The sequence below is a fragment of the Centropristis striata genome, chromosome 2 (genome assembly GCF_030273125.1).
Source record: "Centropristis striata isolate RG_2023a ecotype Rhode Island chromosome 2, C.striata_1.0, whole genome shotgun sequence".
In the NCBI taxonomy this organism is placed as follows: Eukaryota; Metazoa; Chordata; class Actinopteri; order Perciformes; family Serranidae; genus Centropristis; species Centropristis striata.
This window is the reverse complement of record NC_081518.1, coordinates 16,926,879-17,042,700: the sequence shown is the minus strand read 5'-3', so window position 1 is coordinate 17,042,700 and position 115,822 is coordinate 16,926,879. Positions and strand designations below refer to the sequence as shown.

The 115,822-nt window shown below is 38.4% G+C and overlaps 4 protein-coding genes across 5 annotated transcripts; 1 reads left to right on the top strand and 3 right to left on the bottom strand.

Moving 5' to 3' along the window:
• The first annotated feature begins 5,451 nt into the window (after nucleotides 1-5,451).
• LOC131988551 (intestinal mucin-like protein) lies at nucleotides 5,452-21,333 on the top strand. Its single transcript, XM_059353696.1, has 19 exons — nucleotides 5,452-5,580; nucleotides 6,719-6,936; nucleotides 8,714-8,885; nucleotides 10,314-10,561; nucleotides 11,359-11,542; nucleotides 12,224-12,434; nucleotides 13,298-13,467; nucleotides 13,556-13,625; nucleotides 14,233-14,345; nucleotides 14,435-14,466; nucleotides 14,552-14,720; nucleotides 16,091-16,195; nucleotides 16,935-16,975; nucleotides 17,088-17,777; nucleotides 18,257-18,355; nucleotides 18,514-18,642; nucleotides 18,783-18,822; nucleotides 19,484-19,604; nucleotides 20,948-21,333. The coding sequence occupies exons 2-19, from the start codon at nucleotides 6,724-6,726 to the stop codon at nucleotides 21,147-21,149; spliced, it is 3,009 nt and encodes a 1,002-aa protein (XP_059209679.1). The 5' UTR covers nucleotides 5,452-5,580; nucleotides 6,719-6,723; the 3' UTR covers nucleotides 21,150-21,333.
• Nucleotides 21,334-26,635: 5,302 nt separating this feature from the next.
• ano9b (anoctamin 9b) lies at nucleotides 26,636-65,796 on the bottom strand. The gene is made up of 24 exons (XM_059347404.1): nucleotides 65,683-65,796; nucleotides 62,907-62,966; nucleotides 59,930-60,052; nucleotides 59,689-59,828; nucleotides 57,723-57,772; nucleotides 57,480-57,538; nucleotides 53,888-53,967; nucleotides 45,603-45,737; nucleotides 44,514-44,607; nucleotides 43,363-43,423; nucleotides 42,992-43,074; nucleotides 42,144-42,248; nucleotides 41,066-41,230; nucleotides 38,056-38,092; nucleotides 37,728-37,839; nucleotides 36,984-37,038; nucleotides 36,790-36,887; nucleotides 36,437-36,633; nucleotides 32,564-32,716; nucleotides 30,571-30,715; nucleotides 30,358-30,483; nucleotides 28,909-28,999; nucleotides 28,703-28,815; nucleotides 26,636-26,929 (listed from the first exon to the last, which is right to left on the bottom strand). Exons 1-24 carry the CDS (start codon nucleotides 65,701-65,703, stop codon nucleotides 26,896-26,898), a joined length of 2,337 nt encoding a protein of 778 aa, XP_059203387.1. The 5' UTR covers nucleotides 65,704-65,796; the 3' UTR covers nucleotides 26,636-26,895.
• A 5,979-nt stretch (nucleotides 65,797-71,775) lies between these two features.
• shcbp1 (SHC SH2-domain binding protein 1) lies at nucleotides 71,776-94,919 on the bottom strand. 2 transcript variants are annotated; one of them, XM_059347427.1, is made up of 13 exons: nucleotides 94,259-94,919; nucleotides 91,566-91,787; nucleotides 90,094-90,209; nucleotides 88,669-88,877; nucleotides 87,492-87,587; nucleotides 87,177-87,407; nucleotides 84,126-84,303; nucleotides 81,426-81,546; nucleotides 80,997-81,128; nucleotides 78,558-78,676; nucleotides 77,073-77,159; nucleotides 72,992-73,130; nucleotides 71,776-72,880 (listed from the first exon to the last, which is right to left on the bottom strand). In XM_059347427.1, exons 1-13 carry the CDS (start codon nucleotides 94,422-94,424, stop codon nucleotides 72,558-72,560), a joined length of 2,139 nt encoding a protein of 712 aa, XP_059203410.1. In that variant the 5' UTR covers nucleotides 94,425-94,919; the 3' UTR covers nucleotides 71,776-72,557. The 2 variants fall into 2 exon arrangements, with proteins under 2 accessions (XP_059203410.1, XP_059203400.1); XM_059347417.1 differs by having other exon boundaries at nucleotides 71,776-72,883; nucleotides 94,259-94,916.
• A 1,894-nt stretch (nucleotides 94,920-96,813) lies between these two features.
• tssc4 (tumor suppressing subtransferable candidate 4) lies at nucleotides 96,814-100,009 on the bottom strand. Its single transcript, XM_059347438.1, has 2 exons — nucleotides 99,903-100,009; nucleotides 96,814-99,119 (listed from the first exon to the last, which is right to left on the bottom strand). The coding sequence occupies exon 2, from the start codon at nucleotides 99,079-99,081 to the stop codon at nucleotides 98,176-98,178; it is 906 nt and encodes a 301-aa protein (XP_059203421.1). The 5' UTR covers nucleotides 99,082-99,119; nucleotides 99,903-100,009; the 3' UTR covers nucleotides 96,814-98,175.
• Nucleotides 100,010-115,822: the final 15,813 nt, after the last annotated feature.

The window sequence follows — 115,822 nt, the reverse complement described above, 5'->3', positions numbered from 1 at the left end:
TAGTCACCACTGGCCCAACAACAACCTCTACTACAGCTGTTGTTGAAACTACCACCTCAGTTTCTGGAGTCACAACAACAGGCCCTGAAACAACAGTTGTAACATCAAAACCTTCTGTTAGTACCACAACCACTGAAGTACCTTCCACAACAACAAAGGGAACCACATCCAAATCTGTGGAAACAACAACATCACAAGAGACAACGGTTACGGTTGAGACAACAAAACCACCTAAAGTAGTCACCACTGGCCCAACAACAACCTCTACTACAGCTGTTGTTGAAACTACCACCTCAGTTTCAGGAGTTACCACAACAGGCCCTGAAACAACAGTTGTAACATCAAAACCTTCTGTTAGTACCACAACCACTGAAGCACCATCCACAACAACTAAGGGAACCACATCCAAATCTGTGGAAACAACAACATCACAAGAGACAACGGTTAAGGTTGAGACAACAAAACCACCTAAAGTAGTCACCACTGGCCCAACAACAACCTCTACTACAGCTGTTGTTGAAACGACCACCTCAGTTTCAGGAGTTACCACAACAGGGCCTGAAACTACAGTTGTAACATCAAAACCTTCTGTCAGTACCACAACTACTGAAGCTCCATCCACAACAACCAAGGGAACCACATCCAAATCTGTGGAAACAACAACATCAAAAGAGACAACAGTTAAGGTTGAGACAACAAAACCACCTAAAGTAGTCACCACTGGCCCAACAACAACCTCTACTACAGCTGTTGTTGAAACTACCACCTCAGTTTCTGGAGTCACAACAACAGGCCCTGAAACAACAGTTGTAACATCAAAACCTTCTGTTAGTACCACAACCACTGAAGTACCTTCCACAACAACAAAGGGAACCACATCCAAATCTGTGGAAACAACAACATCACAAGAGACAACGGTTAAGGTTGAGACAACAAAACCACCTAAAGTAGTCACCACTGGCCCAACAACAACCTCTACTACAGCTGTTGTTGAAACTACCACCTCAGTTTCAGGAGTTACCACAACAGGCCCTGAAACAACAGTTGTAACATCAAAACCTTCTGTTAGTACCACAACCACTGAAGCACCATCCACAACAACTAAGGGAACCACATCCAAATCTGTGGAAACAACAACATCACAAGAGACAACGGTTAAGGTTGAGACAACAAAACCACTTAAAGTAGTCAGCACTGGCCCAACAACAACCTCTACTACAGCTGTTGTTGAAACTACCACCTCAGTTTCAGGTGTCACAACAACAGGCCCTGAAACAACAGTTGTAACATCAAAACCTTCTGTTAGTACCACAACCACTGAAGTACCTTCCACAACAACAAAGGGAACCACATCCAAATCTGTGGAAACAACAACATCACAAGAGACAACGGTTACGGTTGAGACAACAAAACCACCTAAAGTAGTCACCACTGGCCCAACAACAACCTCTACTACAGCTGTTGTTGAAACTACCACCTCAGTTTCAGGAGTTACCACAACAGGCCCTGAAACAACAGTTGTAACATCAAAACCTTCTGTTAGTACCACAACCACTGAAGTACCTTCCACAACAACAAAGGGAACCACATCCAAATCTGTGGAAACAACAACATCACAAGAGACAACGGTTACGGTTGAGACAACAAAACCACCTAAAGTAGTCACCACTGGCCCAACAACAACCTCTACTACAGCTGTTGTTGAAACTACCACCTCAGTTTCAGGAGTTACCACAACAGGCCCTGAAACAACAGTTGTAACATCAAAACCTTCTGTTAGTACCACAACCACTGAAGCACCATCCACAACAACTAAGGGAACCACATCCAAATCTGTGGAAACAACAACATCACAAGAGACAACGGTTAAGGTTGAGACAACAAAACCACCTAAAGTAGTCACCACTGGCCCAACAACAACCTCTACTACAGCTGTTGTTGAAACTACCACCTCAGTTTCTGGAGTCACAACAACAGGCCCTGAAACAACAGTTGTAACATCAAAACCTTCTGTTAGTACCACAACCACTGAAGCACCATCCACAACAACTAAGGGAACCACATCCAAATCTGTGGAAACAACAACATCACAAGAGACAACGGTTAAGGTTGAGACAACAAAACCACCTAAAGTAGTCAGCACTGGCCCAACAACAACCTCTACTACAGCTGTTGTTGAAACTACCACCTCAGTTTCAGGTGTCACAACAACAGGCCCTGAAACAACAGTTGTAACATCAAAACCTTCTGTTAGTACCACAACCACTGAAGCACCATCCACAACAACTAAGGGAACCACATCCAAATCTGTGGAAACAACAACATCACAAGAGACAACGGTTAAGGTTGAGACAACAAAACCACCTAAAGTAGTCACCACTGGCCCAACAACAACCTCTACTACAGCTGTTGTTGAAACTACCACCTCAGTTTCTGGAGTCACAACAACAAGCCCTGAAACAACAGTTGTAACATCAAAACCTTCTGTTAGTACCACAACCACTGAAGTACCATCCACAACAACTGAGGGAACCACATCCAAATCTGTAGAAACAACAACATCACAAGAGACAACGGTTAAGGTTGAGACAACAAAACCACCTAAAGTAGTCACCACTGGCCCAACAACAACCTCTACTACAGCTGTTGTTGAAACTACCACCTCAGTTTCAGGTGTCACAACAACAGGCCCTGAAACAACAGTTGTCACATCAAAACCTTCTGTTAGTACCACAACAACTGAAGTACCATCCACAACAACTAAGGGAACCACATCCAAATCTGTTGAAACAACAACATCACAAGAGACAACGGTTAAGGTTGAGACAACAAAACCACCTAAAGTAGTCACTACTGGCCCAACAACAACCTCTACTACAGCTGTTGTTGAAACTACCACCTCAGTTTCTGGAGTCACGACAACAAGCCCTGAAACAACAGTTGTAACATCAAAACCTTCTGTTAGTACCACAACCACTGAAGCACCATCCACAACAACTAAGGGAACCACATCCAAATCTGTGGAAACAACAACATCACAAGAGACAACGGTTAAGGTTGTGACAACAAAACCACCTAAAGTAGTCAGCACTGGCCCAACAACAACCTCTACTACAGCTGTTGTTGAAACTACCACCTCAGTTTCAGGTGTCACAACAACAGGCCCTGAAACAACAGTTGTAACATCAAAACCTTCTGTTAGTACCACAACCACTGAAGCACCATCCACAACAACTAAGGGAACCACATCCAAATCTGTGGAAACAACAACATCACAAGAGACAACGGTTAAGGTTGAGACAACAAAACCACCTAAAGTAGTCACCACTGGCCCAACAACAACCTCTACTACAGCTGTTGTTGAAACTACCACCTCAGTTTCTGGAGTCACAACAACAAGCCCTGAAACAACAGTTGTAACATCAAAACCTTCTGTTAGTACCACAACCACTGAAGTACCATCCACAACAACTGAGGGAACCACATCCAAATCTGTAGAAACAACAACATCACAAGAGACAACGGTTAAGGTTGAGACAACAAAACCACCTAAAGTAGTCACCACTGGCCCAACAACAACCTCTACTACAGCTGTTGTTGAAACTACCACCTCAGTTTCAGGTGTCACAACAACAGGCCCTGAAACAACAGTTGTAACATCAAAACCTTCTGTTAGTACCACAACCACTGAAGCACCATCCACAACAACTAAGGGAACCACATCCAAATCTGTGGAAACAACAACATCACAAGAGACAACGGTTAAGGTTGAGACAACAAAACCACCTAAAGTAGTCACCACTGGCCCAACAACAACCTCTACTACAGCTGTTGTTGAAACTACCACCTCAGTTTCTGGAGTCACAACAACAAGCCCTGAAACAACAGTTGTAACATCAAAACCTTCTGTTAGTACCACAACCACTGAAGTACCATCCACAACAACTGAGGGAACCACATCCAAATCTGTAGAAACAACAACATCACAAGAGACAACGGTTAAGGTTGAGACAACAAAACCACCTAAAGTAGTCACCACTGGCCCAACAACAACCTCTACTACAGCTGTTGTTGAAACTACCACCTCAGTTTCAGGTGTCACAACAACAGGCCCTGAAACAACAGTTGTAACATCAAAACCTTCTGTTAGTACCACAACCACTGAAGCACCATCCACAACAACTAAGGGAACCACATCCAAATCTGTAGAAACAACAACATCACAAGAGACAACGGTTAAGGTTGAGACAACAAAACCACCTAAAGTAGTCACCACTGGCCCAACAACAACCTCCACTACAGCTGTTGTTGAAACTACCACCTCAGTTTCAGGTGTCACAACAACAGGCCCTGAAACAACAGTTGTAACATCAAAACCTTCTGTTAGTACCACAACCACTGAAGCACCATCCACAACAACTAAGGGAACCACATCCAAATCTGTAGAAACAACAACATCACAAGAGACAACGGTTAAGGTTGAGACAACAAAACCACCTAAAGTAGTCACCACTGGCCCAACAACAACCTCTACTACAGCTGTTGTTGAAACTACCACCTCAGTTTCTGGAGTCACGACAACAAGCCCTGAAACAACAGTTGTAACATCAAAACCTTCTGTTAGTACCACAACCACTGAAGTACCTTCCACAACAACAAAGGGAACCACATCCAAATCTGTGGAAACAACAACATCACAAGAGACAACGGTTAAGGTTGAGACAACAAAACCACCTAAAGTAGTCACCACTGGCCCAACAACAACCTCTACTACAGCTGTTGTTGAAACTACCACCTCAGTTTCAGGAGTTACCACAACAGGCCCTGAAACAACAGTTGTAACATCAAAACCTTCTGTTAGTACCACAACCACTGAAGCACCATCCACAACAACTAAGGGAACCACATCCAAATCTGTGGAAACAACAACATCACAAGAGACAACGGTTAAGGTTGAGACAACAAAACCACCTAAAGAAGTCACCACTGGCCCAACAACAACAACCTCTACTACAGCTGTTGTTGAAACTACCACCTCAGTTTCAGGTGTCACAACAACAGGCCCTGAAACAACAGTTGTAACATCAAAACCTTCTGTTAGTACCACAACCACTGAAGCACCATCCACAACAACAAAGGGAACCACATCCAAATCTGTGGAAACAACAACATCACAAGAGACAACGGTTAAGGTTGAGACAACAAAACCACCTAAAGTAGTCACCACTGGCCCAACAACAACCTCTACTACAGCTGTTGTTGAAACTACCACCTCAGTTTCAGGTGTCACAACAACAGGCCCTGAAACAACAGTTGGTGTTGTAACTGGCAGTCCAGAAACAACAACTGTAATCACACAACCTTCTGTTCTTAATACAACTCTTGTGTCCTCAACTGTAACTACAGGAACAACACGTTCAGGTACAACTGCCATTGGCCCAATCACACAGACACTCCCAGGCAGCACAACTGTTTACACCACCAGACCAGCCACAACCACAGTTGTTTCGACATCATCACTGTTTACCCCAACTCCAACAGTATGTGTCTGCATTGTCAATGGGATTTCATATCGTGCTGGTAGGTGATTTGCCATTTTCCTTTTTCATACTGATCTTATTGAAATTATTCGTTGTTTCATGCAAATCTGCAAGTCTAAAGCCTTCCTATCGCTTTCCCCTTATTTTTTTTTTTATATGACACATTTCCAAAAGTATATAACACAGACACAGGAAAAAGAGCTATCACAGACAAAAAAATATGAGCAGGCTTCTCCATATCAATACATCACTGCACGTCTGTATACACCTCTGCTCTCTCTTCAAGTATGATAACAACAATGGCAGACTGCAAAGTTTATTTACAAATGTTGCTCATGGCTTTGCGAGCATATATTGGCACCCAAATTCAGAACATGGCTATGCATGAGGATTACGTTCTGATTAACACTACGCTAACGCTAGCCCATTAACGCAAGCCCGTATTAATCACATTGCAGTTAAACAAATAAAAATAAAACAAATACCCCATGTTTTAATTGGTTTTGTTGGTCATGATTATCCCACCCCAGCCCCTGATGGGAGTGGTGGGTGATTCAAGACAAGCTGAATGACTCCTTTATTCTCTGCTAACTCGTCATTATTTCCTTGTCTTGGATTCTGAGTTATTCAGCAAGCTTATTAATGACTTCTGACACGGGCGTTCCTCATTCAGTAAATATTCCCTCTTTATTTAACCCCCCATTATAACAGAGAGCTGCAACATGTTTGTCTTTAATTTGTTGCTTTGCATATCTTTGTCTCAGAGTCTACACTCAAGCAGATCTACAGAAGTTTGCAAATATTCTCTTTTGCCTTATTTGGGTTAGGGTTGAAATGCTTTTGTTTGTTTGTTTCTCTGATATTTTACTCTCTAAATTGGATATTTAGTATGTACAGCTCTATGGCCCTCAAGTCGCGCCTTTTTTTAAAAATACAAACAAAAATGGCAGTCTACCGTCTACCAGAATAGGAAACAGTCACACCTCTATCAGAAGGCACAAACTGTGGTTAGAATTTAACTGGGCTTCGTCTGCTTTCATTAACTGGAAAATTAATTAATCCTGGTTTAGATTGCCAGGCTAATTCAATACTGACTTTTCAAAATAAGAGACATCTTTAAAATCAGTAAATCTTTTAATTTCTGTCCTAAACTTTGATCTCCACATTTTTTTTCACAGGGGAAATGGTGTACAATGTCACTGATGGCTTAGGGTGGTGTTTCGTTGCATATTGCAGTGCATCTTGTAAAGTTGAGAAGCAAAACAGTTCATGTCCCACAACGTCGGCACCCAGCACGACCCCACATCCTACCACTGCAGAGACCACAGCTGCTTCCACCACAACATCCCCACTGACAACCACCCTCGACTGCAATGACGTGAATCCACCAAGAAAGGTGTGATATAGATTAAATGTGTTTTTATTCATGATTGTGTTTTTAAAAAAACACCAAACAAAAGAGCATTTTATTTCACCAAGAGACCACAGGAACCTTTCAGTTAAACTTAAGACTCTGTGGGCCTCATTTTGGTTGAGTGTGGTATATATATAAATCACAGTCAAACATCTGCCAGTATGATCATTTAAAAGATGAAGTTCCAGGCGGAACTTTAAATGATGATATATATATATATTTCAGACATACAGAAACATGCAGTAGTAGGAGCAGAGTACTTGACAACATTTTGAATTCTACTTACTTTATATAAAGCTCTATGGTAATAGATGACTACTGATCATGATTGTGAGAGTCATTGTTATACCAAATAACATAATTCAATTCAATTCAGTTTTATTTTATTTATATAGCCCAGAATCAAACATTTGCCTCAAAAGGCTTTACAAACTGTACAAGTATGACACCTTCTGTCCTTTGACCATCGCAGTTGACATGGAAAAACTCCTCAAAAAACATTACTGTTGTGAACAATGACAACAATAATGGCACTGACTCTACAATGAAGTCTGTGACTGATGAAGGTAGATGTGGTGCTGGTAGATAAAGCCAAATGACAGCAGTATTAACAGTAGTGACAGTAATAATAGAAGGAATAGATCTAATGGAAATAATCATTCTAGCAGTGAAAATAAAATGACAGCAGAAGTGTCTGTTGTAGGACTACAGCAAGGCAGCAACAGTCCAGATCTAACCATGTTCCAATGGATGGATCATAGTAGTAACAGTGATAGGAGTACAACATAACCACCACAGCAGTCATGGTAACAGTCCTAGATCCATGGTGGGTATGGTAGTAGTAGTGGGCACCTAACGAGACCACATCGGCAGGCACGGCCACAGTCAGTGCCCAACCATGATGGTGATAGTAGAAGTCAGAGTCTGGTAGGAGCACAGCAGCAGGTGAAGCCATAGATCAATAGCAATGCAGTTGGTGTAGAGTGGACTGCAGCATTCCCACCTGGGGCCAACTAAGATCCATGGCAGTGACACCAGTTAGTACCAAGCAGGACCACAGTTTGAAACAATGTGAAATGAGAGAGCACAGGAAATGTGAGTACTACGGGAAGAAGCAGGCCAGTAACATGTATTAATAGTACATCAATGTGTAATGATGGAGAGAGGGGGGAAAATAGGGGTCCGGTGAATCATGTCCCCTAGCACACTAAGTCTATAGCAGCATTACTCTGCTGGGCTGGTCCAGAAGTTTTAAAAGGTTTTAAGTGTACTCTTAAATATAGAGACGGTGTCTGCCTCCTGTACTGAAACTGGGAGATGGTCCACAGGACTGGAGCTTAATAACTTAGGGCTCTGGCTTCCAATCTAGCTAACAATCAAAATTAATTGAATTTGTTATTAATGGTATTTCCTAAAGGGATCATGTAAAGTGTGAATAAATTGGTCCAAGCACAGAACCCTGTGGAACACCATGACTTTCAGCGTGCACGGAGGATTCATTGTTCACATGAACAGACTGGGATCGGCCTGATAAAAAAGATTTAAACCAGCTTAAAGCATTTCATCTAATGCTAATTAAATGTTCCATGATTGCACTATTACATGCAGAAAGAATGACAACTAAATAAATCTATCCAGAAACCTAAATTCAACAATCATCTGCTCTGGGCAAAAATATCTAAGCTGCTGTGATTTGAAACTCAGTATTTTTTCACAACATGGTTTCTGTATGACTTATTGCTTCTTGATACCCATCCAGAATGGAGAGTCCTGGGATGTCAACAACTGCACCACAGCTTCCTGCATCAATGGCAAGATCACGGAGACATCTACTCCCTGTCCCACAGTAAATAAACCCATCTGCGCCAATGGACGCCAAGTTGTTAAAGTTTATGATGACAATGGGTGCTGCTTCCACTATGAATGTGAATGTAAGTTGAATTCCAACATTTCAATACAGTTTACCAACTTTTGCAGGATTGTGGTTCAGTGCTTAGACTCTGACAGTCATTATATCCAAGATTGCACTAGAAAAAAGAAGGCAATGGTGGTCAGGTTTACTAAGAAAATGGTGACATTCTTAGCGCCCAATAAACGGCTCTGGAGGATTGTAACCCACGCCTCCTCTACAGAGAAATGTATAGCTGGTTTCCAGACTAATCTCATTTGTGATTATTCTGGCGTTCCAGGCTACATATGATCATCACCTTTAGCCAATTAATTAATTAATTAATTAATCTTACATTTGTTGCAATAAACAATTAAATTCAGTTCAATTAAATTGAATGCATACAGACCAGAATCATAAATCACAGATTTGCCTTAAAGGGCTTTACAGACTGTACCAGGGCACGACACCCTGTGGCTCATTGAATCCTATAGTCCTTATGGCTTCTGTAAATCACATTTGTGACTTATAATATGACAAATAATGTGACTTAAGTAAATCTAGCAGAGTAGATAATCAGCCTCTGTTAACATGTAATGCATATTATTTTCGTGATTCTTCCTTAAATGCATATGCAATGAGAAGACAAACTTTGGAAACACTTATTGAATGAGATGTAATCTGCAACTCCAGCCTGCTGTATCTGTTTGATAATAACTGCATCACATCTGCACCTGAAAACATGGTGCAAAAGCTTTGTGCATAACACAGGCAATGAAGCACACACCACTTTGTCATGTTATGTACATTTGATATTTTAATATGAGATCATGTTTGGAAATGTTTCTTAGTAAGAGTAGTATGTTGCAGTAGCTACTTAAGCAACCTTGTGGTTCTGTAGTACATATTAATGCTAATAAACAAACATGGCCTTCTAGTTCGAGGTAATTCTGATGTCTAACGTGAGAGCAGTTTCTTTTTCTAACATGTTGAGAGTTGCTAATTCTCTGAAGAAATAAATAGCCAGTGTTATGAATCAAAATCCTTTACTTTATGCAGCGTGGAGAGAAGACAAAAAGCATTCTCTCCTGAACACAGAAACTGTTCATCTTTAAACAGCAAATTGTTGTTCGCATGCCCAAAAGGCCAGATATATTAACAGGATGCCCTCACAACTTAAAGTAATAAAACAAACAGGGATCAAATGTTACAGGGCATTGACAAAAGCCTCAAAGAAAGAAAAGCACCAGGTTTTAAATCAATGCAGAACAGTCACATAGTTATAATGCATATTTACAGTATGACCCCTCTTGGTCAGATGCTTTGTCACTTGAGACATGAGATGCTCTTCCTGCTATAAACTTCTGTTTATATATCAAATGACATGAAAGAGACCTACCAAAATAAATCTCCCACACTGCCTGTTCACTTGTTTTTTTCACATTTTTATATCGTTCTTCTCATCCTGCAGGTGTGTGCACTGTCTGGGGTGAATCCCACTACAAGACATTCGATGGAAAATCATACAGTTTCAATGAGAACTGCTCTTACTACCTGGTCAAAGAGATAATTCCTAAATATAATCTGACTATTATACTAGATAAACATGACTGTGAGTCTTCAGACAGCACATTCTGTCCACAGACTCTCACTGTTACATACGAATCAGACAAGGTGGTTTTGACTCAGTCTGAGACTTCAGGAGCAGTAACTAATGCGGTAAGCAACCATTCATATTCTCAAAGACAATTGTTTTATTGTTACTATATACTGTGATATACAATTATTATTATACCGGCCTTATTATTATTATTATTATTATTATTATTATTATTATTATTATTATTATATATCATATTATTTTATGTATTATTTTTTTTATTTTTTTATTTTATCATATTGTTACTATTTATTATTACATATTATATTCTATATAATATACTGTACTATTATTATTATTATTATTATTATTATTATTATTATTATTATTATATACTGTCTAGTCACTATAGCATTGTTGCCATCATATCATCATTATAATTACCATCATCTTGCCAACCTACCAACTGATCTTCTTTTTGTAACTTCTTAAGTGTTTTTGTTCTATTCTGTGTTTGTTTTCTATTGTTGTTTGTATTTATTCTACCTCAGTATGTTATTCTATTGTATTTTATTGTACTTGAATACCGGACTGCTGTGACAACTGAATTTCCCTCTGGGGATCAACCAATCAGTCTGTCTATCTATCTATCTATCTATCTATCTATCTATCTATCTATCTATCTATCTGTCTATCTGTCTGTCTGTCTGTCTGTCTGTCTGTCTGTCTGTCTGTCTGTCTATCTAATCTATCTATCTATCCTTTACTTATTTATCTATCCCTTACTTATTTTGAAAACACTGCCTGCTGATAGTTAAGCTTCCCATCGAAGCGGTGTCGTGCTTGATAGAGTTAGAAACGCTGCTGTGCTCCGTTCACAGTTTTCTCTAATGTCTTTTGTTTCCTTGTCCTGCAGGTGTATGTGAATAAGAAACGTATCTATCCTGCATACAGAAATTCTGTGCTACAGCTAACAAGCACAGATATGGTGATCACCCTGACGATACCGGAGATCGACACAGTAGTGGTCTATAGAGGCTCCTCATTCACCATCGAACTCTCTTATTCCATCTTTGGTGGGAAGACTGAGGGACAGTGTGGTGAGTGAGAGGAACACTGCATTCTTATCCTGACCTTATCCAGGGACATGTATCTGTCCAAATCATTGACTGAAATACATTAGAAACATTCAAACATCACTCATAACCAGAGGGCACCATGGTTATAATCGTTTTGGATTTTTGTTAGTCTTAGTTTTAATTTCGTTGTGAATTTTTGTTTTCAAAAACAGTTAGTTTTAATTAGTTTTTAGAGTGAGTGAGTGAGTGAGTGAGTGAGTGAGTGAGTGAGTGAGTGAGTTTTTATTTTTTGAAAATGCTTAGTTTTAGTTTAGTTTTTATTAGTTTTAATATACTTCAGACGGACTTGTATCTTGAAAAATGGTCACGTGTTATAATGTATTTGGAAAGGTGAGAATACTGTCTCTGTTCAACTGGACTTGATCGTGTTTTTATTTTTCTATTATTTTTTAAAATTATTATTACTATTGTGTTTTTTATTATTACTATTACTAATTAGATCTACAAAGGATATTCTTTCACCTTTTTACTATTTGATTGTCTTTGTATTTTGTATTTTGTCAGTTTGATACCAATATGAGTATTGATACTTGCCATAATGTGTGAGACTCTGTCAAGGGACTTGTTCTAATAAATGTTCAAAAAAAATAAAAATGACACACTATATCAAAAAGGGTGCTGACCCCTCCTCCTCTTTTCCAGGGATCTGTGACAATTCCCAAAACAACGACTGTCGTTCTCCAAACGGACATGTGGAAAGCTGCTCAGACACAGCAGGACAGTGGCATGTCCCAGGCACACCCTGTGTCACACCCACACTACCACCTACTTCAAAACCACCTGGGTCCACCACAAAACCAACAACAACACCGATTATTTGCAAACCTGCCATTTGTGATATCATATCCAGCAGGTGAGGGCCAGCACCAATCTCCCAATCTCAGGCTTAACTGATGTCATTTAATTACCAGTTTTGGCAGCAGCTCAATTATTGATGCATTTTTAAAAGATATATGTTATTTTATATTTCTTGTTTCTTTTTTAACATAGTAAACAACACGTGAGATTAAGGAATAAGGGAGTTATAATATAAATATATAACAGGATTTCAAAGGAATTTATATATTTATATATATTTTTTAAAGTGAATGTTTATTGCATGCTTATTTTTTGTGGATGATAACTTCTTAGATTATTTTTATTTTTTTATTTTTTTATTTTTTTTATTTTTATTTATTTCATTGGTGAAATTACGTAACAAACAAGGTGACATGAGGGACAAATACATTACACCATGTGGACCACAAGTAAGCAGCAGACATACAGCGCAACAACATATATATATATATATATATATATATATATATATATATATATATATATATATACGGACATAATATATATACGGATATAAGCACGGACGTGAGAAGAGAGGGAAGAGGCAAGAAAAAGAGAAAATAAATAAATTCAATTAAATATATTAATAAATAAATAAAAAGAACAAAAAAAAACAACAATATATAATATAATAACAGGTGGACACGAGACATCACAACACAATATAGCTTAATGCGATACAGCACAACATCTTACACAATAACACAGTGCAAGATCATACACATAATCAACCCAACATAAACCAACACATCATGACAATGACAACCATAACAACAACATACGCCGCAGTGAGGTTTCATATTTTTCTGGCTACTTGGATAATTCATACTCTTCTGATAACTTTTCCTGACATACTGTCCTGGCTTGTGTATTCCCTAGTGTTTTTGGGGCATGTCACGAAGTCGTACCCCCAGCACCATATGTGGAATCCTGTAGATTTGACATTTGCAAGAAAAACATCACCTGCTCTAGCCTGGAGGCCTATGCCACCGAGTGCTCTAATGCAGGAGTCTGTATCGACTGGAGGAATGCAACCAATGGGCAGTGTGGTAAGATATATAGTCATCAGTGTATAAGACGAGAGTTGTTTTCGCAAGTTTTGAAAAATGTGTATATTAACATATCTCCATCTTCCAGAGCACAAGTGTCCAACTAACAAGGTGTACAAGGCCTGTGGCCCCACTGTAGAGCCCACATGCAATAACAGGTAAAGAAGATTGTCAACAGCTTTCTTTTTGTTGTTTAAGTGATCTGAACCTTTACACAAACATTTCCCTGACTCATATGCTCACATACACTGTAAAAAAATATCTGTAGATTTTACGGTGAAAAATTGCTAAACCATGACCGTAATATGATAAATGGGTTAATTCAGTTTCAGTAAAAATGAAACACCATAAAAATGTATATATCAGCCAAAAAAGTATTTTTTTTTACAGTTTTTAAAAAAAAATATTAAAAAAATACATTACTCCACTGTAAAATACACTGGCACCATGTTTGTAACAAAAATATACTGTATTATATATATATATATATATATATAAAGTTCTACCGTATGTATTATGGTACAGTTCTGGCAACCACAGCTGCCGTTTTTTTACTGTAAAAAAACAACAGTTGTTTTTTTTATAGTCTATCCACTGTCGTGAAAGAAAAGTCGTTTTAATGTCTAATGTAGTGGAGGTTGTCTAGTTTCTTGTCGGTGTGTGAGAAGGATAATCAGAGTTTAAGCCATGTTGTATGACAACCACTTTAAAACATTTGAAGTCTCACTCAACTGTAAAAACCACTTATTTAATTTCTGACATCAGATACAACCAAAAGTACCAGGATGGATCTACTAACAACACTAAGGAGGGTTGCTTTTGTTCTCATGGCACCATCTTGTTCAACACAGTCTATGACACATGTGTTACCTCCTGTGGTAAGACCAGATCCTATAGAAAACATGACCGGGTTATACAATTTTTTTTCTCAGACCACTACCAAAACTTATTTAATTTTTAATTTCAGATTGCGTTGGACCTGATGGAAAACCCAAACAGGTGAGAACTCCATCCGTCACATACATCCATGTACACTGTCAAAGCATGAGCTATGTGTTTGAGCTCGTTTATGTCTCTTAAACAGCCTGGGGACTCATGGACAAGTGGCTGCAACACCTGTATGTGTGACAAGGATTCAATGAGCATCCAGTGTGAGCCTATTAAGTGCCCTACAGTAGAGATCCCCGACTGCAGCGGACCTGGCCAGCAGCTGGTCAACAAGACAGATGGCTGCTGCACAACACAGTCATGTGGTCAGTTGTCATACACTGTAAAAAATGTCTGTAGATTTTACTGTTTTAAAACTGCTAAACCATGACAGTAAAAGACAGTAAAATGATAAATGGGTTAATTCAGTTTCAGAATAATGAAACACCGTAAATGTATATATCAGCCAAAACAGTATTTTTTTAGTTTTGTTTTTTGAAAAATACATTACTACACTATAAAATACACTGTAATATGTATTTAATGTATATATATATATATATATATATATATATATATATATATATATGTGTGTATATATATATATATATATATATATATATACACACACACAAGCTATGACTGTATTTTTTGCATTTATCTTTTGTAAAAAATACTTTTCCTCACTGTTAAATGTACTAAACACCATATCTCCAAAAATGAAACACCATAAAAATGTATACATCAGCCAAAACAGTATTTTTTTTTACAGTTAAAAAAAACAACCATTACTCCACTGTAAAATACACTGGCATCGTGTGTGTAACAAAAATATACTGTATTATATATACAAGCAATCACTGTAATTTTTGCATTTGTCTTTTGTAAAAAATACTTTTTGTAACTGTTAAATGATTTAAACCCAATACCTCTAACAAAAATATACCGTAATATTTAATGGAAAAATCTTTTTAACTTTACAGTATCTTTTATTTATACAGTAAAAATGGAATAAAATGGCAGTCTTACATGTAAAATCAACAGTGCTAATATCTTTTTACCGTAATATTGAAAAAAGTTGCACCATTTATTACGGTAAAGTTCTGGCAACCACAGCTGCCATTTTTTTACCCTAAAAACAACAGTTGTTTTTTTTAACAGTGTGTTAAATCGTCACATCATGGCGTTATGAACAGGAAGTGTTTACTGCTGCACAAACTGAAATGCATTCAGTACATTACATGACATTTATTTAGCTGTCGATTTTATCCAAAACAGCTAACAATATGTGCATAAGACTATGTGGTTACAACTGCACAAAGTGTAAAGGAGATGTCAGTGGGGAGCTCCTTCTGGTAGCTGGTTCTCCCTGGTAGTCAGCCACACAATATATTCTGTGATGCCATTGCTAAGCCTAGAAAAACATGATGGAACCACAGTCAGTAACTACAAATCTTTGAACTGAACCAAACAGTCTGCAAAGGGATTGGTAGTTTCTGTTCCTAGTGTATGTTTACTGTTCATTTATGTCCTCCAACAAGTTAAAGGTGAAAAGCTGTTGCGAAAACATCCAGTCATAATAATAATAATGTTAGTCATAATAGTGTTCAAAGAACTCAAAGATACATCAAAGTCACATTGAGGCCTATCTCTAAGATCACATAATATAATCGTCCTGTTCTTTTGTCCCCAATAGAATGCAATGAAAACCTGTGTCCTGGTCCTATGACCTGCCAGCTGGGCTTCCAAGTCAAGGCCGTCAACAGCACCAACAACACCTGCTGCCAAGCCTACCAGTGTGGTACGTTCTTACATAGACTATTTATAAGACATTTAATACATAACTGTATGTCCTGAGGAAGATCAGTGAAAAATATATTTAATTTTTTTTTAGAATGAACAGAATTAGCATCTGCCATTACCGTTTTTGCAAATGCGAAAATGTTAAATATAGCTGTAAACAGCAATAAGACGTTAAGTTTGATGGATGCATTCTTGGGTTTCTCAGTGTAAAATATGTATTTTTTATTTTTTTTTGCTCCCTGTGTGTTAAAGTTATTTAGCGAGCAAAAGGCTGAAGACTGGAGGCTTAACAATTCAATTTAATCTTTTAAAAAAAAAGATTTTTCTTTTTTCTTTACAAAGCCATTTTTGACTAAATGAGTGAATGAATGAATTTATCATAAATATTATATTATGCCAGTATCAAACACAACTGATACATTTTTAGTTTCTGGGAAAACAGAGATGTGCTGACCGGGCTTCAGTTCAGCTATCTAGGCTTCAGAGGAAGAATGTTGATTCATTCATTATTATAACTTATTGTTAGAAAGTTAAAACTAGAACAAGTGATCTTCATTAAGTGTACTATTATTATTTATTATTTCACCTAAATTATATTAATAGAGGTTAATATCAATTTGTGTCTGTGCATCTAAGTCAGAGATAGATTAGCCTAGCGTAATACATATCTACTGTATATTAATCTAATGAACTAGAGTCAGTGTTAAATGGAGCTGTGTTTCCTGTTTGTTTTGCAGTTCCTAAAGATGTATGTGTCTACGATATGACGGAGTACAAGGTAAGGACATGGTTCAAACTCAAGATACCAATATATATGTCAAGGTTCAGTTAATGTTTCATTAGAATACTGCAGTGATGTTTGATAATCGTGATCAATGTGTTTGCTTTAGCCTGGTGAGAAGATACCAACATCAGAAACATCAGAACCACCATTAGTAGCACCAACAACTGCACCATTAGGATCTAGACCACCATCAGCAACCACGGCAGCACCATCAGGAGGTGGATCACCATCAGGTACCACCGCAGCACCATCAGGAGGTGGATCACCATCAGGTACCACCGCAGCACCATCAGGAGGTGGATCACCATCAGGTACCACCGCAGCACCATCAGGAGGTGGATCACCATCAGGTACCACCGCAGCACCATCTGGAGCTGGATCACCATCAGGTACCACCGCAGCACCATCAGGAGGTGGATCACCATCAGGTACCACCGCAGCACCATCAGGAGCTGGATCACCATCAGGTACCACCGCAGCACCATCAGGGGGTGGATCACCATCAGGTACCACCGCAGCACCATCAGGGGGTGGATCACCATCAGGTACCACCGCAGCACCATCAGGAGGTGGATCACCGTCAGGTACCACCGCAGCACCATCAGGAGGTGGATCACCATCAGGTACCACCGCAGCACCATCAGGAGGGGCAGAAACAACACAGGAGCCTACATCACTGGAGTCTTTGAAACCCGGGCCCTGCCAGGAATGTTATTGTGGCCCTAAAGTGGATCCCATTACCAAGCTGCACATAATCAACTGCAAACCTATTGTCTGCAACAAATACTGCTCAGAAGTAAGCTCACTCACACAACAAACCAACAAACACACACATGCACTTCAGGGATACATTGACACTGAAAGGAAACTTCCATTGGTACACCTGTACCAGCTAATGTGTGTTGGAGTTAGTGTTGGTATAGTTGCACTGGACTGCACAGTACTTATAGTACATTTTTGAAAAACCAAAACCCTACAGTCTTGACCAACACAACACAGCGGTAAAGGTTCCCCTTTGAGTTTTATCCAAGTGTTTTTCTTAAGTAATAAGATTGTGACTACAAATGTGCTATCCAGTAAAATGATGTATAGCACCGAAAATCCAACTATCATGTGGCAGAGAGTTGCATTACATAGATGCTCTATCTGTAAATGCTATACATAAAGATTTGCTGAACATAAACAACACTCGAATGCTCAACAACATTCACACACATTGTAGCATTTTCTTACAAAGCCAAAGGAGTTATTTTGTTTCTTTTTTTCTCTCTACAGGGTTACGAATATGAGACTCCAGTTGACAAGTGCTGCGGGGAATGTGTCCAGAAGAAATGTATTTTCACTGGACCTGACAACACAACACATGTCATTGAGGTCAGTACTGAGCTGTGTCACTCATTCTAGCTGTAGCTCTATATATATATATATATATATCTTTGTTGAACATCTGACTGAGTATAATATATATATATATATATATATATATCTTTGTTGAACATCTGACTGACTTTCTGCTCCTCTTGTTGGTACAGGTCGACAGCACTTTTGTACCCCCTAGTGACAAGTGTGTGCAATATACCTGTGAGAAGATCAATGGACAGTTTGTTACCAAGGAGACTAAGACCAGCTGTCCTTACTATAACCCCTTGGACTGTGAACCCGTGAGTAAATCGACCTCCCCATCCAACCCCACCCACCCACTAGCCACACCCCCTCCCGCCCCCACCCCCCCACACGCACAAAGACAAACACACACACAAACTGTGTAAACCACAACATGACATGTTTGTTTATCCTCCAGGGCACTGAGACAACTGACACCAATGGATGCTGTAAAAGCTGTAAGTTAGTATTTAAATAATAACCGCTGTACCTGAGTTCTTCAATTAACGAATATTTGGTAACACTTTACAATAACCATCATTTATAAATGGTAAACAGATAGTTTATTAATGTTTAATCATCATTTATAAACCGTATATAGGCCATTTAGAATGGTAAATACATAATTTATTAATGTTTAACTAACTAAATCATTTATAAATGGCAACTAGATGGTATATTAATGTAAGTTTATAGCTACTTTACCATTAACAAACAATTGAATTATAATTAATAGTTTATTAATAGTTTTAGTTGCACTCATTATAACATTTTAAACACCATATTAAGTATGTTAATGATTTTTGAAATGATTCATATACATTTAAGAAATTGGTTGAAAACATTTAAAGATTAAATATGTATAGCACTTTGTAAATGTTAATAATTGGTTTATAAACCATCTATAAACATTATTGAGTTGGTTATTGTGAAGTGTTACTGAATATTTTGTTCTTGCATTAACTCAAATGTATTTATTTATTTATCATGCATGGATTCATAATTATTCATGTAACCTTTCTATAAAACCCTCATGAATTGGTTTTAAGAATGGAAAGTTGACTTTTGTGGACGACACTGTGTATTATGTTAGAGGCTAACAGTTGCTGTGTGTTCCAGGTAAAGTGCGGAGCGTCTGTGAGGTCCAGAGTAAGCAGACAGTCATTGAGGTGAACAACTGTAAGACCACACATCCGGTCAACATGACGTCCTGCGCTGGACACTGTGGTAGCTCATCCATGTGAGTCTATTGGAAAATTGCTTATTTTTCACAGTGTTTTCAAGTTTAGTTATATCAGGTGTTGTAGTGAGTTTTCTCAGTTTGTGTGAAAGGTGGCTGTCTCACTGCACTCCACCTGCTATAGGTCAAGCAGAACTGCCCACTTAACACAACGTATCATTTGATTAGAGTGTATACTGACCTACAAAGCCTAACTGCAGTAACTACATTTTTGGTCAAAATTGAGTTATAAATAAAAATGAACTCTTTGATGTCTGTTTAATGTCTTGTGACAAAGTTTTAGGTTTCAATTTTGCTTTAATGCAAAGAAATAACTATATACAATTTGCAGTAACTACAAAATCCAACTCAAAACTAAAGCAGACCGCAGTAATTGTTCTTACCACAGTCTGATTTGGATATATATACGAATTTAAACATAAAACCAAAGCAGACGGTCTGATACAGTGTAGCCTTGTATTTCTTCATTGTGTTGAATAGTGAAGACAAGAATAATAGAAAAAATTATACGTTTATTTGATACGGAAATTATTATCTAGATAGTGATCAAGTAAAAAAGAGAGATATAAAATATAACATTACTTTATAATATTTAGTCTAAAATATGCAAATCTTTGAATAGAGTTGTTAAACACTTTTAAATACACTTATAAAAAATCAGTTTGAAAATGTTTATTCACTGAAACTAAATATAAACGCTGAAAGAAGACAACAACATTGTAGTTACTGCACTCTGTTTGTTCATTGCTATTATGATCAATCAATCAGTCAGGCTTTATTTGTATAGCACTTTTCATACAAGAGAGATGTAACACAAAGTGCTTTACATAAAAAAAGGAGAAAATAATAATAATAAAAAGATAACGAAACATAGAAACAAGCAAACACCCTCCGCCCATCCCCAACCCTCCACCCCACCCACCTTCATGCCACCATCCTATTAAAAACAAAGCACAAACTGAGGAACTGAGGAAGCTCCATCTCAACATGGAGCAGTGAGGAAACACTGGAGGCAGCTTAGAAATAAATTAGATAAAGAATAAAGTAAGATAAGATAAAATAAAATGAGATTAAAAACAAAAAAAGAGAACATTTTACAGCAAAACCAGAGTGCAGTAACTACATTTTTATGGTCACAGATCAAATAAATCGTAATGATTTTTAAGCATAAATACTGGGCTTACCCACTTTTTGGCACATTACGGTCTGAAAGTTGCGCCATTCATTGCTAGTGGAAGCTAATAAAAATAAGACAGAGCCATGGGAATAAGGTAGAACCATTCTTTGATGTGTGTGTGTGTGTGTGTGTGTGTGTGTGTGTGTGTGTGTGTGTGTGTATACAGATATTCAGCAGCAGCTAACATGATGATGCACCAGTGTGAGTGTTGCCAAGAGGCCACCACCAGTAAGAAGGACGTGAAGCTGACCTGCGCTGACGGCTCTGAGATCCAGCACACCTACACCGTAGTGGAGACATGTCGCTGCAACAAAGCAGAGTGTGTGCCGGGGACAACATCCGTCGATAAGCGTCGCAGAAGACGCTAATCAATTACTTGCACTTACGACGGACTGAAAGCTTACAAACACGACGCTACACTTAACCTTTTCTTGTCACGTTATATTATTTATCGCTAAATATGTGCTCTTTTATAGTGTCACAACATACGACTGTGATGTAAACTTCCTTATTAGGATTTCTTTGATGACAATTATTAAAATATTTCTGCAACATAAACGCTGGCACTGACATTCTTATTGATTGCTGGGGAATTATTAATATAAACAAAAAAAACACGTTTTGGATGGCTAGGAATTCTAGGTGTTTTTGTGAGGATCTGACCAGATTCTTCAGGATCCTGTGTGGTTATTGTATTTATACAGCCCAAATCAGGGATTTACATTTTGTAAAACATTTGACACCCTCTATTCTCTGACCTCTAGTGAAATATGGCCATGGATTCTACTCCTTAAAGAATTGTCACTAGCACTTATTGATGCACTAATAGCTGTTATTGCACTATACCTTCATTGTTTGCTTTTTTTATTCCTGTAAGTCGCTTTGGATAAAAGCATCTGCTAAATGACTATATGTAATGTAATGAAATGGATCACAAGCCTTCAATGGGACCATGGAACAACACATGAAAATAACAACATGGTCTCACAGGAATCCGTGAAATAGCCACGGATTTTGAGTTAAGCGAATCCGTGGCTATTTCACGGATTCCTGTGAGACCAGGTTCAAAAATAAACAAATCAATCAAATCAAGCAAAGCAGTAACACTAGCCAAAGTTTTTTTTCCCCTGAATAGATTAAAAAGGGGGGCATAGAAAGCTGGCTTTTTGTTTGTTTCTATATGTTTAATATTCCTTCCAATTTAATTTTATGAGTAAAAAAAATCAGTTTACAGTTGCCTGTTAGAGCCGGGGCTCTTAAAGCCTCCAGCACTCTACCCCGGTTCTTTTCTTCTAGGCTTGGTTTTTACAAAACAACTGAATACAGTTTACCATTTATTGAAAGAATAATAGCCAAATGCAATAAGCAGCGCTTGGCTCTGACTGGTGACGCCGGTGTGGACACAGCAGAGTGACAACAAGTTCCTTAATTCACAGTTATCTTCTGGGTGTGGGCCCCACCCCGACCGTAGGTTGGACTTTTTCGCAATTGGTCAATTTAGGATAGTGACGCAGTAGCCAGCCCATAATGCATACTTTGTGGTTACGTCATTTCAAAACTATGGTGTCTTGTATGTGTGTTTCATAGTTCCCTTTTTGAGGCCTATGTGTATGTTTATTACTGAAATAGCTGCACCCTGATCTAGTTTTAACTGGTTTTCAGGAAAGATTCAATAAGAGGGCACAATGTGCTCTCTTAACCTATAGCCCAGTGGTTCTCAACCTTTTTCCAGTGATGTACCCCTGTGAAATATTTTTTCAGCCAAGTACCCCCTAACCAGGGCAAAGCATTTTTGGTTGAAAAAAAAAAAAAGCCTTAAAAACAGAGCGCTGTGCCATCAGTGTCTGATTTATTAAACTTTGGAAATGATAAACATACAAAATTCAAACATTTGAAAAAAAAAACTATTTCAAACATTTTAAATGTTAATAATCCATGGCTAAATGTATTGCAAATATTTCCCATCACTAAAATGTAGTGATTCAAACTAATATAGTAAAAACAGTGAGCATATAACCATTTAAAACTATAACTGCTACGCTTCAACCACGACTCCATCTTTGAGTTTTCAAGTGATTGACAGGTGATACCAGGTGGTATATGACAGGTTGGGTCCAACCATCCTGGTATGGGGGACACTCTGGGTTTTTAGGATCACTAAATTGAAAAGCTGCCTGAATATAAAAATAATTTTATGAACTTATACTTATGTTTTCCTAAAATATTTATTGAATAATTATTTAATTATTTTAATTTTTTAAGGATTTTTGCATGGATGCTACTATTTAAATGTATATTTTAAAATCTCACGTACCCCCTGGAGTGCCTTCACGTAGCCCCATTTGAGAACCACTGCTATAGCCAAATAGAGGAAGTGAGCCTTGCTCAGGTTGAGGGCATGATGCACCCCCTTGACCTGCAGTTCAATAGAGGAAGTGAGCCTAAAATGTTTGTTAAACAGCTCTTCTGCAAAGTCACTGAAGTTTTTTAACAAATAATAGTTTTAAAACTTCAGTTACAGCTATGCTAAGCTAAGCTCAGCTAAATATCCCATTCCTTCATGACCTTGAGGGAGTCGAAGAGATTGTTAAACTTCAATTTTAATTTTTCAGAGCTGGGAATGTCATTGCAGCTGACATGGATGAAAGTGTCCCTGGAGAGGAAATATTGAGCATCAAACACTTTTTTCCTGCATTCTGGAGAATTTTCATGCACCAATTTATGTTGGAAATTACTTCATTCATGAAAAGGAACACATAAAATTCAGGCAGTGGGTGACAATTCAAAATATCAAAATGTTATTAAAATATAATGCAGTTAGTCTAGATAGCTACCGGTAAATAACAAGCCTTACTTTAATACAAACACACTACTAATATCTTGATATTTTATAATATAGTTCAACATAAAACATGGCATTACCATGACTGCAACGATCTCCTGGGAAGTGATTCAAGTCCGGCATACTAAAAATTTAAAATAATCCATGTCCCGCTTCCTGCTGTCTCTGATTGGGGGGCCGAGAGAACCAATGGCAAGCAATGCTGCCCTCAGAAGGTATTTCAATAACTAAAAGTCCACTCTGCTAACTTTATGTGATTACAGTTACAGATACCCGTGCGCGTAAACGTACACAATTGTCCAGATACACATGCTACTTACTCACTCACACACACACACACACACACACACACAACCATTATGTGATTTTAGTTACACACACACACACACACACACACACAAACACACACACACACACGCATGCAGGTAAGCGCGCACACTCCTCCAGATACACATGCTTCACTCACACACACACACACACACACACGTAACTTTATGTGATTTTAGTTACACGTGCGCACACTCCTCCCCTCTCTCTCTCTGTCTCTCTCACACACACACACACACACACACACACACAAAATCTCTGAAGAATCTCATCATAGTGTACACACACCGGCAGTAGCCCCCGTGGCAGGGTTAGGGTTTCAGAATTTCCCCAGAGGAATTTTTCTAGTTATTATTACTGTTGTGTGAAGGGAAACTGTCAAAATATCTTTAAAACCTTAGACAACAATGCTGTGGATAAATACATAATCAGGACCTGTCAGAATCTTAAAATGAGAGGGATACAAATTTCAAGTCCCTTTGCTCGCTCATTTCAACCTTTGCCTAGTTGTGCCACAAATGTAAACACCAGCCTTGGTTATGTTCGTCAAAACAACTGTGTATTACGATATGTATGCCTTTTCCCACACATTAATTACTATTTATAAAAGAACAACCCAGCCCCAGATAACTAGGTGGATGAATGGATGAATATGCAGTACAGAAGCGTGATGATTCACTAGTTTCACTAGTAGTCATTTTGCCGATGCACACAGTCGATGAAACTGCTATTTCTTTTCTGTTTTTCTCACTGACAGGTCTGATGATTGGTGGGTGGACACAACTATTGACATGAAACTTATTGTTATGGGCTTTTCTACGGTTGGTATGGAAATTAAGCTCATTATTTTGCTTTATAAAAAAGAACCAGGCCTATATGGGGCTTTATAAATCTCGTGAAATCTTGTTGTAAAGTTTATTAATGTACACAGACAGATTCAAGTCTCATGAAAACACCATGCAGAGAAGCCCCAGATACTTTAACTGTAATCAAACTTTGATTGTGATTACTGTAAACTTACTGTAGACAGTGATTTACAATATTTATGATCAGGGACACGTAACACCCACTGTGGAACTGACACAATGGCCCTCATTTATCTAACGAGCGTACGGCAGAAAGTGAGCTTAAAGTGAGCGTAAAGTGGGCGTACGATCATTTCTACTCAAGGCTCGGCATTTATCAATGTGGACGTGAGCGGAGGGTACGATCAGATCTCAGTCTGCTCTCAGCTCGTGTTGCAGGTTTGAGTCAGCATGAAGTCCACACGTCTGAGTCAGAGAATTGATCTTAGACTATTGTATCGATACCTGGAGCTGATAAAACTCTGTGGTGTTTTGATATTTAATGGTGACAAACCAAAGAATGATTAGACTATATCATTTATCATTAAAACATAGTTTAAAATAAATACACCCTGTGACCGTGAAATTCTTTAACCAGAATACTAGCCGAGGATATTAAATGTTGTTGTCTTCTGCTGTTTACCGTTATTATTATTATTATAATTATCCTGCTGGACACCGGAGCGTCAGCATCTCCTTCACCAGCGGTTCTGACCCAATAGAAACATTTCCAATCAGCCACACACTCCTCTGACTGGGACAGAGTTCTGACTTAATGTAAAGAGGTGAATAATATATCTCAATATATGGATATTATATAGATTATTAGGCTTTATGTATCACGATGTATAAATGAAATATTCCAACCTCACCAGGAGTTTAATGCTCCACTGCTGCTCTGCTGACAGCACCACTGATTTCCTTCCTTTTCACTTTTTATGCTGCCAAACAAAACCAGTTTGTTGTGTTGCAGCTGTTGGACGTCAGCGTTTCACTTTCTGACTCTGAGAAATTCCTCTTCTTTTGGATTAAAACTTACTTTAAAACATTGTTTACCTCCTTCAACCAAAAAGCTGTGAAAACGTTTAAGTCTGTTCTCCAAATGTAAAATATTCACTGAACTTGTTTGAGTTCATAACTATAAGTACTTTTATTTCATGAACCTCCGTCGCTGCGTATTTCTGTAAAATGTATATATATATTATATATATTAGGGCGTGGTATTTAAATGACGCTTGTTTCGAGCTGCCACATTTATCAACAGCCGATCATTCTCACGTGTGATTGGAGAGATACGATGGTTTGATAAATCACACGTGAACCCTGTCGTAAGACGAAATATAATTTGAGATCTGTGCTGGTTTCTATGCTCATTTGATAAATGAGGGCCATTGTGACTGAATGCATGAATAAATTTCTCCATGACAGAAGTAACACTTCTTAAGGCATCCTGTGGTACCCTCAATACATTCAGTGGAGCTCATACGCTTTGTGGAACAAACAAAATCACAGGACAATCAAAAACAAAAACATATGTAAGGGCTGTGAGAAAAGAATACAATAGACAGTCATTAAATTATCCAGAAGCACATAGGTGTACTGCTGATGAGACAAAACATTACAAAACATTGTTTTTCTAGTTTCTGTCTGATAAAGGATAGAACATATTTCCCATAATTACTGAATAATTACTGCCTTCTACCGGTCATGAACATGCATTTAAGTGCTGAGGCTGTCTCACTGAACACATGCAATATGGAGTGTATAGAATAGTCATGTAAAACACATAGTAAAACACATAATGCTGGGCAGAATAACTCAGGACTTCAAAAATGACAAATTATATTCTTTCTTACATTTTAATATTAAAACATCACCACTGTAAGTTGTGTTACATGTAGTGTGATGGTTATGTGGCAACATGGCAGCAGGAGTAATAAACATCAAATCATACCCTGACACTTAAACGTCACACAATTTAATACATTCGAGCCTCATGTTACAACAGCAAATATAAATTATAAAAAGAAGGCACCATCTTTCCCTTCGATGCTTCAACCACTCATCAGCGGAGGCAGATCTGAGGTCAGCTGTAGGAGGTCAGACGTCTGTTGATTTGCTGCGTTTCATTTCACTGAATCAGGAACAAAACACAAAGAAGGAGAAGAGTATTGAGCAACACAGGTGTCATTGTAAGATAACGATGTTGGTATAAAAGGATCAACTGGCAGCTGGGTTAAAGTGAAACTTCACTGACTTTCAATAAGGCAGATGTACAACGTTCACCCTCCCTTCTAGCGCTGGATAATAAAAAATTACATTAACTCTGTCACATGGACTCATGTAACTGTTTTGAATAATCAAATTCAGCAGAATGGTTTTAATGCTCGAGTACATTTTCAATCCCAGGTCATCAAAGATCACCGCACAATTCTGACATCGACAAACTACACACAAGCGAACGCAAATCTGCATGATGCAGTATAGCGTTATTTAAAGCACACAGCGATGTAACGAAACCGGTTTATCAGCGTCCACAGAGACCAAAGGTGTCTGGTTTCGTGCCAGTTGGATTCCAGGGAGGCCACGTTTAAGATCAGTGTTAATAAAAACTGTGTTTTAACTGTTACCAGCGTAATGCTTGTCATTGTGCTTATATTGCACATTGGGTAGAATAGCATTAACTAGGCTTTTGTGGACTACAAGACAGAAGGTGCAGTTTAAGTGTCATTTGGTCAATTATGTCACCTTTTATGCAAAGTTGTTTGGGATGTCTTTGTTATGACAACTTGACATTAACCCAGACAACATGTCAACCTGTCAATATCTTTATTATAACAGGCCTGAATATCAAACTTAAATAAAGTATTTAAGTTATATATCTTACATATAACTTTCATATGTGGTTGGTGTTAACATTGGCTGTCATCACACAATTATAACCGTCATGAATCATTTTCTTGAACTCAAATACAGTGATACAATTTGGACTTGTCATAAAGATGTCATTAAGAGTTATTACCAAGGCAGGGCCTCGCGCCCTCGCAATTTGGCCTCATGCAATTAAAAAACATATCTGCCCTGCCCACACTGCCCCAGTTGGTTTTGCTGTTTTCTAGTCTGCCTCTTGCCTGTCAAAACAGCTTTGACACCTGCGTCTTTTGAAAAAAAAAATCGTCTTTTGATGATATTCATCATCAGTGGTGGGTTTGATTTGAGCCTGGCATGAACCGTTCCGACGGGCTATAATGACAGTTTGACACGAATCTATAACCGGCCAAGCAAGGAGACTTCATTAAACTCTCTAATCTGTCCCAGCACAGTCTTGCATGCTGCACTAACGCCACATTTCAAGCTACTGAAAGTATATCTACACTATTTGGCGTTGTGTTGCCGTTTCCTCAGCAGAGTGTCTGTCACCCATCAGCAGATGCTTCTTGTGAATAGTAAACTTAAAAAGTTTGAGTGTTGCTTATAGGTCAAAGTATCTCTACACCTCACTCAAATCCGGTTTCATTGGTTGGACTCCGGGTTTGCTAACTCCTGACTCTTGATGGAGTTATTAGTCATAATTGCATTTATTGTGTTCAATAAGGACATGAAATATTATGATCTTCTGTGTGGTATTAGTTTAAGTCCAATGTGTTTGTCTATACTTGGGACTTTGATGCAGATCAGATCTGATTTTATGATAAATAAACACAGAAAAGTAGTTAATTTTCATAGGGTTCGCACACATTTTCTTGCCGCTGTATACTGTTACCATGATATAAAATCATATATAGCACAATTTTGGTCATATTGCCCACCCCTACTGCCCTCTGTATGCAGTCAGCTGGAATATGGATTTTCATAGGTCACGCTTAATCTTTTAACCTTTGTCTTGAGGAACCTACTGCTGACTTACCTTAGCTCCTCCTTCAGCCGACCCAGTTTATCTTCCAGGCGATCATTCTTCCCTTTAATGGGATTGTTGGGGACAAACCAGGACGCTATAAACTTGCACACCACTAGAACATGCTGCAGAAACACACATAAAAGACAGAGAAACTATTGAACTGTCATTTTAAGTTCAAATGGACATCATTTTAAAACTGAAAAAGGAGTACAAACCTCAAACAAGATGATGAAAGCAAAGCGCACAGCCAAAACCAACCAGAACTGAGAAGTCAGAGTGTAGTCATCTTTTCTGTAGTCTCTGTAGCTGTACACACACACACACACACACACACACACACACACACACACACACACACACACACACACACACACACACACACACACACACACACACACCTCTGTTACATGACAAGCTAAAAAGGCAATGTTAAATATTTTGTACTTTGGAGAGTGTATTTCAACATCCGATTTACGAAAAAAATAATTTAATTAATTGTGTATGCCTTCCTTTGACCTGTTGGAAATATTACGGTTTTTGCAAAGAAACTAGTCTCAAAGTCCATCGTGGAAATTTTAAAAAGTCCACCGAGGAATTTCAGATTTTTTACCACGGTAATCTGGGGGGCCCGTTTATAAGGCCTCGTATATTGACCCACTGATAAAGCCTTGCCCACCCTCTGGCCACGCTTTGTATAAAAGTCTAGTACTGCCACTGTTGCTCTATAGGGCTGTTTCCACTACCGGGCAAAACCCGGAATGAGGCAGGTCTCACTCGCCGAAACGCCCCTAATTTGAATATGAGCAGTCTGGAGCCGGCTTTAGTCGGGACTTTTTTCGTCCCTGTTGAAGAGCATGGTCTTTTTTTCTCCCGTGAAAAAAGCCTGGTTACTGATTGGATAGATCGCTAAGCAGGATGTGACGTAATACTCGACGCCACAACAACACGCGCCATTTGTAAAAGCCAGAGAAGAACTGTTGCCAACTTAGCTTTGTTGCTATAATTAGCAACTTTTCGGCTCTTCTTAATGAGCTGCGGGGGCCGGCAGCTCGTTAAAAGGAGTAGGGATGAGTGGAAGCGGCACAGTCCTCCTGCAGGAGTCTCTCTCAGCTGCAGTCACAGAGCCGGCTAACAGTTAGCTCTGTAACACCTCCTGCAGCAGCAGCACATACACACTGTGCTGCTGCTGCAGGAGGTGTTCACTTAGCGATCTACATTTGTTTACAACAAGCACACTCTTTGCACAGTAAGCGATGCCGTTAATTCACAATCACTATGTTTATGATCACTGGAGAAGCTGTGCATAATTAGCCTGCTGCTTTGTTTATGATCAGCTGCTGACGTTGTGCACAGTTAGTGACGGCGGCCACAGTTTAATCCATCGTGACGAACGAGAAAAATATGTCACCTCCGGAGTCTCGTAAATCCCTCTGGGGGGCTTTCTGTAATGGAGACACGCAGAGTGAGTGGATATTTGAGAGGGCCTGAGACTTTCCCGGTGGACACTCTTCCCCCTAAAGGAAACACGTCTAGTGATGATAGAGCCTCACTGGTTGCTGAAGGAGGTCTATAACAACCCACAACAGTTTGCCATTTTCATCAGTTTTGTGAATCATCCTTCTGTTTTGTACGGACTAATCACAGTAACAGTTAGGTTTTTTCACCTGCACTGTGTGATGTTGAAGATTTTGTTGTCCAAGACCATCTGATCGTCGCGAAAGTCCATTCGAACTGCTGGGTGTTCCAGAGAAGCTGTTGCCAGAGTGTCATTAATGTAGCCCTGCATGCAGCTGCAACAAAAACAGAAAACTCTCACAGTGAGGGAGATCACAGTCCCCTGAAGTGTAATCAGGTATTTCAGCTGCAACTTGGCTTACTGTGTATGAAGGGTTCCATTAGCACAGGGGCCATAGCGGTAATGGTAGACGAGGCGTGGAATGAAGTCTGAAGTAATTCCAATGACCAGACCGTTAGCAATCACTGCTAACACACCGATGGCCTCCAACAACCTTGTCCACACACCTGGTCACAGAAAACAGTACCGTTACACACACACCTGTACACAGAAGACAGTGCTGACACACACACACACACACACACACACACACACACACACACACACACACACTCACTAAGTTTGTAGGCGCCAAAGGTATGCCACAGGTGGACTTTTTGTAAGTTTCTATTGTGAACTGAACTTAATGAAAAATGTGCCACCATTCCTCATCTCAGCCTCAAAAGTCCCATCCTATATGGAGCTTTGTTCAAACAAAAGGGAAACAACCCCCAAAGACAACCCCTGCACCTCTGTCCCAGTTCCAGCTACCTGAGGTGTGAAAACCTAATTTTTTTTTTTTTTTTAAGAATAAATATCTTTATTTATTATATACACGCTGTCCTTTTTTAATGTTCCACATGTATGAGTGAGATGTCAGCCTCGTCTATGAAATGAATTCCAAATTCCTTCAACCTTTGCTAAATCTTAACATGCTAATTTGATTATAATTATTAAGTTAATTATTAGTCAGAGTTCCAAACTGGTAGTTTAGCAACTTTATGAAAATTATTTTAGTGAATTGACTATCTTTTCTGTTTTACAGAGTGGTGCCCCATTTCGAAGTGACTTGAGTAAGTCAAGTCATATTGTTTATTTTAAATAATAATAATTTATAATAATTGTTAACACACACACGCACTCAAACACTTGTAGACAGAGGTCTTTAAGGGGCATTTTATGCCAGCGAACTATACTAAAACGCCTTAACCGCGTCGCCTGCGCCTGCTTAAAGACTGATAAATAGGCGTGCGTCCAGGCACGCGTATTGCAAGTACACCAGATAATGAAGGGGTGACAAGTGTCATACTTAACAGTAACGCTGGTCTTCATGTCACATATTTGAGGCGTACTTAACCCGTCACGCGACGCCTACGTGACGCTCGTCTGTCCATTGAAAGTGAATGGAATTTCAATGCCCACGTTAGAGGTTTGATGTCATCGCATAGGTGCTGTTTTAGTATAGTTCGCTGGCATAAAATGGCCTTCATACACACACACACACCTGCATACAGAGGACAGTTTTGGCACACACACACATGCCAGAAGACTGTCACACACACAGCTGTACAAAATGGAATAATACTGTAACACATATCAGTAACAGTTGTTACTGTGGAAGTGATTCTGAAACTGAAATGAAGCTGGGGAAGGAAGAAAAACGTCTGATGCACCTGTCGATCATGCACACATACTTCCTTAACAATTTTCAGGAACTTAATTTTCAGGTGAAAACATACATTAAGATTATCATATGTTATAGAAAAGAAAATCTACTAACTTTGCATTTTCAAAGAAGCCACAGGTCATCTAAATATGTCATACATAATATGTACTGAACCTTGTCCTATGGCCACATGGCAGAACTATCAGAACAAAAGAGGCAACATTTGTTCTTCTTTTAACAATTTGATGATTCCAGTTTCTTAGTTGTTATGTCTTGCTGACTTACTGCAAAACAGGACATATTGTTACAATTTACCTTGTTGCCTTCAAACTGCCTTTGGCTGCCTTGTTTTCCTTTGTCATATTTTTATTCTTTACATTTATCAAATGTTTTTATTAGATGCTTCAGTGCAAGCTGATGTTTCACAGCACTGTTGGTTGGTTGGATTCCTAAGGAGTGCTATTATGACATACAGTAAATATATAATATATATTAGATATTTTTTTTAAATGTGCGGTTTCGTATTTTCTGTGATTTTTTAAATGTTCTCATGCATTATTTAAATGATTCAGTGATGTGAAATGTATGCCATACGCAGTCCACTCTTTAGAGTAACCTATGATTGTATATCAACAGACACACAGCTCACCAATGTCGTTGGTCTTCCTTGGAACCAGCCGCCGTTCCAGGCTGACCATCTTGATGGCATCCAGGCGGATCTCAAAGACGTTGTTGATGAGAGCCAGCAGGGGGGCGAGGGGGAACGCTGCCACAAATATGGTGGTGAAACTGAACTGCACCACTGCAGGGGATGGAACATAACTTTGTTATGTGGAAAGTTAATTATTTCAAGCATTTTCATTTAAAGCTACAGTATTTAAATTTGTCTTCCTCTGGTGCTAGCCACCATGAGTACAACCCTAATTCTAAAAGAAGTGGGGATGCTGATTGAAACATAAATAAAAACATAGTTTTTGACATATATTCATTAAAAAACTTTAAAAAGAACATTTAGTTAATGGTAAACTGATTTATATTTCAGAAGCACTGCTTTCATAACTCCTTTTCTAGCTAATGGTAACCTGATTTATCTTTCAGAAGCACTGCTTTCATAACTCCTTCTCTGTCTCAATATGCCAGGAATTTCACCAGGAGAATCCATGGCCTTACTCCATCTGACCCCTGCTGATCCTGCGTCTGCTGTTCCCCCAGCCAGTAGGGTTGGTAAACGGTTGTCTTACTTCTATCTCAAGGGCCTCGGGTAGCCATGCCATTAAGAATGTACGCGCATCTCCATTCTCCAACCCTTCAAGGTAATCCAACCAATCTCAGGTTGGAGCAACATTGTCGGTTTTACAACTCTTCAATCTGTGAGGTAAGTTTCTGGACTTTTTCTATGTGGTATCGGCTAGGGTTGTTAAGAAAGTGATCTGGTCCTCGGCTATGCTAATGCAGTCTTTCTTCTGTGAGTGTTTCAGAAAATGTCCCCATAGCTTTTTTTCCTCTCGTTTGGAGGAAACTACTTTTACTCCTCGACTTAGCATCTCGCTATCGTCTTCCTTGTGGTCCTTGTGTAGAATTTCAAAGTCTGTCTTTTTGTCATCTTTAGGTCTGCCTCTACCTCGATTTTTGGACATCATGTGAAATGTAACTCAACCGAGCTATTTGTGACACAAAATATTTGTTAAGATACTAGTAGAAGGTAGAAATATATTTATTTCGCTGGAGTTAAGCCCCACATGTCTGCTCAGTTGTTTGCCAAAACCGTGTATGTACCTTTGACAAGGTACCTATGATGCCACGAGCACTAACACCCCCCCATACCTTCACAGATGTTAGCTTTTGAACATTGTGCTGGTAATAATCTGGATGTATCTTTTCAATCTTGAGCCCTGTGGACACACAATTTCCAAAAACTATTTCCATTTTGCATCAGTCCATCTCAGATGCACTCAGACCCAGAGTCAACAGCATTTTCTGGATGTTGTTGATGTGTTTTTCACTTGTCACTTTTAGCAGATTCTTACGGTGGCCCTGAAGTGCAAACCACACCAGCAATTCACACAACACGCCAGCAATTCACACAACACACCAGCAATTTGGCACAACGCGCCAGCATTTCCCCACAACGCACCAGCAATTCATCAAAATGGAAGGTACATATTGGACACTGATTGGTTCCTGCCGTCATTCGCTTCTCCATAGTCAAACCAGCCGCCCCTATAGATATATGTAGTGTGACCGTATTGTAATATTTATGGTAAATTCATTGAGCCTGTTCAGAGTGAGCTGACATGAAGGATAAACACTTAACTGTCATTCTTTTTCACTTTGCAGTATAAAAATCTTACCTGCAGAGAGGAGATGAAGTGCTAATTTTACGAGGACACTCCACGTGACAATCAAATTGCGTCGCGCCGAAAATTTAATTGTTGTGTCGGTGAAATTCGTAATAAAATGCGCTTGGATAATTACTGTACAGTAAATATCAAAGGGCATTTTATTCTGATATTCCACAGTGACATGTTCTGTTAGTTTGTGAGTGAGAAGATACCCGAGGTCCTCCGGTATTAGACTGGAATTGTATGTATTGTATTGAATGTAATATTTACTGGGCTACACGGTGGTGTAGTGGTTAGCTCTCTTGCCTTACAGCAAGAGGGTCACCAGTTCAGCGGCTCCTGCTCAGGGTGTACCCCGCTTCTTGCCCAACGTCAGCTGGTATCGGCTCCAGCCCCCCGCGGCCCGAGTCCGGATAAGCGGAGAAGGAGAATGAATGAATGAATATACAAAGGCATTGTATTGTGAATTTCGCCGACACAACAAATACATTTTCGGAGCAACGCAATTTGACTATGTCACGTGGAGTGTCCATGTAAAGTTAGCACTTCATCTCCTCTCTGCAGGTAAGAGTTTTATACTGCAAAGTGAAAAAGAATGACAGTAAAGTGTTTATCCTTCATGTCAGCTCGCTCTGAACAGGCTCAATGAATTTATCATAAATATCACAATACGGGCGCACTACATATATAGGGGCGGCTGGTTTGACTATGGAGAAGCGAATGACGGCAGGAACCAATCAGGAGGAGGATCAGTGTCCAATATGTACCTACCCTCTCCGTTTTGATGAATTGCTGGTGTGTTGTGGTGAAATGCTGGCGCGTTGAAGTGAAATGCTGCCGCGTTGACGTGAAATGCTGGCGTGTTGTGGCGAATTGCTGGCGCTTTGTGGCGAATTGCTGCCGCGTTGTGGCGAATTGCTGCCGCGTTGTGGTGAATTGCTGGCGCGTTGTGTGAATTGCTGCCGTGTTGTGTGAATTGCTGGTGTGTTTTTGCACTTCAGGGTCACCGCAGATTCTCCACTTGCCTTTATCAACAAACTGTGATTAGTGACAATAGTTGCCTGAAGTGTTCCAGAGCCCATAGCAATGTCCTTTATACAATCATGTTGTTTTTTTAACGCAGTGCTGCCTGGGGGCTCAAAGGTCACAGGTGTCCAATGTTGGTTTTTAGCCTTGCAAATTAAGTGTAGAGTTTGCCTGATTCTCTGAATCTTTAAATGCTGTTATGGATTGTAGATGGTTTAATCTCTAAATCCCTGCTGTTGTGCATCATGTTGTTCTTAAACTTCGCTTTTCATTATTTGTGAACCTCCCCCCATCGTTGCCGGTAACCCTCTTGCTGTGAGGTAAGGCTGCTAACCACTAGAACACTGTGTAGCTTGCATCAAAGTCAGAATAAGCAATATATTTTCTTTGTAGTTTTTAATTGAATATATGGTTAATATAATATATTTAATTAACGCATTATCTTTCATTCACCTTTTTACACAGCTTCCCAACTTTTTTCGAATTAAAATTGGAATTAGAAAGTTATGAGAAATGTCAGGATAGAGTTGGTCTTTTCTAGCTAATTATTTTTTTCCTGGCTGTGTCCCTGTCTCCAGCCCCTGCTCACTTGCTTCAGTCATGTGCTGTCCTCTCACTTCCCAGTCCTGCCATTTTCAAAGCTCTCCACCAGATGCCCTCAGACTTTTTCACCTTGATTCCCTCATTTATATAATCACCTGTTCCAACTCGACTTATCAGTAACTTACTCCTGAAATCAGTCCACTTCCTTTAAGTCAGTTCATTGAGTTGCAATGTGGGTTCGCTAGCCTGCCTTTTTTCCTATATTATCTCAAAAAACCTCTGAAATCATCCTGCCATCTCAATTGTCCTCATTTTTTTAAAACTGATAAATGTCAACACTAGGGAAGTTGTATATTGTGCCCATCACAATGGACTACATCCTTGGGGTGTAGTCAGTCCCTCTCCAAACCTAACCCCTCACCACCAGAATAATACCTTTTTTCAAGTCACCGTTGCCTTAATAATAACAACTAATAATACTTAATTATAAATAGCCCTAGTGACATTTCTCATTCAGGTACTTTCAGGATTTTGTGCAAGGACACCATCCACCTTTGACCTAGTGAGTTGTGTTTTCTGGTGGAAAGGTCAGGGGGACACTTTGGACCTACCCATCTCCAGGAACTCGTTGAAAAGACTGAAGGAGTCTGTGTTAGCTAGGTGGTAATTTGACAGCCAGTTCCGAAGTTTGCAGATGTCACACGGTTCAACCTGTCCATTTTCGTCACGGCAGGTCTTCCTGTAACAGTATCCACACTTCCTCTGCAGTTTTTTTGCAGTGTTTCTGCTCAGACAACTCTTGAACCAGCTGGAAAATATAACATTTTCAAATTAATACAAAGTCTTATATGTTTATCTTTGTTTTTCCCATGAGGTCTGGGTTGACACTATGTTGGGCTGGACACTAACTCTTCACCACCTGCTGCCTTACACGTGATGTTGAATGAAAACACAGCATACTCACGGCACAGTGAACTCAAAGATGTTATTGAGTGTCTGTTTGAGCAGCATGATAATAGCCATCTGGATGAAGAGGTCTGTCAAACAACCACTAGGATGGCACTACAACACACACAGAACATTGTTGATTGATTGGTCAGAACTATGGCGCAGACATGCTGTATGAATGACTAAAAACTAACAAATGTATTTCCTCACCTCCTCCAGTCTCCATCCAGCAATACGCACATAGTTCCCTGGATGGCCATTTATCCTGAGAAAACAAAACAATCAGTATTTAAATCCTGAAATCTTAAGGTTGTTTACAGTACACCTGTTCAAAGTGAGACAGTTCCACTAGTTTCATAACATGAAACACTACTTTTAAACAAACAATAGCAACAGTTTTTAGTGATTGCCAGATTAGATTGCCAAGTGAACACCTCCTGCAGCAGCAGCATATACACACTGTACTGCTACAGAGCTAACTGTTAGCCTATTAGCAATTTGCAGACTGGATGCTAAGGGTAAACACCCCCTTCGGCTCTGCAGCTGGTAAAGACTGCAGGGGGACTACGCCGCTTCGACTTGTTCTTACTGGGGACTTCCACCGGCCGCAGAACAGCTGCGTGTATAAGGCTGGCTCGCCACGCTGCCGTTACGCGCCTGGTGGGAATTGACGCCGGGCAGAGGACGGAGCAAAACCGCGAAGCTGCCATTCCACGCCCGGTGGAAATCCCCGGTTCTTAACGAGCCGATGGCCCAATGCTGCGTTACAAATCAATACAGTATTTAGTGTCAAGTTTATTATGTCATTAGCTAACATGGTCACATCTGACATCATCATGTGCATTTTGAATGTTTCATGTTTAAAGATGGCATGACCTCAGAAAACAATAAAGTCCGTCTATCCTGTGGACAGAGAGTTAGAGACACACTGACAGACAGAGACAGACAGAATACCTGCCCAGGAAGAAGGCCACATAAAACAGTGAGGAGAAAAGAGTGAAGAACTGGAAGGTGAACATCTTGACAGTGAAGCTCCTCTCTGTGGCGGCAAATGAGTTTGTCTTCTCTGAAGACACACACAGACACACACACACAAATGGATTCATGTGATGTTAGATATTCAACAAAAGGTCCATGAATATTTGAATTTGTCTCAAATAAAGAATGTATTTAGACTAACTCTCTTTAACGAGACTTTATTGTTGTATATCTATTGAAACATTTAATTGCAACTGTATAGCAGCTACAGCATACAGAAGAAAGTATACTTCTTTGTTCTCACCTAGTTTACACAGCTGAAGGGACACCCATCGGTTTACCTACAGGTGATGTTTAAAGAGAGAGAAACAGAAAGACATGGGACGTTTAATTGTCATAAAGTAACATTTAGGTTTTTCTTCACATATATCAGCTGCTCTTCAGCAGAGCCTTCTTCGCATTTCCTTAGTGGTCTGATGATGTTCTTGTCGGTTTAAACAAGGTACACTGAGCCAACGTTCCCGTTAATGTTCTGAACAGATCAATATGTGAAGTTGTTAATGTGCCTCCAGTAAAGGGTTAAGGGTTATGTTCCAGGTTAGGTTACTTGACAACTGCTTAAGAAATACTAATGCATAAGAATTCAGCACCAAATGCAGCCATCACATTTAAATGCTCAACCAATACTGGAGGAGGATTTTAAACAGCTGTTCGATTGCATCTTGCTTTTTTTTTTTTGTCTTTTCAATTCTTTTTTTTTTGCAAAGCTTGTCATTACTCTCTAAAATAATCAAGCTTCTACATAACTTTTCATTACATGTTTTTATTTTCCTTATTATTTCAAGTAAACCTTTTATATATAAGAAAATATAAATAAAAAAATACATCAACAAACAGCCCCAGGATTAAATAACAATGGGTGCAAATCTCTATACTGCTTTGTCTAATTAAAAAAAAAACAAAAAAAAAACAGAAAAAGCATCAAACAAACAACACCAATTTAGCAATCTCTGTTTGTTTACAACAAGCACCGGACACTGTGGATTAACCGGCATCGCTAACTGTGCACAATCACTATGTTTATGATCAGCAGAGATGCTGCGCATAATAAGCCATGCTGCTTTTGTTTTGTAACAGTTGCGTCTCCATGTTTAATCCATCGTGTATGTGATCACGGTCGAAACTGTCGCTAAGCGACTATGCGGCGATCGAAACCTCTGGTCATCACCTCTGGAGTCTTGTAAATCCCTCAGGGGGCCTTTTTGTAATGGAGACATGCAGAGTGAGAGGACATTTGAGAGGGCGTGGCCTGAGACTTTCCCAGCGACCACTCTTCCCCCTAAAGGAAACACGGCTATAATGATCTCATAAGTAGTCTCTGTGAACTCCAAATGACGGAAATCCGTCATAGCGACGGAGAACTTTAATCTATGAGTTCAATGCTGTCGCCAACATCAACTCTGAGGGAACCTACCACATAACCAGCAGTTTAGCCAATTAGTATTATGTGAGCTACTGCAGCTACATGTTTGTGACAACACAGAGAGGTGACACGTGTGTCATAGAAGGTGCCAATCTTGAGCTATGAATTATTAAAAGTACATAACCACTACTGTGTGTGTTTGTTACAAAGGAGGACACTGTCTTGTATCAATGTTTGTATGCTCCAAGGAGCTCTGACATGCTCCATCCAGTAATGAGTTGGCCTCACGTTAGTCAGTCAGGCCTGAAGTTATGACATCGTTTCTACAAATACCGCAAAAAAATGTATTCCCTTTAAAAGAATTTTAAAAATATATGCCAAATAGCTTCAGTCTCATAATTTATATTTCAGGGTAGAAGACCATTCATAATTTAGCTTGACTAAAAGCACAGGCTGCCTTCATTTGTATTAGGATCACAGGGTCATAGTGTACGGAACCAATGGAGGGCAGGGTATGTCTTACTTCCATAGAAAGGATTCATGCTTAGCAAGATACACACAAGAGCTGCATCTCATGTTGTCTATTTTGCATCTGCGCTACCCTCACTTGCGCCTTTCACTTGCGTCTTAATGGTGAAGAGATGCAGGGAAGCCAAGCGAGGAGAGAGGAGACGTTTTAAGAGACATGAAACGTCCTTCCTTCTGAGGAAGTGAGGGTAATATTGGTCCATGCCTCACTGGGACCGCCTGGTACCACAAGTGTGTACACGCACGCACACGCACATTGCACGCGCACACACGCGCTGGGAACAATAAACCTGCTGCTGTGAAAAACGCTTCAACAAACATTACGCACTGTAACTGTCAAGCAAGGAGCAGAGTAGGGGAGAAAAGTTTTTTTTTTCTTTTTTTAACTTTAATAGTATCCATAATAAATCTGAATGGAAATAACTTTAACTCTTTCTTTTAATTTATTATGAATGTAGAAATATGTTTGTGGTCTTTTTGTTGTTCAGAGCCACAATAAAACAGATTTTAACTACATGGTGAAACATTTAAATAAAATATGAAACTTGTGATGACACACTTGAGTTTAATCAGTTATCTGTCTTCACTCCGGTATGAAACTACTGCGATGTTGATGTGTAAGATCAGTCCGATCAGCTTCTGAGTCCAGTCCAGGGGGCGGGGCCAGCGCTAAAAGACTTCCGCATAGGATGCTCTCATGTATCCTCACTCATGGCTCTTCTATCCTCCATCCTCCAAGCGCAAATAAGAGCTTTGGGATGGTCGTAAAGATGGCGCACGCAAAAGAACTTCCAGTCAAGCGAGGATAGAGGAGACATAACATAGACAACATGAGATGCACCCAAGGGTTTGGATCTGGTGTGGCATTCGCATAATAGTGTGTGAAAAACTGTCCATGTCAGCATGTCCATATCCACCTTGTGATTCCAAGTTTGATATTTTGGGAATTCTGAAAACAACAATATCTTCCTCATGGTGAAAAAACCCTACAGTCACAGTCAGTTGCAGAATGGCTGCAAGCACCACCACTGGAAGTTACACAGTATTGTGTGTTATTAGCTGACTGTAGAGTGTTTCTGTTACTATCCTTGCTTCTATCCTCCCTTAAATACAGCTGTTCAACTGATCTGACTTTTAGTTGTTCTAATATTTGTTTGCTTTAATTTTTTATTTCATTGTTTGTTTTAACTTGTCTTATACTCAGCATTACGCAACAAAAGTAGCTAATTCCGGCTGCTTATCTGGTGTGATTACACGGTTACCACCACAGCTCATGTTGTGTCAGCACTTCCGTCTCGGAAGAAGGAGGGGTTTCCTGATCTTGTGTGAATTAAGGATTTGCATTACGTACAGGTTTACATACCCGAGTCATGATCTGCATAGTGACATAGTGCAGCACGGCCCCGAGCATCACAGCCACAGTGTTGGCATGATCCCTGATGAACTCCCAGCTGCCCTCAGACATCAAGGGAGCAGCCACCACTCGAAACACCACCAAGGCATGCGCAAGACCTATGATCAGCATCAGCTAGAACACACAAACACAAACATAAAGCCGTCTTAAAATTAAAGTGATCTTTTGGTTGTGAAACACTTACCCTTTGGCAGGTGAACATGTCAGCAGTTAGGGATGTGTGCACATCTCCATGTATTTGTGGAAATGGAAGAAGATGCTTTCAGGTTGAATCTCCACGATTTAGCAAAAAAAAAAGCTACAAAGTGGATGAAGCCTGAATATTTCACTGATCCTGGATGAATTTGGCCGCTACTTAGTTTTATAAAAGCAGCGGAGCAGAACTCACCATGGAGATGTGTTCTGTGATTTATTTTTAACTTTTATTTTACAGTACAGTACAATAACAGTTATTTATAAATAACAATAATGGATAATAGCGGGCTGCCGGTCCCTGTTAACACGTATACTTTGCACATAGTACATCATCATCTGACGCATATAAATGAATTAATAATAACTTTAGTGACTGAGTTAACTTAACTGGCAATGTATCAAGATGATGTTTATCTTTAGATAAATATTTTGTCATTTGTTTATGTATATGTTTTGTTTGACTTTGAACACGAGTTTTGTAAGTTATGTGATAACATTCAGTGTAAACTGAAAATATTTATATATTTAAATTAATATTGCGCCGCCGGCGTCATGGTTTCTTCACTCGACATTTTTTAATCTCCCGTTAGACCGGTGTGCGCAAGGCATTATGGGTAGTCGGGGCGCACAGAGGATAAACACATGCATCCTTGGAATTTGGGCAGAAGAAGGACTCTGTCCTCCGGAGGATCCTGGACGTTGGGACAGTCCTTCAGCTGTCGATGACGTAGAATCCTTCAAATTCAGCCGTTTGAGGATCCTTCCTTGACTTTGGGATACAGCCACAGACACTAAATGTGTGAGTATGTGTGTGTGTGTGTGTGTGTCTTACCATAAGAGTAACCAGAATGAGGACCAGAGTGCTGCGCCTGTAGGAGTGCCTGAAGTGTTTGGGTTGACACTGTGGATCATTGACTATTTGCAGAATTATTTCCTCCTGTCAGGACACACACACACAAACATTGAAGGTATTTACAAGGACAATTGTGTACTGAAATACAGTGTTTTAACAGGCTGTAGCATGCAGAGGACAGGAGGTTCTTCAGAATAGGACAAGATTTTCATTTGGTTTGATTGTAAATTCTGGCAGTGATCACCTGGGGCCTGTTTGGCACGCACATGCCACATGTATGAAAATTGAACTTGATGTTATAATGTGCAGACTTCGGCACAAATTCTCATCATTATTATCATCATGATTGACTTGTCTGACAGAAACTACTGTCTTTTAGGCTCTACTTGAAGTGTTTTTCAGATCATATTGCAATAAAGTAAACTAAATTAAGACTAAACATAACTCGCATAGTTGTTCCCAGTTATCAGGTAAAGTACGTTTTTCTGCTTCCATGAATGTTTCTTGCAGATTGTCGTGTTCATGAGAATACAATTATAAGGTGTTCATTTTTGAAGTATTGCGGTCTCTGAAAAACCTGGAGGGCTAACATTGGCTAGCGGCCTCCATGAAGTTCACAGCTGAGCTCCAAATGACATATAAAGTCATGTATGGCTCGTCATAACATACTTGTTTCCTAGTAACATTACTACACACACATTTCTGTACAGAAGAAAAACAATTAGCACAATTATTGAGCCAACAAGTACTTAAGTTTTTGAACTAGCAAACAGCACTACAGAAACAACAAAGGATCTAGACCGGTTTTCTAAATGTGTCTTTAATACCTCCTCTTCACACCAGTTATAGACCTTCCAGTCAGAAACATGTTTGGCTCTGTGTCTCTTCCACAGCTCCAGGAACAGAGTGGCTGAAAGCATAAAGACAAGCAGTTACCTAATGTACAGTAGTGTTCAAAATAATAGCATTCCAATGTGACTAACCAGATTAATCCAGGTTTTTAGTATATTTTTGATTGCTACATGGCAAACAAGGTACCAGTAGGTGCAGTAGATTCTCAGAAAACCAACAAGACCCAGCATAAAAACCTGGATTAATCTGGTTAGTCACATTGGACTGCTATTATTTGGAACACTACTGTAGATCACATTAGATGAGACATCACAATACATTGGATTAGTATAGCTCAGACACTCACCCCAGATTGCCATGAACATAGCAAAAGCCACAGTGCCCTCATTGTCAAACAGGTGGCTGACCTGTGAGGATACAAACATACATACATATAGGTATTATATGGTATATCCCATCAAGAGGAGAGAGCATGAATATCATACTAGACAAACAGATTGACAGTAAGACAAGCTTTTCATTAAACCAGGAATATGTTTGTGCCCAAAGTCCTGACTAACTCTTCATAAAATCAAAGCAAAATTACTTTATTTCTCCCCGAGGGGAAATTCAGTGGTAGAATCTCTGTTAGAATGAGACAGCCTGATGGCTGTAGGAGAGAAGGATCTTTTGTATCTCTCCGTCCTGGAGCAGAGAGAGAGGAGCCGTCCACTACTGTTTTTTTGGTCCATAAAGGTTTTGTGTAGCGGATGATCCGGGTCTTGATCTGAGCTTCCTTAAGAAAAAGAGGCGGCTCTGCCCCTTTTTTTAGAGAGCGTCTGTGTTTAGGGACCAGTCCAATTTATTATCCAGGTATACACCTAGATACTTGGCACCACCTCCATGTCCACCCCACAGGTATTCACTGGCTGAAGGGGGGGCTTGAACCTGCAGAAATCTATGATCATTTCCTTAGTCTTTGAGGTGTTCAGTAGCCTGGCTAATGCCAGACTAATCACAAATGAGATTAGGTGCTTGTTGTAAACAAACAGAGATCACTAAGTGAACACCTCCTGCAGCAGCAGCACATACACACTGTACTGCTACAGAAGGGGTAAACATCCCCTCTGGCTCTGCAGCTGGGAGAGACTGCTGCAGGAGGACTGTACCGATTCGACTTGTTCTTACTAGGGGATTTCCACCAGCCGCGGAACGGCCAGGTGTGTACGGCTGGCTCGCTCCGCTCAGAGTCTCCAAAAGTCTCCAATAACACCAGAGAAAGTCGCTGTATTTGTCACCAGTCACTTTTTAAAAAAATAGTCGCTACGGGGGTCTGAAAAAAAAAAAAAGTCGCTAAGTTTGCAACACTGCTTCGCTGGCTTTTACCAATGTCGCGTGTTGTTGTTGTTTAATCTGTCGGCCAAAATCGTGATCATGATTAAAATTCGATTAATTGTGCAGCCCTATTGTGATGTATGTGATAGAAAAATAGAATAAAATGACATGAGATGAGTTTACCTTAGCGTAGGTGCAGGTGTCTGACAGCTGCCATACTGTACACCTCTTGTCACAGCGAGGACACATAATAATGCTGGACTGACACACTTCCTTACTGAGGACAGAAAGAGAGACAAAGATAAAGAGGTAATGGAAAAATAAAGTTCAATCATGTTGTGTAAGTGGTTCCAGTGCCTTTTTTCTGAACAAACTTGATTAACAGGAAGACCCAACTTATCAGGGCTCTCCGGGAGACCAAATATATAATTTAATGATAATAAGTTCCCCACTCATCACATAAAGACCTGTTGTGGGAAAGGAGTCAAGAGAGATTGGACCCCATAAAATAGACAGTCGCACAAACAGATTTGTTTTCATGTTGTATGTTGGAATTATTTAGGAGAACCAATTTTCCTCTTTTTAGAGTTTTGTCAGGTATGACCAGACATTTCTTTTTCTTCATTTTTCTCTACAGTTTAGCTTTAGAATCATGAAGGCCTAATCCCAATGTTTTTAGATTTAAAAGTTGCATTTGTAAGATGGGGCAAATTTTTAAAGTGTTGTAAAAAATAAAAATAAATAAATAACAGAATCTGAAGAAGTGACAACAGATCCGTAATCCACCACACCGAGTTTTCTTCTGCCATTTGACCCAGAGGGGCTCTGTAATTTACAACTATGTAAAAAGTTTGGTGAATCTGACTTTATAAACTTGTACAAACAAAACTCACAGAGGAAATCAGAGAGTTAGTGGCAGAGTATCAAAATGATCTGGCATGACATGTATTTTTTATACTACCATGAGAATTAATGGTCAAACATTTTCAAATTTTAAAATGTTTCAAAAGGGAGTTAAGAGATACATTTATGCAAATTAAAAATGCCTGACCTGCTGATTACCATTTTGCCTCATTCAAGTTTCTTTCCTTCGAAGAACAGTAAATCACAGCATAGTCATAACTTTATGGAAACTGAAATCCAGTTTATGGCTGTTCAGCTGAAAATCACCCATGTTTGACCAGCACCTGATCAATCGGTGCATATCTAATGTTATTTCCAAGTTTTAGCACATTTACTATATAATATTACTTCCATAGGCATCTGACTCACATTAGAGGACTGGTGTTGAAAAAGGCGAGTCCATACAGGAACACAACAACACCCAGAACAGCAGCTGGAACCAGCAGCATGGTGTACCAGCCCAGCCACAGGTAGTACAAAGCAACTTTCTCTCCAAAGTAACACCTGCAGGGAAGAAACATACAGAGGTTTGTGAAGTAGATCACTGAACAGGATTGATATACATGATTTTTCCACTTGGTGTTGCACTTGACCCAGCAGACTATTACACCTCGAAGCTGGTTTTAAAAGAAGAAGAAGAAGATTACTTTATTAATCCCACAATGGGGAAATTCAACCTCTGCATTTAACCCATCCTTTTTTACAAACAAGTGAACACACCATGCAAGGAGCAGTGGGCAGCACATTACTGCGCCCGGGGAGCTGTGCAGGGGGGTTAGGTGCCTTGCGCAAGGGCACTTCAGTCCTAGACCTGTCAGTACCGGGATTCGAACCGGCAACTCTCCAGTTACAAGCCCGAGTGAGGCTCACCTCTTTTGTCGAAAAACGTGTCCATATAGGTGCAGTTTTAATTTTATCTGAGACTAACACTGCCAAGTCTCATCTCAACACCACGTAAAACACACAAAGTTTTGAATAAATAAACACCCTATGCTCTGGTGCATCTTCCCCTCCGATCTCTACTGATTTCCTTCCTGGCACCGGCCATACCTCTGTAGTAACTTATATTGCCCACAGTGAGACACTAGTGGCTCCATGAGCCCATTAATAACCAAAATACAATATTTTGTTGATCATGTTGCAAAGTCACCTATGACCCCTGGATGACCCAGGATACTATTAGTTCTGGTGTCACCAGAGGATCTGTTCCAACTGGATCTTCTCGCGAAGTCCTAGTGACAAAGAACTCCAGCAGCCATCCAGAATTCATAGAAGAGGAACCCCCTTCAATGCCACCCATGATCTAGCCATACTGCTGGTAGAATGGCACTTAACCTTCAAGGGCACAGGGAGTCTCTGTGTTCTATAAGCATGCAAGACCACATCCACAACCCAGTGAGAGAGTCTCTGTTTGGACAGTGCAGCCTCTTTCCTGCAGCCTCCATAACATATAAAAAGAAGTTGCCTGTCCTGCATAGGTTGGTGGTTTTCTCCACATACACCTTAAGTGTTCAGTCAACAGGTCTGAAGTTGTGTCTGCCCCCCCTGGTGAACCTAGTGGACTGAAAGCAGCCAACTCAACTGATTGGTTCACATGCTGGGGAGTTGCGGTAGGATGCTCACAGCTGCCGTACAACCACCACTGCACTACAAGAATATAGACACCAAAATGAGTGGTGAAAACACAAGTCAGGGTTCACAGATAAATAAATACTCACGCAACTAGGCTTTAAGCGAGAGCACCCATTGGCAGAGCAATGAACGAAACATGCAGTACTCACTACACTTGGCCGTAGTGTTGACAGTAACTGAACATGCGAGCCGGTAGGGTGGAATCACCGCCAGTTACATTGTTCAGATTCAATCAAAAATGTGGACGAGTAACATCTGAAGCACCAACCCTTGAGTTACGAAGATACCAGCAACAAACCGATTCGTAGAATATGAGATAACTTTTTGACCTGTCCTCTGGTGACACCGGAACTTATAAATGTTACAGGTCATCCAGGGGTCACAGGTGTCTTTGTTGGTATGACTACTAGACCTGCGCATGCACGAGATGGAAGCATCAAGTTCTGACTGACCGCCAGAGAATGAAATAGAATTGGAAGTTGACCCAACTCAAGTCGTGGCCTCCTTTGACAACTCTTTTGGACCTTATTTAAAATGTCAACAGTCATGTTTTTTACCTCACCTTAGTTCCCTACGTTTCCAACCTCTCAGCACTCTGTTTCTCCTAACAGAGCAGACACACACAGAACTTTTCTTAACAGAAGATGCGAGGGTTTGCCTTAACATTCTCAGTTAATTATTGCACCTTTAACTACAGTAAACAAGATAGCACCAAGCAGTACGTGTGATAAAGCCTGTCAGCTAATGAAAACAACAGGGGCAAACAAAGAAAGTAAACACTGAGTTGCTAACTCGCAACTGCAAAGAGAACAATGGAGTAACCAGTTTTCCTCCAGTTGCACAATGTTGACATATTAACGAAGACTGCACCATAAACCAGCTTTTTCAGCCTGGCTTCTTTCTTAACCAATGGAATTGGCAGCTAACAAAGAACTCTACTCTTGAGCAGCTGAAGAGACCGACAATGAAGATATGACATTCAGTTCACAACCTAGTGTGAACACTAACATGTAGTGGTGGTGAAGTCACATCTGGCTGAAGCCCATGTCCACAAGCTCTCACTTCCAAGACCAGAAGAATTTCTCCTGCAGTCTGGGGAGGTAAGGAACAAAGACCATGTTCTGCTCAGAGTTGTAGACTGGGCGTTGGTGCCTGTTGTGACAGCAACCTAAGAACCAGCTGGTGAAAACCAGCAGCGAAGTAGGCCATCAAGTTGAGGAAAGAGGCCTTTTAATTTTTCTTTTTTTAATTTAACCTTTATTTATACAGGTAATCTCATTGAGACACGGGGTCTCATTCTCAAGAGAGACCTGATTAACATACAACAGCCTTAAGGGCTAGATTGGCCCGGGGCTCTCCTGAAGCAGAAACGACTCGAAGGTCATATGGGCTGTTAATTATTTTGTTGCCAAAGCAAAAACCCAGATGTGGAAAAAGTTTGGTGAGGCAATGGGGAAGGATAACGTTCTGGCAAACCATTAGGCAATTCAGGAAGAGAACGCAGTTTGTCTCAGGCTGTGAAGAACCAAAAGATCTAGATCAAAGGCACAATTCCATCAAGCTGGAAATTAGCAGAGAGATCCCACTTTAGGACAATCTCCATCCTGGACGTGGAATGCAAGATTTTATTCTCTGTTCTAGCAAGAGGGTTTACTTTCGATATGATGCAGAACCACTACATTAACACATCAACAAAAGCACAACATCACATGGTCTAAATTGTGGAGACTGGGCCCCTTAGTATTTCCTTCCTTTTGATCTGCGTGTGACAGCCTTCCTTTTCAGTCCCATCTACACGCTTTGGGGCTGAGAGAGGACCCTAACTTCAAGTTCTGTGGACAAAAGGAACCCTATCAGGGTGCAAAACATATTTAGCCCAAGGACGACAGCGCCATGACATCATGCTTTTTTGTCTCTTGCCAACACCAGAGAGGGAGGGTCGCAAAAAGAGGCCAAATAGCACAGACTCTGAGAAAGCAATCGCCTTTGTCAAAGAGGGAGTAAGACCTAACTCAACAAAAAGGCCAAAGCCCAATCTGCTGCAAATTGCCAGGTGCTGCGAGCTAAGGGTTGATATATATGGGAAGGAAGCTGCAGCTCCTTTTCACTAGCTTTTAAGTATGATTCCTTAGTTCAGGAATACATTTGTCTACATTTTATTGACACCTGGTTAGCCAATGTTTGCTCTGCTTGTAATAGTCAATCAAAGTGCTATTCCATCTCCACCCCTTTAAATACTATAGTTGAAGCCTAGTTGTTTGTGGGTTGCTCTGAAAATCTCTGCCACTCTTCCTGTTAACTGAATTTCCCCTCGGGGATAAATAAAGTAATTTTGATTTTGACTGATTGATTGTTTACTACGGAGCCCCCCAGGGGACACGGGGAAAAAAAAAAGATGGGTGAAAAGAAAAAAAAAATGATGGGTGAAAAAAAAAAAAGGGACGGACTTTTGCGAGATCCCGAGATACTTTTGCGAGATCCCGAGATACTTTTGCGAGATCCCGAGATACTGACGAAAGAAGAGGAGCAATGGAGGAGCGATATTTGCCTATTTTCCGGCCTTCTAACTGGAATAGCATCACGAAAACCGCACCAATTTCCCCCAGGATGGTTTTATTTTGTACAGATAACTAAGACTGACATTTCACAGGCTTGATCAACTCCCCAAAATCAGCGAGTCTGGCGAAAGATTAAAGTAACCGGGCCGAATATACGTCCTAGTGCCCATCCGCAGCCAGAGTGCTTAGGGACCGTCGCAAAAGTGCAACGTCTTTCTTTTCTATTTTTAATAACTCACTGGAAATTCATCTAATAAACACCAAACGACTTCTGATGTGTTCATGAACTCACTGTGGACTTCCCACACCCTTTATTTTCAATACACACCTTTTCAATTCCTTTTATTCAGTGTGTACAATATTTAAGCCTTTTATTTTGTAATAGCTCTCTTGTTTTTATAGATATCAACACCAAACCACTTCTGATGTGTTCATGAATTCATTGTGGATTTCTCACAACCCTTTATTGTCATTAAAAACTCTTTCAATTTTTTTAAAAGGCATAAGTAATCAGTATATATAATTATTTCATATCTTAGGCTTTTATTTTGTAATAGCTCACTTGATTTTATAGATATCAACACTAAACCACTTCTGATGTGTTCATGAACTCATTGTGGATTTCCCACAACCCTTTATTTTCAATAAACCCCCTTTTTTAAAGGCACAAGTAATATGTGTGTATAGTTCTTTCATATATAAGGCCTTTCTTATTTGATAGCTGTTTGAATCAGTCACAACCCTTTAGTTTCAAGCAAAACCTTTACAAGTTGTTTAGATATAAGGAGCAATAAGCATGTATATTCTATTCATACTTAAGGCTTTTATTTTTTAATAACTCACTTGTTTTTCTACATATCGACTTCAAAACACTTCTGATGTGTTCATGAACTCACTATGAAGCTTCCACAGCTTCTTGCTTTCCTTTAAAACCCTTACAAGATTCTTAGACATCATTCATTTCTTTACATTTCTCATTTTTTATTTTGACTTCACTGTTCTTTTTCTTCAAAATTGCTGCTGTTAATTCAGGTCAAGCATGCAAATTGTCATTCAAGCATGACACATACAACCTTTCAGGTAGTTTAGCATTAATTGCAAGCTGTTAAAGCAAAGTGAATAAACAAAAATATGATTACTACAGCCACAAGTATGCATCTGTACTTGACCATCAGCTTGTGATGCTTTCCAAAACAGAAAATCGAGAACAACTATAGCGAGCAATAGTGAGGAGTTAAAATACTAAGAGCAGTCTTTGTCTTTTGTTGAACATAGTCATATATAAATTGGGCTGCACAGTAATTAAATACGTAAATTACATTTTTATTCATTGTCTTACAGATGTCTTATGATTGGTGACACACTGGAAGGAATGGTATCTGAAATTTAAAGTGTTTGTTTTACGACAATAAAGGATGTGGGGAATCCACAATGAATTCATGAACACATCAGAAGTGGTTTGGTGTTGATATCTATAAAAACAAGAGAGCTATTACAAAATAAAAGGCTTAAATATTGTACACACTGAATAAAAGGAATTGAAAAGGTGTGTATTGAAAATAAAGGGTGTGGGAAGTCCACAGTGAGTTCATGAACACATCAGAAGTCGTTTGGTGTTTATTAGATGAATTTCCAGTGAGTTATTAAAAATAGAAAAGAAAGACGTTGCACTTTTGCGACGGTCCCTAAACACTCTGGCTGCCGTTGGGCACTAGGACGTATATTCGGCCCGGTTACTTTAATCTTTCGCCAGACTCGCTGATTTTGGGGAGTTGATCAAGCCTGTGAAATGTCAGTCTTAGTTTTCTGTACAAAATAAAACCATCCTGGGGGAAATTGGTGCGGTTTTCGTGACGCTATTCCAGTTAGAAGGCCGGAAAATAGGCGAATATCGCTCCTCCATTGCTCCTCTAGTTTCGTCAGTATCTCGGGATCTCGCAAAAGTATCTCGGGATCTCGCAAAACTATCTCGGGATCTCGCAAAACTATCTCGGGATCTCGCAAAACTATCTCGGGATCTCGCAAAACTATCTCGGGATCTCGCAAAAGTATCTCAGGATCTCGCAAAAGTCCGTCCTTTTTTTTTTTTCACCCATCATTTTTTTTTTTTTTTCACCCATCTTTTTTTTTCCCCGTGTCCCCTGGGGGGCTCCGTAGTTTACAGTGGCTGCTGCTGGAAGAAGCTTCTTTTCTACCTGAGATCTACTGTGATGCAAGAACATCTCAGTGGACTTTCCATCATACGCATAAATCATTTGATTTGATGACTTTGCTACAGCTTTACTCTCCTAGTCTTTCTTGCAGCAGTCTATGTGAGGTTGAGGAGGTGGTGGTCTAGTTGATGGAGTATTAAAAACATAGCGCTAGAGGTCTTTACTAGACTTCTGGTTTCCAATTGTGTGCAGTGCCTTATTTATATTGTATTTATAATTTATTTTATGTCACTTGTTTACAGTTTTGATTTTGTGGGTAGGTAAATCTCATACTTTATGCAAGCTTTTTATATTCTATTTACTTTTTTGTATTTCTTTATTTCTAATATATTATCTTCTTGTTAACTGTTTTGATTGAGCAACTTGTTTTCTAAAAATACAATAAAATGTCAAAGACAAAGCCATTCAGTTTTTCCTGTCAGTTTATGTAAATTGAATGGAATGGCAGTGGAATTTACTGTGATGCAAGGCGGCGCCATCTAAAATCTTGACTAGGGCACCAAATTGGTTAGGACCGGGCCTGCTGAAGGCTACCATTACCTCCTTGAGGTAACCAAAAAAAAGCTCTCCATGAAGCGTATGTAACACTGATGGTCTTGTTTAATTTGTTTAATTATGTAGGTTATAAAGAGGCATCAGTATTATATTGAGACTGTTAAATAACCAATTCAACATTCTTTGTGGTTTCTTAGGCCCCGTTCACACGAGGCCGGTCTGAACAGAAGACGCAAAAGTGGCGTTGCGTCTTCACTTTTTATTCCTTGTTTAGACGAGCATTTTTGGGAAGAAATCTGCGTGCATACGGTGACGCAAAAGTGTGTGAAATTCGATTGTATGCATGCCAGGCGGCATCACTTAAAGCGATAAGAGCATCTTTGGGCATGCAGAAGTTTTCACGCCACACATTTTCATCAGCTACTCCTTCCACAAAGTTATCCACCATCCACTAGATCTCCCAGGTCTCCTCCAAAGCCGTCTGGCTCGCCTCCGACGAATTGCTGCATCCAAAATGTGATAGAGGTAATTACAGATCCTTCTCTGTTCAGTAATACTATCTGTACATATCCTGTACATTTGGTGGAAAGACTCCTGTAAGTTTATTATAGCTGCCAGAGCAGCTTGAAGGTCCGACGCATGGAAATAATCCCACGTTTGTTTATTTTCCTGTACTGGAGCATGTATGTGACGTAAACACATACGTGACGTGAGCAGATCTGAGCAGAGTTTTGCGTCTTGGCAGTGTAGACGGACACGCTACGGAGGAGCGTATTTAACTTTTCCACTTTGGAAGGTGGTTTCAGATTTTTGCGTCTTTAAGCCCCCATTACGCCGTCACGGTCTAAACGAAAGGCACTTCCGATCAAATATTTTGTCGTTTTCACCCGCGAGTGTCCTCGTGTAAACGGGGCCTTAATCAACTTTAACAATGGCAGGAAATAGTTATAGATAGAAACAAACACAGACAGACAGACAGTTACAAACAGAGATGAACAGTTAGAGACAGTTAGAGACACTTAGGGCACGTTCACAACCCAAAGCTTGGTCCGTTTTAATCAAACTGGTGCGGTTAAATCAGAATCACCAGAATCCCACCCAATTAATGGAAATTAACCAAAATGCAGTGGATTGGGGGTTTCCTGTGCAGGCATTTTGTAAGATGTACAAAGAAAACAAAGATGACATTTGTGTCCTTGAGTTTCACTCTGTAGGCTACCACTAAGCTAAAGCTAATTTGTCATTGCACAATTATCAACAGATTGCTCAAAATAACTTGATAACTACCTTTGTGGTAGAAGCAGCTAGTGGTAAGAGTGCATCAAGGATCGCCTTCTCTGATTATGCAGCTGTCTGATCGCAGCACATCGTCTGTGGAAATAATGGATCAACACATAATGGAACAACAGAGCAGATTACGGCCAGTATAATCAAACGTTCTCGGTTTGTGCTCAGTTCCATGTTGCCTTGTTTATTTCCGTGTATACGATTTTCTCCGCCAACATTTCAACCAATAAAAAAATAATAGTGCAAGTAAATTTCCAGCCCTCTGCCTTCGTATACGCCCCTCTTAAAATCTTTTTTTTTCCATTTGGTCCACTTACATTTCTGCACTGTGAAAGCAAACCAGACTAAGTACAAAAGAAACCAAATGTATAAATTTCACTCTGATTCAGACTAACCAAACAGACTTAGGTTGTAAAAGCGCCCTCAGAGACAAGCAGTTACAGACAGAAAGACAGTTACACTGACTGACCTGATGTCCTTGACTGGTTGGCCTGTAAACAGACCAGACCATCGAGCCCACTTCTTCTTTAGTTCTTTCTGTTTCTTTTTCTGAAAATCATTGGAAAATCAACATACAAACATCAGGTGTTTATCCTATATGCTTAAATGGTTTCATATCAGTGTTAAGGTTCTTACTTTGGGTTAATAGGGCTGTTTCCACTACTGGGCAATACCCGGAATGAGGCGGATCTCACTCGCCGAAACGCCCCTAATTTGAATACGAGCAGTCCAGAGCCGGCTTTTATCTAGACTTTTTTCATCCCTGTAGAAGAGCAGGGTCTTTTTTCTCCCCTGAAAAAAGCCTGGTTGCTGATTGGATAGATCGCTTAGCGGGATGTGATGTAGTACTCTACATGACAACAACACACGCCATTTGGAAAGGCCGGCCAAGCAGTGTTCCCAACTTAGCGACTTTGTTGCTAAACTTAGCGACTTTTAAGACCCCCTTAGCGACTATTTATCAAGAAAGCGACTGGAGACAAATCCAGCGACTCCTTACACTTCTTAACGACAGCGAAAACCACACATCACCTCCAGAGTCTCTAAATCCCTCTGGGGGCTAACTTGTAATGGAGACACGCAGAGTAAGCAGACTTTTGAGAGGGTGTGGCCTGAGACTTTCCCGGTGGCCACTTTTCCCCCCCTAGTCGAAACACGGATATAGAGAGAGAACATCTGTGTTCTGTACCATATTAATACCAATGATAAACCAAGAGGTTTCCCTCTTTAATCACCTTACTTGGTGATAGAGCAGCCATGTGACCTTTTTTAATGATATTTTGGCATTAAATGTAAAAAAAAAACAAAAAAAAATGTTTTTTGTCAAAGTTATTAAATCCCTGAAGATTCCGCTCGAGGGTCTGTTGGCTTTTAAAAACAGCCTCAGGTCATTGACTGAACAATGCAGACATATTCAGATGGTTGACATCAGCTAGATAAACCTGATCAAATGCCAGTCAGTCTGCCATGTCTTGCAGCACAGTTCTCCTTTACAACAGTTGGCCTCTACAGCGCCTCATTTCACTTTATATTAAAGTGTATGAAAATTAATTTGAGTGACAGACTCAAACCCTTCTTTTGTGTTCAAGGCGAAATTGAATGATTGCATCTTTGCGTAACATTTAATGTGACACTTAAAGACCTCGCCCTCCAACCCCCTCAGCTCTCTGCCTTTCTTTGGTTTATTTACTTCACTAAAACTAATGATGATCCTGGATGACTGGTATCATATTGCTGATTTCATCCTGTCTCACCAGTTTCCAGCTACGGAAGCAGTAGATCAAGCCACATGATCAGAAACGTGAATGAAGTACTATTTCCGGCATTAACACTTTTGGCACTAATGCGAGTGGCAGCCTCTCCAGTAGCTCTGACTGTATATTGTATCTTTTTACTTTTTTTTAATCCTCTTCTAACTTTTATACTGCACATACTATGCAGTTACTACTCTATCCTATGGATACATGGATCAAAGTTAAAAAAAATCTTTTGACTGAAATGTTATTCGCACTACAGCCAAGTCACGTGCAGTGTTTGAAAGATGTTCCAGGTTAGGTTACTTGATACCTGCTTAAGAAATACTGCATGAGAATTCAGCACCAAATGCAGCCATCACATGTAAATGCTCAACCAATACTGTTTTACAGGAGGAGGATTTTAAACAGCTCTTTTTTGCATCTATTGCATTTTTTTGTCTTTTCAATTATTTCTTTATTTACAAAGCTTGTCATTACTCTCTAAAATAATCAAGCATCTACATAACTTTTCATTACATGTTTTTATTTTCCTTATTATTTCAAGTAAACCCATAACAATGGGTGCATATCTCCGGACACTCTGAGCACAGTTAGCGATGCTGGTTAATTCACAATCACTATGTTTATGATCAGCGGAAACGTTGTGCATAATTAGCCATGCTGGTTTTGTTTTGCAACAGTTGCGTCTCCCGTGTTTAATCCGTTGTGTATGTGATCAAGGATCACAGTCAAAACTGTCGCTAAGCAATTAAGCTACGATAGAAAACCATACGTCACCTCCGGAGTCTCGTAAATCTGGGGCCTTTTTGTAATGGAGACACGCAGAGTGAGCGGACTTTTGAGAGGGCGTGGCCTGAGACTTTCCCAGCGGCCACTCTTCCCCTTAAAGGAAACACGGCTATTGATCTCATAAGTGGCTTCTGTGAACTCCAAATGACGGAAATCTGTCGTAGCATTCACTGGCATCTCTGGAGACTTTAATCATATCACACTGAACTCAATCCTGTCTGCTTTCTACCAGTTTGTGGTCTAACTGCAACCTGTTTTTTTTTCTCCGACCTCTGTACAAGATCTCCCCTGTCTTGTTTACCCTCTGACATCAAATACAACTCAAAGTAGTGCCACATGCAGAAGTTTTTGGATGACACTACATTTGTGGCCTGTGTGAGGGGTGGACAGGATGGAGAATACAGAAGCCTGGTGGAGGACTTTGTGACTTGGTGCAAGTCAAACCATCTGCGGCTGAACACCGCCTGGTGGTGGACTTTTGGAAGGCCAAGGCCCACCCTGCCACCATTCGTCATGAAGGGGGTCGACGTTGGGGTGGTGGGGTCATACAAGTCCCTGGGGGTACAACTGGACTGGTCAGCACACACAGATGCACTTTACAAGAAAGGGAGGAGCTGACTATTTCCTAAGAAGCCGGGGGTCTTTTAAAATCTCCAACAGACTCGTGCTGCCATCGCCAGCATCCTCTTCTAAGAGGTAATGTGTTGGGGAGGCAACATCAAGAAGTAGGACGCAATGCGGCTGGATCGGCAGGTGAGAAGAGGTGGCTCTGTGATAGGCACAGAGCTGGATACACTAACATCATCGGTAAAGAAAAGGACCCGAAACACACTGCTCACACAACACAACAGAAAAAACATAGGAGCATGTTCAGAAAATCTCAGGCCATGCCCTCTCAAAAGTCTGTTCACTCTGCGTGTCTCCACTACAAAAAGGCCCCCAGAGGGATTTATGGTTTGGTTTCGATCGTCACAATGGATTAAACACGGGAGACACAACTGTGGCTGCTGTCTCTAACTGTGCACGTCAGCAACTGATCAAAAAAAAAAGCAGCATGGCTAATTTTGCACAGCTTCTCCGCTGATCATAAACATAGTAATTCACATCGGTGCTTGTTGTAAACAAACAGAGATCGCTAAGTGAACACCTCCTGCAGCAGCAGCAGCAGCACATACACACTTTACTGCTAGAAAGCTAACTGTTAGCCGGACATCTCATTATTATAGCAACAAAAGTCGCTAAGTTGGGAACACTGCTTTGCTGACTTTTACAAATGGTGTGTGTTGTTGTCCGGTAGAGTACTACGTCATATCCTGCTCAGCGATCTATCCAATCGGCAACCAGGCTTTTTTCAGGGGAGAAAAAAAGACCCTGCTCTTCAACAGGCATGAAAAAAGTCCAGACAAAAGCCGGCTCCACACTGCTCGTATTCAAATTAGGGGCATTTCGGCGAGTGAGACCCGCCGCATTTTGGGTATTGCCCGGTAGTGGAAACAGCCCTATAGGTTGACTCACCTCATGAAGGCAGAACATGGTATCAAACACACCCTTTATCACCAGTTCCTCCAGGTTCTCTGATAGAAAAAAAGATCTACATGAGTGATTTCACTTTTCATACATGTTCCATGATCAATATTCAACTGTTAAATGTCTGAGTGGATGATACATTCAATTCAATTGAACATATCACCACATGTGATGAAGGTCTATAAAATTACAGATGATACTATTGAATTCTATGAAACTGATCACACTCACCTCCTGTGTTGATGAAGGTGTGATGGAGGATGAAGTGGACAATTCGGATTCTTGAGAAATAATAAATAAAAATCAAGTCAATTGAAGAAACTATCAGTAGCATCAGAATGAGTATGCTCATATAACATGATGTATTTTGATCATGCAGGTTTTCATAAATACCATACACATGCCTGCAGCCTGAAGTCGGTCAAATAAAACTAAAGCTCTGCTCCACTTAACAGTCTCACATTTTCCTGTTTAGACCTTTGAATAATTATAAATAATAGCCCAGGTGTGAGAGGAGCTCAGATACTTTGCTTAGGGCAGGTTCATATCTGTCAGCAGGGCTCAGCAGGTGGAGACGCTCACACAGACCCACTGCTCTGCTCTACTCCGCTCCATGTGCACAATTAAAAAATGTTCTCCACAACAATAGCCCCTAGAGCTCATGACGCCCTTATAACCAACTCACCAAATGATGACTTGGGAGGATCGACTCTGTACATATCTGTACAGTACCCCATGAAGGGAGCGGAGTGGGGAACATAGGACCCTTTTTAAGAAAAAGGTCCTATATGTTCCCCGTTTTTCCCAAAAAGGGTCCTATGTTCCCCTGTAGCAATACATACCGGGGAGCATAGGACCCTTTTTCTGTAAAAGGGTCCTATGTTCCCCACTGTTGCGGGGTTAGGGTTAGGTTTAAAGGGGAGAAAGGGTGGCAAAACAGGAAGCCCGTTTTGCCACATGCTCTGGCTCAGGTTATTGCTTAAAATCTTGTAAAACCCCCTCATATGAGGGTTAGGGTTAGGGTTAGCTCAAGACCTGCAGGTTTGCCACTCCTGACCTAATCTTTCCTCGTCTAGGCCTATTTGCATATGTGCGTCAAACAAGCCCGTAGGCCTACATAGGCCTATTTGCCATGGAATTTGGGAGCAATGGTGGAAAAAGTAACAGACCGGGGAACATAGGACCCTTTTTTGGAAAAGTGGAGGAAAAGGGTCCTATGTTCCCCAGTCTCATACAAAGAGGGGAACATAGAACCCGGGGAACATAGACACGCTCCCCATGGAGCTAGCCGTTAGCTAATAAAAAAGCTCACTTACAAAAATGTTCATTTTGATTTTTAACATAGGTGCAAACACTCAAAGGCTTGAATGAGTTTTTATGGAGGTGCACATTTGGGGATATTTTTTTACTAGCTGTCCAACTATTCCAGATCTGTGTTGCTGAAGACTTCTGTGTAGAAGAACATAACCTTCAGACATGTGAAATCTTCCAGAGAGCTGCAGTGAGCTGAGCTCCTCAGTTCATCAATTATCAAAGATAATTACACAACTACTGCTTTCTCCATTAACAGCACAATGACTGTCAGAGTTACTGTTTAGAACTACCTGTACATGTTACTGGTTGATATACATTTGTGTGCCAAGGTTATAATAGTTTTGGATTTTTCATTAGTTCAAATTCAATTCGTTTTAATTCGTTTTTAAAGTGAGATGCTAGTTTGAATTTGTTTTTGTTTTTGGGGGGGGGGGGGGGGGGGGGGAATGCCTCGTTTTAGTTTAGTTTGTATTAGTTTTAGTTTTTTTGTAATGGGTTATTTGTTGGGTGAGAGATTAAAAAAAAGTCACAATAAATGTTTCTTTTATTTCCTTTGTCTGATCCATCTCAGCCCCACTAAGTTTATTAAGTCATAAAACCAGATAGGAAAGAAATAGGTTGCATATCAACCAAAAAGGTTTATGTATGAAAAAAGTTGACGAAGACGAAAACGAAGGACATTTTCTCTATAATTTAAGTTAGTTTTAGTTTTGTAACCACATAATACAGTTTCAGTTATTGTTTTTTTTAAAAACTCTAGTTTTTTTTTTTATTTCAGTTAACGAAAATGCTAGTTTTCGTTATTTGTTAGTTTTCGTTAACTTTAATAACATTGTTGTGTTCATCTCTGATTATACACAGTACATGTACATGTGTGTGCTACCTGGTAGCCTGCTTGTCAGAGCCCTTCCCATCTGCACACCAGTTGCAGGCGTCGGACACTTTGAGCAGGTACTGGTAGTCTTTAAACATCTCACAGGGAATACGGAGGCCGAAAAACACTTTGTCATCATGGAGGATCCTCTGCCATCGGACACAACACACGCATTAAGGATTCATACAATGGTTCATACAATGGTTTTCACCACATTACATCATGTGTCAAGTCAAGGAAGCAGACTCACAGTGACTGTGACGTTTTTTTTTTCTAGCTCCCCGATGAAGGCTCTCTGTCTCTGAGCCTTCTGGTCCAAGACATCGTCCATCTTGTTGGCCACCAGTACATAGTCAAATGTCCTCTGAGTGGACTGTTCAAAAAAAAAAAAAAAAAAAAAAAAAAAACACCCCCCAAAAAAATCAACAGTAAACATGGTGAGGTGTATGCATGTCATACAGGTTCCTACTCTGCTCATTAAAACATGTTGGATGCAGTGATCCCACAGTCATCCTCCTGTAATGTTTCTGCACATACTGATATCTGACAACCACTAAGAGTGTTCCTCACTAAAGTAAAGCATTTCTAAAAGCAGTTTCTGCTGCAGCCCTGCAGTGAGCACTGTGCTATGTGCATGTGATTGAGGAATAGCATACAGTGGGGCAAAAAAAGTATCTAGTCAGCCACTGATTGTGCAAGTTCTCCTACTTAGAAAGATGAGAGATGTCTGTAATTGTCATCATAGGTACACTTCAACTATGAGAAAAAAAATCACGGAAATCACATTGTAGGATTTTTAAAGAATTTATTTGTAAATTAGGGTCCTGGAGTGGCCTAGCCAGTCTCCAGACCTCAACCCTATAGAAAATGTGTGGAGGGAGTTGAAAGTCTGTGTTGCCCAGCGACAGCCCCAAAACGTCACTGCTCTAGAGGAGACCTGCATGGAGGAATGGGCCAAAATACCAGCTACAGTGTGTGCAAACCTGGTGAAGACTTACAGGAAACATTTGACCACTGTCATTGCCAACAAAGGTTATGTTACAAAGTATTGAGTTGAACTTTTGTTTTTGACCAAATACTTATTTTCCACCATAATTTACAAATAAATTCTTTAAAAATCATACAATGTGATTTCCTTTTTTTCCCTCATTCTGTCTCTCATAGTTGAAGTGTACCTATGATGAAAATTACAGACATCTCTCATCTTTCTAAGTAGAATCAGTGGCTGACTAAATATTATTTTGCCCCACTGTAGATATTTAAGTGTACTTACATGAAATCTGGTTGTTTCAGTCAAGATTATGCTAAAATATATATACACCAACTATATACAAGTTCCCTTTTAACCCATAAGAACCCAGACCCAGTATTCCTTAAAGGAAAATTATGGGGGATATACCACAGACCAAGTGGACCACATAGAACATATTTATGATGTTTTAAAAAAAAATCTACCCCTAAATGTCAAAGATCTGTGATGTGACATATATACACGATATGTTGGGCGTTTATGGTATTCATGTTTTTAATATTTCTTATTTTAAAATAAAAAAACTAGACACATTTTTTGCTCACAGAAACACAAATTTGCCTTTTTCTTTGCATCTCCACAACATTTATCAAAATGTTGACATTATTAGTGCTGTTTAACAATAAATTATTTTTCAGATTTTTTTTAGAGTAACAAAATAAGAATAAATCAATAATAAATAAAAACAAATAACCATTTGCCCTTTTATTTGTTTAGGAAATCTGGTCAGAACACGATAAATGTAATACAGGACACCCTATTAATGGATTAGAATTGTTAAATGGGTTTAACTTCGACTCGGAACAAAAATAAGCTTTTTGAAATGAGCTACTTTGTCATATTTCTGTTTCCAGTCACATGACCACCACACCAGGGTGTTGAGTATGTGTCGCTTAGGGATTTAATGAGTTAATGTGAAGCATAAAGCTGAATATGGGAGATTATAGAAGATTTAAAGTGTTGTGGGTGATTCTCATGAAGCCAGTCTAAGTTATGTATGTGAAGATTATAAGGACACACTTTATTAAACTAAATATATTTCACTTTTATATGAATTAACAATATAGCCATAATAAGGCACAATTCATTGTTTTGTGCTAAAATAATATTTTCTATATTTTTAAACATATTTTTGATTCACAAATTCATTACCGTAATGCATCCAGATAAAAATGTCATGGTTTCCCCACACTTATATACAATAAATATTTAATACACTTTTAAAAAATAAATATACATTTGTTTAAAAATGTATAATTTAACAGAATATAATCAAATATAATGTTTTTTAACAGGTTTTTTTTTAATAATGTATAAAGAACAAAATCTGAATGAAAATTGATAAGAAAAATGGTTAAATGTTACAGTAATGATAGAATTGTTTGAATTAAAATATGTGTATATTTTAATAAAATACAATATGGTGAAACCCGCTACCCTTGAGCATATTTAAGTGATTGCCGAAGAAAAAAAAAAAGAAAAAAACACGATTCGTTTTTTTTTTTTTTAAATGTGTTACGGTCATGAATTTTGCTCACAAAGTCTCTAAAAATGTCAGAAAATACCTTTTTTTAAATAGATTATAAATTCATATTAAACAGTGACTTTAGATTGTATAGGTTATAAAGGGTCAAAGAAAATAGGTATTCAATGCTCATGGATTTTTGCTATGAGCTGTAACATGTTCATGAGAATCACCCACACTAGTGTTACCATGGGTTCTTATGGGTTAAGGGCCAACCTTCAATTTTGTAAATTCCTGGTTTATTCCCATTTATTCCAATAAATTCCTGTTAATTTCCCATGGAAAGTTTCCAACTTTATAAATTCCATTAATTTTGCAACCCTAATGTAGTCCTGTGTTCCAGATTTGGGTTTTTTCAGGTTTTAAACCTCAAAGTAAAACCAAATGACGTTAGAGCAGTGAGGACACCTGACAGATACAAGGTGCAAATGAGACAGCTGGCATGAACAGGTTCACGGTGTTATCTCAAACAGTGAGAGAAGGACCTGTGAGATAAAACTCGTCTGGTAATGTCTGACGTCACACAGGTTTAACTGTCCAACAGAGAGTCAAAGGATCTTTTCATATGAGCAGATATGTTCCCTGTTTGCATGTTGCTCATGAGGTCAGTCTACACTTATCTTGTAATGTATGAAAAGTTCAGACAAGGAGGACAGAGACGTGGATTCTTACCGTTGAAGGAAGTAAATGCTCAGTGCCGTCCCTCCCTATGTCCCACATCTCAGTGCTATCCTGTAACACACACACACACAGACACACACACACACACACACACACACACAAACACACAAAAAAGGGCAGCATTAAAGTACAGCACAAGCATATTATTTGACTGACTTGATAGTGTCATATAACAGATATTTAAATCCTGACTCATTTAGCTCCGAACATGTTCTGACTAGGGACGCACAGATATATCCAAACAGCCAATATAGCCAGATATCAATATATGCGCCATGTTAATCGCATTTTTTCATTTTATTAGTTCTTCTTTTCAAACCAAAAAAAAACAACAACATAAACTGGTAACACTTTACAATAACCAACTAAGTGATGTTTATAGATGGTTAATAATTGGTTTATAAACCATTTACAAAGTGCTATACATATTTAATCTTTAAATGTTTTTAACCAATTTCTTAAAGGTATATGAATCATTTCAAAATCATTAACATACTTAATATGGTGTTAAAAATGTTAAAATGAGTGCAACTAAAACTATTTATACACTATAAATTATAATTTAATTGTTTGTCAATGGAAAAGTAACTATAAACTTACATTAATATACCATCTATTTGCCATTTACAAATGATGTAGTTAAACATTGATAAATTATGTATTTACCATTCTAAATGGCCAATATACGGTTTATAAATGATGATTAAACATTAATAAACTATCTTTTTACCATTTATAAATGATGGTTATTGTAAAGTGTTACCCATAAATTACAACAACGTAGGCTAGATGCATATACATATAGATACACATACTCACATAGACACCAGATTTACATACAAACATATAAACATTTACACACACATGATTTTTTTTTTTTTTGCATAACAATTTCACCATCAATACATGTAGAAATAAGTGTCATATCACTTATCTACATATAACCCATTTGGATGGTCAGTTAAAAAACCTTGTAGAAAACCTTAAGCAGTTTTTCTCAGTTTTACCCTTTGTGTAGTTACTGCAGTTAGACTTTGTAGGGCAGAATACAGCTGAGCAGATTTCAGCACAACAGCTGGCAGGTTCAGACCTGCCCAACACACACGCTCCTCATGTCTGTTGCCTGCTGTATTCTCACACTCTGCTTTGTAATGTTTGGCACACACCTTTTAGTGCCCTCACACCCTGTACTGCCCAGATACTGACCTAGAGACTTAGTTTGTCTTCTGGCAGAGCAGTGAGATCTTGATGTGTCCAGGTATTCTGCACTGAACCCTTGGCTTGGGTGTGACCTCAACTACTCCCACTGATCAGATTTCCCTTTAGACCCACTGAGCCAACAAAAACACACACAGTTCCTTTGAAGAGACTAAACTGTTTTAATAAATCCAGTTACACACCCTGTGTATGAATGGGATTCAGCCATCCTCTGTCCCATATGAAAACATGAAGTATTATTTCAGCAAAACTCCCACTTTTGACAACGTTTGGGCTCTGGTTACATTTCAAACAACTGTGTTTACTGAAATATTTATTGTGCATCTCTGGTTTTCTTGACTGGCTTCTTTCTCTGACTGGCATTCCATAATGACATAAGCTTGGATGAATTTGTGTTAAGTGAAAGTAGGGCCGGGCGATATGGACCAAAAGTCATATCCCAATATATTTAGGCTGAATATCGATATACGATATATATCCCGATATTTTTATCTAGGGTTGTTCACGATACTAAAATTTTCATCTCGATACCGATACTCAGGAAAATATTCGATACTGGATACCATTTTCGATACCACAAAGATAAAAACAAAGACCCCAAAATTTAACAGAAATATTTTTATCCACAAGTAAAATGCAACATGTAAAAATGAACAGAACCACCAGTTAAATATTTATAATAAACAACAGTTGTGCAAAAAGAAACTGCAACTATGATAACAAGCTTCAGATACTCGATACTTTTGAAAATGAGTATTGTATCCGGATACAAAGTTTTAGTATCGAAATTTTTTTGAGTATCGATACTTTTGACAACCCTATTTTTATTGCTAAGTGAAAGCAAATGTTCAGTCAAAGTCAAAGCCAAATATGACATGTCACAAGCAGTTTAACTGAAACCCTTATTCTAAGTGAACGTAAATACTGTATAAAAACAGGAGTAACTTTAAAAAAAAATCAAAGCTCCATAAAGTGCACATTTAAATAAAAAAATATCTTAAATAAATGTCGCAGCTTGCCTGGAGAAAGGATCACAGTGGAAATTTGAACTATATCGATATATGCGATATGGTCTAATTCCATATCGCATTTAAAAATATATCGACATAAAAGATATATCGCCCAGCCCTAAGTGAAAGTGATTGTTTTTGTTAAAAAAATGGCAGGTTTCCTGGATTGGATACTGATTCATTGATGTTATGAATAAAAAGTACATTCTATAACGCAGTCTTCCACTTTCTCTGTAAGTTCCCCAACACAACAGACTTCTGATGAGACAAAGTATTCTTTTTACCACAGAAATAAATCCCTGCACAGTCAATGACTTAAGCCACTGCTGGCCACTTGAATGCACCACGCTTCATAATTATCATCTTGTGTTTTGTCTGTAAGATCAGAGGCTGCAGATGGCACGTGACTCTAACTGTTCAATACACAAAGTGAAGGACAACAGGTAGATTACACCTGGACCTACAACAATACAGGGTTAGTACCACTTTAGTGCATATTGAGCAGAAACATAGAGAATATAGATCAGCTCAGTGTTTACCTCCACACTCCTGAAGAACATGTTGAAGCTGTTCTCTGTTGTCAGTCCGCTCACAGGAAAGTACAAGAGAGAAGAAAAGTCATGATCCTCCTGCCGCTCTGTCCCCCGTCACTTCATCATCTAATCTAGCCAATCACATATCAACATTAAATATGGAAATCAACAACACCTGTACTCCTCACTGAACTTCCGCATATTTACAGGCGACTGCTGTGCTATGCGCGCGTTACAGGTAAAGGTGTGCCGTTTCACCTGAAGACGCCGGTGACGTCAGCGCCTTGCTTTCGCCAATACATGACCCAGGACCAAACAATGATGCGTTCATGATCCCTGGGAACTGTGGGAAATATGAGCTTTCTAAAATAATGGATAAAATATATCCAGCAAAAAAAACCTTAGAGAGATTTAAGCTTGATGTTGAGTATTCTTGTGTGTTCTGTGGTTTAGAGGAGGAAACAATTTGCCATCTGTTTTATGACTGTGTATATGCTTGAATATTTTGGAGGTATGTGCAAAATTTTGTTAACAGGAAAACTGGACAAGCAATCCACTTTAAGGAAAAATACATTATTATTTGTTTTGAAGAAAATCAGAGGGGAAGGGATTTGAGTTCTTTTGTACAGCTACCTTGTTTTTAGGGAAGTTTCACATACATAATAAGAAATGTTCTGACTCCAAACCCAGTTTTGGTCACTTTCTACATGAACTGGAGCAATACTGCACTTCTATTAAAGGACTTAAGAGCAAGAAGGCTCTGAAAACAGACTTTGTTTTGGACAAATACATTATTGATTGATGAATTATACATCATGTTTTTTGTTTTTGTTTGTGTTTTAGTCTCTATTCTTACCCTGTGTTTATTTTGGATCTCTGTTTTGGAATTGATGTTTGTCTGATTTTGTGTGGTTTTCTTTCTGTAACCCCCTGGCAAATATTGTGTATATTGTTAATTGTTATTGTGAATAAAAAAAATAAAATATATATATTTTAAAAGACCCAGGACCAAATGATTCGTTCAATATCCCTGGGAACGGTGGGAAATATGAGCTTTCTTTGTAGGCTACTGTTGAAGTCAGTTTTAACAGCAAAACTTCAGCCCAGTTTTCTTCGTTCATTGTAAAACATAAATAACACAGACAGAAAAAAAGAAAAGTAATAAATGAAACACACACACACACGCACAAAAGGGCAGCATTAAAGCACAGTACAAGCATATAAAATCAACAAATTAGTTACTTAGTGTTATGAGCAATGTTTCCTTTTTAAAAAAAAATGTATTTATGTTTAAGCAGAATTACATATAAAAATATTAATTGAAAATATAGATTTTGTTTCATTAAAATTGAAGGGAAAACATAAAGATAGTAAGAAAATCTCATTCTTAATTTAATTAGGTATTGTTTTGATTTTTTAACACACAATTAAAAGCCGTAATTAGTTACTTTTCTTGTTTTTCTGTTAAAAATAAATAAATACATGTATAAATAATTAAAAGAAAACAAGATATATGTTTTTTTTTCATTATTTATGTCATCAACAGTCTAACATAATTGACTTTAAATTTGTATTTAAAATTCTAGCAAAGATCCCAAAATCTCCCAATATTTAAAGTGAATTTGAGGGAAATGTGTTTAAAATTAAACAAAATTAAATCAAATAAAATAAAAAAAAATGAGCCCCAAATTGAAATATATTTTATAAAGTGTTATTATAAATGTTCGGTAAACACATGCAAAATATGATACTGTCTGACAATGATGAAAGCTGTTTAAAAAAAAGTATAAAACTGAATGTTAAGGGGTAAAAATTTGGTTTTATTAATTTGAATATTTTGGGTTAGCGAAAGTATGATGAGAATTCAAACTCTTGGCTGAAAGCAGCTGCAGAAACCCCCGAGGCGAGTGTTTCACAGTTGAACTCCTCGTTTCCATTATTACTACATTGCATGAATGATTGTAATATTTTGGGGCCTGAGCACAAATGCTGGCATCACATCTATTAGGCTACATTGCATTACACTATTACGCTGACATATTGAGTAATGGTTTCTTTGCAGGAGAAGATTGTATACCATGTATACACACTGTAAAGAGTTTACTGTGATTTTTACAGTAACTTATTGGCAGCAACTAACAAGTAACTTACTGTAATTAGTATTTACAGTAGAACTACTGTATTTTTATTTACAGTACTGTTTTTTATACTGTACAATAAAAAAACAAACACTGATTTTAGTTTTATTTACAGTACTGGTTTCTTTACTGTAAAATAAAAAACAACTAGAAAATTTCCTCTGGGGAAATTCTGAAAGGGCCACGGGGGCTACTGCCGGTGTGTGTACATGTGTGTGTAATTAAAATCGCATAAAGTTACCTGTGTGTGTGTTTGAAGCATATGTATGCATGTGTGAGGAGTGTGTGCGCTTACGCACATGTGTGTGTGTGTATCTGTAACTGTAATCACATCAAAGATCAAAGGCAATCAGATCAAAGCAATCAACAGAATTAACTGACACCTGTTCTGGCCGAGTAACAGCAGAGGTAGACAGACTGGAATTGCTGGCCTTGAACAGAAAGCATTTTTGGCAATACCCATCATTGATCCGACTTCACTTTGAGAGTCCTGAGTTCCTCCTGAATGTCTACATATGTTTTTTTGAAGAAAAATGAAAAAATAGCTTTGTTAGAGCGATCTAAAAAAAACTGTTAAATCTCCCTTTTTCCAAAATCTTCCAGCGTTTTTAATATGGGAGCCAATGAGGCTGTTGGTGGTGTTGGTGGATGATCTGTGCGTCCTACGCCCAAACTATAACTCTGACAGCTTGTGATTTTGTTGTTGTTGTGTTTTTTGTTTTGTTTTTGTTTTTCTCTCTGTGTTTGTTCATTGGTGAAGTTTTCAATTTATTTTTTGACAATTTATTCTCTCCCTTTACACCCTGGCGATGATGTCACACACTGTGACACGAACATTCCGTGCAATACACACCCATTATAATCTCAGAATTTCTCCAAAAATGATCATGGTCATTGAACAGGGATTGATAAAAAACTATATGACCTATCGAAACGCGGATTAATACACCAATACACAAGACTTGTGTCTACTGTTTAAAGTTTAAATGGAGTCTCTAGGTGAAATATTGCAGGAGAAGTAGACTTTTAAAAATCTCCAATCATTGTTCTTTTTCGTTCATTTTTTTCCGGCTGTCCCATTCATTTCAATGCAAAATTTTGGGCAGTTTTTCGTATTCTGTAGAGAAAAGTAATAGCCCCGAGCACTGGTCCCTACAGCTATTGTTGTATGGGACCAGTGCTCGGTGCAATTGCCCCGAGGCCCTAACTACACTGTAAACAATTGTCTTGTAAATTAACAGTAGAATGCTGGCAGCAGGGTTGCATATTACTGTCTGAAAGCCAATTACTACGAATTAATCGTGTTTTCACTGTAACCTCAGTAATTTTAATATACCATATACTGAATGAGTTAGTAAAGTGAAATACAGCCATTAAAATGTGGACAAGAAGAGACTTAGAAAATATCATATATGGAAACGGCAAGCTACCTACAAATATTGCCCAGAATGCATTGTTTTCTACAGTATAATACCTTTTTAATGGAAAACAGTATGTTATTGTCACAATTTGGCTGTTTTCTTACAGCAATCTGTTACAGTGTACTGCGATTTTGTCACAAGGACTGATTTTTATTGTAAATTATACAGCACTATACTGTAAAAATCAAACACAGTGATGAACTGTGGATAATACAGTAAATAACTGTAGATTTCACTGCGATTATTTACAGTGCATGCATACCATATGTGTTTCAACAGTCTTATTGGTAAGATGAAAGCACATAGTGATATGTAAGGTACTGGCTTCACCTTACTCAGTTACAACATTGACATTCTGCTTAATTATTAAAGAGTCTGTTGGGCCGGTGGAACCATCCCAGCTGCCATGCTTGCCGAGGCGACATGTGTGCAGTGCACGATGTGATACTTTACAATACAAGACAATGCGTTTGTTATTGGTTGAGGTTGGATCTTACTGGCCAAAGTTCACCACAGTTGAAGTCCACGTGATACAAAGATAAGATAAGATATGACTTTATCTATCCCACAGTGAGGAAATGGAGTTGACACAGCAGCTCAAGATACGGACACATAAAAACAGAATAAAGAATATGAAAGACATAAAGAGATATGCAGTTGAAACCAGAAGTTTACATACACTATAGCAGGGATTCTGGGGGGTGCATGAGCTGCCACTAGGGGGTGCGCAAAATGAAAAATGTAATGGCGGTCTGATAATTACTCAATTACATCCCATTTGCACATTCACTGTGGATAGTGACACACTTTTACCAGCTTCAGCCAGCATCTTCACAAGGTCTTTAGCTTTTGTTCTTGGGTTGATATGCACATTTTGGACCAAAGCACATTCATCTCTGGGACACAGAAAACCAACTAATAAGAACTAAACTAAAACCAAGCAATGTAGTTTTTATGCTCAAAAATCATGACGATTTATTTGACCTCTGACCCCAACAATGATTTCAGCACAGCTGTTAAAGGTTCTAATAGTAACACAAAACCAGAGTGCAGTAACTACAATGTTGTTGTAATGTCACTCCTGCTGGTTTTACTGTAAAATGATCTAATAGTAATGATAAACAGAGTGCAGTAACTCCAATGTTGTTGTCTTCTTTCAGCTTTTATATTTTGGTTTCAGTGAATAAACATATTCAATTTGATTTTGTTATAACTGTATTGCAAAGTGTTAAATAAATTCAACGATTTGTGTATTTTAGACTTAATATCATAAAATAATGTTATATTTTAGTCTTAATATAATTTAATCTCACTTTTTTACTTCTTCACTATCTATATAATAATTTCCCTATCATATACACTTATGTCTATTATTCTTGTCTTCACTATTCAACACAATGAAGAAATACAAGGCTATACACTGTATCACAGTCAAAGTCATTATTTATTATTATTATCATTATTATGTCATTATTTCTCTGAAATAAAGCAAAATTAAAATCTTAAACTTTGTCACAAGATAAAACCGACATCAAGGAGTTCATTTTTCAATTCGCCTCAATTTCGCCCAAAAATGTAGTTACTGCAGTAAAACTTGGTAGGGCAGTGTAGGACTAAGGTAACCTTAGAGAGACTTATCAAAATAAACCAGACTTTTCTCCCCCCTGAGCCCAGCCACATGTCAATAATGACCATTAGCCATAACGTCCCACTGGCAACAGGAAGTTGCATGTTTTATAGATATGTTGGCTTGGAATTCAAAAAATATATCCACAATTGTTATTATTGCTACATATTAGTGGGCAGATCATTTCTTGAACATGTAAAATATGTTAGTTTATAAGGTCACCAGGCTCAAGCAAGTTAAAACCGTCCCAAATGTGTTATGTGCCCTCCAAATGGGACGACTTATGAAGTTTTGTGGTATATTTTCTCTTACTTTTAATCATTAAGTCTCTGCTTTACTAAAAGGCCCCAGTATGACCTATGAACAGCCGGTTTAAACCAGAAATAATATACTGTAGAATCTGGGATTTGTCAGATATTAGAGGTGTTTGTGAGGCAGAATATAAACAGTATAAGTTGTATCCTTTTAATGTTAAAAGTAGACCGAGCAGCGTGCGCGTTCACGTAAAACATGCTCTATGCGTTGAAGATGTGGGTTGTTACAATTGTGGAGATGGACACCTTTTTCAGCCTTTAACACTGGACAAAGTTCTCCTCTGCTGTACCTAGGCAGTGTATTCTGATGTCTGATAATAAAGAAAACTAAAAGAAACCAGACGTGATCTTTGATTCATATTCTCACTCGAGAGGTAGTATTTCCAATACAGTTTAAACAGGAAAGTTTAGTCAATTTGGAGAAATAAGAAAAGTTTCCTTAAAATTTGTATTTATTTCAGATTAACTGAACATTTCAAGGTGTTTTGTTGTCAGATCACTATGCAGGTGTAATAGCTGCATAGTGATCTGACGCCTCTGATCAGATCTTTTATTGTTTCATCAAACTATATCAGAAAAATAACTAGTTGAGTCACTGCTCATTTCAAAGATTTTTAATATTCCAGCTTGTGGAGGACATGAAAAAAGGTCAAGTGAAGTCATTCATGTTAAAATCAATGTGCATAATGAATGATCCATAGCCTTAAGTTTAGTAAGGTTTCAGCAAACAATATACTGCACCACCACATAGAGGTTAACAGATATTCATTATATTTACCATTTCCACGAGTAGAACTTTAAACCAAAGGCTCATAATGAGTCGGTGTATATACAAAACCATCTCAGTCCATCTTCACTTAGTTTCTAGTGTTAGAGCCTGTCAGCCCCAAGACTTCCCTCAACCACAAAATACATCACCACCTTCTGAAACAATCCAGGCACCATGTGAAACTCACATCCAATAACAACCAAAGGAAACATCTGTGCACAGCTTTCAACAAGAAAACAACATTCATTATATCTTAAGTGGAGCCAAAAAGCTGCATTTAAAATTACCAGTGGATTTCTAGCATTTGAAAAAAAACATATACCCTCTGGAGCAAAAAATAATAAATATGATAAAAGCATTGGTCCAAGTTCCAATGTGGGGATCTATTTACCGTCTAACAGGTAGAAGTTCAGAGTGCTTTACAAATACACTGACAACTTCTAACTGATCACAACACTTCCTGTCAACACAGGAGCATTATGATGGTGTCTGCAGAACACTTCAAGTGATGGCTGTGAATCAGAAATATCTATTTTTAGACAAGCAAAAGAAATCATCTAAAACATGCGGCTCTCATCACAAACTATGAAAGGACCTTTAGAAAGTGACTCGTCAGTAGAAAAAGGTGCCAAAGTCGCCCATGCCGTTCCGTCTGAACTGGTTTCCCTGAATGGAGACGAAGATCTGGTGGTCTATCAGATCCTGGACGGGTCGGCTGGAGGACGTTTCCTTGTTCCTGCTCAGCTGATGACCAAACTGCCACTTCCTGCTTGAGGTGGAGGCAATGTCTGCACCCGTGCTGTTGTTGACTGCTGCCTCGGGCGGAACGTCTGCTGAACTGCTTCTGCTCGGGTCTGTTGTGGATGTTGTGGAGATGAGGACGGGGTCAGCAACACCTTCCTGTGCTTTGTCCTCAGCTGTCGCTCCTGCTGGGTCTCCTGCGGACAAAAGCTCCGTCTCATACCAATTCTGTGATGCAGACTAACTTGTTATCCACAACCTCATTTTTTTCCGTGTCCTGTTCCTGTGTTTTGGGCTTCCCCTACCTTCACTTCTGTCCACAGGAGGTCCGTGCTGTTCCCCGTTGTTGGGTTTCACTAGAATCACCCCGTAGCCTGAATTGTTGTGGATCACATTGTTCTCCATGGTGATTGACGGCATCACATCAAACTCATCGGCAAAATCCTGCACACACAGAAAATACACATTTCGTAATTTTTTTTCCAGGTCCTTGTGATAAAGAATCCCCAAATATATATATTTTTTTCCTGATTGTATTTAAATGAGGGTTGTCAAAAGTATCGATACTCCAAAAAGTATCGATACTAAAGCTTTGTATCCGGATACGATACTCAATTAGTATTGAACATCAAGTATTGAACTTCAAACTTGGCGAAACATCTTAAGGAGCAACACGCTTTACAGTGAATTTCGACAGGTTAGAGTCTTTCATTTCAAACTGACCTATTACTGACGTCATCGTGGCCGGTGGCTCGCATTAATGTTGGCCGTGTTATTATTAGCCATTAGCCGCAGCTAGCAATTAAAGGCTGACGTCACGTTAATGATTATAAGCAACGTAAATAAATAAATAAATCAGGCACGTAGTATGCCCATTTTACGTTAATTGACAGTGTCAGTATACATAAGCATAGAGTTAATAAGTTTACATAAATATTGGTGACTGAAAAGTGTTATTTTGCAACTAAACAGCAACACACATCTTAATGATTTTTTGACCGACATGGATGTAAATATTGAGGGGTTCACTATTTTTAGAAAAGACAGGGATCAGTTTGGAGGAGGTGTGGCCATCTATGTTCAGAATATTTTTCCTGCCAAAGTACGTTATGATTTAATGAAAGATGATATTGAAGCTATTTGTGTACAAGTCTATGTATCGCACCTTAAGCCTATTTTAGTATGCTGTTTCTACCGTCCTCCTAGTGCTGATGCTCTATATCTTAATGATCTGTGTAATATGTTTGATAAGTTATCTGATATGAATAATGAAATCTACCTATTAGGTGATATGAACATAGATTGGTTGGGTAAGCCTGGTACAAACAAGAACAAGGTCCTCTCTATTTTGAATGCTTGTAACCTGTATCAGATTGTCACTCTGCCCACCAGAAATAGTATAGACAACGACGGTATCACCCTGAATTCATGTATTGATCACATCTATACTAATGTTCCTGATCTATGCCCTGAAGTTGTTTCTGTGCCAATTGGTTTTAGCGACCATAACATAATTGCTGTTACCAGAAAGACAAAGCTTCAGAAAGTCAGAGCAAATGTTATTTATACTCGTTCATATAAAAAATTTCACAAAGACTATTTTATCAAAGATATATCAAGTATAAATTGGAGTGATGTATATAGTGAGGATGACCCTGAGGCTGCACTTAGCTTATTTATGTCCAAATACATGAAAATTGTTGACGAGCATGCTCCTTTAAAAAAGTTTTCAGTCAAACATAAAAGAGCTCCATGGATTGATAACACTTTAATGAATTTAATGACAGAGAGAGACGCTGCTAAATAAGTTGCTATAAAGGTCTGGATTAATTGAAGACAGACGCAAGTTTTGCTCTTTGCGCAATCAAGTCACAAAATTAAATAAAATGAAAAAGAGGGATTACTATAAACAAAGATTAAATACTGCTAAATATGAGGGGAAAAATCTTTGGAGTGTTTTTAATGAAATGATGGGTCGCAAAACTCATGTTTGTCCTCCCTTTGTTGAATCAAATGGTTTTGCTCTCACTAAGCCAAATGACATTGCTAATCATTTTAATAAGTTCTTTATAAAAAAAATAAAGAAACTTAGAGAAACCATGGATACCTCAGATAACCATAAATCAAAGGACATAATTACGAATATTATAATGAATGACAAATTATGCACTTTTGAATTTCACCAGGTTGAAGTCAAAGAGGTGGAAAAGCTTCTCTGCTCTCTTCCTGACAATAAATTAGCGGGTGTAGATAATCTGGAAAGTAAACTGTTAAGGATTACTGCCAGCTGTATTTCATCTCCTGTGACCTATATCATTAATAGGTGTTTATGTGTCTGCAAAACTCCTTTGTTGTGGAAGACAGCCAAAATTGTCCCAATACCCAAAGATAAAAAAAAAGGTTTTTAATGAGAGCAACTCCAGACCAATTAGCATAATACCAGTCCTGAGTAAAATCACGGAAAAAGTTGTATATATGCAAATTCAAGATTATTTTTTTTACAAATAACTTGATAACTATGTCTCAGCAAGCCTACAGAGCTGGCCACTCCACGTCCACTGCCTTGATAAAAATGACTGATGACTGGTTTAGAGCTATTGACAATTCTTTAATGGTGGGGGCTGTGCTGCTAGATTTTACTGCTGCCTTTGATCTGCTTTATCACGCTCTTCTGATAAAAAAACTTGAATGTTATGGTTTTGGCCCACTGGCTTTAATGTGGATTTATAACTATCTGTCATCTAGATCACAACAGGTGCATTTAAATGGTGGTATATCAAACAGTGGGGATTTAGTATGTGGTGTGCCTCAGGGCAGCTGCCTTGGACCGTTACTGTTCATTGTGTTCATTAATGATCTTGCTTGGGCTACTGAGAGAGCAGAAATTGTGTTTTATGCCGATGATGCCACCTTGTATTATGCTGCGCCTTCATGCAGCGAATTGAATGATGTTCTTAATAAGGAACTGCAAATTCTGCATGACTGGGTTTCTTGTCATAAGTTAGTCCTTAACAATCTCAAAACAAAAAGCATTTTAATAGGCACAGTAATAAGTTATCTTGTAGCCCAAAGCTGGATTTACAGTTAAATAATATAACTGTGGAACAAGTAGAGGCTGTTAAACTACTGGGTGTAATGTTGGATTCTAGGCTTTCCTTCAGTAATCACATTAGTCAAATTATCTTAAAAATGGGAAGAGCTGTTGGTATCTCTAGGAAATGTGCTTCCTTTGTTGCTCGACCCCTCATGTGTCAGATAGTGCAGAGTTTGGTGTTGTGCCACCTAGACTATTGTTCTGTGGTCTGGGCATCTGCTGCTAAAACTGAGCTCAAAAAGCTGCAGATTGCCCAAAACAAGGCTGCACGGTTGGTATTGGGCTGCTCCACCCGGTCTAATGTTAACCGCATGCATGATTCCCTCTCATGGCTGATGGTAGATAACAGGTTAGCATCAAGCACTGCTGTAATGTTTCAGTCAGTCTTGATTAATGAAGCGCCTGACTTTTTAATTACAACACAACACAACTATACTACTACTACTTTAACACAACTATAGCACTAGAGGGTCCAGTAACGGTCAGCTTGAAGTGCCTCACCCAAGAACAAAGGCCTTATCGCGATCTTTTATCTATAGAGCAATTACTCTGTGGAATAATCTGCCTCACTACCTCTGTTGCACTGAAAGTAAACAGGTATTTAAAAAGAAACTGAAATTTTATTTTATACAAGCTGTACATTTTTAAATGTTGTTCTTACCTTTCTTACCCTTTTTAAGTTTATTGTGATTGACCTTACCTGTAAATGTTTGATAAATTGAGAATATGTTTTTTCTGTATATTCTGTGCTGTTCCTGTGGACCCCAGGAAGACTAGCTGGTTACTAAGGTACCAGCTAATGGGGATCCTTAATAAATAAACAAATAAACACACAGCCGAATATATTGTTCTGATTGTTATTGTTTATTGTATTTATTTATTTTTTGCACTACCTCAGACCTGAAGCTTGTTATCATAGCTGCAGTTTCTTTTTGCAACTGTTTTTTATTATAAATATTTAACCTGTGGTTCTGTTAATTTTTACATGTTGCATTTTTCTTGTTAATAAAAATATTTCTGTTAAATTTTGGAGTCTTTGCTTTTATGTTTGTGGTATCGAAAATGGTATCGAGTATTGAATATTTTCCTGAGTATCGGTATTGAGTTGAACATTTTAGTATCGTGACAACCCTAATTTTAATTTGATAATATTCTCCGCTATCTATGTTAGCTCATAACCACCTGACCTCACTCCAGGCCCTCCTACTGGCTGCATTGCTGCTGTGGTTGGTTGTAAAACTGTTGTGAGTTTTCACATCAAGAACGAAATGTAAGCATCATTCTTTCCTTACCTTGATCAGGATTCCGTCCTTACAGTGATGGATACCGTTACCCAGCAGACTGCAAACGCTGCCGGGATAAACCTCAACTCCTGCCCCCTGCAGAAAACACAGATTTTACATTAACCAGGCAGTATCAGCCCACTATTTCATTTGTGTGTGTGTGTGTGTGTGTATGTATACAGTCATGCTACTATTCTTCCTTCATGGATGTATTATAAGAACTGGATACCTGTCCCAAAGATGGCGCCTATTAGGGCTGTTTCCACTACCGGGCAATACCCAGAATGAGGCGGGTCTCACTTGCCAAAACACCTCTAATTTGAATACGGGCAGTCTGGAGCGGCCTTTTGTCAGGACTTTTTTAGTCCCTGTAGAAGAGCAGGGTCTTTTTTCTCCCCTGAAAACAGCCTGGTTACTGATTGGATAGATCGCTAAGCAGGATGTGACGTAGTACTCTACACCAGCTATTCTCAACCTTGGGGTCGCGAAATGATTTCTGGGGGTCGCCAAATCATTTTGGAAGTCAGCTCTGTCTCCACTGTGTTAATGTTTTTTAGAGTTTTTGGTCATTTTGTCTTTTTTTTTTGTCATTTTGTGTCTTTTTTTGGCCATTTTGTCAATTTGTGTCTTTTTTTGGCCATTTTGTCATTTTGTGTCTTTTTTTGGTCATTTTGTGTCTTTTTTGGTCATTTTGGGTCATTTTGTGTCCTTTTTTTGGTCTTTTTATGTCTTTTTTTTTTAGTCATTATGGGCCTTTTTTTTTGGTAATTTTGTTTCTTTTTAGGGCCATTTTGTGTCTTTTTTTGTCATTTTGTTTGTTTTTGTGGTCATTTTTTGGTCAATTTGAGTCCTTTTTTGCTTAATTTTATGTACTTTTTTGGTCATTTTGGTCAGAGAGGTTTTTAAGTTGTTGTCTGCTTCATTATTTGTCCAAAATTTGTCATATCAATTGAGTTTGTATGATCTGAACTGCGCGTGTGAAATTCTGTTCAGTGAGGGAGGGTCGCGGACAACATGCATGTTAAATTGGGGGTCGCGACTTAAAGAGGTTGAGAACTACTGCTCTACATGACAACAACAAACGCCATTTGCAAAAGCCGGCGACTTTGTTGCTAAATTCAGCAACTTTTCAGACCCCCTTAGTGACTATTTTTCAAGAAAGCGACTGGAGACAAAATCCAGCGACTCCTTCTTACTCTTCGGCCTCCGGCTCGTTAATAAATCAGTTGTGCGGTTAAATTAACAGAAAAGTTTTCACTTGTTGACGGACTGAGGGATCTTTTATCCAGATACTTGCCAAAGTGATCTAAGATTGACATAGCAATAGGAGTTTTTTGTATGGGATTGACTGTATATGAAGAAATGTTTAGTAAAGAGGTAGCTGCAGCTGCAGCTGAGGTGATGAAGAATCAACATGTCGTCAGTCAACATAGATTGTAATCTCATAAAAAAGACCTCAATGACCAAATGCCCCTCTGACACACACACACACACCTTTGAGCCATACAGGTCACACATATTCATTGTGAGGCTGGCTGATGTTCGGACGATCACTCCTGTGGTCTCACACTGCAGCACACAGTTCTCCATATTCAGAGTCCCTTGACGTACACCTGGTAGAAACCAAACGACATGTTAACAGTTTATCATACAATATCAGCAGCAGACAGCTCTAGTGGATATGGACACAACAGTTTCCATATTCTTTAGAGCAGCCATAAAGGTTGTTTGTGTGAATGTGGAGCTTACGCTTACTACTTCTGACAGTAATGATGACACAATTTTATGTCAACAGAGTGCTGCTGCTGATGTAGGCCTCGTGCTTCTTACTGCCTCTATTTAATGCCGAAGCTCCGCTGCAGTGGTAATGTGGGCCTCCTGCCGTGCAGTGCGCACTGTGCATCCAAAGCGTAGGTAGTTTGAGGCAAAACAATGTCGCAAAAAAAAGGACATATCCTTCAGTGGCAGTCAGAGCAAAGAAAGAGGAAGAGGAGAAAAAACGCCAAGATAAAGGTATGTTTTCATGTCTTGGTAACGGAATGTTTGTCAAAGAGATTTGTGTAGCTGTTAATAGCAAATTAGCTAGGTAGTTAAAAACGAGAGGTCTTTTAACTGGCAGGTTAAATAGCTTAATATTCATGCTAACGTGTTTGTATGAGTAATACTGAGCTTATTCTGGGGGTTGGCTCTATATATTTCAGCTTTTTCTTTGGGCTTCAGAGAAAAGCTTTTACTAACATTTGATAGATTAATTAAAACGTCACATTATTTGCTTGTAAGCGCAGTGCTAGCAATACGTTTTGCATCAGGCGACTAGTTATAGTTTGAGATTTGTTGTTTGCAGAAACTGTTTGCTGCAGAGCATGGTAGTTAATGTGAGTAAAATAAACATATTCTTTATAACATCAACTCATAAGTTGTGTAAAACTTCCCCAGGAGCTGTTAACGTCCTTTGTGCACAGTTAGCGACGGCGGCTGCAGTGAACAGTGACTGTGATTGGATGACTGTCGGACCAAGTGGAAGGTGTGTCTGTTAGACATCACGCGTGACTTCGCCCAGATGGCCTGTTCATACTGGTCCTGCTTCCAACAGTCCCACCAATTTTCCGCCTCTGTGACTACTTCTGGGGGCTGAAAATTGTTGGGATCATTTGATCCTGGCATCCCGCTTCGGGTGCATTCATAGTGGAGGAGAGACGTTACAGAGCCGTAAATGTCCCGGCATGAAACGGCTCTATGAAAGGGGCTAATGACAGAGGACATGACAGAACTACACTTTAAGCTTCTAATATAATTAAGGAAGTCGGGCTGATGTTCCTCCTACAATCCTACAATTCTACAATGTCATTTAGCAGATGCTTTTGTCCAAAAGAGTTAATACAACACAAGCCAGGATGAAGTCAAGCAACACAGCAAGAGTTAGTGCCGTGGGTTAAGTTTGAGTCCATCAGGACGTCAATGCTTTTCGGTCGCAAGAGTGGTCAGTGCGATACTTGTCGTAGTCGTCAGTGTAGCTCAAGAGTGAAGGTGTTCAGTAAAGAGTTGGTCTTCAGTCTCTTCTTAAAGATTGAGAAGGACTCAGCAGAACAGATGGAGTTTGGAAGTTGGTTCCACCACCTATAGGGGCACTACAGAGGAGAAGAGTCTGGTTTGAGACGTAGAGCCCTTCAGCGGTGGAGGAAGAATGTAGTGGACGGGAGGGTTTGTGGACCTGAACAAAGGAGTTTAGATAAGAAGGGGCTGTGCCCGTTGCTATTTTGTAGGCAAGAGACAAGGCTTTGAATTTGATGCGGGCTGTGACCGGGAGCCAGTGCAGAGAGATGAGGAGCGGAGTGACATGTGCTCTCCTGGGCTGGTTGAAGGCCAGACGTGCAGCCGCGTTCTGGATCATCTGCTGAGGCTTGGTGGTGCAGTAGGAAGACCCGCCAGTAGCGAGTTGCAGTAGTCTAAGCGGGATAACACAAGGGTCTGAACCAGGAGTTGTGTCAATTGCTCGGTCAGATAGGGTCTGATTTTCCTGATGTTGTACAGGGCGAATCAACAAGATCAGCAGCAATTCTTCTCTCTGCTATGTTTAGTTTTAGATGAGTTTTAGATTTATTAATCGTATTTTATTATTTATGCATTGTTCAGAAAAGAAAACTGCAATCCAGACTACTCCACCTTCAGCATCCTTTGTGGCCAAGACACTGAGAATGTAGACATGATTTATGAGAGATTTATGTAAATTAAATAGATTTCATGAAACAGATGCCTGTGAAACAGCTGACGACGTTACAGAACTGAAAGATTATTGTTAAAACGGGACTCGGTTTAACTGAAAGCTGAAGTGTCGAAAGTCATAACCTTTGTTTTAATGACACTGGATGATTGCATTTTTATAATAAAATGAGGAACAATGAAGGGCCACCACATTGATGAAGGTATACTCACAGAGAATGCCCTCGATGGCATCGTGTTGGATGAACTTTATGTTGGAAAGTCTAACTTCAGCTCCTGTGGACTCCACAAATGAGTCGCCCTTGTTTTTCTTTTCAATCACAACTTCATCAGGAAGCCCAAATCCTGGCACACAAACATCACAAGAACACAGTCAGTCTCAACGATGACAGTAGTATTTTAGAAAACTTCCAAATCACAATTCCTGGAGATTATACAGCAACTTGTCTGCAACAGGATGAACCCCTGGATGTGTCTAAGTATGATAGCCCAGGTGGGTAGCCTTCCAGTTTTGGACAATTCAGTCCACATTTACTGCATTATGGCTCATGGCTTATGTGACTAAGAAGAAACATGAAAGTCTGTAAAAAAAAAAAAAAAAACTGATCACCTCTGATGATGTCAGTGGTAAGAGTGACTTACCCTCTATAGTGATGGAATCTGGGAGGAAAATGGTGCTGCTGACACTGTAGATCCCTGGGAGGACAATAACCACATCACCCTGATGGCATGTTTCCACTGCTGACACTGGCTCTCTATGGAACTACACACACATATAAATCATAAAACTGTTAGCTCTATTGGACCCTGCATTGTAGCGATTATAAATCAATCTCTCAAAACTGGTGTTGTCCCAATCTCCTTTAAACAAGCAGCAGTGGAACCTAAATTAAAGAAACCAAACTTAGATCCTGCTGATTTAAAAAATTATAGGCCCATTTCAAAGCTCCCTTTTCGAGCTTAGGTCCTGGAAAAGGTAGTAGCTGAACAATTAAATGCCTTCTTGGAGGCAAATCTTATCTTTGACACCTTCCAATCAAGTTTTGGGAAAAAGCACTCCACTGAGACTGCCTTAACTCGAGTTTCAAGTGATGTCCTGATGGCAGCAGACTCTGGTCAATTTACAGTTCTGGTACTCTTAGATCTCACCGCTGCATTCAACACGGTAGATCATGAAATCTTAATAGATAGACTCAGAGACATCTTTGGGATTTCTGGTACCGTCTTGAATTGGTTCCAGTCCTACTTGACTGACAGGAGTTTTTTGGTCCATGTCAATGAGTCCTTATCTGACCCGACAGAGCTAGTCTGTGGGGTCCCACAGGGATCAGTCATTGGCCCTTTACTCTTCTTACTTTACATGACCCCTCTTGGACAGATTATCGGTGAGTTCAGTGATGTTTCTTATCATCTATACACTGATGATATTCAGCTCTACTGCTCTTTCAAGCAGACAGAGCTACACAATTAGATAACTTAACAGCCTGTTTGACTGCCATCAAAAAATGGGTAAATAATAACCTCCTTCAACTGAACTCTGCCAAAACGGAAACTTATTATTGCCCCAGATACTGCTATTCCCCTCATAAAGCAGCATTTAGGTCAGTTAGGTCCCTCTGTTCAACCTAGCTTACGTAACCTAGGAGTTGTGTTTGACAAGGACATGTCCCTGGACCACCACTGTAAACAGTTGGTGAAGAACTGCTTTTATCATCTCCGGAATATCGCTAAACTGAGGACGATGATCTCAAAAACTGAAATGGAAATGATAATTCATGCCTTTGTGTCATCTCACATTGATTATTGCAACACTCTTTTTATGTGTTTTAACAAAAAAGCTGTAAATCGCCTTCAGACTGTGCAGAACGCGGCAGCAAGGCTCGTAACTTGAGCTAGGAAAAGAGATCATATCACCCCAATTTTATACTCTTTACACTGGCTATCAGTTAATTTTAGGATTCATTTTAAGATTTTAGTACTTACTTTTAGAGCCCTAAATGATCAAGCTCCCGTGTACATTGCTGAACTGCTGAGACCCTACTCTCCCTCACGTTCATTAAGGTCGTCAGATCAAAAACTCTTGATGGTCCCCTGGACCCATTTTATAACGCGAGGTGACTGCTCTTTCCAGGCCAGTGCCCCTCGCCTCTGGAATGCACTTCCACTGACCTTACGCAGCATAGAGTCCACTGACAGTTTTAAGAGAGAACTTAAAACATATCTCTTTAGGCAAGCTTTTCCCTGATGCTGATGTTTCCCGGGCATATGTGAAGTTACATGTTCTTGTGCTATTGTGTGTTATTTCTGTTAACTCTATATTTTACTGCATTTTATCCCTGATGTAAAGCACTTTGTGATTGTATCTATGAAAAGTGCTCTATAAATGAATTTTACTTACTTACTTACTTACTCCCGTCATCTCCATGGTTAAATTTAAGGTAGTAATCTGCTCTGTCTCATATCAGTCTTTTCCTAGTCTTGGGTTTGGATCATGTCAAACGTGTTTGATATTATATCAAGTCTCAGTGACGTAACACAATCACCAACCAATAGATGAGAGGGGGAAAGGTCCCCGGTTCCAGACCGGCCAGTAAAACCACTTCCACAGAAAAAAGGAACATCACAATAATGCTAGTAAGCTCAGTCCTAAATAAAAATATAGTGATGTCATATATTTACGGCCGCAAGCGAATTTTTGGGGCCGCTTTTTCTTAAAGAGAACAGTAAGGAGACCCAGTTAAAATATATAAATAAATATATATATAGATAAGTAATAAATAATCAATGCTTAATGTATGAATAACTAAATGAAAGTTGATAGAGCTGATAAATATAATTATTCAATTGAACACATTATAATTAAATAGGACATAAATGTATATAATGAATTCATTTCTAAATGTTCCTTTCCTTTATTCTTCCTTATATCTATTTTTACTGTAAAATAGTCAACTTTTCATGTCAGAAAAACAGAAATCCTTTTTCAGCTTTGTGAGGAGGCATTTTGTCTCATCCTCTTTTCTTTTTTTTCCAAACACAAACCACTGAACACACTAGAGCAGCTGGAGCCAAAAGCTGCTTCTCCTCCATTTGTAAGTTTTTACTAAGAGCATGATGTGGGAAAAATTGCATGGTAGGAAAAAACTGCTAAAATCTAGTTGTAGTCTTGTAAATAGTGACCCTGAAAGATTGACTGTCTAAAATCTCAGTGTGAGACTAGAAACTCTAAAAACTTGTCTTTAGATGTGAGCAGGTATGAGCTGATTCCAGGAGTCTTTTCCAAATCTTTTCAAAGTCTTCTGATGTATAGGTAGGTAGCATAAGTGTGTGTGTGGTACTGACCTGAATCTCAGTGTCCTCAGAAGAACAAAGAGCCAGAAGTCTGTTAGTGATGAGGGACTGGAGCTGGATGGTGCTGCAGGAGGCTGTGACCACATGGACGACCTTCATACCTGATGCTCTAGGCCCACGGCTCTGCACACACTGTTGCCTTGTATTACCTCTGTAGCCAAGCACATACCTGGAGAGGGGGTGATGAAGGTAAGGCCATGATGTGATACTAGAGAATCATAGAATTTGCCAACATAGGGGTTGCCCTGAATTGGACCAATTCTGGTCATCTTTCTTTGATTTATTCTCTAAACTATTTAAAAAATGTGTTACTCCCTGCCCCCTTATTGCCATTTTTGGTGTAAGCTCAGAAAAAATATGTATGACTTCCTGTCAACGCAAGATTATTATGGCATTCTCCTCCTTATTAGCGCGGCGGTTGATTTTGTTGAACTGGAAGAATACTACTGTATTATGTGCGATCTTAAACTAGAAAAAAAAAAAAATCAGGTTTACTGTTAATGCTGCTCTGCAGAACTTTCACAAGACGTGGGATGGCTTTATTGGATTTGTAAAACAACTTATGTCCCTCTTTATTTTTTTATTTTCTTATATATGGTTATCTTCATTTATTTCTTTATTTTCTGTTTGCTTTTGTATATTTTTACTATATAATTTTGGTGTTTATATTCATTTTGTACTTGCCTAGTCTATGGATGCATTGGATACTGATGTGTGCTCTGACAGCTGATATAATTATGCATCCAAGGAAAATCCAATAAAAATAATTTCGAAAGAATTTGCCAAAATAGAGATATCAAGTTATAACAATTCAGGTTGTCCTAACTAGTACACATGTTTTTAACAGCACATAAGGCGAATGAACAGAGCAGAACTATGGGGCTTTGTTTCACTGTAATAAAAGGAAGACTGCCTTCATCCTCTCTCTCTGGGAAGTGATGCTCTTCCTTTCAGCACCTAGTTTTAGTTTTAATTTCGTTGTGAATTTTGGTTTTCAAATTTCAATATTCAGTTAGTTTTAATTAGTTTTTAGAGTGAGTTTGCTAGTTCTAATTTATTAAATTTTTTGAAAATGCTTAGTTTTAGTTTAGTTTTCATTAGTTTTAGTGATCGTTTTAGTTTTTTTGTAACGGGCTGTGTTGGGTGCGAGAATCAAAGAGGTCATAATAAATTTTGCCTTTTTTTCCCTTCGGCTTATCCAACATCCAAAGTTTACAGAGTGTTGCACCGGCGACATATTTGCTCAAGCGCACTTCAGATTACCATTATAACTGAACAGATTACGCTATCCAAAAATTTCCAATGTTTTCTGAAAGCTGAGAAGTTGCTCTTGATATGGTGTCATTGCGGTTATTTCACCCGCGCTTCTCCCGGAAGCCCACAAAGCAGGAATACACACACTCAGCTGTGGAGAAATAGAAACACTGGATTGTGTATGAAACAAAGATGAAAATGAAGGACATTTTCACTATAATTTTAGTTAGTTTTGTCACCACACAATACAGTTTCAGTAAGTTATAGTTTTTTTAAAAACTCTCGTTTTGATTTTTATTTCAGTTAATGAAAATGTTTTTCCAATTCTAGTTTTCGTTATTTCTTTAGTTTTCGTGGGGCAGCATGGAGCTCTGGGACCCACTTGCAATCTGCTGAAATATTTCCACCCAATATATTTAATAGAAATAGCCTAGTATCACTGCTGTTTTTGATTGGGTTATATTACATCTTTAATTCACATAAACTAAGAACAAAAAGATGTGCAGACACACCAACAACCCCAATTTCATAAATGTTGGGGAGACAGAATGCAACAAAATCTAAAAGGGCGTATATATTAACGAAAACAAAAGTCTCCCAGATTAAGTGTTCCATATTTTAGGTTTTAGATTTATATATTGCTTACATATTTTCTTTTTTTTCCTTTTTTTATTGAACAGTAACTTGGTTTTTCAGTTTAAGGTTACTTGGTTTTTATTTTACTGTCACTGATTATTTAACTATTATTCATACCCCATGTACATTGTGTTAAAATATAAACTGTATAGTGTTAAAGTTTTTTCTCTTTTTGATGTGACCATATGTATAGTGTTCAAATGTTTTTCTCTTCTCTTGCCATTTCTGTCTGATTTGTCGTTTGGGAGCTGCTGTGACGAACACAATTTAAAATTAAGTATTTCTATTAGGGCTGGAACTCGATTAAAAAAAAAAATCTAATTCATTAGAGGCTTTGTAATTAATTAATCGAAAATAATCGCATTTTAATCGCATATAAATATTTGACCTGAGAACAGTGAGAAGTAATTTTTTTCACATGGATCTTTAGTATACCATTGAATAATGACTGAATACATAAGCTTAAGCAACAAAAATATTGTTTATTTTTGTTCAAGTCCAACAGACCAGTGCATTTTTTGCCAGTGTAAGTGTAAGTGTAGCAATAGCATATTTAGAAATATAGTACATTTCATAAATTCAGGTAGCCTATAGGTAGGTAGACCTTCTGTAAACTATAATACTTTGGTTTTTTAAGTAAAACACAATCCACGCTAGCTACCACACTAGCCACTAGCTGCTATATGTTTTGCATTGAGGTGATACTTGAGGCTGGATGTGCTGCGGTGATATGTGAATTCCTTGTTGCATAGCAACACAACCATGCTCTTATCGACGCTTCCATCCGTTGGTTTTTGTAACAAAATTTCCCATCATCCAAGGGGCCAACCAAAGCGCTCTCATCAGCTTCTTCCTTCATGTTCAAGTGCGATTTAAATGAGTCAATTTTTTTAACGTGTTAATTTTTGTGTAATTAATTAATCTTAATTAACGCGTTAAAGTCCCGGCCCTAATTTCTATTCTATTCTATTTTGTCTTTGTACTGTGTTGAATTGAATTGAATGTTTGTCGCAAAAGATTTGGATCTTGTATTTTGTTATTTTTACAATTTTCACAACGTCCCAACTTTTTTGGAATAAGGGTGGAGAGAGAGGTGAGGGTTGGGTTGAGAGGAATTTGGCATTTAATGGAGAATGTCAACACATCCCTTACCTCAACAGGGGATTCTCGATGAGGTGCAGCTTACGTTTGAACTTCTCCAGCTGGTCACAGAGCTTCAGGCCCTCCACCATGGACACGTTGTCCAGCTCCGAGTCTGAGTCGGTGCTGAGGCCGCTACGCAGCACAGAGAACTGCTGGAAGCACTGGGAGCAGTTTTCCAGTAAGGATTGGTACTCTGCCACCAGGCCTGCTGGGACTCTGTCTTCTAACATGTCATAGTAGCTGAGAGAAGACACCAAATAGGATTCATGAATGAAACAACACTTATAAATACTAAATCATCACCCAAACACAAAGTGTACTCACAGTCTGAGACGAGGCTCCACGCAGCGCACAAAGTAGTCGAAGTCATCATCTTCATCTTCCTCATCCCACTGTCTCCAGATGTGTTTATAGAAAAATCTGCAAAACGTAGAGCAGTGGTTCTCAAATGGGGGTACTCGTACCTCTGGGGGTACTTGAAGGCAACCCAGGGGGTACGTGAGATTTTAAAATACACATTTAAAAAGTAGCATCCATGCAAAAATCTAAATAGTTAAGGAAAATATAAGTACAAGTTCATAAAATGAATTTTACATTCAATTTCCTGATCCTAAAAACCCAATGTCCCCCACCTGGCATCACCTGTCAATCACTGGAAAACTCAAAGATGGAGTCGTGGTTGAAGCGTAGCAGTTATAGTTTTAAATGGTTATATGCTCACTGTTTTTACTACATTAGTTTGAATCACTACATTTTAGTGATGAGAAATATTTGCAATAAATAAAGTCATGGATTATTAACATTTAAAACACTTAAAAATAGTTTTTATGTTTGAATTTTGTATGTGTTTATCAGTTCCAAAGTTTAACTCATTTAGGCCTAAAACGCCTGGAAAATATACCAGTAAAACAGTTTTAAAGCGATTTTAAAATGACCCCCTAAAACCTGACGTTTTTCTGGAAATTCAACACAAGTGTCAACGCTTCCTACTAAATAATAGATTTTTCAGCCTCAGTAGACAGCTTATAGCTGTTATATCTGAGCTCCTCCCCTATAGTCGTCTTCCGCCATGATTTCAAAGTTCTGGAAAAGTCCCATGTTGCATTGCGACACTCCCACATGTATTCTGATGCATTTCATTGGCCAAGAGACAGAAAATAGGTGGAAAAAACTACAAATACTACAAAACGACGTATCTGCTTTCCCGGCTTTAATAGCAGAATAACGCAACAGCGATCCCGGTTTTAATGGTAGAAATGCGGTAATGCTTTCCCGCCTTAAATGGGTTAATAAATCAGACACTGATGGTACAGCGCTCTGTTTTAAGTCTTTTTTTTTTTAACCAAAAATGCTTTGCCCTGGTTAGGGGGTACTTGGCTGAAAAAATATTTCACAGGGGGTACATCACTGAAAAAAGGTTGAGAACCACTGACGTAGACTGACTGACTGTTAAAAATGTCGCCAAACCATAACTCGGCCAGGATCAACTCAGGAGTCCCACCTGAGGTGCTCAAGAGCAAGCGCGGTCTGATCAAAGTCTCCAGACTGATCATAAACCACCTGGAGCTCCTGCAGGGGGATTTTGTGCTGAGTGGCCTCCAGCAGAGACTTCATGGCCTCCTCAGTGAGTTCACAGACTTTGGTATCACACTGCAGGGGCAGCACCAGCCTCACACACGCCTTCAGATCCTTCCAGTCCACATTACACACCTGAAATCATAAACCGATGTTCACTTTAAAGAAGTTCCACTTTTCATTTGACATTTTTATTTTGTTTTTTACCCTGCCCTACAGCCCAAAAATTGAATTTTTAATGACAAATATCAAAATATAAAATATGAGGAAATAAGGAATGTTAGAATGTAGGGTTGTCAAAAGTATCGATACTCAAAATAGTATCTATTGCGGCTTTCCTGTTCCTTAAAAGTCGCTTGTGAGGCAGAGAATAGGTCCTGTATATGTGTTTGACGCACTGCTGCTGCTCCAAGGAAGCCCACTGAGTCCAGAGAAGTTTAAGGTGTTTTAATGATAATCAGCAGCTTTACACGCAAGTATGATGTTGATTGTGTACACTTTATGGCGAACGTGTATCAAAGCAGATTACAAAAGCGATAACAAAGGCGGTCAACAAAAATTACAGCTACCTAGACTCGCCGCTCCCTTCACCCGTGCAGGTGAAGCACACTCTGATATAACCTACCCCTACAGTGCTCACGTGACCCGAAACCATGGCAACAAGACAAACAAATTAAACATAAAATAATCAATCAATAAAGCAATATATGGCTCCTACAGTATCGATACTAAAACGTTGAATCTGGACACAATACTCATTTTCAAAAGTATCGATACCTAGCCAAGGAATGAACACTTAACTTAAGATATTATTATTTTATCAAGCTTGCCTAGTATTGTGCACAGCATACAACCTCAAAATATTTATTTATTTATTTATTTTGAAGCTTGTTATCATAGTTGCAGTTTCTTTTTGCACAACTGTTTTTTTATCATAAATATTTAACCTGTGGTTCTGTTAATTTTTACATGTTGCATTTTTCTTGTTAATAGAAATATTTCTGTTAAATTTTGGGGGTCTTTGTTTTTATCCTTGTGGTATCAAAAATGGTATCGAGTATCGAATATTTTCCTGAGTATCGGTATCGAGTTGAAAATTTTAGTATCGTGACAACCCTGTCAGAATGTAATTTGAGCTAACTTAGTAAAATGTTGTAATTGTGCATAGCCATCATCATTATCGTTCTGAAAAAGTTTACATTGAAAATATCAATCAAAATCTCAGAAGGAACTTTTTTTTACATGCGTCTAAGTGGAGGGAGTCTGTGAACATTGACCCGTTTGGCATGAGGGTCAAGTGGGGTATGGTACATTTACAATATGAACAGAATCGTGTGTAAGTGGCTCTCACCTCCAACAGGACATCAAAAGCATCAGTAGACCACAGAGCCAGCCAATCACACGGCTCCACCACCTTCTCCAGGTAGTCTGCTGTGAAGGCCTTTACCTCGGACGGCTTACAGTCTCCTACACACAAATTGTTAAAGGACTGAGATCAGAAATTGATTTTAATTTTAATCAGAATGATCTGTATTTAGGGCTGGGCAAATAAATAAAAAAATAAATCAGGATTTTTTTTTTAACCAAGTACTTAGAAATCAATATTGCAACAATAGTTTAAGGTTGACTATTGATGCTTTCACAAAATATTTACACAATCAGATTTTTGATTTAAAAAATCAGTTAAGTGGATGTAATGACTTAAGATAATAGAAGAGAACAACTTTTTACTGTAATGCTGCCTTTAAAACAAGGACAAGACAACACTGTCCAGAATTATAATATATACCTAGTCTCATATGACAAGGGCTGGGCGATTTTTCGATATAAAAGATATATGGATATATTTTAAATGTGATATGGAATTAGACCATATCGCATATATCGATATAGTTTTTTTTCTTTATATTTAAATGCTGCCCTTACTAGGGTTTGTCATATTTATTTATTTTTTAATGTTCATTATTATTTTATCATATAAATATATTTACTTCAGAAAAAGATTCGCCTATTTTATTTCATAGGCTTTTTTTATTTAAGATATTTATTTAAAAAAATAAATTAAAAAAGGTACTGTTGTTATACAGAGTTTATGTTCACTTAAATAAACAGTAAACAGTTTCAATAAGGCCAAAAGTTTGGACACGCCTTCTCATTCAATGTGTTTCCTTTATTTTCATGACTATTGACATTGTGATTCATCAAAACTATTAATGAACACATGTGGAATTATGTACTTAACAAAAAAGTGTGAAATCACTATATTCTAGTAAGCAAAGAGTGGTTACTTTGAGGAATCTAAAATACAAGACATGTTTTCAGTTATTTCACACTTTTTTTGTTAAGTACATAATTCCATATGTGTTCATTCATAGTTTTGATGCATTCAGTGAGAATCTACAATGTAAATAGTCATGAAAATAAAGAAAAACGCATTGAATGAGTAGGTGTGTGTCCAAACTTCTGGCCTGTACTGTATATATATACACACTATAATATATATATATATACATATATATATATATATATATACACACACACATACACTACATATATACACACATACACTATATATATATACATACACTATATATATATATACACACACACACATATATATATATACATACACACACACACACACACACACACACACACACACACACACACACACACACAGTATATCGATATTCAGCCTAAATATTTGGGATATGACTTTTAATCCATATTGCCCAGCCCTACATATGACTATCAATATAATGCCCAGCCGTACTGTTGCTATATTGTATTCCAATCAGAATATGTAAGAGTGTCTGTGGTCACCCAGCATGTAGTCCTGGTACGCCTTGAACCTCTCATAGAACAGCAGGTGGCTCGTCTGGAACGTGTCTGGAAGACCTGAAGTGACTCCTCCACGGCGCTCACATCTTTGCAGCCGAGTCCCTGACTTTTCAGAGCCAAAATGGTCTGTGCCACTGTCGTCATAATCACCATCATCATCCTCCTCACTCTCATCTTCATCTTCCTCTTCATTCTGAAACAGAGCTGTTGGGGAAAAGCTTAAGCATTATGAGCTGCAGAGAATTTTAGTCATCTTCTATACCTTTGTTGTTGCTGATGTTCATACAGTGTTTATAAATCACTGAATTTAATCTGGGTGCTAGGGCTGGGCAATAATATAATATAATGTTATAATTTATAATAATTAATGAATAATATTTGATATTTATGATTAGGGCTAGTGTTGATTAAAAAAAATAAACTATGAAATGAGAAAATAATATTAATGTAGAATGTTTCTAAAGCTTGATTTTGGAAAGCACTTGATTATATGAGTGTGTTTAAGTGAAAACAGAGTCAAATTTCTTGATGTTTAAGATATTTTTCTATGTAAATGTTCACTTTATGGAGCTAAGATTTTTTTTTTTAAAGGTACTCCTGTTGTTATACAGTATTTATGTTCACTTAAATAAATGGTTTCAATAAAACTACTTGTGACATGTCATATGACTTTGACATGACTTTGACTGAACATCTGCTCTCATTTTGTGATTAAAAAATATCAGGATATATATCGTATATCGACATTCAGCCTAAATAAATGGGGATATGACTTTTGGTCCATATCGCCCAGCCCTACTGGGTGCACATGTTGTGTCACTAATAAAGCAATTGACAAAGCTGACAACGCAGTACAACATCTGCGTCCCGAGATAAACATAGTTAAACTTCTGGAACTGCACAACACACGCCGCATGTTATGTGACGAGAAACAACCCATCACAGCCAGCAGATATCTTACCTTTATTGCATAAATATTGGTCTATGGTTTGTACAGAGCAAGTATATCCCACCAGAAGCTAACATTAGCACAGCTCTTTGTAATGGAGTTCAGATCAGTGCTGGGGATCTTAATCAAGCATGCCTAAAGATCTAAAAACTGCAGTAACCACGCAAAGGGTCAAACTGTGAAAAACAGTTTTAAAGTTTTTTAACATGTTTTAACTTGCCAGCCAAATTTGTTATAGGTAGGTAAGTGACATGACACTTATTTCTACATGTATTGATGATGTCATTTTTATGCTAAAAAATCATGATAATTTATTTGACCTTTGACCCCAAAAATGTAGTTACTGCAGTCTGGTTCTGCTGTAGAATGTTCTAACAGCAATACAAAAACAGAGTGCAGTAACTACAATATTGTTTTTTTATTATCATTCATCATTTTCAAATTGATTTTGTTAGAAGTGTATATAAAAGTGTTTAACAATTCTATTCAAAGATGTGCGTATTATAGACTTAATATTATAACGTTATATTTTAGTCTTAATAACATTTTAGCTCACTTTTTTTTACTTGATCAGTCTCTAGATAATAATTTCCCTTTCAAATAAACTTATAATTTCTATTTATTCAGAACAAGCAGAGAGAACAGCTTCTTTCTCTGGGCTATCAGGACACTCAACACCCACATGATTAACTTGTCCTGTGCTTTTATAGTCATTGAAGACTTTCTCAGAATCATTGAATAGATCATGTATGACAAATGCTTCAGTCAGAAGAAGTAACAGGACAGACGCTTATATTGTTGATATTTCATTAAAATCACTTTCCTCTACATGTATCATTTAAAATGTAGCAAAAAATAAACCTTCTACACTAACCAGATTCTGGGTGCAACTGGGAATTGATTTACGCTAGAGCTGCAAATATTATTACATTAATCGACCAATAATCGATTATTAAATTAATCGTTAACTATTTTGATAATCGAATAATTGGTTGGAGAAGTTACTTTTGAAGACAATAAGTCCAAATTCTCTGATTTCAGCTTCTTCAATGTGAATATTTCTGGTTTCTTTGTTCCTTTATGACAATAAACTGAATATCTCTTTGGTTTGTGGACAAAACAAGAGATCTGAGGACGTCATCTTGTGGTTTGGGAAGCACTCATTGATATTTCATTTTATTGACCAAACAACTAATCGTTTAAATAATCGACAGATTAATCGAAAATGAAAATAGTCGTTAGTTGCAGCCCTATTTATATATATATTTACATGAGGCACCAATAGCCAAATTTGATCATGTACCACAAGTTGATTTGATCTCTGATCATTCAGTGTTGGGGTAATCCGTGTTGTCTCATCTAACGTTAGCTAGGTTATGTTATTAGTTCCACATAGACTGTATATAAATAAGGTTCCACATAGACTGTATATAAATAAGGTTCCACATAGACTGTATATAAATAAGGTTCCACATAGACTGTATATAAATAAGGTTCCACATAGACTGTATATAAATAAGGTTCCACATAGACTGTATATAAATAAGGTTCCACATAGACTGTATGTGTCTGCAGGCAGTAACGAACAGCGGTTGGTTCCACTGGTTTGAGGCGGAAAAGCTACGAACTGTGTACGCAACTGTGTAATGTTAACCTAAATGTGTCATTCGCGCAGTATACCTCTTATTAAGTATTTTAACAACGAAGAGAAAAAAATGACACAGACCTTGTGATATATCTGACATTTTTCCCATTTCTGAAATCAACCCGTCGTTGTTGCCCTGGTCCAGTTCAACGTTAACGTAGGAATCCAAGTCAACCACTACGATGTCAGCCAGCTCCAGGCTGCCCCTCGGCCCAGCACACTGCTTCTCCCCTGCTACTTTCTCCATGGAGAATTATAGAGAACTACTTAAAACTACGTCAAGGAAATAAATCCGTTCTACAGTAACTGGTACTACCAAGTTTTATCAGTTTGACAAACACATTAAGCTAACTGCACAGCACACACCCACTGAAGTTTCAAAATATTCCCGGTTCGTAGGGTCGCATCCAATCGAGAACAGCACAACTACAGGATGTCCCGCCCCCTAATAGCCTAACGCCTGCGAGCCAATAGGAAACAGAACCAGAGCGGGTTCTGAACGAAACTATATTGGCTATACAAAACGCCAGTCATCAGCTCGCTGGGCTGCGATTGGACATAGAAGTTCTCAATTGGTCAAATCAGGTGTCAATCGATAGGTCAGTGTTCAGCAGCCATTTGAAGTCAACATGCTAGTATTTAAAAAAACAAATAAATGAATAAATCTCTCTCTCTCTCTCTCTCTCTCTCTCTCAATTTTCAATTCAATTCAATTCAATTGGCTTTATTGGCATGACAACACTGTACATATTGCCAAAGCAAATGTCAGAAAAAAAAGATAACCGAAAAAAAGAACCTTACCCTTCTTTCCTGCTTTTGAAATTGAAATCAATAACTACATTGAATGATGTATATTAAAACAATTGATAATAACAAATGTATACATACTGTTAACATAATTCAAGAAATATTTTGAGAAATGTAAAATATGTCATGCCTTCCCCCCCCTCCCCCCTCCTCCTTCCCTTTTAATTTAATTATTTTATTATTCTGTTTAATTTACATCTGTACTGACTTATGCACTTCATTCATGTTGTCTCATATTTATTTATTTTCTCATTTTGTGATGCCAGACTTTGTTTGTTCTATCCGACATGAATGTTCTGACTGTATTTGAATTTCTCAATAAAAAAAAAATCTAAAAAAAGAATGATTCAAACCTTTGGCGTTGCTGCATTCATTATAAGGAGACGTGAAATGATCGGTTTTTCCTCCTGCTTCATAGCACTTCATTTTCACACTGTTGCACAAGCACAATATTCATTTTTTTCACATTGTGGCACAAGGAAGCCCCTCAGAATAAGTCAAACCCAAGTACTTCTACAGTGTTGAATTTGAATCTTTTCATGTTATTTGTTACATTGCAATCATGTTCTCTTAATGGAAATCAGGAGAGGTACAGTATTGTTCAATATAATAGCAGTCCAATGTGACTAATCAGATTAATCCAGGTTTTTAATATATTTTTATTGCTACATGGCAAACAAGGTACCAGATAGGTGCAGTAGATTCTCAGAAAACCAACAAGACAGCCTATAATTGTTGCACCTCTTTATAAGTTTTCCCCTCTCCAATCAACTTTTTAATCAAAGTACGCTGTTCTTCTGAACAATGTCTTCAACGACCCATTTCCCTAAGGATTTCAAAGAGAAATGCATGTTCAACAAGTGCTGGCTTCATCCTTAAACAGAGGCCACCTGATTCACACCTGTTTTTTCACTAAATTGATGACCTCACTGATTGAATGCCACACTGCTATTTTTTTGAACACACCCCTTTCAACTAATTGCCCAATTGCAAAGCCTTAAGAGGGTGCATATCATGAGTGCTGGGTCTTGTTGGTTTTCTGAGAATCTACTGCACCTACTGGTACCTTGTTTGCCATGTAGCAATAAAAAATATACTAAAAACCTGGATTAATCTGTTTAGTCACATTGGGCTGCTATTATATTACTGAATTTCCCCTCTGGGATGAATAAAGTAATTTTGATTTGATTGATTTGATTTGATATTGGATAATACTGTATATGATCCAAATCCAGGGATCCACAACCATAAGTGGTTTTCTCTGAATTGCATAAGAACTTCTCACAAACCTTCAGTCAAACCTCAAAAACACTGACGCACATTTAAACATGTTATCAGAAAATTGACATTTCAAAGTGTTCTAACACTTTCATGTGAGGACAATGATTCTCAGAAAGAAGACACAGCTGCTTAAGACTGATTTTATTGATTTGTGTTGGAACTGGAATCGATAAGATGTGTGAATCATTTAGAAGTTTGTGGCTGCTATAACTAGAGCTGACCACTAGATGTCACTGGTAGGGTCTGTCTGTCTTTGAGGCTTTGAAGCTTCAAATCTTTTTTTTGATACAATCAGGAAGAAGCCTCAAAAGCTTCACCAGGCTTCATCCGCCCATCTCTAATTACACCACACATTTGTATCAAGGATACAAAGACAGATTTGGTGAGAAAGACTGGATGTAAACAACTTCTGTTTATCTCTTTAAGGTGGGTTTAAGGTAATGGTGGACTGTTTTTCATGACAGAAAACACGTTGTAATGATGTGTAAACGTTCCACCTGTGATTCAAACAAAAACTAAAAGAGTTTCACTTGACTTTTAGCACAAGATGGATGTAAATACATTTTATTTTCTCATTTTCAATAAGCCACAACTTTCAGTTTGAATGTTTTTAAAAGAATAACAAATACAATAATACAAATCAATATTCCTACTTTATTTCAGATTAAGACTAATAAAAGTACAGATCAAATGAAGATAATGAAATTCTAATTTCTCTCCCCAGTTGGAGAAGCAGGATGTAACAATCACTGCTGTCATGCAGATTTTATGAAAAAAAAAAAGTTTACCCACTTCCTCAGGCATTTTTTAACTAAACTGCAGCTTTTGTAAATTTTGAACTGTAACTAATAATAACAGCAGCAGCTTTCCTATTAAACTCCATGGTCATTTTTAACCCTTTGATGCACAACATGGGTCTAAAGTGTTTTCTCAAGTTTTTATGTTCTATATCTTTGCAATAAATTACAAATTTTGTGTTTTCCTTTTTTTTTTTTTTTTTTTTAATTAAAATCCCTTTATGTGTCACTACTCTTTTAATGCACAACATGGGTGAAAAATGACCCGTATCCATTTTTAGCTAAGTAGCTTGCTAAGCTAACTACTTAGCTAACTCCTTGGCTAAGTTGTTAGCTAAGTAGTTTACTAAGCTAACTACTGAGCTAACTTCTTGGCTCAGTAGTTAGCTAAGTAGCTTGTTAAGCTAACTACTTAGCTAACTTCTTGGCTAAGTAGCTTGCTAAGCTAACTACTTAGCTAACTTCTTGGCTATGTAATAATACAAAAACTTTTTTTCTTCATAAAGTATGAGAAGCAAAATGGAAATAATGATCTGTTGTTATCACAAACAAGATATTTAAAGAATATTTGGAATATTCAATCACAAAATAAGTTCATATCAAAAGACAGAGCACAGAAACACACAGCCAATAAATGTGGGTCATTTTTGACCCATGTTGTGCATTAGAAGGGGCATCAATATGTTGAGGGTTAACAATGTTTGTTGAGAACTGACAACCTTTAACATTAACACCATGAGTATGATGAAAGATGAAGAGGGAAGGAGAACAATGATAATGTATAAAATATTATATTTTAACCCCACACAATGTAGCAAGCTTATAAAATAGTCCTCAGTCTTGGATGTAAAAGTAGCTATTGACTGGGTGGTAAAACAGTCAGCTGGCATGCTAACATCAGAACAGATTAACTAACAGCTAAACCCTTCGTTCACATTTCCAACCCCAGCCATGGGTAAAGCTGATGGGGTCAGTGGTGAAACTGGTCTTTATGAGGTTGTTTGGTGACTCAGCAATGAAACTGCTCTGAAAACAGTGAAATCAGATTATTTGAATGGACCAGAGTGATTTTATTTTTTCTATACAAGATGTACTCTGTTTGATTTTTTTCGGTCAGTTGTCCTCTTGCCCTGAGTTCTTCCTGTAATTCTTACGCGTGGTCTTCCTGAAGAAGGAAAAGGCCGGGTTGGCCTCTTCCATTTTCTCCTTCATCTCCTCTGTTGGAGCCACAGCTCCCCCCATGTCTTTGTCCTTTTCCACAGCCGTATCTACACTCTGGTGTTTTCTACTTCGTCCAGCCTCCTCATCTTCACTGTCCTCCTTCAGATGACTGAGGCATGTCTCCTGCTCTTTGTTTTCAACAGCTGACAGCTGGTTGGCAGGTTGTTCCACCAGGAACTTGCTCGGTTTGGAGAAGATAATCTTCTGCTTGTTGTTAGAGTCGGGATCCGTCCGACTCTCCTGTTGTTCCTTCCTCTGCTGCAGACTGGACAGGAACTGGTGAGCGATCTTGCTGTTGCTCTCGTCGCAGTTCACGTCCTCCAGACTGTAGTGTGTCCAGCGCTCAGGATGCACCAGGTAGTCTGGGACTCCTCTCTTCTTGGCTGGTGTGGGGCAGCTTGGTGGAGGCATGCTGGTCTTCCTGTTTGGACGTGAAGACAGAGAATGAGCAAACACTCTGTCTGTAATATTGTCCTGTTTCAGAGAGGAGGAGGCCAGCTGGGAAACACTGTCCAGGCATTCAAAGATGCTGTGGCTGCGGTTGGAGAAAGCCTGGTTTCCACCTTTCAGACTGAATGCACTCTGAGCTCTGTGTCCTGCAGCTGGAGCAGAGACCTCATCACCATCATTATCACCATCGTCATCATTTACATCATCGTCGTCAACGTCACAGTCAACGTCAAAGGCAGTAGTGCTGGTTTGTTCTTCAGGCTCTGATTCATCACTGGCTGACAGCTCGTCCACATCATCAATGTGTAACATCTTACCATGGTCACCACCATTTTTCTGATCACACATCTTGTCGACAAGACTTAGCAGCTTGCTACATCAATAACCTGGAGAGACAGAAACAAGGTTATTGTAGTTAACAAAAACTAACAAAAACTAGAATAGAAATATTTTTTTTGTTAACTGAAATAAAAACGAGTTTTTTTAAAAACGATAACTAACTGAAACCGTATTGTGTGGTTACAAAACTAATTAAAATTAAAGTTTTAGTCTTTGTCAATTTTTTTCATACATAATCCAGTGTTTCGATTAGAAAAAGGTTTCTGTTAGTGAACATGCAGGAACACATGATAAATATGTTTACTGAGACTGGGACGTCTACACTCATTCAAAACACCCAGAACTGTAAGAGTTAATAACCTCATTGGGGCTGAGATGGATAAACCAAAGGAAATAAAGGCAAAATAAAATAAATACTTTTTTTTGTCTCAGCGACAGGGAGCCACTGCAGACGGCCTGAAGAGCCACATGTGGCTCCAGAGCCGCAGGTTGCCTACCTCTGGAAGTATGTCTTCAACATCCCTGACAGCAAGTCTACTTCCATCCAGCCATTTTCATTTTTCACTGTCTTTGTGTTTTACATTGTGTGGGTTGTTGATAGTCTCCCTGTTCATACCATACCTTTATGGTATGCTAACTAATGCACTGATCAGACTCGTTCAGGCCTTTAAAGTGAAGTTTGTGCTTCAATGGAAGCGTCAATCAAGGTTTCGGTAGCATGCTAATGCTAACTGATAAGGTAATGTTAAATCACATGTGGAGGCAAAGCAGCTTTACATTCGTTTAATACAGTTCACATTTTGATAGAATACACACTTAACGCAACTCACCGCGGGTTGCCTCCAATGGTTAATGAAGTTTGCCTCATCGTAGCAGCAACAACCAAAACAAGGAGAAGAAGATCCGGGGTCGGATGATGACGTCATATTCACACATGCGCAGTAAGATCTGGCCTGCTTTTTTTTCTTTATTTATATCAAACAGCGATACATTGCAGTTACAAAGAATAAATGAGTTACAGTAAAATAAACAATGCAAAAAAAAAATTGGAAATAAATAATATTAAAAAATATTTTAAAAATAGAAGAGTAATTAAATGGAAAATAATGAATTTTGTTTCATTTATAAATAATAAATAATAATTAATTATTAATAATTAATTAATAATAATTCATTCATAAATAATAATAAAATAAACAGATGCAAGATTTCATGTTAGTTAAAGACATTAAACACAGTGCATATGTTGGTAGTCTTCACAGCTTTTTTGTTTTGTAGACAGGAGAGAGTTGGGATATACAGTTCAAACTCTGATTTCAACAAAAATAAATTTGTTTTTTTACAGGAGGTGCACAATCATAGCCACTCTTCTTTTTTAAATAAAGTTTTTTTAAACATGTTTTCACAATAGATCATAAACATTATTTATGCATTGTAAAAATAGTAGAATTTCTCACTTAGTATCTTGAAATATATATACATATACACCTATATCAACACATTTATCTTTTTTATTGCCAAGTAGGTTTTTACATACAAGGAATTTGCTGTGCTGTTTTGGTGTAAAAGAACGGAGTACTAAATAAATAAAGATGAAGGAAACAAGTACTACAACTAAAAATAACCCCCTAGCATGAATAGAAAATATGAAGAATAGAAAAAATGAACACACAAACAATATTTAAAAAAAAATAAAGAGTAGAAAAATATGTACAAATACAGAGTAATTTAAATAAGGGAAGCAGCTGTGCAAACAGATAGGTGCAAAGTAGATAATGTCAGGTGGCTGTGCATTATGCTAATGTGAGGTGTAGAGGGTGGAGGGGAAGAGTCTGTGGGGTCTCTGGCCTTGTTGATGAGCTCAGTTGCAGAGGGGAAGAAATTGTTCTTATGGCAGGGGGGTTTGGTCCTAATGGGAGCACAAAAGTCTGTGTCCAGGGTAGGAGGGGTCCACTGCAATCTTGCCTGCACACCTCAGAGTCCCAATAGTATGTGTCTGCAGACCCGGAGGCTGCAGATCTGTACCTGTAGATCTATACCTGCATTTCTAGACCTGTCAATCCACTTTATTTATATAGCACAATTTTAGCAAACACAAGGTTTCCAAAGTGCTGCACAAACAATAAAAAGATAACACAATACAAAGAGATGTAGTAAACAATAGAACAGTAAAATGCAATAAGATAAAATAAATTAAAAATACGATAAAAATAAATAAAATAAAATGTAAAATGTACTGCCCGCACAAAATAAAATATGCATGGATACAAATAAAAACAAGTCAATGTCAGTGCCTCTACTGGATAGATTTAGAACTGCATGAGGTTCAGACCTGCAGCTCTAACCCCTTATATCTCGCGACAGTGCCCCCTACTAGACGGCTGTAGAACTGCAACTAAATCAGCATCTCACCCAAGCACCACTTTTTGAAATAAGTTACACTTAGTACACCATCAATTCTAACAGTTTAAAGGTTTAGTACACCATCAAATCTAAGAGTTTAAAGGTTTCGTACACCCCAATACTAAACAGTTGGAAGGGTGATTACACCAAAATACAATATATTAACAAATGATTAAAGGTTTGTTACACCTATGTTTTCTTTACCTTTAATCACACCCAAATATGTAATTTTGTATACATCTATATACTTTACACATGTTGTTTGATCCAACTATTTCAGTTCTTTATCTCTTAATATTCATCAGAGCACAAAACTTGCACTGCATTAATCAGACCGGCTACAACATACAACAGGAAATGTCTGGTCTTGGGTGTTCAGTCCTCACTGCTGTTGTGGGAATTTGAAACAATGGCTGTGAAATACTGAAATGCTTCAACATATTTTATTTAATAAATGAACTAATGAATGGATGAAAAAACAACAACAAAGAACAAATCTGTGAAACACAACTTCACAATTGCGTCATCAGGGAGAGCTGCAGAGAAAAAAAAGAAATCAAACGTATCACAGTAAAACATACATTTCGCTGTCTACTTCATATCAACAAAATACTTTGATAACATTAACCCTTAATAGGACACTCATTGAAATACTTGCAAATTCCAGATTTCAACCTTTGAGAATATTGGAGGATATTACATACAGCCAGAATGTGTAAAAAAAAATATACGGACCCGGGGGAGGGGGGTCATATTTTGAGAAATAAGTTTACGAGATTAAAGTAGCAAATCTACGAGAAAAAAATGTGCAGATTTATGAGATTTAAAGTGGTGAATCTGCGAGAAAAAAATGGCTTTTTTTCACTTTTTTCTCGTAAATCTGCAACTTTTTCGGCACAGATTTGCCACTTTAAACGACTGTTTCTTGCAGATTTTCTTTCTAGATTTTTCATTTTTACATAGGAGGTCAAGGTCAATAAAGTTAATATTATTATATTATTATAATACTGATTGGTCAAATGTCATGGTGTCACCGTCTGTGACGTAGCCTGATCTTTTCTGATTAGCTGGAAGAAATCCATGTGGTTCTATGACCTCACAGAGAGACATGGGGACCCCATTTTGATATCCACTGAAGTTACCAAATATAGTTCTTCGCCCGATAAAGGGTTAAACAAATAATGTGATTCACATTCAATACTCACACGCAGATCGTCATCTTCGTCCATATTCAATAGTGGTAATGCTTCCACTGAAATTGGGGACGCTGTTGCAAAATACAAGAGGTCTAAAAATGCAGGTACAGATCTGCAGCCTCCGGGTCTGCAGACACACCCTACAGGTCCTTGAGGGACGGCAGATTGCAGCCGGTCACCTTCTCTACAGCTAATGATGCACTGCAGTCTGCCCTTGTCCCTTGCAGCAGCTTACCAGATGGTGATGGAGGAAGTGAGGATGGTCTTGATGACGGTGCAGTGCTGTACTGCACCATCATCAGCTTTAGCAGGTTGAATAATTTCAATTGTCGCAGGAAGAACATCCTCTTCTGCGCTTCTTTGATGAGGGAGCTGATGTTTAGCTCCCACTTTAGGTCCTGAGGATTGAGCCCAGGAAGTGGAATGACTCCACAGTGTCAACCAATGAGGGACGTCACAGTGACTATGTCCGTTATTTATATACATGGTTTACATTAAAATGATTACCAAAGCAGCTATTTTAATATTAAAACACAGAAACCGACTGATTGTGATCGCCTTTGGTTGACATAACATTACGCCTGCATTTCAGAAGGAACTGTGCAAAGCAGCGTAACATTTACTGATAGACTTTATTGAACGTACTTAATTGTTTGATGTGTCATGTTATCATAAACAATAATAAACAGGTCGATAAGAGACTGAAATGAAAATTAAGCTTGTCCGTTACATTCATTTTTTTGTATCATTGTCCGAACACTTAGAAAACTTATCGTTTATCAGTCGTGTTACATAAGTGAATATGGGAAAGTTGTTTGCATGTGCAAGTCTGTAACACATTTGTTACTTACATTTCTATTTGTGTGTGTAAAGTTTTCCTCTGGAGGCGATCCAGACAGGGTGAACCACTGATGCTCAACATGAGAAGACAGAACTTGACTCAAAAAACACCAACAACTTGTAAATATGTACTTAGGCACTGATGTTTTATGAATGCCAGATTTGACTTTTTTAAGCACAAAATCACATTATTATCACCCATTCATCAGCTTCCTGCTTGTGTTCTCACTTTACAGAAATTAGACATCTATACCAGTGGTGGACTCAGACTGTTTGAAGGGCAGGGGCAAAAAAATAAAAAGGGCACATTCTGCACAACATGGAGCCCCACCAGCACTGTGGCTGTAATGCATCATGTATGATGAAATAGTCCTTATCCTTGATTATGATTAGCATTAAGTTAAAGGAGATCCAGATCAAAGTAATTAATGATATGGTACTGACAATTAAAACCATTGACTGAACCATCTAGGGGGGTCTGGGGGCATGCCCCCCGGAAGAAAATTTGTAAATTTTTAAGTTATATGCATCAATTTCGTGCACTTAGTGAGCTAAATGAGTGCAAGGACCTCACATAAAATTTTTCACAGTCGGGTGATATTGTATTATAGAATCTCTAGAGGGCACATCATCATAATTTATTGTATGAAAGGGCTCCCTTGAGGGAAATCAGTAATAATAAAAAAAAAATCTAAAATCAAAACAAATCAAATTACTTTATTTATCCACAAGGGTAAATTCAGTTATTCTAGTAGAATCTCTGTTAGAATGAGACAGCCTGATGGCTGTAGGAGAGAAGGATCTTTTGTATCTCTCCGTCCTGCAACAGAGAGAGAGGAGCCGTCCACTGCTGTTTTTTTGGTCCATAAAGGTTTTGTCTAGATGATGATCTTGCATCTCTGTGTCTGATGCTCCCTCCCCAGCAGACTGCAGCATAAAACAACACACTACCACCACAGACTGATAAAACATCTGCAGCATCTTACTACAGATGTCCAGAGATCTGAGCTTCAAGAAGAAAAAGAGGCGGCTCTGCCCCTTTTTGTAGAGAGCGTCTGTGTTTAGGGACCAGTCCAACTTATTATCCAGGTATACACCTAGATACTTAGAACTTGGCATCAAACTCCATGTCCACCCCACAGGTATTCACTGGCTGAAGAGGGGGCTTGAACCTGCAGAAATCTCTGATCATTTCCTTAGTCTTTGAGGCATTCAGTAGGAGATAGTTCTTGTGACTCCAGTCACTGAAGGCTTTTATCAGATCCTTATATTCAGATTCCTGTCCATTCCTGATACACGCCACAATAGCAGTATCGTCGGAGTACTTCTGGATGTGGCAGGACTCAGAGTTGTTTTTGTAGTCTGCTGTGTACAGTGTGAACAGGAATGGAGCCAGAACAGTGCCTTGTGGAGCCCCTGTGCTGCTCATTAATGTCCCATAGGGCAGCCAATAAGGCACTTTCTTTCGTTTTCACCACTCAAGAGGGCACTTTAGCAACACCTTTTCAACCATGGAGGCACCAGACAGGGGCACTAGAAGGGCACTCATTAAGGCACGTTATCAAGTTTCTTTGCACCTGAGGGGACATCATCATAACTTATTGCATGAAGGGGCACACTAGATGGTTCAAATCATTTTTTTGCGCGTGCAAAGGGCAGCCAACAAGGCACTTCCTCTCGTTTTCACCACTCTAGAGGGCACTTTAGCGCGTTTTTTTCAACCATAGAGGCATGAGGGGGTGGGCGGTCGTCCCCCTGTCACCAGTGATTCACACTGTGACTATGGGAGGAAAATAAATGACAGTAATAAATGCGTCAGATCATGAGAAATATTTTAAAATATACTACATTATAAAGGGTGCCATTATAATTTGAAAATTTTAAAAAGTGTCTATTTTTTCTTATGTTGACAATACTAGTATGTGTCCTTTTTAGGATAAAATTAAACAAGGGTTCCAAATCTTAGAAAGATACAATATTCTTCAAATTAATAATAAATCAAATATTTAGTGTAAGAGCCATTTTGTTTTGATTGTTTATTTGTTTGCGCCTCCCACCACCAGATGGAGAAGAGCGCTCTTATATGGGTTCTGATGTCATGAGTTAATATAAGGCACTGGTGTATAAGTGATTGTTGTTACATTTTAAATGTTAATAATCCATGACTAAATTTATTGCAAATATTTCTCATCACTAAAATGTAGTGATTCAAACTAATGTAGTAAAAACAGTGAGCATATAACCATTTAAAACTATAACTGCTACGCTTCAACCACGACTCCATCTTTGAGTTTTCAAGTGATTGACAGGTGATGCCAGGTGGCATATGACAGGTTGGGTCCAACCATCCTGGTATGGGGGACACTCTGGGATTTTAGGATCATTAAATTGAGTAGCCTGCTGAATATAAAAATCATTTTATGAACTTATACTTATATTTACCTAAAATATTTATTAAATAATTATTTTTTCATTATTCATTATTTTTGCATGGATGCTACTTTTTAAATGTATATTCTAAAATCTCCATTTGAGAACCACTGCCCTAGTAGATTTAAATATTTATTTCTGAATTGAACATAAACAGAAACATGTTAACACTAGAAAACATTAGGCATAAGGTGACTTTCTGTGTATCAACACACCTATTAACTATTTGATTAGATTTCAGTCCTGTAATATGGTGCTCCTTTTGTTCCATCATATATCTGTATTGAGAGTGATTTTTTAAGGCTTGTAATAACAATTAGAAGTTTTAATATTCTGTGCCTTCACCAAACTACATGGAGCCATTTCCAACACTAGATGGTAGCATCTCCCCACCAACCAACCCTAACAATAAATGAATGAACCAGAAGCTCATAGATTCACAGCTGGTCATGCTTTGGTGTTCTGCTCCCGGCTGGCCACTACTCACATAAGCTCCATGTAAACGGTAGCCAACACACACTGACCAATTAATGCATGCTGGAGTGAGTATCAGGGAATCACATGATGGTAGCATCTGTTGTTGGTGCCACTAAAACACAAGTGTGGTGTGGAAATGTGAAAAATACCCTGAAAATAGACATTTCAGCAAAGGAGGAGACATCAGACAATAGTTAAAGCTGGGAAATTAGATTTGCATATTCATAGATTGAAAAAATATTATTATTTAAATCAGAGAAAATGCACATTTAAGAATTCTGGACATACGGACATGCCTACCAACCATTTCCTTTCATCCCTGCAGCAATATGAAACGATATTACTTATGACTACTTTTTTTTAAAATATTGTTTTGATGCATCCTAATGACCACTGAGTAAGTTATTTGATTTCTCCAATGATAAGTAAATAGCTAACAGTGGTGTGTGTGTGTGTGTGTGTGTGTGTGTGTGTGTGTGTGTGTGTGTCTGTGTGTGAGTGAGTGAGGATGAGTAAGGGGGTTGAATGGCTTGATCTACAACAGGTTGAGGTGAACATGAGAAGGGTCAGTAATCCAGCGTTTTAGGTTTCCTGTTAATCGCTCTTAAAGGAAGTGTTCAGGAGGTTCCCACACACACGGGACAATGAGGCTAGTCTTGGCTGCTGGAATGCTGCTAATGCAACCTGCCATCATCCATGCAGCCATGCATCCCTCTTCCACCATTCTTTCTTCTTTCCTCCCTCTTCTTGTCTCACCTCTTAATCCAACATTCTAAATAAATACATTTGAGCTTTAGTCATTTAAAGTCATTTTTAATTTTCATTTATAAAGAAATACTATATGGGCATAAGTGATGTGTTGGACACTGTTTGCTGGCAGATAGCCACCATGGACAAATGACAAAGAAAGGTGGACTGTGAAGAAAGTCAAACCAGCTGCATGGACATAAAACTCAAAGAGCAATTATGCTCATTGTTTTGGGTAACAGACAGTGGAAGAAGTATTGAATGAATGAATGAATGAATGCTTTATTTTGGTAAATTAAAAAAAAAAAAATCATGTTTTTACTAGGGCCGGGACTTTAACTTTAATGCGTTAATTAAGATTAATTAATTACACAAAAATTAACGCATTAAAAAAATGGACACATTTTAATCGCACTTATTTTTGCACCGCGGAACGTTTCTCACTGGATGAGTTTCAGGCGGACCGATTATACTGGAGCACCAACTAGCGTTCATGAGTTCAGACAACAACAAACCACAGTGAACATGAAGGAAGAAGCTGATGAGAGCGCTTTGGTTGGCCCCGTGGATGATGGGACATTTAGTTACAAAAACCAACGGATGGAAGCGTCGATAAGAGCATGGTTGTGTTGCTATGCAACAAGGAATTCACATATCACCACAGCACATCCAGCCTCAAGTATCACCTCAATGCAAAACATATAGCAGCTAGCGGCTAGTGTGGTAGCTAGCGTGGATTGTGTTTTACTTAAAAAAACAAAGTATTATAGTTTACAGAAGGTCTACCTGCCTATAGGCTACCTGAATTTCTGAAATGTACTATATTTCTAAATATGCTATTGCTACACTTAATGGCAAAAATTGCACTGGTCTGTTGGACTTGAGCAAAAATAAACAATATTTTTGTTGCTTAAGCTTATGTATTCAGTCATTATTCGGTGGTATACTAAGAATCCATGTGAAAAAAATTACTTCTCACTGTTCTCAGGTCAAATATTTATATGCGATTAATTTTGATTAATTAATTACAAAGCTTCTAATTAATTAGATTCATTTTTTAATCCAGTCCCGGCCCTAGTTTTTACAAAAGAATCCATCAGACAGCATTGAAAAAGGACTAGGCTAAAGCCTCAAAGCTTATTTTTGCCTCTCCTGTACCATCTTACATTAACTGAATAATTCACATCGTTACAAAACACAATAGCTTAAACTGAAAAATCTAATTCAATCAAATTTCATTGTAACCTTTGATAATTTTAGACTTTAAAGTCTTCTTGGAAACTAACATAGAATTACACATCTTTATTTCATCATTAACCTTTTCAATAATTTTACACCCAAAACTGACACACATCTGTACTTAGTTTAGATTAGTTATGACTTTGTGAGTTTCAAACATTAGCAACCCCCTTAAGTTATAATCCCCTGCCTTAATTAAACATTTTTTGAATACAAACAGGAACATTTTAATGTGTGTGATCTTATAAAAAGCTGATTTTTAGAATCATGGTTTCCAACTTCATTTACTATCCTAATAGCTATTTTTTGCAGTTTAATTATTGGATCTAGGTTTGTTTGATATGCATTTCCCAAAATTTCAACACGGTATGTCATATAAGGCAACACAAGTGTATTTAGATCCTACTCATGTAAAGGAAGTAATACTAAAATGTAAACAACCCAAATTCTACATGAAAGTACATTTTTAATGTTGGGGTTGGTTGAGGTCAAGTAGATTACACTATTTCATTCATCTAAGCCGCAAGAAAAAGTTTGTGAACCCTTTAAAATGACCAAGTTTTCTGCATATATTTGTCATAAGATGTGATCTGATCTGCATCTAATTCCCAAGTATAGACAAACACAATGTGCTTAACCTAATACCACAAAACAATTATAATATTTCACGTCTTTATTAAACACATCCATGAAACATTAAAAGTTCTGGTGGGAAAAGTAAGTGAACTCTTAGGCTAATGACTCCATCAAGAGCTTATTGGAGTCAGGAGTTAGCAAACCTGGAGTCTAATCAATGAAATGAGATTTGTGTGAGGTCTAGAACGAATTTAACATATAAAACATTTTGAGTTTGCTGTTTACAAGAGGCATCTGCTGATGTGAACCATGACACACAAAAAGAGATCTCCGAAGACCTATAACCAAGAATTGTTGATTTGCATGAGACTGGAAGGGATTACTAAGTATTTTCACCAGTCCACAGTTAGACACAGCAGCCCTCATTTATCTATCAAATGTAGAAATCAGTGCAAATCCGAGCACTGAAATCATCTTATGATAGAGTCCACATGTGGTTCAGGAACCATTCGTATCTTGCCAATCACAATTAATCAAAGAAATTCATCCCAATTAACCCTCTGGAGTCTCCAAAAGCTCCAAAGCATGACTTCTTCATGACATCCAGACTAGAAAACAAAGCAGCGTGGAGCCCTACTGTAAATTTACCTCTAAAGTTCTGGCTGTAAACTCCATGAGGCCAGTTTCAGTTTGATGATGATATACCAAGTAAAACTGGAGACAAGCTCAAATATATTTAGTATAAAATGATAGAACTGGATGTAACCCTCTTATATGTTACATTTGCAACCTTTAAAATTCTTTATTGAGCATGATAGTGTTTTGAAAGTCAAAAAAAAGATTCAATATCACATTTTATGTTGGACTAAAGATCTAAAAAAGACACAAAAAATGACCAAAAAAGGACACAAAAAAGACACAAAATAACCAAAAAAGCACACAAAAAAGACACAAAGTGACTAAAAAAGACCCAAAATAACTAAAAAGACACAACAAAAGACACACAAAGCGGAAAAAAGACACTCAAAAGACACAAAATGACTAAAAAAAGACACAAAATAACTAAAAAAAGACACAACAAAAGACACAAAAAAGACAGAAAATGACCAAAATTGTTACGCGAAACACACAAGATACAAATAAAATAAAATAGAACTAGAATAAAGTTGGATGACAGGATCACACACAATCACAAGATCACATTTATGTTGGTTTTTCTTTGTTTCTTTTTGGTTCAAAATGTTGATCCAGTAAGTCAGAATAAAAAATCAATTATTATCAGGTCATATAGGTGAGGTTGTGCTGAAAAAAATACATCAACATGGCATTTAAACATTTTTTAAGTGGTGTATACAGGCAGGATGAAAAGGATTAAAAAATGGACTAAATAGCCCAAGACTACATAGAGTTAATGTTTGTCCCAAATATTGTCACCAATTCTATGTAGATCTTACGCCAAAAAGCATTTACATTTGGACAGGCCCAGATCAAGTGATAATGATTTGGCTCCTGGGAGCCACACTTTCTCCAACAGCTGGAAGAGCCTGAGTGATGTGACTGCTGAACAGGTGTGATAAAGAATCTACTGAGAATCTTTCAGCCAAACACTCTCCAGGAGGTTGAGCTTGTTATTTTCCATTGAAATTCACAATATTTCTTCCAAGTTTCCTCCGTAATATGACTATTAGTATCCCTTTCCCTACTTACTATTTCAACCTACAACTGTGAGCAGCCAATAATGTCACACGGTGGTGAGGTGGTGTTTCATTTTGTGTTCAGGTCTTGTTATTTCCTGTTTTATTTAAATAACTGAAATAGTAACTCTCCTCTCGTTTCAAGTCACTTGCCCTTCCCCGTGTGTCATCTGTCTGATTGTCTCCTCTAATCACCGATTGTGTTCACCTGGTGCTCCCTTCCCTCCATGTCTTCCAATAGTCTGTGTTTTCCCTTGTCTTGGTCCAGTGTGTTTGACCCCGTCACCATACCAACCACTTATCTCCTTCTTGCCACAGCTTTTCTTGTTTCACCTTTTTGGATTCCTCACAAGAGTGATTTTTCTTTCTAATTTATTAGTTTAGCGCAGGTCTTAGTTTTATAGCTTTTTCGAGTCAGCCATTTGTTTTTCCTCCTTTTGGAGTGATTTTGTGTTCTTTATTATTTTCCCCCTTTAGTCCTGATCCAGTTTTTCATAGTGTTCTTGTAGAATCTTTTATTTTTCCTATCAGGTTTTGTTCCTCCCTTTTGGAGCGCCTTTTGTTTGTGGAAGTTTTTATTTTATTGTTTTTCCCCTGAGAGTTAAGTTAGTATTCCCCTTTTCGTAGATTAGGATTTATCTATTTAGTTTATTAGTGTAGTTAGGTTTCATTGTTTATTCCTCCTTTGGAGCGACTTTTCTTTGTTTGGTTTCTACTCTTAGTCAGGAGTTTCATAGCCCTTTTCTTTCACTCTGAGAGGATTTACTCTGCTGCTTTTTTGAATAAAGAAACATTAAGTTCACCTGCTCTGCATCTGAGTCCTGACTTGAGCCCGGCCTGACAAAGAAGACCTATTGCTCATTACTCAAAGTACTGGGTGAGGCGAGGGGAAAACAACAAGCTGTTTCCAAAATGTATAGCTACATTCTGGAGAAAAGATATACCTCATTGCCAGTAGATTCTTTAGGACAGGCAGATATCCCTGACCTTATCTCAGACTTTAACTGGGTTGGTGTTGGAGATTCAATAAATCAGTCATCTAGGAATCTCGACCATCAATAAATCCATTTAACCTTTATTCACAGGACATATATAACACTGTGTAAACTCTTAAGTATAAAGCTTATACCTGACTCAAATTGTACGGTCTGCCATATCGGTGCGGATGGCACACTGCAAAAAAGGTGTGTCTAAAAACAAGATAAAAACACTAAATCTGAGGGAAATAATAAGACTATTAAATCTAGAAATAAGCATGTTGAATGCTTAAAATAAATTAACTCTTAAAACAAGATAAATTAAAGCTGGAAGCAGCGATGAACTGGCCCGAGCAGAGTGACCTGACAATTATTTGTTTCTTATCAAGATAAAAAAAAACTTAAATTTAGAAGTGTTAGGTAATTTATCTTGTTTTAAGAGTTAATTTCTTGTGATAAGCGTACAACATACTTATTTCTAGGTTAAACAATCTTAATTTAACGCTGTGGAGTTTGGGGCTATTTTGTTGGTTTTTTACTCTTTTTCATTCTGCCTGTATATGCAGCTTAAATAATGATCACCATGCCATGCTGGTATCATCTTTTTCAGCTCAACCTCACCTCATTATTATTTTGTCATTTTGACTTACTGGATCAATATTTGGAAACACAAAAAAAATACAAAAAACATGTTTAAAAAAATCGCACACAAATAAAAAATATACAAAAAATCCCACACAGAAACCCACATTAAACACACCAAAAAAACACACAGAACACACACATAAAAACCACAAAAAACACACAAAAAAATGACAAAAAACACAAAAAAAATGGAAAAATTTGAAAAAACACGATAAAATTATAAAACACACACAAAAATAGCCCAAAATCACACAAAAGATTACATTAAAAATGTTGAAACGTGCACTGCAAAATCTGAAAAATCTCTGCAAAAAAAGTAAAATCATGTTACTACACTTGATCGTGGTGATTCTAACCATTGAAGAAAAAGAGTTGACGCACTAAATTGGACATGGAAACTTATGGAAAAGGCAAAACTTTAGAGAAAAGCTGATAGCAGGGCTCCATGCTGCTGAAGTTTTTACGTCGTGACGTCATGAAGAAGTCGTGCCAGAGCACGACTTCTTCATGACGTCACGACGTAAAAACTTTCCTGGACCTGTGTGTTTTTTGTGGTTTTTATGTGTGTTGTGTGTGTTCTTATGTGTTTTTTTTGGTGTGTCTTTGTGGGTTTTCATGTGGGTTTTTGTGTGGGGTTTTTTGTATATTTTTTATTTGTGTTTTTTTGTAATTTTGTGCGCGGTTTTTTTTTTTACCTGTTTTTTGTGTTATTTTTTTGCGTGTGTAAGTCAAAATGACAAAATAATGATGAGGGGAAAAAGAAAAATTTACTGATACCAGCATGGCATAGTTATTATTATTTAAGTTGCATATACAGGCAGAATGAAAAAAGAGCCCAAAACCAGCAAAATAGCCCCAGACTCCACAGAGTTAAGAGGATCAGACGTCTACCTAAACAAACACCTAACAAAACGGAATGCGGACATTGCCGGGAAGGCACGCTACCTGAGGAAGCAGAGGAAAATACAATCTACATGGACAGCAAACTGCAAAGTTTTCATAAAACTTAATGGCACACCTGAGGAGGCAAAAGTACTGGTCATCAGAGACATTGAAATAAAATTCTCAATCAAAGGTATCCTACAGGTTAATGTCAGGGTGGCTGTCTGCCTGCTGAAGATCAGTAGAAGTTTGGTGATTCAGCAGGACAGTGAACCTAAAATTCAAACTAAATCTACTACAAAATGACTTTAAAAAATCCACCTTTTGGAGTGTCCCAGTCAGAGCCCAGACCTCCACCCAATAGAGATGCTGTGGAATGAGCTCCAGAGAGCCGTTCACACCAGACATCCTCAGAATACAGCTGAGCTGAAGCACTTCTGTGAGGAAGGATGGTCCAATATTTCTCCTGAACGTTGTGCAGGTCTGATCAGCAGCAGAAATGCTTTGTTGAGGTTATTTCAGTCAAAAAAATGCATTGTGAAAGGAAATCAGTGCTGCAGTCAGAAATGTAGCAGTGTACAGTCGAACTCCCGCTGAGGTTGGAATTCATACATCCATGATATGTATAGCCTCCACTCACTTCCAAATGGATAAATGCAGAGCCTTTGCATAGAAATGACCGTACGCCCACTTTTCTGCCATTCGTTTCATAAATGAGGCTCATTGTGTTTGTCTATACTCGGGACTTAGATGCAAATCAGATCACATTTTATGACAAATTAATGCAGTAAACTACAGTTGAAACCAGAAGTTTACATACACTATATAAAAAGACACATATGCTTTTTTTCTCACTGTCTGACATGAAATCAGACAATCACTTTTCCTGTTTTAGGTCCGTTAGAATTACCAAAATTATTTCTATTTGCTAAATGCCAGAATAACGAGAGAAGGATTTTTTAACAATTTTTTTATTACTTTCCTCAAAGTCAGAAGTTCACATACACTAACATTATTATGCCTTGAAACAATTTGGGAAAGCCCAGATGATGCTGTCATGTCTTTGGAAGCTTCTGATTTATTTCAGGTTTATTGACAACATTTGAGTTAATTTGAGACACACCTGTGGATGTATTTTAAGGCACACCTGAAACACACTGCTTCTTTGTGTAACATCATGGGAAAGTCAAAAGAAACCAACCAAGATATCAAGAAGAGAATTGTGGACTTGCACAAGTCTGGTTCATCCTTGGGTGCAATTTCCAGATGCCTGAAGGTGCCACATTCATCTGTTCAAATAATTATACCCAAGTATAAACACCATGGGAATGTCCAGCCATCATACCGCTCAGGAAGGAGACGGGCTCTGTGTCCCAGAGATGGACATGCTTTGGTCCAAAATGTGCATATCAACCCAAGAACAAAAGCTAAAGACCTTGTGAAGATGCTGGCTGAAGCTGGTAAGAGTGTGTCATTATCCACAGTGAAACGAGTCCTGAGACATGGGCTGAAAGGCCACTCTGCCAGGAAGAAGCCATTACTCCAAAAGAAACATAAAACAGCCAGATTACAGTTTGCAAATGCACACAGGGACAAACACCTTAATTTTTGGAGAAATGTCCTGTGGTCTGACCGTAAGCCTTGTTCAGACTGCCAGCCAAAATCCGATTTTTAGCCCATCCAGATTGGAACTGGATGGCTCTTTTGAAGTCTGAACAGTCACAAATCACATGAAATCCGATTTTTGCGAACCGGATCGAAACCACCGTCGGGAGGTAGTTTCAGATCGCATTTGGACAGCTGCGTCTCAGTCTGAACCTCCAAACAGTCAGATCGGTTTTGACTGTCCGTGACGTCACTCTACGCGGCACATGTATCGCCAAGACGAGGTGTCCACCAGCAGCCGCGCCCAACTCATGCGGGGGCGTCCATCTGCCCGGTTTCTCCCCTGGTACGTCTGAGATGTTCTGCACCTCTACTGGACAGTGATAAGGCCAATATACTGAGGTGACCTGCCTCCATCATGTTTGTTGTTGTTGTTCTTATCGCTGTCGCAATTATAAGACGTCTGACGCCGTTACTACAGCAACCTGTCAGATCAGTCGATAAGTGGCCCAGTCTGAACAGAGCCATATCCGATTTGGACACTTGCTAAAAACAGTGTGGACAGTCAGCCCTAAAAATTGGATTTGAGTAGGAATCTGATTTGTATCAGATTCGCCTGCAGTCTGAACGCGGCCCTAGTCTCTTTTTTGCTTGATCTACCTGTTCTGAACCTGCCTGTTTCTTGGATTTTGGATACCTGCCTGCTCCTTGTTGGATTTGTTTGCCTGGTTTGACTGATCTCCTGGTTTTGACCTTTTGCCTGAACTGTTAAGTAAACGGAGTTTCCTGCTGATCTACTGTCTAAGTGTCGAATTTGAATGTGATAAAATGTGATGTAATGTGGTAATATTGTAATTTCATATGATCGGGTCACATGTATGGAACACCAGGGCAAGGGTTCGCAAATTCTGGAAATCATGAAACACATCTGTCACGTTATTGTTACAATTTTTTTCACATTGTCTATGACAAATACATTTTTTTAATTTATGCTTGTATTCATGGCATGGCTGAGGGGTCAAGGGTTACAAAGACATCA

Coding starts and splice junctions, on each gene's coding strand:
- tssc4 (XM_059347438.1), bottom strand. CDS start 99,081: ATGTGTGATCAGAAAAATGGTGGTGACCATGGTAAGATGTTACACATT.
- ano9b (XM_059347404.1), bottom strand. CDS start 65,703: ATGTTCTTCAGGAGTGTGGAG. Junction 59,829..59,929: donor AAAAAAACGTCACAGTCACT/GTGAGTCTGCTT, acceptor GTCCGATGGCAG/AGGATCCTCCATGATGACAA. Junction 37,039..37,727: donor GTGGCCTTCTTCCTGGGCAG/GTATTCTGTCTG, acceptor TTGTTTTCTCAG/GATAAATGGCCATCCAGGGA.
- shcbp1 (XM_059347417.1), bottom strand. CDS start 94,424: ATGGAGAAAGTAGCAGGGGAGAAGCAGTGTGCTGGGCCGAGGGGCAGC. Junction 87,588..88,668: donor CTTGCTCTTGAGCACCTCAG/GTGGGACTCCTG, acceptor TACGTTTTGCAG/ATTTTTCTATAAACACATCT. Junction 81,547..84,125: donor CTGAGGACACTGAGATTCAG/GTCAGTACCACA, acceptor ATGTGTGTGTAG/TTCCATAGAGAGCCAGTGTC.
- LOC131988551 (XM_059353696.1), top strand. CDS start 6,724: ATGGTGTACAATGTCACTGATGGCTTAGGGTGGTGTTTCGTTGCATAT. Junction 13,468..13,555: donor TGCAACCAATGGGCAGTGTG/GTAAGATATATA, acceptor TCCATCTTCCAG/AGCACAAGTGTCCAACTAAC. Junction 16,976..17,087: donor ACGATATGACGGAGTACAAG/GTAAGGACATGG, acceptor TGTTTGCTTTAG/CCTGGTGAGAAGATACCAAC.